This window comes from Rattus rattus, chromosome 6 (genome assembly GCF_011064425.1).
Source record: "Rattus rattus isolate New Zealand chromosome 6, Rrattus_CSIRO_v1, whole genome shotgun sequence".
Taxonomy (NCBI): Eukaryota; Metazoa; Chordata; class Mammalia; order Rodentia; family Muridae; genus Rattus; species Rattus rattus.
The window spans coordinates 55,488,635-55,616,134 of record NC_046159.1 but is presented as its reverse complement, the minus strand read 5'-3'; the positions used below and the strand labels follow the sequence as shown (position 1 = coordinate 55,616,134).

The 127,500-nt window shown below is 49.1% G+C and overlaps 1 protein-coding gene across 2 annotated transcripts; it reads right to left on the bottom strand.

The window, feature by feature from the left end:
- Positions 1–38,885: 38,885 nt before the first annotated feature.
- On the bottom strand, positions 38,886–85,473 carry Wnt7a (Wnt family member 7A). 2 transcript variants are annotated; one of them, XM_032906098.1, is made up of 4 exons: positions 85,160–85,473; positions 82,763–82,989; positions 69,223–69,494; positions 38,886–41,176 (listed from the first exon to the last, which is right to left on the bottom strand). In XM_032906098.1, the coding sequence occupies exons 1-4, from the start codon at positions 85,228–85,230 to the stop codon at positions 40,697–40,699; spliced, it is 1,050 nt and encodes a 349-aa protein (XP_032761989.1). In that variant the 5' UTR covers positions 85,231–85,473; the 3' UTR covers positions 38,886–40,696. The 2 variants fall into 2 exon arrangements, with proteins under 2 accessions (XP_032761989.1, XP_032761990.1); XM_032906099.1 differs by lacking the exon at positions 85,160–85,473 and adding an exon at positions 83,545–83,633.
- Positions 85,474–127,500: the final 42,027 nt, after the last annotated feature.

The window sequence follows — 127,500 nt, the reverse complement described above, 5'->3', positions numbered from 1 at the left end:
ACAGACTCTGGGACTGACATCCCTTTCCTGAGGCTCAGTGCTCAGGGAGCTGATGTCCCAGGTACTGAGATGAGGGCAGGAGCTGTGGATGAGGGCTGCCTTGTCTTCCCTAACTGCGTGTCCTTAAGGAAGTTGCTACATCTCTCTGAGCTATAGGTTTCTCATTTGTGAAGTGTGGGTGAGGATGTTAGCCCATCACAGAAAGGAAAATGTAGTCGCAAGGCTGAGTGTGGAGACAGGAGAACAGGTCTCAGAAGCCCCTGAGGGTGGCGGGGGATATTTATGGCTCAGGCATGGGGAAAGCAGACTGTTAGGAGAGAAGTCATCAGTGGTCTGCCTGCAATCGAATGTCACCAGCCGTGATGAGACAATCTACATGACCAAGGTGCTATGCCACCTCTACAATGGGTGAAGAGGACATTCCCTTTCTCTTTCCCTTCCATTTCTTTTCCTGTGGCACAAGGACCTGAACAGAGGCTTGTATACATGCCAGGCACAAGTTCTGCCACCAGGCTGTACCCCAGCCACTGACCTGGTGGAATCATTTCAGGTCAGTAAGCCAGAGGATGCGGTGAGTTTCGCCAGGTGCAGCAGTCACCCTGAGTGCTCAGGGCTCTGCAGAACAGCCAATGAGAGCATAGCCTGGGTCCTTCATTGCTGCTTCATCCCTAGTGTGAGGCCGAAGTGGCCACTGAGGAGGCCCGGCCAGCAAGCTTGTCACCAGGCAGACCCCCGCCACCTGCCAGTGCTGACGTATGCCAGGAGCTGAGGCCTCTGTCCACTGGGTGAACAGTGTAAAGAAAGTGAGCAGATGATTCCTGTGCCCGGAGCCATCCCCACGGTGTGCAGGGGAGGGTGACAGGTGGGGCATGTCTGAGGCTGAAAGCTGAGGTCAGCCCCAGAGAGGCCTGGTTGGCAGAATGGTTGTTGTCAACACCATTCTGAGTCTTGGTGGTTTGAGTATACGTGACATATTTCTTCTATGACCTTAAGTTTGGGTCAGAAAGGAAAGATCAGAACAAAATGGCACCAAGCAGCTTGCTAAATGTGTGCCTAGGGCCTTGACCTGAAGTGGAGTGGGGTGGCTTCTGCCTTCACACCGTCCTGGTGTCAGAACCTATGACCATCTGGCTTTCTGTTTCAATTAGCAGTAACCAGTAATAATTGGCAATAATCATGCCTCAGATAAACCTCATTGGCTATGATACTGCCACTGCACAGAGCCCCGTCTGGCTTTCTGGACAGCGAAAGAAGGACTCCACAGACAGCCAAAGACCATGAAGTCATGCAATAGAGCACCACAGCTGCAAGGCTCTTCATGGGTTCAACTTATCGGGAGCAGAGCAGGCCTAAACCATCTGACTAGTGGGTCGCTAGCCAGAGCCCCTCTGGGTTCTAATTGCTCTGAAAGGTCCATTGGGCCATCAGAGTGACTATGATAGCGGTAAAAGTACAACACCGTGTTCTCACTGTTGTCTCTGTAACAGCATGCACCGTGTAAAGTATCCTGGAAATCAACCACAGGAACCTCACCTCAGCAGTCCCAGGTGACAGACAGAATCTGTTGATTCAAGAACCTTCTGTGATTTTATAGAGCCCAGGACCATTTGATCAGGTGTGACTGAGAAGTGAATTAAAACAGCGTTTCTCTTACTCCCTCAGGACAGGAAGGTGGCATCCCTTAGGGACAGTCACCAACTCCAGCAGAACCTCAGTGGCCTCTTGTCTGGGTACCTATCCCATGGCTGTCAGTGTAAGCTTCTCTTATAATTGGGAAGGTTGAATAAACCCTCATGGCTTCAGTAGGTTATCGGGATGAAGAGCTCTGCATCTTAAAGACATCCAGGTACACCCCTCTTCTTAAGTGGTCCCCCTAGAAGAGTCAACTGTACTATCTAGGGTGGCCCTGACTGTCCAATCACCCGTGATAACCTTTGCAGCAATGCTTCTTAGCACTTTTGAGAAACGCATAGGGGGGATCCAAGTCACAGGGACTCAGAGTGGGCCGGGGCACTGCTCTGTGCCCTATGTCTCTCAGAGAGCCCAAGGACCACACTCTGAGAGACAGATCTGGGACCAGCTAGCTCCAGCCTATTTCCTTGCATGTTGGGTGTCCTTAGCCTGTTAAATGTCTGGGGGGCAGGGCTTTAATGTTGCTGTGGCTCTGACAGAATGATTTATCACCTTGTAGGTCAGGGGATGGAGATACCTGCAAACATCTACGGAATGTTACCAGTGGTGTTTTTAAGGGGGCCCCTCACTAACTATGTAGATATACACAGTAGCATTGTAGCAGCACCAAGCCAGCAAGGAGCCAGGTGTCCCATCTTGAGATTAGAGTGAGAGAGGGCATGTTGGCAGCTGGCAAGGCAAGCCTAGCTTCTCTTCTGGCATGTCTTGGCCCTTGGCTTCCATTCATTCATAGATAGTTTGTATCTTTTTCTGTCTTTTTTTTTTTAAATCATGATTCATTCTACATTCCATCCAACTTACTTTAAATTGTACAGTTCCATTTCTGTACAATTCTGCCATGGCAGAGAACATTCTCTCTGAAAGTAACCCTGCTATTAGCAGTACTCCTTGTTGCCCCTAGCAACCACTGATCTTCTTTGTGTGTTGATAAATTTGTCTGTTGCCAACATTTCATGCAAATGAAATCATACACACACACACACACACACACACACACACACACACACACACGTGGCCTTTGTGCCAGACTTTGATGTAGCTTAGTGTTCCCAAGGTTCTTTGTTTTGGCATGTGCCATACTTAATGCCTTTTCGTGCCTGTATAATATTTCATCGTGTGACCCAACCATTCATCAGTGGATGGACATTTGACTTGCTTGTACATTTTGGGTACTGAGGATAATGGTGTGCTGACCATGTATGTACAAGCCTTTGTGTAAACCAAGGTCTTCAGTTCTCTCAAGAGAACAGCAAGGAGGGGAATTTGCTAGGTCATGTGACAACTTTAACTTTTATGCTTTGAAGAACTGCATGAGCTTTCCATGTGGGTCATGTTGCTACAAGGAGTGTGTGAGGCTCTAATACCTGCATCCTTGCCAGCACATGCTACTGTCTGTCCAGGGATGACAGTCACCCTTGTGAGTGTGCTGTGCTTTGAACTAATGGTTCTCTTCTGGCTGATGTTTCGAATCTTTTGTTTATGGGGTCTTTTTTTTTTTTTTGAGAAGTCTTATTCAAACTGTTTTTACATTTTATTTTTGCTTTTGTTTGTTTGCTTTTTGTTTTGTTTTGCTGTGAGGGTTTTTGGATGCTAGCCCTCCATCAGGTAAATGCTGTGACTCAAATAGTCTTTGAGGCACACGTTTGTAATTTTGATCAAGTCTAATTCATTGGCATTTCCTTTGGGTAACCTGTGCTAAAGGAACTGTTGCCTAACCCAAGACTACAACCCTTCTCTTGAATGTTCTTAGGGTTTTTGTATAACCTGCACATTTATGGCTTTGCCCCATTCTGAGTTAGTTCCTTTTCAAATGTTATAAGAATTTGGTTCCACATCTGTCCTTTTTCAGTGTGGATAGCAGCTGTGGGTAAGCTCCTTTGTCACCAGACTATCTTGGTGTCCTTGTTAGAAGCCCATTGTGCACAACTTTCCTATTCTGCCCTGCACCACTGTGCTGGCCCATGTGCACCCATCACTGCGGATATGTCTTGAAACTTTGCAGACCAGTTCCATTTCATGATCGCACTAGGCACTCGGTCCCTTGCGTTTCCAGATACATTTTAGAACCAGCTCGTCGATTTCTGCAAAAGATGCAACTAGATATTTTTATCTGGATTGCATTGAAAGTATAGAGCAGCTGGCTTTGTTGCCATGGTGACAGCACCATTGTTGCATTATGGCCACGGGCTGTCTTTTCCTAGTCCTGTTTGACAGTGGTTTGCAGTTCCCACATGTAAGCTTCAACACCTTCTGTTCCTGGCATCCTGCATGGCTTATTCCTTTTGTGGCTTACTCTTTTTGGTTTTTATAAGTGAAATTGTCTCTAGACTTCCTGTGTTTTTGAAGGGAGGGGAAAGTTTGGGCTTGGAATCCAACTCTGGAGTGTTCTAGGAAAGTGTGGTCGGTGTCCAGTGCTGGAGCCCCAGAGCTCCTGTTGCTTGCTGCTGTGTATAAGAGCACAGCTGAGTATTATGTGCTGAGCTTTTTTTCAAAATAACTTTCCTTAATTATATTAGCTCTAATTTTCTTATTCTTAAAAAAACAAATAGAATTTAAAATTAATCCGTCAGAATCACCAGGTAAATTCGTTGGGATTTTGTTTTAAATTGTGTTTAGGATTGAACACATTCTTTTTCTACTTTAAATGTCCCTACCCATGACTATGAACTGTTTCCACACTGGGCCATTGTTAATGTTTCTGATCTGACAGTATACTTAGTTCTCTGGGGCTGACATTGTCTGTGAATTCCTAGGTAATCTGTAATTTCATATTTTCTTGGCATTATGATGGTCTTAGAAGATAATCTTTCAGGGTGGCCTTTGTTCACATACAGTGTAATGTGATTGTCTATAATCAGCATCTTGTCAGTAATTTTTCTCATTTCTTGGGTGGAGTTTAGTAATGTATCTGCAAGTCATTTATTTATTTTATTTTATTTGTATCCCCAAAGGGGATACAACCAAGGGTTAAAATTCCTCTGATTCTGTGAATTTGGAGGCAGGGAGAAGGAAGAGGGCCAAAGGAAATACCAGTTAAGTAAGATGCATGCCTGCCTGTGAGATCATCCTGCACTCTCATCTCCAGATTCTCTGCTGTGGCCTGCAACGTCCTCTTCTGTGTCTGCTGGCCCTCATCAGCAGGATTGAGTTTAGTAGCTGCCAAAGCTCGTCTTTACTGGGGCAGAGGTGGGACTGTAGCGTGCTAGGCAGCAGGTATGCTGTAAGACACTCGTTTCTCCCAGTCATGGTTGTTGGGGACAGTTACTGGTGAGCCGCTGCCATGCACTGTTGAAGGGCGCGACTTTGTGTTTTCACTTGAGGCAGACTCCATCCTGAGGATTTTGAAGCGCTTAATGCTTAGATTTCAGGGGCTGCAGATCTACAGGCCTGCTCGATGGAGTGAGGAGACATAACCTTCTAGCCTTCTAGGCAAGAAACAAAACTACCAATCAAGAGCTAGCGCCTGACAGGAGGAGGGCGGGGCTATGCCTTGCAGAACTCCTGGTCCTCTGCTCGACCCCATCATTCTTACACCACCCCAGGGCTCATTCCATTCTCCTGTGGTCTTTGCATTTTCACTGTGGTCCCATTGGGTGCTTAGGAAGGACACTGAAGCCAGGAGAGACAGATGAGCTATTCAGTCACCCAGCAGCCAGCGGCAGAACCGGGGCAGATCCCGGAACTTAAGCCCTGAGTGCCTTTGCTCCAAGCAAGACAAAGAAAGAGGGAAGGTATTCTGCTTGGGTTCCCTTAAGATGTCCAGGTCCTGGCTCCTTCTAGCTTCTTAGCACTTCTTGATTGTTTCCAATAAATCGCTTCATTACACTTGTTTGGCTCAGGCTCATATCAAGGAGCACCTAGTACCTGGACAAAGGTGTGATGTGTAGAGGCTTAAGAGAAGAGAGAGATTTCTCTCTGACCTCACAGCCCTGGCACAGGACTTAGCACATGGATGCATCTGAGGACATTTGACTAGGATTGAAGACCAGTTGACACCTGTTGCCCTGCATCAAGGAGTCCTTGTGTGTGAAATGCCACAAACATATAAACCTCACCACGATCCTCGTGCGTCTACTTCTAGGGCTCCCAACCTAGAGACAGGGACTAAGGGGTAGACAGCCTGTCTCCGTGTTTCAGGTCATGGCACAGGCAGCGGGCAGCTGAGCCAGAATTGAACTTGAGCCTATGCTCCAAAGCCAGCCTCTCAGCCTCTGTGTGTGGGCACGTGTGTATCATGCGCTTTCTTGCTTCTTCACCTCAGAATTGAGAATCTGCAGTGAGGGGTCTAGCACAGCACCACCTGCCTCGCTTCTCCCTCTGGTGTTGTCTGAGCTCACGCTCTGTTTCTGACCGCTGCTGCTTGGTCTAGAAGGATGGCTCTTCTCCATGATGCTGTCTGAGGCAGGGTCTGGCCTCTCTGAGGCCCACTGCTACAAGTTACCTTCCAAAGCAACCTTCTCTTTTGCCAAGAGAAAATGGTCCCCAGCTCTTCCTCCACCTTGCTGGTCCAGTCCCTGTGGAGGCTACGATGGTACCTGCCTCCTGATGGGGCTATGGCCTTTAGTGACTTAGAACCACCGACTATGGGTTCAGGGTGACAGTCCCCACCCATCCCTCCCTGGAGTCACCTGCCAGATAACCAGCTGTGCAGATGGGGCTCATATACACATGCCTGAGTGGAGTGGCTTGGTTCCATGGAGCTAATTCTCTTGAAAACAAGCTGACTGCTGCGGTTCAGAGCTGCTAAGAAAAATGCCTCAAGGTCAGCAATACAATGTGAGGAAGGGGGGTTGGTGTCTTTTTTTTTTTTTTTTAATGCATTTAGAATGTTGACACTAGATAGATTCTGTTTGGTCTTTCCTATTTAAAGAACTCAGACTCCTCAGTGTGACAGAGAGTGTGGTGTTTAATTCAGGAGATAGGTTCAGACTGAACTTGGCTAATTTAAGTAGCCTTACTCTCCTTGACCAGGCCTGGCCCAGGGAAGGATGTGTGACTTCATTTGGCCTAGAGGATTTAAGGGAAAGACTGCTGGGGGCTCCTGGGTGTGGTTCTCCCCAGAAAGGGATATTCGCTGAGCAAGACCTTCCCTTTCTCTTTGCTTGACTGTTACCATGACTGGGTATGGTATTGGAATGAGGACAGCTGTCTGTGACTGTGAAGAGAGAGATTACAGCATGTGAAAAGTGACATCTCTGAGCCCTTCAGCCGGCTCAAAGTATTACCTACATGACCTCCAAACTTGTTCTGTTGCTAGTTAACTTTCATTGTCAACGTGACAATAGCCTGAGTCACCTGAGAAAGGAGTCTCAATTGAGGGATTGCCTATATCAGATTGGCCTATAGACATGTCTGTGGGGAATTATCTTGATTTTTTTAATGGATGTATGACAGTACAGTCCACTGTGGGTGGCACCAATCCCTAGGCAGGTATAAGAAAGCTGGCCAAGTGTGAGCCTGAGGTAGGCCAGCAGCAACATTCCTCTATGATTTTTGTTTCAGGCTCCTGTGTGGTTTCCTGACCTGTATGTAGACTGAAATAAACCCTTTCCTCCCCAGAGCTGATGTTAATCAGGGTGTTTTATCATGGCAACAGAGGTGAAATTAGAGCAGCAACCCTAATGTTTTAGGCAAAACCCCCTATATGCCAATGAAACCCAGTTTCCAGGTCCTGAGCATTAATCCCCTCAGACAGCTAGAAGGGCCAGGTGGCTGGGCCCCTGGAGATAGCCTCTAGTTCACTCAGTACCTTCTGTCTCCCACAGGAACCCACTCTATCGTCATCTCTGTACACCAGGAAGGGGCGAGTGAAGGCCAGGGAACTCCCTCAGACCCTACAAGCCCATGTCTTTCCTGTGTACAGTCTTGAATCTTCATTGCCTTCCCTTAGTCATCAGGAACTCAATTCCCTAGACTCCTCTACCTATTTGTTCTATGATTGGCATCCTCTCTGTCCTGTCTACTAACACATTCCTCCCTGGCCAACACTTTTTCTACCACCAAACCACAGCGTGAGACCAAATGCCTGTGCAGAGAAGTTGTGCGTCTCTGGTCCTGCCCATGACTCACCCCACTGTCTGGTAGTCTGTCATGTCAGCCATCGGGTTCTTTAATCTGAGGCCTGTGTCTCATCTCTTGTTCCTAATCCAGGGACAGAGGGCTGAGAGCAAGGTTAACCTTGGTCTTGGATAGTTAAATGAGAGGGGGTGTGAACGAATAGGTGGATGAACATATGTGCTCACATACCGAACCCCGGGCAGAGGAGGCCAGAAGGCTCTCTCCATGGAGAGCATGTTCCTGGTGATGCTGGTGCAGTGGCTGCTGCAGGGACAGTGCTGACTGCAGAGCTGGGCTGTAGCTTGCTCCTGGGAGGGCAGGTGGAGGCCTGCCCACTGGCCTCCTGCCTTCTCTAATCTCCTCTCCCTGCATCTGGGCTGCTGCAGACCGGCCCGCCCTCCCCTCTCCTCTGCCAGCTGAGTTATCCCCTCTGCCATCTCCTACCCCAGATGCTTGGGGGCTGGGGCGGGACTCAGGAGGGAGACAGGTGATGGCCCCACCACTTTGGGAAATTAATTAGCTGGGTTCTTCAAATCACTTTGAAGATTTAAAAAAAGAAAAAGAAAAAGGGAGTGGTTGTGAGAAGGGAAGTAGAGAAGAAAAAATGCTTGCTTGCCCTTTCCTGGGGAGGTCAATATCCAAGCCTTCATTTCTCTCCTTTCTAGGGCACAGTCTATACCCATCCTACCTCATAGCTGGTCCCTAATAAAACCAACTTCTGGAAGCCAGGCCCTCTGTCTACTGTTCAAAAACAGGGTATTTGTGTCCTGTCTGTTGGCCTCCTGTAGAAAAGGGACTCCTCTTGTGCTGGCCTTGGGCCTCAGACCTACCTGAGGGTCTAACTAGAAACCCTTGGCTACAGCCCAGTCATGCAGCCGGTGTCTCAGCAGAATGTATGAACAGGCAAAGCTCACGCCTTTCCTTCCACCATGGACAGAGTAGACAGTCCTCACAGCTCAGGTGGAGGCAGGCCTGGAGTCTGGGTCTGGGAACTCAGCTGCCTCCCTGGGGACCACCCAATCAGGCTGCCTGCTGCTTCAGGGCAAACTCCTGCTCGGAGCCTCAGAACAGCTGAGAGCCTTGGGTGGAGTGCATGCCAACTTCCTGCACCCTAAGAAAGTCCTTGTGCTTACCACCAGGCCCCAGGGAGACCGCATGGTGGCTCAGAGGCTTCTCCTCAGATCCCCGGGCTATCCTTTGAGGTGCCCCAGAATGCCCCCTGCCCTTGCCCGAGGCAGAAACCGAAGCTGCAGAAGCTGGCTTTGGCTTGCTGAGAGCTAGCTGGGCTTTCTGCTTCAGCCCCAGCTGGGTTGGAGGAGGGTAGCTGCCTGGCACGCAGGTGAGGTTTGGCAGAGCTATGGTCTGGAAGCTTTCATAGGGCTTCAAAAGTTTGGCATAGGCACATCAGGAGGGATGATGCTTCCTTTTTGGGGACCCCACCCCCGCAGGTCTTGGCATACATGCCAGGCAACAGGTGGGGCTCAGAACCATCTTGTTTATGGCTCCAGGTGAGCACTCATGGGCCCCCCACTGAAGGGGGAGGGCGAGGGGGTTGGGCTTCTGCCAGGGTGCCCCATCTCTACTGCTCCTCAGCTGCAGCATCCAGGGAAACCAGAGCTCGTACTCTCTCTCTCTCTCTCATTCCAACTGGGCCCTACACTGTATAGTTGGATCTCTTTTGCCTAGAAAGATTGATCAGCCTTGAGTGACACTGTAGGGTCCTTTGACAGAATGGCCATGCTAGGTGTGAGCCTAGCTCAGATGGCTAGCTTGGTCTGAGCCAGGCTCTTGCCTCTGTGAAACGGAAGTAGCAGCTGCTGCCAGGGCTGCTGAGGAGGGAAAGGACAGGTAGAGGCAGCGATGGTGTAGCTCTGTCATGGGGTCGCTCATGACTCTGTGCAAGGCCTGGCATAAGGTGGTTGAGGCGTTGTGGATCTGTCCCCTATGGGGAGGCGAAATGGCTCACTGTTTACTCCTTGGGATCACAGACTGGCAGCATCTGTTCAGCAGGCAAGGTCCAAGCTGTCTATACTCCTGAGGAGGTGTGAAGTTAATCCAGGGCATTAAACGTGCTGGCAGGGGTGGAGGCAAAGCTCCCATGTGCTGTGCACTTGCTGTGTTTCAGACACTCGACAGTTAACCCAGTCGATGCTCTCAACCACCTGAGGCAATCTTTTATGACCAAGTTCAGTTTTAGGATGGGCCCGAGCATTCGTGTGTCGCTGGCATGGTTTAGAGCTGGGTCTATACCTGGACTGGTGGGCTGTCGTCCGCAGCTACTGAGCCATCCTACCTTTAAGAGAAGACTGAGGATTCCCAGGCAGCAAAGACTTGTCCTGCCATAATGTCTTCCTGTCATAAAGGAGAGTGATAGGGTACTCAATGTCATTCCCAAACCGTACCCCACTCCTCTCACCAGCAGTGTTACCCCTGTGCTGAAGCCCTGGGCTGCTGGCCTTGCCCGCTATGCAGACTGCTCTATCTTGTGGGCTTTCTCTGCCCATAAACTCAACTCCCTCCTTTGGTCACCATCCCAACTTTAGGGCAGTCTCTACTCACCAGGGACTTCTGAGGGGTGCCAGGTTTTAAAATGTGAGAGGGGAGTGTAGCTCTTTTTGACTTTTCCTTTCCAAAGCCTTATGTGTGTGGCACATCCTCGTGGGCTGGGCAACAAAAAAACATTACCACGTGGTTCCACCCCTACCCCAAGATGTAAGGCTGTTCCCAAATGGGGCTGCCTATCACGTCAATCTCCCTCCGCCTTTCCTCCTCTCTTATTCTTAATAACAGAGTATCTTCTCTCTTTTCCAGTTTCAGAGTTTATCCTTCACAAGAGATCGATGAGTTCTCCCTGATTCTAGCACAAATCCCTTTTTTGTAATGAGGTTCACGATAGGCCACGCCCTCCAAAGTGGGTAGAAGTCCTGAGCCACTGCCATCCTGAGGGTAGAAAACAGGTTCTTCCCTGGCATCCTCTCAGAAGACAGAGTTCTGGATAACCCACAAAATAAGGCCTTGGGGGATACTAAGTTTCCCCGTCACCAAATTGGAAATGGCCCCAGAGGGGAAGACAACTTCATCTACATGTTTGCTGAATGGCTGAGTGAGTACATTCAGAGGGAGAAGGAGAACTATGGATAGAGAGCAGGAGGTCTTGCACATGGTCCCATATGAGAGACGGGGCTGGTATGGGACTCAAGTGGGGGCAGAGTGCCTGGCTGAGGGCTTCCTAGTAGGGTCAGAAGGCCCCTCCCAGCAGCCCTTCTTGCATGGTCAAGGGAAGTGGAAACTGCCAAGTAAGATGCCTGAAGGCAACCTCTATGGGGCTATCCATCGCCTGCAGCTATCTGAGGAATGTGGAGAGAGAGGTCCAAGCTAGAGGGTGGTAAGGAACCACCAGTAACAGAAGGCAGCCACCCCTTCTCCACAGCAGAGAAACCAGGACTTGGCACTAGGCTGTGACAGGTGAGTCCCCTCCTTCCCTCCCCCTTCCCTTCCTTCCTTCTCTCTCCCCTCCCTCTATTACCTCTCTTCCTTCTCTGGCTGCCCTGGGACAACCCATGCAGTCCTACACTGGCCTGTCTTAGGTGCTGCCCAATTCCCACTGGTTAACTTTCATTTTAGAGGCTGACCATGTGTTCTGTGGTAGACATGACGTGGTTGTGTAAATTACTGTTGTCCTTAAAGTCACAACCCAGGTGAATAGCAAAATTAAGGCTACACACTCAAGAATACTACTACAGTCTAGAATAAAGGTCTACGCTGTGACAGTGTACACTTTCCTTAAAACCCAAGCCAGGCTGGGGCCTTGCTGCCTGTCAGCATCCTCTCAGGAAGAGCCAATGTTTCTCCAATGGCTGCAGAGCTGACTGGTCAGTGTGTCTCTGGCCTCTTCTCTTGGTCATGGTGCTTTAGCTGCTGTTCCTCTGTCTGGGAACTCTTCCCCCAGTTAGCTGGTCCATTATCTCCCTTATCTTTAGGACCCTGCTCAGAAGTCACCTACTCTGGGAGCATTTCCCTGACCCCTCTCATATTAGAAACACCCACTTCCCATTGCTCCCACTGTCCTAAGGCATCCACCAGCCACGTGTGCCTCCAGAACACCCAAGACCTACTGTAAGTGGGAAACAGCCTCAAAGGTCAGGACGCCAGCCAGAGCACACCAGCTCAGGGACAGTCTTCTCTGTAGAATGAGGTTGACACAGTGGCGTTAGAGCCGATGAGATGCCTCATGGCTGAGCTGCATCCATCTGTCCCGTTCTGCTTCCCTCTCATCGAACCATCACCTCTGTTGTACGACTTTCAGTCACTGCCACATCCAGATGTCTATCTGCTTGGTGTCTGTCTTCCCAGAGACACTGGCTCCTTGCAGTGCAGAAGACCTTTCCCAGAGGGGCTTTAAGATGGCACAGAAGTGCTACACAGTCCTCAGAAATGGTGGCAAAGAGAGTTGGCACAGGCTCAGAGGTCTCCAATGTTCTGAGAAGACACTGGCTGTAACACTGGTGCCTGGGCAGTGGTGGCAGCTGGTACAAGCCTTGCTGGGATCTGATCGTGTTGAGAAGGACTTGGTGTGCTGTGTCTGGGGTAGAAGAGTGATGCAGTCATTGCTGGAGAGCTGTTCAGAAAGGACCGACTCTAGCGGATTACGAGGCATGGAGGATACAAGCTTGCCTGCTGACAGGGTCCAGGACAGCTAGCCACAACTCATTGGGTGCTCAGTGAGTGGCTGGCCTGCTGCAGTGGACAAGAGGTTCAGTATGAGAACAGCCATCTCTCCCAGCCTTCCTTCAGGGAGCCTAGACTTGTGGGGACACTGAGGGTGGCTTCCTGTGACCTTCTGGACCCCTCAGACCTCAGTGCTGCCTTTGGAGACTCAGTAACAGAATCCCCATTATCTTGGACGAGACCCCATGAACTAAGCTGCCAGACTGCTTAGTCCCACCCTGGTCTGGTTGTGTTCTCTCTCCAACACTGCCTATCTCTGCCCTTCACATCAGGAAATGCAGAGGGGGACAAAGGCTCTCCATGAAGAACAGAGGGAGGAGTGTCCTTGGACCATCTCTGGGTGTATGACACCCTGTATTCAGCCTCAGTGTCCTGCTCCAGGAAGTGAGTTTGAGTCACTCAAGAGTTTCCCTCTACGGGCCACAAGGACTGCCCTGCAGATGATGCCCGAGTGCCCAGTTGGCCTTGGCTTGTTAAATGTGTGTTCTGTCAGGAGAGCAGTGTCTGAGTGTAGGTCAATCAGGGAGGCAGGTGGGTGGGCAGGCCTGGACCGTTATGCAGATCAGGGTGTAGCTAGACTGGAATCGCTCTCTCTCAGGATTGGGGCAGCCAGTGCGCCAGGAGCCATTAGCACCTGCATGTAATTAGTGATCACTTCCTGGGAGTTATTTTTAACTTAGTCTTTTATTGGGTTCCAAATAAATTGAGCCAGACCAGGAAGGCCTGGAAAGTGGGTAGTTTGGGCTCTGGCTCTCAATGCTACTCCATCAGGGCACCTGGTACTGGACTTTTCCCAAAAACTCACTGGGTCTCACAGCTCCACTGGAAGGTTGGGAACCCTGTCTGAGGCCAGAGCAACCTGGCTGTCCCCAGGAGGGAGGGTGAGAGAGTTGTAGAGCACCGGGCAGCCAGGTGGTCTGTGACCAGGCCATGTGACCTTGAGGGAGGGAGTTCAGCAGGGCAGAGCATGTTTTAAGTAGGTCTTGAGGAGGTTTGCTCAGCCTCTGGGCAGTGTGTTCTGGGAGGGACCGGTCTACTGGTGCAGTGTGTGAGGTACCAGATGGTGAAGTCTCCCTGCACCAGGCAAGTATTAGGGAAGGTAAAAGGGGTTGAGTAAGGGAGTGTGTGTCCCGTGTGGACTTAGGAGTGCAGTAAGGTGCTGAGTCAGCAGGGATAAAAGTGGGCAGCTGTTTGCCTGCAGGGCCATAAGGTGTGGGCTGTCCATGTATGACTGAGTGTGCGAACACGTGTATGTGCTGTGGTCTGGGAGTATGTGAGCGTGTGTAACACATAGGTGATGTATGAATGGCCTAGTGATTCTTGGGATTTTTACAAGAGACTGGGGCAGGTGGCTTAAAGAATTAAGTGCAAAGCTGGGTGCCTAACAAGGCAGGTCAGGAGCCTATAATGAGACAAAACATGCGTTCAGAACCCCTTGAGTGGAGAGGACCACACCCCCTGAGAAAGAACCTTTTTACATTCCACACATGTACCTGTTATCCCTGACTTCTGATGTCCTGACTTCAGGATAGTGTGAAAGGCACTCAAGTTCACTAGAAGCCATACTTTGATGTGACTTTGCTCTCTATGCCAATCTTGGTCACTTTCAGTATGTACTTCATGCACTGTACACGATACTCAACACCTGACAACATGCATGCTTGTGTTAGGCTTTAAACCTCAAGGCCCAGCCCTCCCAGATACTCAGTTCACCACCGCGTCCCCATCTACCAACGGTCATGCCATCTCCTGAGCAGACCCAGCAGCCTGGAGCCCATGAGGCATCTCCCATCCAAACCATATTATTCTGCCCTGATGCCATAGGCTTGTGCTCATCCTAATGCAAAACTCACTCTGTCTAACTTGAAAGGTTCCCGTAACATCATACTGTTGCAGCACTGCTGAAAACCTACGGTCACTTCTGAGTCTCAAGACACTCCAATAATCTCTTAACTGGGAGCCCGTGTAGACTTTGTTTTTAAGGTACACACTTCTGATATACAATGCACTGAGTAGACGTTTCCCATTTCAATAGGGAGGAGTAAGGGCACAAAGATCAGACCGTGGCAGCTCTGAAATCCAGCAGGGAAGATACAAAACCCTACAGTTCTATGTCCAACATCTGGTTTGCACTGCTATCATCTGTGCTCTGGTGAGTTTGGACAGCTTTCTCCTACAGCCATTTTGCCTGTGGCACACGTGACTTCTCTTTCTCAGCCAGTGTTCTGTCATATCCAATGTTCTGAGGCCTGAACTGTAGCTTAAGCCATACTTCACAACCTCACTCATAGCCCATGCTGGGACTCCATGTAGAGAGCCCAGCCCTGGTGCACATTGCCTGGCCTCAGCAGCTTTCTGAAGCCTTGGTGCCAGCCTCTATGACCCCATTAACTCTTGTGCCCTGAAAAACTAGCAGCTGGAACTGTAATCTGTCTCCCTAGGACCATGGCCACAATGCTTTTAGTATGCCATCAAGGCTGAGCCTAGGAAAATAATTCCTAGGAGGCCGTGCTTAAACAGGGTGCCCCAGAGCCTCTTCACTCTCAGGTAGCCACCTTTGTGATGAATTTGCATTGTTACAAGTCTGGAACTCTTGGTGGGTTCAGGTCTTTCCCTCAAGGTACATTTCCTGTTGTCCCAGCATCCTCTGTAATGGTGCTCATCTCTTTCAGGACTGCTTTCTGTGTTCACCCTGTGTTTCTCCGGTGTACCTCCTGGAGAAGGCTGGTCACTGGGAGCACAGCTGGCAGCCTTGACTCTGGCTCAGTCTCTGTACAAGTGCTGTTCCCCCCCCCCACCATAGGGCCAACTGTCATGCTTTCCCTACTCTGATGGGTTGTATCCCTTTAAACCATGAGCCCGTATAAAATCCTTCCTAAAGTTCCTTCTGTCAGTTACAAAGATGGTGAACAGGATCATACTGGAAGCCAGGCAAAAGGGCATTTATATTACATCTCACCAAAGCATCTACCATGTCTGAAACTTACAGAGTGAGGCTGAAGTAAAAAGTGAAGAAAATGTCAGGACACCACAGCATCAGGCTGCAGCTTGGTTAGTGCTCATCTCTTTTAGTCAGCAATACAGTGAGAAAGAGCAGCATAGGGTGGACCACAGCATTCTGAAAAAACTGTAACCCCAGCTGGAGACCCAAGCATACAGTCCTATGGGGCATTGCTTAGCCAGAGAGCATCACATGGCTGACTGCAGAGAGAGTGCAGGGTTGATGTTCATGTTTTATTCTCTCACAGGGGAATCCTTGTATGTAGACAGTTCCCAATCTAATGATGGCTCAACTTACTGTTTCCTCAACTTTACAACTGCGTAAAAGTCAGTAGACATGCCATAGAAATCATACATCTGATTCTTAAGTTTTGGTTTTCTTTCCCAGCCTGGCAACATTCAGTATGACATTCTTCCAAAACCTGGGCAGTTAAGTGATCGCGCTGGTGGACTGCTGCTACGCCATGAGGTAGGGTGGGTTGTATGCATTATATTTGCCTCCATATTATGATATTTTCAAGTTGTGGGTTCAGGAAAGGGTGTTGGCTCAATGCTCATTTTATATAGAGAAGCAGTTGTACATCAATCCATTACCCCCTTTTTGTTTCCAGCCTACTAAATGTGGCAGTAGACCTGAGAACCTGTTATTCATGTGGTAGACACTAAGGGGGTATGCAGTACAGAGAAGATGAGCTGATGTGGGCCATGTCTCATTTCCAGAAGGGGCTGTGCTTGGTGTGCCCTCAGTAGGGAGGAGAAATCATATTAGGTTGGTCACAATGCCATCTCCTGTCTATTCAGAAGTGTGGCTAGAGCAGGCAGGCAGCATGAGACTGGGCAAAGTGTGGTTGTGCCGGCTTGTTTGCTCAGCTAGGCATGGTACCAAGGCGGCAGGCAGGTTTCTTGGGACCTTCTTTGTCCTGTTGATCTGTTGGTGGGTTTCCCAGGGGCAGTGTTCATGTGAGAAAGGGCGTCAAGGTGTGTGTGAGATCTTGTGTGGCGGGGCCAGGTACAGTAGACTGAGCAGGCAGAGAGACTTCCACTGAGTTCTGCAGGATACGCTCAACTCAGGGTCTTTGTTCCTGTGCTGAATTGTCTTGGGCGTCCTGTTTTACTTTGTCAGCTGCTTCTCTACGATCATGATGGAGCATGTCCCAAGATCTGCATGGGCACTTAGAGGCACACCTTCCAATATACAGACAACTGGGCTGGTTCTGAGGCTCCCTCTTGGGAGTCACAACCTACTATCCAGAACATGACAGATCCTCAAGCTAGAGCCAGCCAAGGTGCTCAGAAGTGGCCCTTGGGCCTCTCTCTGCCTGAAGATGGCTGAGGAAGGGCGCTGATGGAGGGAGGAGCAGGTCTTATAGCTTTGCCATTAATACCTTGGAACCCAATTCATAAAAGCATCTAATTACAGGGAGCCTGCATTTCATTGTCGTGTTGGTAATGACCTGCAACTGCATACAAATTACAGGGTACTCCCCCTCAGTGGTGCTCAGATTCCTGCAATGTGGAACTTTCTGGCTAGCGTCTGAGGCTCAGGTGATGCCAGGGCAAAGCACTCTTCTCTCCAGGGCATTCATAATGAATACCATAGTGAGATAAATGCTATGAATCTGGGGGACGTGAACTTCCTACCCACTGTGAAGTACAGTGTTCTCAAGTCTCTAGGCTGGACTACATACAGCAAGAAGGATTTGACTTGGGTCTATTCTGCTGGGGTCAGGGGACTCAGAGGCAGGGGCTTGGATAATCTGCTTCTTCTGTCCCTGCAGAGGGTGTCTCTCCCTTTACCAAGCTCTCAAAGAGCATGATGGAAGCCCTAGGGGAGCCTGTATACCTTCTTAACTCTCTGCTCTCTCATCCTGTGCCACATCCTTCCGTGTCACCGTTTCACTGCCTGGTCGTGGCCTGATTCGTCAGCATGGTCTAGAGACAGTCTCTGGTCAGAGGGACAAGGGCTTTGGAGCAGGACAGCCCTATGGTTGTGTACATTCTCTCTTTGTCCTGATGTGTGCATGAGAGAAGATGCCCAGGTAGGGTACCCAGGCAAGAGGGCTGTGGCCAGCACTCAGTGGAGCTGTGGTACAGACTGCAGGTCTCCGTCCAGTGGCCTCCTGAGGCATCCTGCATTTGCATGTGCCAGGATGTCTTCTTATATAACAATGGAGGGTCCCCCTCAGAGGGCTGCGCAAGAAGCCTATAGAGGCCTGTCAAAGGAGTGCCTGCAAGCAGGGGTACTCAGTGTCAGTGATGAGCAAAGACACCACAGGTTTCAGAATGAAAGTCAGGATAAAGCTTTGGGGGCTGACTGTGACTCTTGTAGAGCCTTGCCTAGAAAGCCAGAGGCTCAGACCACATCCTTAGCACTGAACACATATGCACATCCTCTGCACTGCACACATATGCACATCCTCAGCACTGCACACATATGCACATCCTCAGCACTGCACACATATGCACATCCTCAGCACTGCACACATATGCACATCCTCAGCACTGCACACATATGCACATCCTCAGCACTGCACACATATGCACATCCTCAGCACTGCACACATATGCACATCCTCAGCACTGCACACATATGCACATCCTCAGCACTGCACACATATGCACATCCTCAGCACTGCACACATATGCACATCCTTAGCACTGCACACATATGCACATCCTCAGCACTGCACACATATGCACATCCTTAGACATATGTTCATCCTCAGCACTGCACACATATGCACATCCTCAGCACTGCACGCACATGCACATCCTTAGCACTGCACATATATGAACGCTCTAAGTGCTGGGATTTTTCGTTTGTTTGCTTGCTTGCTTACTTGATTGCTTTCTCTGAATGCATGTGACTTTACTTGTTTGTGAAGACAAAAACCCAGAGTGAACCATCACAAGCTGGGGACACACGGTGATAAGGAAGCACATAAGGCACAAAGCCTAGATTTCCTCCTGAGCCCCTTGAGTTTTCCAGAGGCAGCCACCTCAGTTCCTTGTCCTTCACCGTGGCCTCTTCCTTGGGTTCACACGCAGCACACCATTCTCTGTGAATGTCCTCGGACACGCCTATCCATGGCTATCCTGTTCATTTGCTGGTAGTCTTGGACATTCTGCCACTTCTAATGTCACACCAGGTCTTCATTTTGAGTGGCATGGGCTCTGAGGTGGGGATGATGTATTTAGTGCCCCTCCCCCTTCTGTGGAAATGTGGGATGGTTCTGAATTCTTGTATGTGAGCTGCCACGTTCCTCTGTGTGTGCATCTGTAGGGTGGCGTGTTTGGGTACTGAGCCTTCTTATGTCAGCGGACCTTCACCTGGAAACCTGGCTCTTAGCTGCCTTCAGCCTGTGGCTTCTCCCCGTGAGCCAGGAGCTCCAGATATGCCCAGATGCTGCTGACTGTCCTCCAACCTTCATGACTTAGTTCCTAAGTGACACTATAGTGAGATGTTTCCAGGTCACTGGGGCGTGTCTTTGAGGGGCATATGGCACCCAGGCCCTTCTCACTGGTTTCTTCCACTGTGAGTAGAACAGCTGTGCTTTGACACCTGTCTCCACTGTGGTCCACAGCCCAACGAGGGGCCTGAGAGCAGTGGTCACCAGTCACAGCCCCTGATCTCCTTATAAGTGGCTCCTCTCAGGTATTTGGTTATTGTGTCCGAGAGATAACAGGGGTGCCATCACGGTGGACATTCGCCCTCATCAGCCCACCACGAAGCAACAGCATTCTGTCCTGCTGTACATCACTCCTCCTATAAATGTGGCCTTTCTTCCCTTCAGAATGAAACCCGGAGCACTCATACCCCTAACCCCACACTGAGAGCTAGAGACTGAGATACAGGGAGGGGCTGTTCACCCTCACTGAGGGCTTCGGGGAACTGATGCATGGCTCAGGCCAGAGGGCAGTGGCCGACACTGGCCTTCTGGGGCCGCCCCCACCAGGGGCCTTCAGCCGTCCTTGGCCTAATCCTGTTTTCTGCCCAGCTGAGCAGTAGGAAGGCTTAGTTCTCACCCATTTTAATGCAAAGGAGTCTGCCTAGCCAGCTTGTTCTGAGCATGGTGACAGTGGCCATGAATGGGGACCCCAGTAACGGTGGCAAAAATGTGACAGGGCCCTCCATCAAGGTATTGTACGACAATTGGGACATTATAGTTGGTCCTGGAACCCTCTCAGGAAGGGGCGGGGCCTCCAGCTCATATGCTAAGCAGGGCCAAGCCCGCCTCAGCCACCTTCTTTGGCCTGGCCAGTGACCCCATTGTGTGAGGCACTTGCACAGGGTTTAACTGCCTTTCTCTTTCCCTCACCCCCTTCAACCAGTGTTTAGACGCAGCCTAGGCAAAGGTGCTGGTCCTGGTGCTCGACTGTGTGTCCTGGATGGGTGCTTCCCCCTCGGGTCCTTGACTGACAGTAAAGAGAACAAAATAGTAACTGCATGAAAGGGGCGTCCTGAGTGTTTGCCTTGAGCTGTACATACCCTACCAGCTCGTTTTACAGCCTGGGAGAAGGGAATTGCTTGCTCTAGCTCGCAAATAAAGCCACTAGCTCTGGAAGCCGAGAAGCCACATACATGGTGTAAGGATGTGCGGGTGAATGGGTGTGCATGTATCCATGCATGAAGTCAAATCTCTTGCCTCCATATCTTAGTGTGTACACAGCACAGCATGATCCTCACAGCAAGACGGTATCCACGCTCATGAGCTACAGAGGGTAGTTCAGGACAGAGGTAAAAAGCACAGGCAGGGACTGGCTGAGGTTCCTTCCTCCCTTCTATGCTGTCCTGCTCAGACCAGAACAGACTCCATTGATCAAAGCAGTCTCCTTGCCCCTAAACCATAGGCCAGCCTGCTGTGCCAGCCCCCGGCTCCTCTCCATTTGCAGCTGGGCAGCTTCCAGGGCCGGATTTGGGGAAGGCAGTAATGGACCACAGACTGATTTATGGAGTCATGGAAGCAAGGGCAGACACAGTGGAGGCTGGACCCCAGTGCCGCTGAGCTGTGGGGCACCTGTCTTCCTGCCGCGTGGACCCTCATCCACTCTCACCTTAGCTGAGCTCTTCTTTAGCCTTCTAAACTTTCCAAAGTTGGTGACTGAAACTCAAAGGACGAAGATGGTTTATCTGAGGTCACATTGATAAGTGAACTCTGCAGGGTCCGGCCGTTTTTTCCCAAGACCAGGAGATCTAGGGAGCCCTCCCAGCAGCCTGAAGATCCAGGATCAAGTCTGCCACATTAGGAGGCCAATGTGCTTATTTGCGTGGATGGCTTTGAGCCTGTGGCTTTTTAGATCGCAAGTCCCTTCTCTGCCTCTTACTGTTGGGAAAGCCTGTGAGATGTTCAGTGGACAGAACAGTAGAACCTGGATCAGCTAAGACTCAGGTCTCGCTCATTAAGGTCTGTGCCTAGAACAAGGTGGAAGGTCTATGGTTCCTACTGCCCGGATGGTTCCTTGTCCCTGGGGTTGATAGAGAGGAGCTCACCAGAGCCAGGAGTTTGCAGCCACACGTGGTAACTGGGGACCAATGTCCTTCCATCTGGAGGGCGTGGCTCATGGCAGTTTCCAAAGGCTTCCCTGAGACAGGAGGAGAAAGTGGGGCTGTGGCCCCAAAAGTAGAACTGGGACCCAGCGTACAGTGCACAGAGAGACAGGCCACAGATTGGTGAAGGGATGCTGCCTCCCAGCCGGCACCTCAGATCTGAGCAGGCTGAGTGTTGAGGCAGAACTCAGCCAGCTACAGAAGCTGGGGGAGGGACCCTAGTGAAGGAGGTGCAAAGGGCCTCAGGCTTGAGTGGGAGCTCCGTTCTGGGATCCACAGGGCCCTTCCTTCCCAGCGTGCTCTAGCAGGAGTCCCCCACCTCCCGCTGATTACAAATTGCTCTGTGATTTTCTCCCATTACCATGGTGACGGCAGGCCTAGCATCTTAAGCAGCAGTCGGATGCAGCTGGATCATTTAAGTCCGGGGCTCTGCAGGCTCCCTCTCCTCCTTTGTCTTCCCTGTCTTCTTCCCTGTCTATGCCCCACACATTCATTCCCTTCTCCATCCCTTTCAATCATTCATTTCTTCCTCACTCATCCTCACTCCCTCCCTCCCTCCTTCCCTTCTTTTTTTCCTTTCCCATTTCTCTCCCCCATCATCCCTCATTTCCCAGCTCACAGCAGCCCTCAGATTGGTAATGATGGCCAGTGACTAACCAAACATCCAGAATGTCAGAAGTGTCCCTTGGTGTGACAACCAAGCCCTCCCCCCTCAGCCACATGACCTCAGACCTCCAACTCCATCCCATCCTCTGGTAGCTCTAAGAAGCAGCTCCCCCCTGCTGTTCTATTGTGATTGTGTCCCGGCAACTTGGTCCCACAGGTACTCAGCTTCCGGGTAGCTGTGTTACACCCTGGCCTTTGATCACTATTGTCCTGACATCTCAGAAGCCACACATACCTGGGAGGGAGCAGCAAGGACACAGCGCTCTGCAGGATGGAGCTGCCCTGACCCAGGCCTGCTATGAATGGCTTTTCTGAGCTGTTTTAGTTATCCCCTGGAACAGTCCCTTCTTCACTCTCTGCTCAGGAGGCTGCCACTCAGCCACATGGGGCTTCTCCCTTGGTAGAGCAGCAGGGAAGTGAGCCCACCTCCTGCCTCCCCTCCCTCTTCTATCCACAGTCCTTGACTTTGCCCTGAGTCCCATCTCGAGGCTCCAGATCTGAGCTCAGTGACCCCCTTTCTCCTCTGTTCCTGTCGCCCATGGTACCAATGGCTGTGTGCAAGTGTCTTTCAGTCCTGAGGGCTCCCTGCTGTCACACCTCTATGTGCCTCTTGCTTCTATCTTCATTAGTTCTTCTCCTGCCCATCCAAGGCCTGAGCCTGTCAGTTTCCAGTGGTTCCCAGAAGTAGGAATTCTGGAGCTAGATGACTGGGTTATAATCCCAGCTCTAACAGATCCTGATCTGCCCTGTCAAAGCTATGTGACCTTGGGAAATTGTTTTGCCTCTCTGTGGCCCACTTGTAGTAACTACAATGCCCATCGCAGGGAGTTGCCTTGAGGACTAAGTCCCCTAGCAACTGAACACAGGAACATCGAGTATTAGTAGGTAATAAATGTCAACCAAGTACTCAGGGCTTCACGGGCATTCATCCTGATGACCTGACCAAGATCTTATGAAGCTGTGTGCTACGGGGAAAGTGATGGACAACTCTGGCATTTGATCCATGGAGACAGGCAAGCCTTTCAGCCCAGAGAACTGGTTACCAACACAAGGCTGGGGGTCCCTCGATCCTCTGCTCTCTCACAGCCTCATCCCTCCCACAACCCCCACCCTTGATTCTTCTCATTTTCCCCCTTTCTGGCAGTGAGACACAAGCAACCCTTGACAGTGTGTGACTTCATGCCCAGGACCCTGTGACTTGCCACCATCCCTGTGGCCTCACACTGCTCACCCTTCTCCTGCCTTTTGCCTGCCATGGGTATGCTGGAGGGCTGCGGCCCCCTTGCCCATCCGGACTGTAACTGGAGCTGTGGCGGTGTGGCCGAGTCCTGGTGGCCAGATCGCACAGGTATCAGTGACTGCCAGTGCCCCGTTTTCCTTCACACCGGGACACAGTTAACAATGGCTGACAGTCCTCACAAGGGCCAGGCTCCCCCAGGGAGAGGCCCTAAGCATGCTATCAGGCCTCTCGATCTCACCCCTTAAAAGGCCTACCCTCCCTGCTGACATATCGCACAAATGGGGCCTTCAGCCATTGCCAGGGACCGTCTGCTGCCCTGGGAATGTGGGCCGGAACCTGGGCCCCCTGTGCCAGCCAGTCCTGCGAGGCTTGCCTTTTCCCTTCATGTGAACCTGCCTCTCCCAGCACCTGAGCATTTTTCCTCACTCAGCCTGGATTACACCCCGTGAAAGCCCTTTGTTCCCTGGCTGCCCAACTTCTGCCAAGGAGCCATCTGCCCTTGGGTAGTTGCTCAGACCCTGGGCCACTCTCAGGAACCAGTGCTGGTCCAGGTGTTAGGTAACATAGCGGGAGGGGCGTGCCACTCTCAAGGCATGTAATCCTGAGAGTTGCCTTTTGTCTCCAAATGCTCGGCTGTCTTGTTCTAGAAGTTTCTTTGCAGCAGCTCCGAAGAGGCTTTATCAGCTTATGGCTGGAGAAGTTTCCCCTCGCTGATGCTCTTCCTCATCTGAGATAGTGGCAACACCAGGCTCCCCCACATAGTAGCCCCATGAATGCTGAGCTTGATGGTGGCAGATCTGGCAGAGCTGGATGGTGACACAGGGATGGGGTACAGATTCAAAACAGGGGGTTGAGACCATTATAGGTACGGTTAACAGAAGGGACAGATGGGAGAAACCAACAAGTCCCCATTTCAGAGGGGGATCTGGGAAGCTTGAGAGGTGATTCTGGGCTAACCATTTATCTTAGGGTTTCTATCGCTGTGATGAAACACCATGACCATAAAAGCAAGTTGGGGAGGAAAGGGATGATTTGGCTTTTGCTTCCATATTGTTGTCCATCATTGAAAGAGTCAGGACAGGAGCTCAATCAGGGAAGGAACCTGGAGACAGAGGCTGATGCAGAGGCCATGGACAGATGCTGATCACTGGCTTGCTCATGGGTTCAGAGGTTTAGTCCATTATCACTGAAGGAAGCATGGCGGCACACAGGCAGACATGATGCTGGAGAACTAGCTGAGAGTGCTACATCTGGACCAGCAGCAGGAAGAGAGAGTGACACTGGGCCTGGCTTGAGCTTCTGATACCTGAAAGCCCACCCAGTGACACTTCCTCCAACAAGGCCACACCCACTCCAGGAAGGCCATATATCCTAACTTATTGAAAGAATGTCACTCCTTACAAGCCTATGAGGGCTATTTTCATTCAAACCACCACACCACTGAGGCATTTCCCTGGAAATGGTGTTTGGATGGTTGTAAGTCGCCATACAGCTTGCTGCTTCAGTTTCTGTGAGTTCATTGATGCATCTCTGAGTTGATTCAGGGGACCTGGTTTTGATGTCTTCTGTCTCCTTTGGCTCCTCTCTTCCATGGGGTTCCCTGAACTCTGAGGGGAGGGATTTGGTGGAGACATCCCACTTAGAGTTGTGTGTCCCAATGACTCTCTCTCTGTATACTGTCTTGCTGTGGGTCTCTGCATCTGTTCTTGTCTGCTGCACGAGGAAAGCTTCTCTGATGATGACACTGACCTATAAGTATAGAAGAATATTATATATACATATACATCACACACACACACACACACACACGCACGCACGCACACACACACACACACACACACACACACACACACACACACACACGACCAGGAGTGTTTGGTTTTACCCCAAGTCCCTGGGCTATCTAATCTCTGGTTCTTGTTCATCTGGTGTCAGGTATGGGTTCCATCTCATGGAGCAGGCCTTGGTCAGATCAGGCATGGATTGGCTACTCCCATAAGCTCTGTACCACTGTTGCTCTAGCTTACCTTGCAGGGAGGACAGATTATGATTGGGTTGGTGTTTACGTTTCTCTTTTGGTAGCCTCCAGGGTATCTTCCTGACAGAAGATGCTGGAATGTAGAAGTGAAAACTCCCTGTAGACACCAGCTTGACTTTTCCGTGTTCAGTGAGTTGTGTGTGTTGTCCTCAACAGTGGGGCTCCCTTGTCAGCTTGTGGAGAGCATCCCCTCGTCTTAGCACCAGCCTGGGCTGTTGGGGGATTTCCATGGAACCCCCTTGGCCAACAACTCAATTGAATGCAACCTAGTTCTTCTACTGGAGGCCTCGTTTGGTGACAAGAGATGACCAGTTTGGGACTCTGTATTCCCCCATCATTAGGAGACCTTATTAGGATCACCTTCATATCCTGTAAGAAGTTTCCACTGCATTAGGTTTCCATATTATCCTTCAAATGCTTCCCTCCCTCAACTCCATCTCTCCTCCCCCTCCATACCTTCTCCTCCCATTCCCATAAAATCTACTCTGTTTCCCCCTCCCAAGAGATCCATGCATCCCACCTAATCCCCACCTCTACACCTAACCTCTCTGAATTTACAGATTATAATTTGGTTATCATTTATTTAATAGTTAATATTCACACCATATTTATCTTGCTGGGTCTGGATTACCTCACTCAGGATGATTTATTCCAGTTCTATCCATTTGCCTGCAAATTTCATGATGTCATATTTTTAAACAGCTGAGTAATACTCCATCATGTAAACATACCACATTTTCCTTATCTATCTTCTGTTGAGGAATACCTATGTGGTTTTTAGCTTCTGGCTATTGTGAATAGAGCAGCAAAGAACATGGCTGAACAAGTGTCCTTGTTGTAGGATGAGCATCCTTTGGGTACATGCCTAAGAGTGGAATAGCTGGATCTTGAAGTAAATCAATTCTCAGCTTTCTGAGAAACTGACATATGGATTTTCATGGTGGCTGTAAAAGTTCGCACTCCCACCAGCAGCGGAGGAGTGTTCTTCTTGTTCCACATCCTGAGTTGTCCCTTGTGATCACAGCCATTCTGACAGGTGTAAGACGTGATCTTGAAGTAGTTTTGGTTCGCATTTCTCTGGTGACTAAGGATGATGAACATTTCTTTCATTGTTTCTCAGCAATGTCGAGGTCCCTTTATTGAGAATTCTGTTTATACCTGTGTCCCATTTTAAAATTGAATTATTTGGTCTTTTTTTGTTTTTGTTTTTTGATATCTAGTTTCTTGAGTTCTTCATATATTTTGGATATTAGTCCTCTATTGGATGTGGAGTTGGTAAAAAAAAATTTCTCATTCTTTAGGCTGCCACTTTGTCCAAATGATGATGTCCTTTGTGTTACAAAGCTTTTCGGTTTTATGTGGTCCCATTTATTAATAATCAGTCTTAGTGCCTGTGCTATTTATAAATGTTCTGCTCAGGAAGCTGTCTCTCGTGCCAAGGAGTTCAAGGCTATTCTTTACTTTCTTTTCTGTCAGGTTCAGTGTATCTGGCTTTATGTTGAGTTCTTTGTTTCATTTGGAGTTGAGTTTTGTGCAGGGTGATGATCATGACTCTATTCAGATTCTCCTACATGTTGACCTCCAATCTGACCAGCACCATTTGTTGAAGATGCTGTCTTCTTTTTTCTACTGTGTATGGCTGGCTTCTCTATTAAAAGTCAGGTGTTTGTACATGTTTAGATTTATGTCTGGGTCTTCAATTCAATCCCATTGATCAACACATCTGTTTTTATGGCAATACCATACATTTTTTATTACTATAGTTTTGTAGTAAAACTAGAAATTGGGAATGGTGAGACCTCAGGCAGTTCTTTTATTGTTCAGGATTATTTTAGATATTCCGAGTTTTTTGTTTAACCATATAAACTTGAGACTTGTCCTTTCAATGTCTGTGAAGAATTGTGTTGGAATTTTGATGGGAATTGCATTGACTCTGTAGGTTGCTTTTGGTAAGATCACCATTTTTACTATGTTAAACCTACAGATCCACGAGCATGCAAGATCTTTCCATCTTCTGATAGCTTCTTTGATTTCTTTCTTCAAAGACTTGAGGCTTTTGTCATGTAAGTCTTTCCCTTGGTGAGCCACTTTCCAATTTCTCAGCAGCGTGTGCCTGCTGGTTATCACACGGGACAGCTGGGCTAGTCTGTTTTGTGCTGCTTAACAAAATATCTGAGGCTGGAAATTATAATATAGGCTTAAACCAAGTGGTGCATGTATGAATTCCAAGCACCCAGGAGGTGAAGGCGGAAAGAAGATCAGAAGTTCAGAGTTATCCTTACTAGTTTTTTTGTCAACTTGATTCGAGCTAGGGTCATCTGAAAGAAGGAACTTCAGTTAATAAAATGCCTACATAAGATCTAGTTGTAAGGCATTTTTAATTAGTGATGAATGAGAGGTCTCAGCCCATTGTGGGACTGATGGTCCTAGGTTCTGTAAGAAAACAAGTTGAACAAGCCATGGGGAGCAAGCTAGTAAGCAGCACTCTTCTATTCTGTATCAGCCCCTGACTCCATCTTCCTGCCCTGTTTGAGTTCCTGTCCCGACTTCCTTCAGTGATGAACAGTAATTTGGAGGTCTAAGCCAAATAAACCCTTTCCTTCCCAAGTTACTTGGTCATGGTGTTTCAGCACAGCAATAGCAACTCAACCTAGGAGAGAGAGAGAGAGAGAGAGAGAGAGAGAGAGAGAGAGAGAGAGAGAGAGAGAGAGGCTTATAATTGTAAAGGTTAAACAGGCAAGCCCAGGGTGCTCTGGTAGCTCAGACTCTGCTCTGGGCCCAGGTGGATGGCATCATAATGGCAGGAGGTCATGCATACTTCAACAGAGAAGGCCAAAGGGATTTGAGGTTAGGTATGCCTTTTTGTAATAACTCCCCGGGTAACTAAGTCCCAGGAAAACCACCTTAAGCCCTTCCAAAGGCAATGCTTCAGTGACCTACCTACTTCCCTCCACTGATCTCTCCCTTCCCCCAGTGGCCTAACTACATGTCTGCAAAGACCTAACTACCCCCACCCCCACAGCGCAGTGACCTACCACCTTCTCCAGTGATCTAACCACTTCAGCATCCCATCTCTCTACCCACCACAGGGAAGACCAAGAACCTTGGAGGTCTCACTCAGACCTCCCTCAACCCATGCTAGCAACTTGACTGTGAGGTGTCCCCTCAGAAAGTTCTTGAGAGCCTGGTAGGGACTAGCTGTTGGGCACCCGCAATGTGCCCTGCCTGCAGTGCTTATGGATGTGACACCCACACCCTGCTTCTGCTACTTGCTCTTTGCAAGCACCTGTATGAGACATGACTGTGGGTCAGTGCTGGAGCGAGGTGGTGCTTTCCCCTCAGCATGTGTACACAGCACAGCACACCAATTCTGGGTCTCTGAAGGAGGCCACATGCTAGAGCCTGGTGAGAACAAACTCTGATGGGGACAGCAAAGCTCTATTCACCTCACCTGGAAAGGTGCAAGGTGAGCTAAGAACAAATTCCAAGTCTTCAAGGTAGGATCTCAGAGTGATGAACCAGGGTGTTCAGTGGGTGGCCATGTGCTCACACGCTGGGTTAACAGCCCGCCTGGTATGTCCATGGGTCCTGACCACTGCTACCTGTGATTACACTGTTGTAACTGACAAACGAGTCTTTGGCTATGTGAATAGAGAACATACAACAGGGATAGTCATTAAGAAAACAACAAATGCTGGTGAAGTCATGTGCAAAAGCGAGGCCTATTCACTGCTGGTCCGAGTATGAACCAGTCCAGACATGATAGAAGTCGGTATGGTCTGTTTACCCTATGTCACAGGTGTGCCACCATGGGTATTTCCCCGAAGGACTCTGAGTCAGCACCTCAGAGACACTGCAATCATGCTCGTTGCAACCCTGGCCACAGTAGATTATGTATGCAGCCTACAGCAGAGGGACAGATAGAATAAAATGTGAGCGTGTGTATACAGTGCAGTTCCTTTACAGCCGAGAGAAGAAGAGAATTATGTCATTTGCTGGAACACGGATGCAAGTGGAGCCAGCCGCAGTGTGTGAACTCAGCCAGTCTCAGAAAAACCACATGCTTTCTCTCAATTGCAGTTCCTAGAACATACGGGCACATAAAATCATCTATGTATACACAGAAGAAAACAAGTCAGCTGTCATGGATTGGTCATGTGAACCAATTCATCATGAGGGTCCTTGCTGAGGGATCCACGAGGCCAGAGGCAGAGGCTGGAGCAATGGGCTTTGCAGCTGGAGGGGAGGAAGGACCACCAGCCAAGGGATCAGCTGGCCTGGGGAAGGCAAACAAGTCAGGAGAGGGTTTCTCTGCTCAGTGCCTCTGGAAAGAGACGCCGCCTTCACCCACACTTCGGTGTAATTTTAATGTTTTTAAAGCCTACTTTTAATGATGATTCTTAAGCACTTTAACCTCCCTTTCAGCCTATCACCCACCAAAGGTAATGGAAAAGAAAGGGTACGGGGAAGTGTTCAGAGATGGTTCTTTGGAGTAACTCTGTCTGGAAATCAGCAGTTCGGTTCACAGGTTAGCAGCCGCATCTCGATTCCCTTGCAAACACTTCACGGATACACCAGTTCAGTAGAGTCAGGATAGCAAACACAGATCAGCAGAGGTGGCACTGCCTAGCAGAGACAGCGAGGCCTCAGCACAAGTCCGCAGGAACGCCAGAGGAAGTTCTCGGCTGGCCGTACCTCTCCTAGCAAACTGAGGACGACTGGAGGCCTACACAGCTAGCTCTATAAGCCAGCCTAGCGTGGCCTTTGTCACTGTCCACTGGGCCTTTTATGCCCTCCGAACATGCATGTCTTCACGGGTCTTACCGCAGCACATGCATCTGTCTCAGCTGACATCACTCTGCCAATCAGCCGATGAGAATCCGCAGCACACCACCAGAAGTTTTTTGGTGTGTTTCTCTCTATGGAGTCTCTACAAATGGAGCTCAACTACACAATGTAAGGTGGGCCAGTACATGTGTGTTGTTAACAAAGAATCCTTCATCATGTGTCCTTACATGTGTTTGCTTTAACAAAACATCCTCTCACCTGTGTCTGCTTCAGCTAAACGTTCCTTCATGAGTCTGCCTTAGTCTTTCACCAGTGTCTGCTTGGTGAGCTTGCTTCAGGAGGAGGAGGCAACTTATACATTTGCAAAGATGCTAAAATTACTAATTTGGGCACTGGGTGGAAGCTTTTTTCTAACTGGATAACCTTGGACAAGTGGCCTCGTTTCTCTTTGCTTTCTCTACTTGTCTGAAAGTGGACAAACAGAGCTGGAGCGCAGCTTAGTAGCAGAGGCTAACATGAGCCTAACTTGGCCCTGAGTTTCCTCTCCAGCACCGAAAGAAAAGACTCAGCCTTTCAAGGTCACCAAGAGACCCAGCGGGGGACTGCTGGTCTTAGGTAGTCTGTAGGTGACATGGAGAGTAGTGCTGGGCCTCCAGGGAACACTTTGCCAACACTGGTTATGACTGACTTTCATTTCCATGGCCCTTTCTTGACACCACACACAGACAACAAGGCCTGTGGCCCAGTGCAGGGCATAGGCCATGGATGGGGTTAGGGGAGTGGTCCCGTGCAGTGCCCTGAGGAGCAGCTGGGAGGCTAGGGTACAAGATGGGGTCTCAGCAAGCACGGGCCTGGATCTGCCTCTCCCCTTTCTCCACCCAGACTCTCCAGCAAGCTGTCCAAACACAGGCCAGGCGCCCAAGGAGGTCTCCCAAGGATGGGCCCTGGGAAAGGTTGGCGACGGCAGCATGTGACAGGAGGAAGTAGTGTGTTTGCTTTCCTGCGGCCCGGGAGCTTCCTGCCCTCCGTGTGTTTGCTTTGCTTTTCTAGCTGCTGCCTACTGCGAAGGGTTGGCCACCTGGTGGCCCTGAGCCCTGGAGGCCTGGGTGGCTCTGGATCCCGACTTGAAGGAAGCGTCCAAGACAACTCAACCCCAAAATCTACCCATGAGCCACCAAAGCCACCACGTGCGGTGGCTGATTTCATGCTGGGCCCCTTCTGAGAGTCCATGCAGCACTGTTCCTTGAATCACATACCCTCAAGACCACTGTGCTAGCCCTGTGTACCACTGTGAAAATGGAGGCACAGAACGTGCTGGCCCTACTCCATTTTCCCAAGGGAACAACCTGACCTGAAAGCAGCCTAAAACCGGCAGCTTCCCTGCTGAGCATCTCAGAGCAGAGATGTGAGCACCAGCACCAGATGACTGAGTCCTACCTGGGCTATAGGGGCTGGCAACAAGCCCCGCCCCTCGTGCTCTCCTTTGCACCACAAGTCCATATCGGAAGAGACCCTTGTGTGTGCAGTGACCTCCACCTATGCTCTCTGTAGCCTCCAGCTCCAGGCTTGTCACCTCGCCTCCCCAGTGTGGCGGTGCTGCTGTGTCCTGGCTGGAACTGTCCCCTGCAGCTGGTTCCTGTTGCCCTTCATCCTTTGATCTCTCCATACTCCTCTGCCTCCCTGCTAGCTTGCACACGTTCGCGCCTCCGCCTCTGATCAGGGATGACCAACAGTGGTACTGATTCTCAAAAGTTGTGCTTCTTGTTTGCATTTTGTTGGAGTCCCTGGCAGGATGGGGCCATCATCTGCTTCCTGGTTATTTGGAGACTTCAGTTCATAGCTGTGAGAGCAGCTCAGGAACATGGAGCTGGGCTCAGCTGCTTACATCAAAACAAGATCCGTCCATGGGGACAGGCGAAAAGGTCACTCAGACAATCCAGAACTGGAAAGGGGAACCTATCTGTGGTGCCCCTGGCAGATGACAACTGCGACCTCCAGCAGAGGCAGACTCACTCTCCAAGGGCTCTGCAGGGCTCTGCAGGGCTCTGCAGGGCTCTGCCCTTGCCCTGGCTTCCCATCGGGAAGAGTTTAGTGGGGGAATTAACAAAAGGGCCTAGCATCGATTGACCCAGAAGTCTCACTTCTGAGACCTGGTCATAGCGCTGTGCTGATCTGCCTGCTTGCACAGAAAGACATTGCTTCTAGTGGTAGCTAGACAGATGACTCTCCTCAGCAGTCACAGATCCCCCAAAAACCAACAGGAGGATGAGGTGCTGTGATTTGTGTTGGCCAAAGACAGCAGAAAGCAGTCCGGGGCACATTCATGTCTTCTGTTCTATGGATAGGTTTCTGTTCTCACAGTCAAGTCTGGCAACAGTACTGTCTCCGGGTGTAAGAGTCTCTGAGGGATCGTGTGCATTTTCATGTTTTACTTTAGACACGTCTGTGCATTTTTAAAACTAGGGAGCATCTGCCATTAACAAGTGCCCTGCCCTCCCCACTTCCAGAGCATAGAGAGAGGAAGCTGTAGTAACCTGTCCTTCAGTCACTTTCTTCCCTGAGATGCTGACTTAGCATTAGTTATCTGTGCTATCCCTCCTTCCCCCTAGCTAATGAGATGGCTGTGCCCATTTTAGTTGGTCATCCCAGTTGCTTCAGTAGCTAAAACTTGACTCTTGGTGGTGCATTTCAGCGCTAGTAAGGGACAGAGTGAGGGACTCGCAGGGCTCTGCAGATCCAGGCTTCTGCCACTTGGCAGCCCTCTCCCGGGGCAGCTGTTAGATAGAGGAAGGTGCTTGCTTCCCTCATCCAGGCGTGGATATGACAGGTTTCTGTTCCTACCCAGCATTCCTTTTGGGAGATGCTCCTCCTGAACCACCTCCCAGCTGCATAGGGAACGGGTGCTAAGACCCATAAGAAATGGCTCTGAAAAAGCCCAAGCACAGTGTTCTTCCTTCCTCCGATGTACAACCTATGTCCTTTCTCCTGCTTATGAGCAGCCCATAGGGCTCTGGAAAGAAGTGAGGTGAACTCTCATAATTAACTACCTCGGAATTTCTTATAGGAAGTGTTACAAGGGCAGCATATGGTCTCTGCTCTCTCTTCTGGGATCCCATCTGGATGTTTGGCGTTGTTCAGCTTCCCCACCTCTAAAAGCTAGTCAACAAGCACATACGATCTGCCAATCGGCTTGTAAGGGCCAGGAACACAGATGGAGCTGGATAGGAATTGGGGTATCACGTGGGGGCAGGCAGTGAGCTGGCATTTCAGGTAGTGATGCCAGAGGGTGCCTGCCTGGAAGAATGGAAGGTAGGATGAGCATTGAGTCATGGAGCCAAGAAGCTCAAGTAAGCTAAGCAAGGTCCCAGAGATGCTAAGCAGGGCCATGCCCTCTGAAGGCCTCTGGCCCCTGGGCTGAAAACTGTTAAATCCCTTCATGTAAATGGAAGCCAGTGCACTGGGCAGCTTTGCTCCATCACGTATGTGCCCCACCACATGTTCCCAACATTGTTCCTACCACATGCTCCACAACATACTCCATCATGTGCTGTCGCATGTGCTTCTATCTCATCTTCCCACTGTGTGCTACACCACGTGCTCCCATCATGTGCTCCCACATGTGCTCCACCACATGTGTCATGGTTTGCATATGCTTGGCCCAGGAAGTGTAGAAGTGTGGCCTTGTTGGAGTAGGTGTGTCAGTGTGAGTGTGGGCTCTAAGACCCTCACCCTAGCTGCCTGGAAGCCAGTCTTCTGCTAGAAGCCTTCAGATGAAGATGTAGAACTCTCAGCTTCTCCTGCACCATTCCTCCTACACCATGTCTGCCTGGATACTGCCATGCTCCCACCTTGATGAGAACAGACTGAACCTCTGAAACTGTAAGCCAGCCCCAATTCAATGTTGTTTTTTATAAGACTTACCTCGGTCATGGTGTCTGTTCACAGCAGTAAAACCCTAACTAAGACAACATGCTTCACCCTGTATTCCACCACCTGCTCTTACCACATGTTCCCATGGTGATGCATTGCCTCGCCATAGGCTCAAAACAAAGAGGCCAAAACCAAGTGGCACCTTCCTCCTTTCTAGCCATGATCTTGGCTGTCCCATCACAGTAACGCAGAGTTGACTTACATGCCAACCTTTCCAGGCCAAGAAAGGGAAGACCTGTGATTGGAGCTCATGCTTGGGCTGTGAGCTGGGGCTCTGGGGAGCACAGATGCTAAGCTTCAGAAGTACTCTTGGCCCTTCAGACCGAGGTCCCTCCCTCCTGGGTTGTAGCCTCCTGAGGCAGGTAGCACCAGTGCTCTCTAACCTCACAGGAGGCTCCTCACTCATCCATGTACACATGTATGAGCACTGAGGGTCTGTGTCTAAGTAGGCACCAGAGACCACAGCAGGAGAGTGAACTCCAAGGCATGGCTCCCAAGAATGGGTTTGCAGCATTCTCCATGTCCTGTCTGTGGCCTGTGCCTGGGTGTGTGCATCTTGTACCCTTATTTATATGGCACTGCCCACTCACCTTTTAGAGAGAGGAACTCATCCTCTTCTTGCCTTGGCTTCCCAAACACTGGGATTCTGAACCTCTGCTACCTTGGCAGGCACCCAAGTATGGCTAAAATGGTCAGTGTGTGTGTGTGTGGTAGCTGCTTGTGAAGGTCTGCATGGAGCTACCCGGCTCTCGAGCGTCTGCCTGTCCTCTCCCTTGGCTGTGGGGCTCTCTGGATCTCCGGCTCAGTCAGTGTCTTTGTGGGACAGTATTGCACATGCATTGCGGAGTCTCTCTCTGCTGTTTCAGCGCTGAGCTGGGGTGGCTAGTGAGCTCTCCTGTTGTCTTCAGTTCATTCTTCTGGGCCCATGGGCGTTGCTGTGGTAACCAGTACTGTCTGTCAGTGGAGAAGCTGTGTCTGTGGTTGTATCCATCGGCACCAGCCAGCTCCAGCATGCTGCAACCCTTAAAACAAGCCATCCTCTTGTCTCCAGGTCCTCACCTCTGATGCCCTCCTAAGCCCTCCAGGTGCTTATTATCCTAATCATGTGCTGGGCACTGGGGACCCAGCATCATCCTCACAGGTCTTTGCTCCATAGCCTCCCAATTTCGGCTCTTAGTGGCCTGCACTGCATGGGTTACACTGGGTCACTATCATCATGTTGCAGCTTCTGCTTGACCAATAGAGAAAGATGGGCACAGAGCGCTTAAGGGGGCACGCAGTTTAGAACCCATGCTCTCACTTTTTATTAACTTACTTATTTTGTTTGTTTTGAGACAAGGTTGCATGCCTCTCAGGCTGGGTTTGAACTCACAGTGTAGTCAAGGGTAACCTTAAACCCCTGCTTTCCGCTCCCAAGAGCTGTGTGTGCCACCACCACTGGACTGTATGTTCCTGATGACTATTCTTTACAGCCCCTAAGATATAGGAGCTCTCATTTCAGCTCTCGGTAACTGCTATGAGGGAATAAAAAGACCGTGGATGAGAGGCATGGGGAGCCAGGGCAGATAGCGAATAGCTGGTGTTTGAATCAAGTTGGAAAGGAACAGCCCTAAGGTGGAGGAACAGCCTTGGGCAGGGTGAAGGTGATCTTACTGAAGGCAAGAAGAAGGCCAGCCATGATGGGTGGAGTCTAGTGGGCCTTGTCAATTCCATGGTAGTCACAGAACTCTTCCCATGTGCTTCTCTATGTGGCCATTCAGGGTCTCTGAAAGCTGTGGGTTCAGTGGCCTAAGACAGGAAGCAGTTAGGCTAGCCCACAGGAAGGTGAGTCAGAGTAGAAGAGAAGCCGGCCTAAACCTACTCATGGTGAGCTGACTCCAAGCATGGAAGAATTCTGTCCAGGTCAGTAATATGCCTACATGACCCCTGACTGACATGAACACATGAGGGAACCCTCCCAGCCACTCCAAGCTTCGAACTGCCTGACACACCCAGGACTCATGAGCAACTGTCTGCCATCATGGGCCGCACCATGATGTTTTGGTCAGTGTCTGGCTGTGCACCAAGGTGATTCCATAAAATTGTAATGGAACACAAAATTACTTTTGCCTAGAATTTTTACTGTGCTTTTCCTCCATTGTGTGTGTGTGTGTGTGTGTGTGTGTGTACACGCACACGTGCATGTTTTCCTTTCAGACAGGCATACACTATATAGTACAGGCTAGCCCCAAATTCACTGTGTATAGCCTAGCTTAGCCCTGGACCTCTCACTCTTCTGTTCTCAGACTCCTGAGTACGAGGATTATAGGCGCGTGCCATTACCACCACATCTAGCTTGTTAATGAACATTTTCTGATCATAGACATGAATATTTTCAACCATGTTACAGGTACCTACCACCTGTTTGTTAGTCGTAGATCCCCTGTAGTTAGCAGGCAATGACTCACTGTACAGATCTTGTAGCCTAGAATAGGTGTTGGCCCATTGAGTCCAGGCACAGTGTGCTGTACCTGCGTCTGCGCACTCTGCGATGCCCATAGGCCGATGGACTCATGGACATTGTGTCCATGGCGTGCTCTTGTTGTTGAGGGGCATGTGACTGTCCTTACTGTGTCGGGACAGCGAGCCGTAGAAATGATTTCCTGCTCAGCCATCTCTGACTAATTCACTTCTCCAAGCAAGAGGAAAACTCTGGCCCTGGAGCCCAGGAGATGGGTTCCAAGTCTGTGTCCGTCGGTGACTTGTCATGTGTTTTCTCTGCTTCTAGCTGGCTCTGGAGTCCCATCAGGGCCACGTTCTATGGCAGGGACCTGGGAAGGGGCAAGGGCCAATGCTGCTTGTGGACGGCTTCGGTCTCATTCTCCCTGAAGCATCTTGGAGAGACTCCTCTGACGAGCAGACAGGTCAAACGGAGAAAGGCAGGCATGTAGAGGGAGCAGCCATGTGTAGGGTGTGCAGGGGCATGAGAAGACACAGTGGCTGCCGTGCTGCAAATCCGTGTGGTGCTGGGGAGGCCCGCAGATTGCCAGAACTTCACCCAGCACAGAGCGCTTTGTAAATGGCTTTGCTGCACCTGCTCTGCACAAAGCCCTGTGCTGGGTGTGTGGCGAGTGAGAGGAGTTCCCATCTTTATCTACTTTGGTCAGTGGTGATCGGTGTACTGGTTTAGCTAGAGCTTGGCTGCTTAATGTGACGTGTGGAAGTAAGGAGATCTGGGTGTTGACAGTGAGGTGGTCTGATGGCTCGTATAAATGACCAACTCATACAGAATCACCTGGACGACAGGTATTTGTGCATGCATGTAGGGAGTTGTCTTGATTATGTAACTGATGTGGGAAAAGCCACCTCAAGTGTGGCAGGACCTAGGCTGTGTATGTAGAACAAGCACTGTGAGTATTGGTAAGCATGTGACCACTGCTCTCGTCTTCCCACTGAGGACCTAATGTGACCAGTTGCTTCAAGCTCCTGCTGTCTTGGGTTCCCTGCCACATGGACTATACATCGAATGTGTGCTAAAATAAATCCTTTCTCTCACAAGTTGCTTTTTCCATGGTCACCTATCCAAGTAGCAGGAAAAGAAACAAAGGCAGGCAGAGAGTCCAGTCAGAGGACCCATGTCATGCCTTGGGAGGCCGTGACAGAGTTCCTTTCCTGGGGGATGTGTTCAAATGGAGAGGAGGAGCTAGCACGAACAGCCCACGTGGGTCTCAAAAGCCTGCGTGGTTCTTTGTCTTCATCTCCCTCAAGCCTCCATTGGAGTAGCAGAGGGCTGGGGCCTGGGTGCTGATGTGAGGTCATGTAGACTGCAGCCTCTCTTCTCCCTTCCTGACGTGAGACTTCTCATCTATAAGATGCTCTCGCCTGTCAAGTGGGGCAAAGAGGCTTCCTGGGTGCTCGGGTCACAGTTCAGACCTGCTTGTAAGTGTACAGAGGAGACTCTACCTCCCCGGGGGGAAAGCTTTGCCCAGGACCCTCTTGACCTGTTGAGGGGTTCCCTACTCCTCTCTTGGCTTCAGTTTCACCCACAGTCCTATCTTGCTTCACACTGAGCATGGTGCAAGCAAGGGCACTTTGAATGGGAGGTTGTATTTAGAAACCCAGACCTGGGGGCCAGCTTTGCTTGGGGGCCAGGGCTGTGGATTTGGCCTCACAAGGCCACCTTGTCATGTGGCAGAAACGACCTGTGTGGAGCTGCTTACCTGATGCATTCCCACTGTCCTCTGCCATCTGGCTAATGTTTTGATGGAATGACTTAAGATTCCAGCCTTTTAAGCATTAGTTTTGCTGGAAAACCACTGTGGGATACAAAAGATGGGACCAGCACAGAGCCGAAAGTGTATCCTGTAAATCTGGGCTAGAAGACTCCTTTTGCCATAAAACCCTCAGTAGACATCCTGATTGTGACTGACAGTAGCATGCTCTAGACATCATGTGCTGTCTTGCCACTCTGAATGCCATGTGCCCATTCCTGAGAGGATCCTTCAGTAGTCTGAGGGGAAGGTGTGAGTTTCTGGATTTTACAGATGGAGAAACTGAGGCTCAGAGCACAGTCACACTGGGCATTCAAAGAGAGGACAGGCCCCGAGGCTGGACACCTGCAGTGCATTATGGGATCAGTCGATAGGCCAGCAGCCAAGCCCTGTGTTGTTCTGACAGGGCCAGCTGCCCTCACGCAGGTCCTCTGCTCATTTGGACGCTGAAACAGGGGTATCGTCTGAGTTGTGTTTATGTTGCTATTATTAATTAATAAGTCCCTGGTGAGACTAGTTGGAGCTCCGACTCCCACCCCATTTCCAGGTACAGGTGAGGACAGAAACAGAAGAGACTGATATCTGGAAAAGCCTATGCTCTATGGAGATTCTACAGATGTGCGGAGTGAGGATGTGACATGGGGATTTGAGAAACGCTGGAAAGTGTTCTCCTTACCAAATACATATGTATCCATTCACACATTTATCTAGGCACTCATCCTTCTTCCTTATCCTCCTACACGTCCGTGTACACATCTACTCATCCACTTGCCAAAGCTCACTTACTATCTGCCATCTGTCCGTCTGTCCATCCATCTGCCCGCCCACACCCCATCCATCTGGCATCCATGTTTCTGTTTATCCACGTATCCATTGGTCCACTCCATCTTACCAGTTCCATGCCCATACATCCACACACCTACACAAGACAAGAAGTTAAAAATACACTCAAGGGAAGGAATCAGCCATACAGTCGTGTTTATTTGTCCTGCTGTGACCCAGGTGGGAGACTGGACATGACCTAGGCACTGAGGGGCTCCCAGCATGCAGGCCACGAGGCTCAGGGCTGTGGTGTCACAGGCATCTGAGTTTCTCCAGCAGCTGTGGAGACAGAGTTCAGAAGTTGCAGTCTCTTTGCGGCTCAACGCAATCAAATTAGTTCCCTGCTGTCTACCTTGCACCCCACCCACAAATGCAGATACCTGGAAAGACCCCCCGGGACCACAAATGCTCAGGCACACAGCTCCACACGCATGATCTGATCTCCCAAGCGCAGAGAGTTACACGCAAGCACATGCACATGTGAGCACTCTTGAGGTGCCTCAAAGTGCTGGCACAGGAGTGTGTGCGTGTGCTTACATGCACACGGGTAGAAATGCATGTGGACACACATAAAAATATCCGAAGCCTCCTAAAGGGGTTTCCTGGTTGAGAGGCGCAGGTGGAGCTGGGTCTCTGCTGCAGAGGGATCATGCCCATGCTTTCACTGAGGTTGGCCAACAATCCTTGTCTTCCTCCTTCCCCCTCCTTTCTGACCCCTTCTCTTAGGACTACAGCTCACCTATAGGCAGTGCCTGGGCTGTCCTGATGGGACATTGGCATCCCCGAGCTGGCCTCTGCCTGTTCAAAACGTGCAAGACACTGACTGATCCGCCACTGTAGCTCGTCCTGAGGTCACCTCCCAAGATAACCATCCAGTGACCCCATTCCAAGACCTGAGCTCAGCAGGCTAAAGCCAGGGGAAGATTCCCTCTCATTTAACACAGACGATACCCCAGCCCAGGCATCTGGTAACTGCTGTGGCCCCCTTGGCAAATGGAACTCCAGACTCCAGCTGTGTGAGGGTCCCCGGGGGACCTGCACACACACCTGGCCTTGTCCTCCTGCCCCTGAGTGAGTACCAGTGTTAAGAGGAGGCATGGGCCATGGGGCAACACAGGAAGACTCCATATAAATAAAATATTCATAGAAAAATAGTCTCTTAGAAAGCCTCTTATCCAGTGGTTCACTTTCCGGGATGGGAATTGCTGGGAATTTGTGATTCACACCATGCCCAATGGAACTTTTCTAATGGCGAGGTTTGAACTGGAGGGCAAAAGGATAGGGGCATGTCCTGGAGAGAGACAATTCCAGATCTGGACCAGCTTAGATTCTGGATAGGTAGCAGCAAACAGCAAAAACAAAAACAAAAAAAATACAAATGTGTATGCATATATATCTATATGTGTATAAAGACCGTCTTCTCTTTGTACTTAACACCTAGCACTGCGGAAGGCAAAATCAACTAGAAGAACCATCTGCATGAAGAATAATTATGTACAGCTGTTCTCAGCTCCCAGTCCTAGCAAGTCATCCCACCAGGACCTCAAGCAGTCCACTTTGATTGCAGAAAACGGATCCCGACGAGGTGGAAGAATTCTCTTTAATTAAATAAATTAATATTATTTCTTATCAGAATAAACTGTTAAATATTGCTATGACGAGGCCCGAGGCTCCAGAGCTCCTGCCGTAGAAAACTTTGTTCCATCCATGGAGGGACTCGGGCGGTGTCTGGGGGAAGGTGGCTGAGCAGCATCTGTGTGGAGTAGAACGGGTGGGCCTCTGAGAGATGCTTCCCACAGGAGTCCGTGGGAAACCCAGAATACCCTTCCCCCTCAGCAGAAAAGACAAGGACAGTGCTTCTGTGGTTCCCTGTGGGTATCCTGGCAGTGGCCTTCAGGGAGACGGTATCCTGCCTGTGATCTGACCTGTGACCTCATTCACTTGCACGTGTACATCTCTGTGCGCTCGCTGCATGTGTTACACTTGACGTAGCAGCACCAGTGGAATTTGCAGTTGCACTGCCACACCCGGGCATACTGGTGTGTGTTGTAGCCCCGGCCGCAGCACATGAGGTCACAGCCACTAGCCTGAGGGGCTGTCTTATTGCAGGCACGGCCCTGTGTGCCCACGCTGCCTGTCACTGGGTCCTCTTCACAGTAATTGGGTGACTTCTCGATGTACACCAGATCAGTGTCCATGGGCTTACGGTAGGACAGGGGCTTCTTGATCTTCAGAAAGGTGGGCCGCTTGTTCCGACTGGCACGGACAGGTTCCACATGGACGGCCTCGTTGTATTTGTCCTTGAGCACGTAGCCTAGCTCTCGGAATTGTGGCAGTGTGGTCCAGCATGTCTTAGTGGTACAGGATCCTGACACGCCATGGCACTTACACTCCAGTTTCATGTTCTCCTCCAGGATCTGCAGGGAAGACAGGGGAAAGCATAGGAACTGTTGCTGTGGCTCATGGCCACGCAGGCCCAGCCCTATCCTCTAGGCCCCGTCAGCCAGCTACGGCTTCCATTCTCCTCTTTGGTCCAGGCAACATGGGGCTGGACTCTAGTTGCTCTGTCTCCACAGCCTCCATGCAGTGCCCTCCCTTAACTGTTTACTCTCAATTCCTTTCTGCTCTGCTCTCCAAGTTTGCTGAGACCAGCCCAGCTCAGTCCAAATGCATGCTCGTTCTATTTGGTCTGAGTGGGTCCAGGATTGGTTTTGTACCATGCTTACAACACAGGAGGGTTGAGCTTAGAAGATGGGCTTTTCAAATTCCTTGCCAAACTTGTGGCATCTGTCAACACTGGGTGAGGACCAAAGTCCCAGTTCAGCTGGGCTGGTGTAGAAGCTGGCCCAAAGTTAGCAGAGCAGTCTGCTGTAGCCATAGCAACTGTAGCTCAGACACTGACCTGTGGCAGTGGGTCCCTGAGCTGAACTAGGTTCCAAAGCTCCAGGGAACCATCATAGCCACCCTACCTCATGCAACCTGCCTCTCTCTCTAGGCCTCTCCCTCTAGGCCTCTTCTCTTCCTCTGCAGCCACTGTTGGCTTGGAGCCGTGGTGACCTTAGATGGGCCCTTCATCAGGTGACATCCAGCCTAACTCTGCTAACTCTGCACTCTGAATGAAAGTCTCAGAGATCTCACTGTATTCAGCACAGTCACAACTGCCCTGGCCAGGACCGGTCACCCATCGGGCAGCCAGCAGCCTCCCCGAGGCACCGAAAGTAGCAGAAGAAACAGATCTTTAATCCCACCTTGAGGCCAGGCCAGATCCTGGTTTCTTAGCTGTCAGGAATCCTAGCCCTCTTCCATGCTTCAGTTGAGGCTTCGAAGCCCCTGTGGTGGCCAGTCTCCAGCACCTTCTGAAGGCTACTCCTCAGCAGGTGCTCGGAACACACCCAAAGGGAGTTCACCAGAACTACTGCTATCAGATCATGCCTCTGGGACCCAGGTTAAAGGAGGGCTGGATGGGCATTTTAGGGTCTGCCACTTACAGCAACACTTCACGAGGCCTAAAGGAAACCCAGGAGGAAATGAATACACGTCTGGGTCCAGTCTCAGCGGACTGGCCCCTGGAGGATGCTGAGGAGTCACCGTCCCTGCCAGATTCCCACTGGACCCCATGGAAGGTTGTGGTTCTGCTGTCAAAGGCCCCAGCTCCTGCCGGACATCCTGTCTGGATTCCTTCGGGCCTCCAGTCCCAGGAAATGGGTCACCTTTTAGACACACTGATTTCATCCCATGGATTAAGAAACCTGTTTGAATAGCTCCGTTCTGATACAGCTCATGTGCCAGAAAAATGCTGCCTCCTCCAGGAAGCTTCCCCTGATTATCAAGGTAGGATCCTTCCACCTGTCAGTCCCCAACTTCATCTATCTCCTGGGAAGTTTTGAGCCATCCATATATTGGTGTTTTCCAGTAAGGCAGAGCTCTTTGGGACACAGAGAAGCTCTGCTCTAGTGGCCTGTCTCAGGGCACTTAGAGCCAGGGGGACTTGTGCCTGGCTACTCCAACTGAGGCAGTGACACGGGTGAGTAGCACCCACTCCAAAAAGCTCAAGGCTTAGAATCCACCTGTCTCCTACAGAGCTCAGATCTGAATCTAACTCGACCTCCTTTCCCAGAATTCCCCAACTGGGACAGTCATCGATCTGTAACAACTGGCCTAGTGTAGCAAAAGTGCTCACTTCCGTTTGCAAGGAGAATGGAGGGCTGTTCGGCCCCAGGCCCATTCTTCCATTCACTTGTTCATTTTGCAAAGAACACGTGCTCTGCACTGCTGTATTACCTGTGCTATGACCAGGGACCAGGATGGGGCGTGTCCTCCTGGAGGCCTTCTGACCGCAGACACTGATCCTGCCTGCTCTGAGATGCACCCTCTTCCGTTTCTGCATTTACGGGTCCAAACCCAAAGTAACCATGGAACTCACAGAAGCTGGTGGCACTGTGTGCTGCAGGAGTAGCAAGGGATGCTGGGAGAAGGGTTGGGGTGGGTGGACTCCAGGAAGGCAGGAGTCAGGGAATAAGGAGGACTGACTAGAGCAGCTTGCCTGTGCCTGTGTGGGTGGAATGCAGCCCCTGGGAGAAGCAGGAAGGAAGCCCTGTGGATGGAGGGCAGAGTTTTGGGTGACAGAGCTGAGGAGCCAGCAGGGTTGACTCTGGGTACATCGCAGGCAGCCGGAGTTCATTCTGGATGAAGTAGAGATTAGGCTGCAGGTGGACTGGCAGGAGAGGAGCCTAGAGGAATACTGTCCTTGGTGACCAGAGCAGAGATGATGTAGCTCTAACACAGGCAGCAGCCATGGGAGGAAGGAAGTGGCAACATTCATAGTGATCACAAGTGACCCCAGCCGGTGGGTGGGGAATCTGTGCCCTGAGGCAGGAGGTTGGAAGTTGGGCTTGAGGAAGAGTATGTGTGCAAATCATAGGGAACACTTCCAGACTGAGCCAATGGCCAGACTCAGGGCCTCTGCGGAGTAAGGGGGTCTTGTGGTGCAACTGGACCCTGACTCCCATCACCTGGCATGCCTAATGGGGGTCATGTGGAGCCCCAGGAAGAATGCTGTTCCTTCCGCAGACTAGCACAGTAGTAAGTACAGCCAGAAGAGAGGCAAACACTCAAGAATTTTTGTATTAAAATCGGTCATGGGCTGGGGAGATGGCTCAGCGGTTAAGAGCATTGACTGTTCTTCCAGAGGTCCTGAGTTCAAATCCCAGCAACCACACGGTGGCTCACAACCATCTGTAATGAGATCTGATGGCCTCTTCTGGTGTGTCTGCAGACAGCTACAGTGTACTTACATATAATAAATAAAATAAATCCTTTTTTAAAAAAAAATTGGTCGCACAACCACAGAAAGGGAGACTGAGAAAGACTGAGTGCTTTGATGGCCACAAACCCAGGATTTGCTAAGAAATTGCTAAAAAGCCAATGGTCTGAGGTCACGATGAAAGACGCCTAATGCACACACAGAGAGAATAGCCATCCTTTGTGATTTCTAGAGCGGAAGAAGAGCAGCCAAGCCTCATAGCACTCACCTGTAACACCAGCGGTTGGGAAGCTGGGTTAGAGGAATTGCTACATAGCAAGGTCCTATCTGTTCCAAAGAAATGAGACTTGGGCTTAACACAACTAGAAGAGGGGGCCTGCACAGCCCAGCATGGAGAAAGCAATGTGTAAGGCCCTTGAGCACTGCTCCCACGGGCTCTGTATTCTTGTCTGGGACAGGGTAAACAGGAAGGACCATGTGGCTAAAGGACAGAACTTGGACCCTAGTAGGAGAAGTCTTCATGAGCAGCAGAATACTGCCCCTTGAGAGGCTCGCCTTCTCTACAAGCTCGCTCCTGCTGGGAGGAGGCTCTTGAGAAAGACTGAGCTCCCTGTCTCGGAGTGTGTACAACTAGCAACTAGCTCTTTGGAGGGGCTTCCTGCACCCAGTGGGTGGGGCTGCAGCTGAGATCCTTCTGTGTCTCCCAGCAGTGCCCCAAATCTGTCTAAAGCAGCAGCAAGGATTTTCCGCACCGCCGGAGGGAGAGAGATCAATCTCTTTCTGACAAGTCCTCCAGGAAGTGCAGACAATGTACCAGGTGCTGCCCAGAGCCCAGAACTCCTCAGGGTGGGGTGCTCAGGTCTAGGAAGGTCTGGGGAGAAATTTGGTTCCAGAAAATTCTTTGACTCATACATAATGCCAAGTAGATACCATCAGAGTCTGACTGCTGGGCCTGCCCCCAAACCCTCACAGTGGCAGTGACACAGAGGATCTGGAAGACAGAAGTGGTTCAGAGAGGAGAGAGTTTGGACATGACCTCTGACTCCCACTCCCACAGGGCACCCGTCACTAAAGTGTGGGTCACACTCTGCAGCATCCAGAGGGCTATCTCAGTCTATGTTTTTCCCTATGCTGAACACCACTGTCCCTGTCCATGACCCCCAGGCTGGAGCCACACTGAAGCTATCTGAGCTTCTCAATGTGATCGGGACTTCCTGATTCCTGGGATGGATCACCTCTGCTGAGCCCTCCTCAGGAATGTGCCTCAGTCTAGGAATGTACCCCCCTCCAGCATCCTGGGTCTATTCATCTCCTGCACAGGTCTGGCTCACCCTGTCAGGACACTTTTGTTCGTTTCTAGCAAGGCTGATATGGTTGACACCGGCTCCTCAGTGCGGCTTCACGCAGTCACCAAAATGGAAGTCACCCCACTGGCTACTGATTCCAGATGCCAACAGTCATTTCTTCAGTCCCCACCAGTCACCTTGCCACTTCCCAGCAGTTATTCTCCCCGTTCCCACTCCAGGTCATCCTTCCTAGTTCCCAAAGTCACCCTCACCCTAGTTCACACCTGTCGGCCGCTCCCAGTTCATACCCGTCACTGGTAAGGAGCACCTGGTGACTTGAGCCCATCACAGCCAACCAGAGCAAGTCTTGGGACTTAGGTGTGAACTGAAGATATATTGGTCATTTCTCACCAGAGGGGAACAAAAGGAAAAGTGAAGCCCACAGCTGTGGACAGAGAACTTGTCGGCTTGGAAAACTGAGTCCGACCCTGGCTGAGAAAGTGAGATCAGAAGTGGGGATGTGTGTTCCTGGATCCTGGGAATAGTGTTTGTGCCCAGGATCAGCCTGTGCTGGGATTCATTGCCATAGAACCCTTCCGTGCCAAGAACCAGTGAGTTCTCTGTCCTTGAGCCAGTCTGAGTTGTGTTAATACACTGTGAAGTAGCCTGACTGCTACAAAAATCCTTCCGTCTGTGCCAGAGGGGTGTGTGTGTGTGTGTGTGTGTGTGTGTGTGTGTGTGTGTGTGTGCGTGTGTGTGTGTGTGTGTGTGTGTGTAAAACAGTCTCTGTTTGATAGGTCTGAGAGCACAAGCAACATGATCTGGGTTGCAGAGAACTGGTTTGCATATTAAACAGGACTTGGGGCAGGTGAGATGCCAGTAGGTAAAGCCCATGCTGTAGGAGGCGAGGACAAGTTTGGAGCCCCAGAACCCACTGGGCAAAATCACATGTGCGTCTGAGTGTGTATGTGCCTTTGGCAAGGTAGGAAGTGAAGCAGGAGACTCCCCAGAAGCTAGCAGGCCACTAGCCTGGTGTATGTCACCATGAAGAGCAAAGAGACCCTGTCTCAAAGACAGTGGAAGACCTTTTGACCTTCACACAAGAGCTCCATGGCACATGTGCACCTGTACACACACTTGTATACATCAATCATACATATATACAACACCACACACACACACAGACACACACAGACACACAGACACACAGACACACACACACACACACACACACACACACACACCAACACAACGGCCACCACCACCATCCTAAACTATAAGTTCAAAGGGCATGAGGAGGTCAGGACCCTGGGGGCTGAAGGCTGAGAATCCAAGTAAGCTGACATTGCTGTTTCCTTCCCTGGTCCCCTCAGGCATCAGTCCTGGGCCATTTGTACCTCGGGTGGTGGGTGGGGATCCAGGTGATTAGATTCTTTATGATAGCATGCTGTAACAAAACATCCTGAGGCAGGGAACACTTGCTGTTCTCCATCACTCCTCCTGCTGCTGCTGCTCCTCCCCCTCTTCTCCTCCCCCCTGCTGCTCCTCCCCCTGCTGCTCTTCCCTCCTGCTGCTCCTCCCCTCTTCTCCCCCCCCTGCTGCTCCTCCCCCTGCTGCTCTTCCTCCTGCTGCTCCTCCCCCTCTTCTCCTCCCCCTGCTGCTCCTCCCCCTCTGCTCCTCCCCCCTGATGCTCCTCCCCCTGCTGCTCCTCCCCCTCTCCTCCCCCTGCTGCTCCTCCCCTGCTGCTCTTCCTCCTGCTGCTCCTCCCCTCTTCTCCTCCCCCTGCTGCTCCTCCCCCTCTGCTCCTCCCCCTGATGCTCCTCCCCCCCTGCTGCTCCTCCCCCTGCTGCTCCTCCCCTGCTCTGCTCCTCCCCCCTCTGCTCCTCCCCTGCTGCTCCTCCCCCTGCTGCTCCTCCCCTGCTGCTCCTCCCCCTGCTGCTCCTCCCCTGCTGCTCCTCCCCCTGCTGCTCCTCCCCTGCTGCTCCTCCCCTGCTGCTCCTCCCCTCTGCTCCTCCCCTCTGCCCTCCCCCCCTGCTGCTCCTCCCCCTGCTGCTCCTCCCCTGCTGCTCCTCCCCTGCTGCTCCTCCCCTCCCCCCCCTGCTGCTCCTCCCCCCTGCTCCCCCCCTCCCCTGCTGCTCCCCTCCTGCTGCCCCCCTCTGCTCCTCCCCTTGCTGCTGCTCTTCCTCCTGCTGCTGCCCTCCCCCTGCTGCTCCTCCCCTGCTGCTTCCCCCTGCCCTCCTCCTCCCCTGCTGCTCCTCCCCCCTGCTGCTCCCTCCCCCTGCTGCTCCTCCCCCTGCTGCTCCCCCCCCTGCTCTTCCCCCTGCTGCCTCCCCCTGCTGCTCCTCCCCCTGCTGCTCCTCCCCCTGCTGCTCTTCCTCATGATCCCCATCCTTCACAGCTCCTCTCCATCTCACTCCTCCCCTTCTGCTCCCCTCCCCTTGTCCTTGGGCCCATCCATCATGAGCCAAAAGCTGCCTTGCACTTAACTGCAGCTGTATTCCTCTGGGCAACTCAGATGAAGGAGGGAAGCAGCTTTTTCTGTAAATAGTTGGGGTATTTTCTCTTTGGTCGAATTCTTTAAACCACACTGAGTGCACTCACTTCAAGCCAGTGTCCCTGCCTGGCTCAGGTGGGTGCAGGCACCGCTGCATTCCACAGACTGGGGCCACTGCAGCACAAGGGCTACAGACCTGAGCACAGAAGACAAGACCAGAAAGGGGTCTGGGGCCCAGCCAGAGGGGCTTTCCAGTGAAAAGGTCTCTAGAGGCCTCTAGAAATCATTGTCTATCGGGTCACAGAGGCTTGGGCACAGTGACTCCCTGCTGTCCTTGAGTTATGGACTTGTCTAGAACCTGTCCTCTAACTCTGAGGTCTTAGAGGAATTTACACTTCATAGATGTCCCCAGTCTTGTCTCCTCTTGGGTTCACACTCCTCTGATATACCTGCATGCCCGGCACAGGTCTGCTGTGGTTAAAGAGCGAGAAGCAACGAATGCTATTTTACACTCATATAATTACACACACACACACGTACACACACACACATACACACATACACACACACACACGCATGCATGCACACACACATACACACATACACACACACACATGTTCATCTTCCCCTACATACATGCACATGTGCACACCCTTGGAACATGGTGTGAGCCCAGGTGACAGCAGATCGGCTCCTGCCTGGCAGTGGTCCTTGGCCAGGTCTCAGGTTCTCTCAGTGAAATCTCTTCTTAGGGTTTTCATGGACACTTGGAGCCATTTCCAAAGGGAAGTGGCTAAGCCCTGGGGACAGTAGCTGCTCATGGTACAGACTTCCGCCTGCCATCTCTTCTGAGATGATAAACAGACCGGGGTGGCTTCAGGCCTGTCCCATGGTCCAAGCTGAGTGGAGACTATGGAATGTGGCTTTTAGTGGGACAGTTGGGTGGTCCTGCCCATAATAGAAGGATGTGAAGTCAACAAACATGTGCTTCCAGCCATCTCTGAGGCACCCGTGAGTGGACTCTTGCCTCATCTCCTCTTTCATTCACTCTCCTTCATCTTTGCACTACATGATGAGCTATTTCTTCGGCCAGGATTGGAGGTGTGTGGCCAGATGTGCAGTGAGAAGTTTACACTGTGGACTGGGAAGTAGTCGCAGATCAGCTGCCACACTGGTGATAGGCAGAGGCCAGCTTCTAGCAGCAGACTCCCATCTTCTAGTTATAACCAATCTGGAGGGTATTTGTAAGAGTGGAATAATCCACTTCTGGGGCTGTCTCTCAGTGGCAGAGCACTTGACCAGCATGCATGAATGCATGAAGTTCTAGGTTCAATCTCTAGTAGTAAATCACACTTGTTCTCTCATCACCTCTCTCTCTCTCTCTCTCTCTCTCTCTCTCTCTCTCTCTCTCTCTCTCACACACACACACACACACACACACACACACATACATATGCCACGCACACATGCACACACGCACACGCCCACACACATGCATACATGCACACACACCAACCTAGAAGAATGAGGTGGTAACAGGATTAGGTCATGGCTCACCTCACTCCGGCTGTTAATAGTGCTGGGGCTGAGCTCTCAGAAGTCCTTACTATCACAAAGGGATTGTGGGTAGAACAATGGATTTCTCCTCAACCCTTCAATTAGGGGGTGGAGACCATGGCAAAAAAGTAAGATAGTTAGCGTTGCCAGCACCCACCAACCTGATGCTCTGACAACCCGTAAAGATCTAGGATATGGCTGGCCTATGCAGCCTTCTCTGGGGCCTGAGGTCTGTCAGTTCCTCTTCTTTTGGCCCTAGACTTACACACTTTTGGAAGCAGCTCTAAGGTGGCAGTGCCTAGGCACACTGACAGCAATGAGGTAAGACCAAGAAGCCCAAGTCTACACATGCCCTTTGCAGCAACAGCTATGGTAGTTCAAATGGAACAACTCCCAGGGCTCTCACTGGGCAAATAGGTTTTGGTAAGTTCTTGCAAATGAAAGCATCTAAGATTGCCATATTCCACTAACACACGGTCAAGGGGCCATGAAAACGGGGGATACTCCACCAGCGCTCATCTGTCCTGGGCTATCTTCACGAAGCAGCCAACCACAGAATAACCAGTGACCTAAAGACTAGCTTTGCGTAGGCAATGCTACCACATGACAGCCAGCGCTCCCGCAGGCACCCAGTGTCCTCAAAACAAGCCATGTAGACTTCTCTCTCCTAAAGTTCCCAATTTCCCTTTGTTTTTTCTAACATCAGAGGCCTCGAAGGCATGTGCCTATGCACTCCAGATCCCACTCCTAACCTTAGCTTATTTACCCTAATGAGATCTGAACTGGAGATTTATCTCTGCATTTTGTTTGGCCTTGACACTACCAACTCTCCATATAATGGGATAGTCTTCTCCTGTGAAAGGGAAGAGGTGTTGCTACTCAGACTTCTGTCACCATGACAGAATTCCTAAGGTCATTGATGCTTACTTTGATCCATGGCTTCCTACTCTTTCCATGTTGTTTGACCCACTGCTTTACTGCTTTGGGGTTATGATGTCACAGCACATCATAGTAGAAGTGCTCCGTGAAAAGCTGCTCCCTGGCAACCAGACTGGATAGGTAGAGGCCCCACTCTCTCCTTCAAAGACATGTTCCCAGACACCTAATGTCCCCTCGATAAGCCGGCAACTAAGCCTTTAGCAGATGGGCTTTGGGGGATGCTCCAGGTCTAAGCAGCATGCTACAACATGGATGTGCCCTACACACATGCTAGAAATGAACTAAGCCTGTCACAGAACCACACACAGTATGATCCCATTTACATGAAACGTCGAGAAAGACAAAGCCACAGAAGCAGAAGATATAGCCATAGTTATAAGAAAACCGGAGGGAATAGGGATTGTTGAACAGGACAATGGTTGCCTTTTGATTTTCTGAGACAGGGTCTCATGTAGCCCAGGCTAGCCTTGAACCCCTGATGCCCCTGCTTACGCCTCCTCTCTACTAGGATACCAGCTAGCTTGCTTGCCCTTTGATCCACAATTATCAATGGTTACCAGAAAGTTTCTTTTGGGTGTTGAAGATTTTAACTTTGTTTTGGTGGTGGGTGTGTATCTCTATGAACCTGTTAGGAACCACTGACATTGGGTGATTGTGTGACACATGGATGGCTCAGTAAAACTGCTGCAGAAACCCTGTGGGGCCTGCAGCTCTGAGCATAGCTGCTGAAGCAATGGGTGCTGGCCTGGTGTATGGCTGGCACCTGCTTCTCCTTCCAGGTTGGGTTTTCCAGCCCTGCAGAGTCAATGGGGGCTGGATTTCCAGAAGTCTGACCCAGGTTCTCAGAAGTTCTGACTTGGTCTCAGCTCTGGAAAGGTGTGGGAGAGCATTCAAAGTTCTTCAGGTGCTTTTAATACATGTGCAGAGGAGAGAGCCCTAGTCTGCCCTTCCATCGCCATTTGAGAGCCTCTCTCTGCTAAGTCCTATGTCAGGTGCTGGTGACATGAGGCTGGTAAAGAAAGGTCTCTCTTCTCAGGAGACTCTGTATAGTGAGGGAGACAAGCAAGCCAGTGAATCTTTCTTCCTTAGACCTGGCCCGCACAAAAGCCTTTGCATTCTGTATGCACCAAGCAAATGACACGCCTGTGAGGCTTCCTGGAAGAAGGGATTTCTGAGTTTTAAATCTTGCAAAGAAGCAAGGCCAAGGCATCACTAGTAGCAGAAGTAACTGGGCAGGAGCCCAGAGGTTGCAAAGACCAAAGGATCAGGGAGATAGAGGAGAGAAGTTGGGTGTGCTTTAGCAATGGCCAGGATAGGAAAGAAAGAATGTGGAGACCTCATAGTACTTTGGATGGTCTTGCTAGGAGGTTGTGTACTGGGCCAAACCCCCTCCTAGAAGCCAATACACATCTGGGCATAGCTGGGCTTCCCTGCGGAAGGGATGTGGGACCGTCATAAGAGGCAGAGTGGCCACCTCTTAAGAAAACATCCTCATCCTACTCTCTGGTGTCCAGGACGCCTGCTTCCTCTCAGCTCTGCCAGACACCCTCGGTAAACAGTTTGGTACCAGGCATTCTTGGGAAGCCTTGTTTATTCCCACCAAAGACCCCCACATCTGCCACTGACTTGCTGAGGCAGCTTTCCCCCAGGTCCTCTGCTTTTAGCACTGTCCTCTGTCAGGGTCTCTCACACCATGCTAGCCTGCATGCCCCTGCCATAGGTTGTTTTTAGAGCACTTGCTAGTTTGCCTGTGCAGAGTCTTCAGTTGTCCATGAGACATCTTCTCCTGGGAGATGAATTAGGAATGGCTACCCTCCAGTAGCTGGGACATACAGGCTGGGCTTCTCTTCTGGATACCCCTTACTAGCTGGGGATTATATTAGATTTCTGTTGGATGGAACTCAGGCTCTTCTGATTGAGTGCCTGGTCTTGATCCCGTGGAAGTTTCTAGTTGAATACAATGAGCTTCCCCCAACTCAGACACAGATGGTGGGCATGGCTGAGGGGACTGGACTCTTGGTGCTGCTCTAAGCTTTAGGATCTGCTTCAGGAGCCAGGGGCCAGGGCTCCCAAGGACTTGGGCTGTCCTAGCCCTGCCAGCCAAAGCTACTGCACCTTCTCTGCCACTCCAGAGGCTCCCTGGCTTCAGGGTCCAGGCCACCCCCACAGATCTACAGAAGTGAATGGGCCTGCAAGTTCCCTTGAAACGGTGTCATGCTAAAAGTCTTAGAGTCTCTTATTACAGAGGAGAAACAGCTTTCAATAATTTTGATTTAAGTCCCAGGTCTGTCCCCTCCTGACAGGGTCACTCTGAGGAAGCTTAGCCTCTCTGAACCTGGCTGCTTCTTTAACCACAAAATCAGAAACTGCTAAGAGAAGCCGTCTCTGGGTTATGTGAGCTAAATGAGGTGGTGAACAGACCTGCTGGCCTGTCAGGGCCGGGGAAGAGGATGTAGGGACCTAGTATGGCCTCCTTGCTTCTCCAGGATTGTCCTCAGCAGAATTTTACAGCTGCATTGGGGACCCAGAGAGTGAAGCTGCATCTTCCTCATCAGTCCTAAGTCAGATTCGGAGTTTATAGGAGTAGAGTGGGCATCCTGGAAGCAATATGATGTTCTGAACTGAAATATGCTATGAATATAAACACTACATTATGGAAAACCAGCACATAAGACCTCGATGTTGAATGGTGATAATATATTAGATTAAATAAAATACATTATTCCATTTAGGAGAATCTTTTTTTTTTTCCTTCAGTGCCAGGACTTTACGCATGCTAGACAAATGTTCTCTATTCTTGACCTATATCTGCAGGCCTTTTGATGTGGTCACTAGAACATGTTGGCCATGTGGCTTATAATAGATTTCTATTGGATGGCAGAGGTCAAGATCCTTGCTACACAGGTGTAGTCCCAAAGCCATTGTTCCAGCCTGTGTTCCTTGGCTATAACAAAATATCAGAAAGTAGGAAGCTTCTAAAGAATACAGAATTTTCCAGCTTAGCTCTGAAGGCTGAAATCCTAGATGCATGGCACTCAGATCTAGAAGGACCTTTTGCCTTGTCACAACATGGCAGAGGATGTATGGGGAGCTCAGGTGTCTCCTCTTCTTATAAAGCCACTGTTGTCACCCTGAGGGCTGTCCTCAAGACTTTATCTATCCCTAATCACCTTCCAAAGGCCGTACCTCCAGATCTCCATTTGGTTTGGGGATTAAGTTTCCAGCACCTGAGCTTTTGGGACACATATTCCAGCCATAGCACTCAACTGCAGGAAGGAGACCTGGGGAGGCTGCTGGAGATATAGAGCCTGAGGCCCTGCCCAGACCTGTCATGGAGTCAGAGGCGTTTCCACCCCCCAGGTGGTTTATGGGCAAGTGATATCTGAGAGGCCCTGCAGGGTCCTAGGCTTTGGGTTGATGAGGCTGGGGTGTTACAACCTCAGACAGATACACTTGGTCTGTGGTCGCCTCCAGGGCCACCATTTGGCAGAAAGCATGCATAGTCTCAGAGAGAAGAGAATCAAGGCACTGGACAGTTGCGCCCCATGTCACTGGATACCAGTAACTTCGGGTAGGCGGGGGAATCTTATCCTGGAGGACAACTGAAAAATGGATCGATGCACTTAAAACCCCAGACTTAACCCCCACCCCCAGTTCCACTTTTTCTGGTTCTCTGAAAACTTGGCCAACAGCACCCAGGGCCACTAAATATAGACATGGTGAGGGAATAAATCACCAGAGTGCCACATGTTGCCCAGGGCCTGTTTCACGGTTGGGCTGCAAACCATTGAGAACTGGGAGCTGTAATTAAAATGCTGCTGGCCTCCCAACTGGGAACCTTTCCAGGGGAGCAGCGAGGGGGGCCTCTCTAGGCAAAGCAGCCCAGATTCAGTGGTCTTTGCTGGCTTCCAGGACTGCCAGACACAACTACCCCTGAAAGCCTTCAGGCCTAAGAGGCACTACTCATCCCCCAGGTGTGCCTATGAGAGGCAGAGCCCTCACACTCGTCCCCCAGTGCACCCCTGCTCCCAACACTCCTACCGGGACCTTGTCACCTCTTTCCTCACTGTTCCCTTGGTGGGGCCATACTTGCCTCTGGGCTGTTGAATGGTCTGACTCACCTGCTCACACCTCACCCTCTCAGAAAGGTCTCTTCCATCTACCCCCAATGGCAGCATCTGTAACCTACCTCTCTCTCTCTCTCTCTCTCTCTCTCTCTCTCTCTCTCTCTCTCTCTCTCTCCCTCGCTCTCTGCTTTTTCTGTCCTAGCATTCATTACTCTCTGACAATGGGTCTCTCTCCATCTGACTATTTGTTGTCTGACTTCCCCCTGGAATGCCAGCTCTATAAAGGCAAGTGCCACACCTAATCCCAGAGCCTAACACAGTACCGGACACACAAATAGGTACTTACTGGTATTTGTTGCGTGAATGAATGTGTGGATTTGCAACCCTTTCTTTCAGCTGGTCGGGTGATCTCACTGGGAAAGTGTCCAACTTCCTAGCAATGAGCTCAGCTTTTTACTCATTCATTCAGTCAACTAACCATCCTTCCAAACGACTCTCCATCCATCCACCCATCCATGCATCCAGCCATCCTTTCAAATCTTATTTGTCCATGTTTTATTATTTATATATACATGCTACATGCCTACACATCTGTTCATTCATCCTCATACTTATTCATCCATCCACCAACTTTCCCACCCATTCATTCACATTTTTATCCATCCATCTATCCATCCATCCATCCATCCATCCATCCATCCATCCATCCACATATCCATCCATCCTTCCAAATTCTTTTCTATCGAATAGTAAAATACCCCTATATCTCTGCCTTCACCTACCTTTCTATCCACACCCTCATTATCTATCCAACCATTCTTCTACCCACCCATCCCCACCACCCACATACCTATCTCTCCATCCTTCCCGTCACCTGCACAACCATCTACCTACACCCCTAGGCAGCTACACTACCACTCAGCCATCTTCAGTTGATGTCAACCAATCTCCGAGCAGAGGCCTCCTCTTCTGGGTTCCCACAATGCCCCAGGTTCCTGTGTCAGATTTAGTGTCTGCTGTCAGTTGCTCTCTATGCAATAACTCACCTCCCCCCTATATTGTCACAGTGAGCAGCCCTCAAAACCGGCAGCCATGCTTCATCTCTGGAGTCCAGAGCTGACACAGTTCAGGTGTCAGCACATGTTTACTGAACGGGAACATTCTCCTGTCTCTATCTTGACTCGTTCAGTATTTCTTACTGGTCTGTGAACTCCTTGATGAAGAGCATCATTTAGTCATCTATTTTTTATGTTCACCTCCAAAATTTATATTTAACATAAGTAGACACATATTTAGTAAATGGAGTGGGCAGGTCCAGCAAGAAGTGGGTATAGTGGACATAGGCTCTGGCTGTGTGATTCCTGGCCTGTGCTCTTGATTTCTTGGCCGTGGGATCTTGAGCAAGTCACTAAACCTGCGCCTCACTTTCTGTGTTTATAAAAGAAGACGGTGAGAGTGGTCACCTCCTGGGTTCTTATGAGCACTGTGTGAGACAACATGGACAGAGAATGTGGGATAATGCCTGCCCTGTGAGGAGTGCTGTGCTGTAACAAACCCTTCTCACTGGCACACTAGGACAAGGTATGGAGAGCACAGACTCTTGAGTGTGTTGGGAAGGAAGCTTTGCGCTCGAGCTCTCCCGCAAAAGGCCTTCCACAGCAAGTGTTCTGACTTTTCCCCGTCATGTTGGGATCTCTGGCAAATTCCCAATATTATGTCAGGTGGTCAAAGCGCTATGTGGGAAAACAAAACATGGGCGGGAGCAGGAAGTAGGGAGGCAGATGGGAGCAGCTTCCAGCAGGGAGCTCAGGAAAACCCTCCTTAGGTGATATCTGAGTGCAGACTTGAGGAGGTGTGTGGGGTGAGTTTGGGGGGTGCAGCAGGCTCTCCCTGATGCAGCAGAGAAACTGGCAAGTTCAAAGGGCCTGAGGTGGAGAAATACCCAATACCCAGCATGTTTGAGAGCAGAGAGGAGAGCAGCAGAGGAGGGAGGGAATTGGCAGAGGGGGAGTGGGAGGTGGGTAGGAACCGAGGAGGACCGAGATCATGGCAAGTCTTGATGGCTATTTTGAAGGTTTCACCATCTACACTACGATGGAAGGGAACCAGTGTGAAGTTGTAGACACAGGAGGGAGGATACAAGTCACATTTGGAAAGAGTACAGCCTCAAGCCGGGGACTGCCATACTGCAGCCAGGAAAAAATGGGAATGAGCTGGTACACCAGGCAAGTGCAGATTCTGCTTGCAGAACATCTGAACTCAGGATTTGGCCAGGTGAATCCTGGGTAGCTGTAGTAGGCAGTAGATGAAGTCCCTGCTGTGGGCATGAAAGGAAGTGTATAGCCAGAGGCAAGGCCAAGGCTCTGTCCCAGGGTAGCATGGATGCATCCTAAAGATGATGCAGGGAGATGAAGCGAGAGGGCATGTTCAGTCAGCCTGTAGCCAGGAGGAAGGCAGAGGCTGGATGCAGCAGGCAGGGTCCTAGACAGAAGGTCTGGGTGTAGACGGGGCTTTGTGGGCAAGTTTGCAGGTCCTGGAACATAGGATGTATGTGAACAGGGGTATCAGGAGAGGACAAGGGCGGGGCTCTCTACTGAGATACTGCTCTGAGATGACTGACTGACCTAGAGACCCATCCAGGAAATCCACAGTGTCATCTGCTAGCTTGGATGTTCAGAAGTTACAAATCTCAAGGGCTTTCAAAGAAAGAGGATCTCAGAACTAGCAAGACCCTTAGGAGCAGAACATAGAGTCTAGTCTAGTAGTGCATGAGGCCTGTGATCCCACACTTGGAGATGGAGGCTGCTGGATCTGAGTTCCACGTCAGCCAGGGCCACAGAGTAAGACCCTGATTCATCTTCACCCCCACCTAAACAGCTCAGAGAGCCAGATATTACACAGTGGAAAACTGGCCATCCAGGACTTTGCAGGCATCGAGCTTGCACTGTGGGTCTAAGAAGTCTATTATTGGTGCCTTCGCCCCTGGAGGTGTGTGGGGGGAGGACATGAGCCTCAGAGATAGGCTGTACGTCAAGATCATACAGCAAACAAGCAGCATTATCAAGGCTGGGAGGAAGCTCTTCCCACACCCAGGCTATTTTCTACCACCAGCTCAGAACAAAGGCCCAACTGGAATTCTTGAGAATTAGAGCAGGGTGTGGCCAGCAACCCCACCTGCCCAGAGAAGAACAGCTCCCTGCAGTGCCACAACCCTCTGGTGGGCACAGAGGCCCCACCAGAGCCTCAGTGGCCGCGCCCGCTTACAACAGGGGCCCAGTGACACTGTTCACCCACATGGAGCTGCAAAGCTAGGCCAGGAAATGGTGTTGTAAACAGTGAAGGAAGGTCTTGCAGGAATAAGGTGTGTGCAACTTGTTAGTCATTGCGACTGCAACATACCAACCCTACCTAAACACCATACACAGTTGAGGGCTGAAAAACAGGTATATGGGAGATGGACAGAAAGTGGCCGCCAAAGTAGGTGGCCGGGCTACCTCAAGCTTGCTACTCAGTCATTCAATACTTCAGCTTCCTCCTGTGGCAGGATAACAATAGGCCCTCTCTTGTGATGAGAGAGTAGCTGTGAGGTACATGTGGATTGGGACAAGCACACATGTGGTATTTCCAGTCTTGAGAGAGACATATGGTACCATGCAGTGAGCAGCTGAGGTTGGCATTGTTCAGTTAATGCCCAGGCCACACTGCCCTGGAAGCTCTAGTAGCAGGAGTAGCCCACCCCCCTGGGGGGACCTGCTATGCTCCTCCATCTGCTGCCTGGATCTCCCCTACAGCCATGAAGTAGGCAGGTGACATATCATCCCATGGGAAGCAGGTGAAGCCTTCCCTCAGCATGGCAGACACTCCCTGAGCTATCTCTCTTGGTTCAGGTGACACTCCCTGAGCTATCTCTCTTGGTTCAGGTGAAGCCTTCCCTCAGCATGGCAGACACTCCCTGAGCTATCTCTCTTGGTTCAGGTGAAGCCTTCCCTCAGCATGGCAGACACTCCCTGAGCTATCTCTCTTGGTTCAGGTGAAGCCTTCCCTCAGCATGGCAGACACTCCCTGAGCTATCTCTCTTGGTTCAGGTGAGCCTCCCTCAGCTAGGCAGAAAGTCCTCTTCAGTGATATTATGACACTGTAAAGGACATAAGTGTCCAGGATCAGGAGAGGTGGCAGCTGGGCTCCTAGCAGCCTGTTCTACATACTGCCCCCCACCCCACCCTCGACCATGCTATGCCTCTTAGCTCTCTCAAATCCTCTTCTGCTGAATGGTCCCCTTTTCTTATTTGATAAAACCCTGAGTTCGAGTCCCCCTCCTGAGGACAAAGAAGGCGATTGTGTACCCAATGAGCACATTTTGACTTGGTCTCACTGTGGCATAATTGAGCCTCACCATGCTGCCCCTCCCCTCCCCTGGTTACTTTCCAGTAAGCTCCTGCCAGGACTAGCCACATGGGGGATTCTTTCTGGTGGAAATCACATGGCTGGTCCTGGAGGCCAGGAAGGTGGCCTGCTACCAAGGCCTTCCCAAGTTTCTCTAATAATGATAAGTCCTGAATGCCCCATGGCCACCAGCTGTCTAGGTGACCTCCTGTACCAGAGAAGTCATATGCTAACCATGAGCCACATGGCAGCCACCACACACTGGAAACCTGGGCCAAAGAACTGAATTTTCATCATACTTAATTGCAGTCTGCTCAAACCGTCACACGTGACTTACAAAGACTATTTAACCGTCTGACTGTAAACACTTTCAGTCCATTTGATCATTTTGCTAGTGTCACTCTATGAGACGAGCCCCCAGGTTGATGGATGGAAAGAGACGGCGCGGAGAATAGAAGTGAGAGCCTTAAGGGTACCCTGGCCAAAAGCAGCAAGACCAGGTCCAGATGAGTGCACTGCAGCGCACACTGTGGACAGGAACGAGACCGGCACTCCCAGCCCTGCAGCCCACGCTAGCCCTGCATTGTGCCACCCCACGGCATCAAGAGTATGCCAGGCAGGGCTCTGGCAGAGGCTAAGTTGAAACTCATGCTTGCCTAGGAGAAGAAGGACACTGCAGGTGAGGGTTCATGGCTCCCAGCCTACCCTCTGTCCAGCACAAGCCCTGAGCCGTGAAGCAACAGAACACTGCTTCAAGGGACAATGCATCCTAAAACAATTATTTCCTCTGCCCCCCAAGTGTCCTCTTTTAGGCAGCAGACCACGTCCAGGGCCCCATGAACAGAGCAAGACAGGACACAGCACCTGAATGACCCTCAATCTCCAGGTGATTAGAGAGTGGGGTCTTGGGGGCTGAGGATCAAAAGGCTTCTAAGACACTTCAGAACTTTTGGATAATATTGTGGAATCACTCATGGTGTGACAGGATTGAGCGAGGACAGCCCCAGACACTGATGAGTCTGGGTCCGGCTTGAGTTCTGCGAGCTGTGCAGTCTTGGGCTATATTACCCCTCTTCACCTCCATTTTCCCATGCGTAAAGTGGGTAAGGCAGACCTGTGACAAGGCAGAAGGCTAGCAGTTGTGGGGATTAAACCAGGATTGTACTTTTGGAGCCATATTAAGCTTGCCTGTGTCCCCCAACAGAGAACCTTGTATCCACCTGTTTCAACTCCACTGACCATGACCTTGTGACTTCACTTAAGTGAACCTGAGAGCCTGAGAGACAGCAACAGTTCACTAAAGCCAACTTCTTCCTGGATGAGTGGCCCAAGTTCCTTCCAGGTCATGGTGTCCAGCCATTCTCTGGGCTAAGCCTGGGCTATCATGTCTGCATGGGATTAAGTGGAGGTGGTCTTGGCAGCCCAGAGCAATGTGACGGCTGGGGACCCACAGGCACTGCCAGTCTCTCCAGGAAGAGCTGCCCTGTCCTGTCACTGCTTACCACTCCTTTCTTATCTTATCCGTCTTTCCCTGGATGCTGGTCATGGTTATCACCATGGCATCAGAGACAGGAGCCAGCTGGGCAGAGCCCCAGCTATGTCATTGGATAAAGGGGAAAAACACTACCATGAGCGCCCTCCACCCTGACCATGGGCAGTCCCCTGCTGACCTGTCCTCAGCTCGCTCAGTATCAGCAGCCTCGTTCTCTTTCTAGACTCTCATCTTCATCACGATCCCAGCCTCCCAGTCTCTCACACAGCTTGCTCTACTACAGACCAGACGGGGTCTAAGCTGGGCCTGGGGGCCAATCCTGCCCTGCTTCTCCACCCATGGGCCCTCAGAAGAAGAGTCTCTAAAACCAGAATAGGCCTAGTTCCTTCTCCTGGCCCAACCCAGAGGCTGCACTCCTTGTCTGGGCACGAGGGCTGGGCAGAGGAGCCAGACTGAGCCACCATGAGGACCAGTTTGAAATAGGGATGATGGCATACAAGTCACATCTACAGCATGAGAATCCATAAGACATGAGCCAGTTCAAAACAGACATGGAAGGAAAGCACTTAAATCTAGCCTATGTGAAGTACTCAGAATGGTCAAGCTGTGGAAGTAGAGAAGAAAATTATGTCATTGGGCTGTGATAGGAAGTGGCTTGTAGCTTCAGTGGGGTGACTGAAGGCTTTGGTTGGGATGTTAGAGCTGAGGCGGAGGCTTCCAAGTTGCTGACATTAGGGAATTTGATGGAGGTTCTACCATAGATGTGGGAGAGGCTCCGGTACAGGTGTGGGGATGGAGGCTCTGGCACAGGTGTGGGGATGGAGGCTCTGGCACAGGTGTGGGGATGGAGTCTCTGGCACAGGTGTGGGGATAGAGGCCCTAGTACAGGTGTGGGAGTGGGGGCTCTAGCACAGGTGTGGGGGTGGAGGCCCTGATACAGGTGTAGGGTGGAGGCTCTAGCACAGGTGTGGGGATGAGGCTCTGGTACAGGTGTGGGGTGGAGGCTCTGGTACAGGTGTGGGTGAAGGCTCTATCACAGGTGTGGGGATGAGGCTCTGGTACAGGTGTGGGGTGGAGGCTCTAGCACAGGTGTGGGGATGAGGCTCTGGTACAGGTGTGGGAATGTAGGCTCTGGTACAGGTGTGGGTGAAGGCTCTAGCACAGGTGTGGGGGTGGAGGCCCTGGTACAGGTGTAGGGTGGAGGCTCTAGCACAGGTGTGGGGATGAGGCTCTGGTACAGGTGTGGGAATGTAGGCTCTGGTACAGGTGTGGGTGAAGACTCTAGCACAGGTGTGGGGATGAGGCTCTGGTACAGGTGTGGGTGAAGGCTCTATCACAGGTGTGGGGGGTGGAGGCCCCTCTGTAGGCACAGGTGTGGGGATGAGGCTCTGGGCCAGGTGTGGGATGTAGGCTCTGGTACAGATGTGGGTGAAGGCTCTAGCACAGGTGTGGGGATGAGGCTCTGGTACAAGTGTGGGTGAAGGCTCTGGTTCAGGTGTGGGTGAAGGCTCTAGCACAGGTGTGGGGATGAGGCTCTGGTACAGGTGTGGGGTGGAGTGTCTAGCACAGGTGTGGGAGTGTCTCGTGCACAGGTGTGATGTGTAGGGCCTCTGGACAAGTGTGATGGAGCCTGTGCACAGATGTGATTTTTCACAGCATTAATGGACCTATAGCTGCTTAATCACAGACATAAGCTTGATTGAGGTGGAAGCCTTAGATGAGTTGTTTTAAAATAGATTAAAACTTATTAATTGTAAAAAACAACAACTTGTAGGCTTGAAACAACCTTTTTAGTTATAAAACATACCATGGGCTTAAAGGTTTAATTCTTTTTTCGAGTCAGGGCTTTGCTGCATACATCAGGGTGGCCTCAAACTCAATACTCTCCCTGCCTCAGCTCTCAGAGACCTGGCTTACAGGCATGTGACGCCACACCAGGAACTTAAATGCAAAGCTTTTAGAAAGAAAGCACCCAGGGACACAGGGTAGCAAAGGGTTCTCAGCACTCTCTCCCACAAGTTCAAGGCCAGCTGAGCTACAGTGAGACCACAGCAGCAGCAACCACAGGACCACCTTTGTTCTGTGAAGCCCTGGTGAGGACAAAAGACAAAATGTAGGCTGGAGAAAGCTCCGAAACCCATACACCTGGCAAAAGCACCTGAATAGACAAATAAAAAAAAGTACAAACCCAACAGCAAAGAAAAAAAAGTAACCAGTTTAAAAGGAGAGCCAGAGGGTGGACAGACATGGCACTCTACCCACCAGGGCACACAGAGACACACAAGGAGAGAGGCGCACCTTATCAGCCTCTAGAGATGTGGTTAGAACCCCGTGAGATAGGGCACACTCTCATCACAACGGCAGAAATAAGAACCTGTGTTATCAGCGGACGTGGATGGAGAAGCCGGTCACTCAGATTGCTTATGGGGATGGAAGAGGGTGACACCAGTGCTGTAGTTCAACCTGGGATGTCTACAGAAGGCTCATGTAGTAAAGGGCTTGTTCCCAAGAGAGTGGAATCTTGAGGGGCTGAGGCTGTAGGGGGATTTCAAGTCACCGAAGGTGCCATCAAAGAGGAAAGCGTGGCATGCTCACCCCGTCCCTGTCTGTCACCGTCCAGACACGAAGTGTGCAGCTTTGCCCCATCACCCTGTAGTAATGAGATGCTACAGAACCAAAGCCGCAGGACCAGCCCGGCTGTGGGCTAGACCCTCAAAACCGTTAGCCAAAGCAGCCTTTGGAGCCCAGTGGTCTCAGCGGTTGCCACGTAGTGATGCGAGGCTGACTTCGCCTCCATGGGATGCCTCAGGCCTTTATCATAAAGCTATCCCTCGTCAGCAGTGTGCTGGCACTCCTGGCATTTAGCATGGAGAACTAGACATTTCCATCTATAGAAAACTCTATACACACACATTCATGGCAGCTTTATTTACGATGGCCCAAGCCTGCCAACAACCCGGCTGTCCTTCAGCAGGGGGACAGCTAAACCCAATATGCGGCCTCTGAGCTGTGGACTGTCGTGTGGCTGCTGAGAGGAAAGAGCTGTTGTCGCACACGGCAACCTGAATGAGTCTAGGAGATTACATAGAGCAAGAAGGGGTTCTATTGGCTGCACACTCCGCCACTCGCTTTATGCAACCTTCTAACAGGACACCGTTATAAACAGGGAGTGGATTAGTGGTGTGTGGTGACTGGAAGCCCCGAGGAAGGGAGGGTGTCATGAGGTCCTCATGTTCTGTATCTCTGTAGTATCCAGGCCAGTGTCCTGGGGTGACAGCGTCCCACAGTTCTACAGGCTGTCACTCTGAGGGAGCTGGACTACAGGTCCCCAGAGCCTGTGTTCTTTCAACTGCATGTGAGTCCACAGTTAGCACAGCGTAAGCTCGATTCAGAATGCACGAAACGGTTAAATTTGAATTTGACAGAAACAAAGATGTTTAAGTGGGTGTCCCATAAAACATTTGGGACACCCATAAATAAAATTGATTTCCTACTTATCCCGAAGCCAAATTCAACTGAGAATCTCAAATTACATCTGGCGTCCTACTCCCAAGACACTTCCAGGAAAGCTTAGACACTTGCCATTCACTTACGCTCTTTACAAATCTTCCTTGAACCCTACTGTGTGCCAGGCACCATTCTAGGCATAGGGGATTTAGCTCTCCAGACCCTCGTGGTGGGAGCTAAAAGACAATAAAGACTCAAAGGGCTGTGCAAGGGGAGTAAGTTCAAAGGGTGGGAAAATAAGAGCAGCACGGTAAACCGAGGTTAGGTGGACACTGGGGAGAGAGGTCTTCCTGAGCAAAGGCTAAACTCCACCCTAATGGACAGCGTGTGCAAATCCCCCCACCCTGTTGTCCGAGGAGTTCAGGACTGTGGCTAGTGAGGGGATGCTGGGGAAGGAAGCAAGGTCTCTGGGAGGTTTGTGTCTTCTCCTGCCCAGTATGTCAGACCTGGAAAAGCTTCTGAAATGCAAATCCCTCCTGGTCCCTTGAGCCCAGGATGCAAGCTTTTCCTTCACTTTGAAGGGGAGACCCCTCATCCACCTTAAATGTGGGGCAGGACTTGCAAGCACAGTAGCCTGAAGACTGCTGTCTGGCTTCCGGGAAGGTGGGGCCTGGCCTCTTGGGGGCCCTTGACATGCCACGCTGTCCACTCTCTAGTCAAGCATGTAAGTGGCTTGAGCAGCCACTAAGTGGAGCAAGTCTTATCTGGGCCTTGCCCTCACTGCCTGGGGCTGGGTCCCTGCTGTCCCCCATACGCTGGCTGCCCTGCCACTATGCCCAGAATAGAAAGCCAGCCCCCAGGAGCACCCAGACCAGACAGGGCAGGGCAGGAAGGGACAAGACCAACACCCCTTGTGAGCAAGAGGTGACTCCATGCTCAGGTGGAATTCCATCTCCCTTAGCTCACCTCCCTGAAGCTAGTCACATTCCAGCAGGGCTAGCCTGTCCCAGTGGGGGGCCCTGTCCTCAGGCTGCCTGTCCGGTCTGCTCTCACTCCTCTCTGTAGACAGGGCCTGCTGACAGCACACCCTTCCCTAGGACCCTCCAGAGTACCCAGCACACTTCACCCTGCAGGTACAGCAAGGCCTCCACAGCCAGTGGAAAGGTACAGAGTTGTCCTGGGGACTGGGGAATACTGTCACCAAGCCAAGAGATAGCAGAACCCACCTTCACATGAGGACCAGGGAATGTTTCCTGTGCAGTCCAGTGGGGTCCCAGGTTGTCCCTGTTCTGGACACCTCCCTGCCAGTCCCTCCTCTCCCCCCAGAACCCTCCTGCCCTCTGTTTTACCCCTCCTTCCGTGCAGTCCCCAGAGGCCTAGTGTCCTTAGCAGTTCCTGCTGTTGGCTCCCTCTGTGGTTCCTGGTCCACCTGGCCAAGGTACCAGAACCCTATCCATCACCACCTCATACATCCAGGAGCAAGCTGCTGTGCTCTCCTCTGCTTAACCCAGTGAGGGGCACACCCCCAAACTTAACCCAAAGGCTGATTATCAGACTTCCCACACTCCTGGCTGTCAGCATCTGCCACCTCTAAGACCCACTCCACTCTGTGCCAGGGAGGGAGAGGGACCCACCCAAAGCTCACCCCATTAAGCTACTTCTGGCCACTCCTGGCACATAAGGCCTGTATTTGACTCCCGCTTCCTCAGCAACCTCACTGCCTGTTACCATCCTCAGAGCAGGGAGCCCCTGCTGCTCTTTAAGGATTTAACTAACCCCTCCCCCTCTTTTCAATGCTTGGTGTTGAGTGCAGGGTGTTCTGAATGTTGATGTTACACCACTGCGTCCCAGGCCTGCTTATGCCGACTGCCTTCTTCCTGGGGTGCTTCTGCTTATCCATAAAGGCCTGGCTAAAGATCCCGTTCTTCTTTCTGCCATCTCTTGTAGGAAACTACACTGCTTCTGTGTCGAAGCCACTCTTCTCCTACAATGTCAAAAGTCTGGGCCTCATACTAACTTGAGTACCTCGAGGACACAGGCCGTGGAGTAGTGAGTTCTCTACCTGCCACCTAAGGGACAGAGAAGAGATCGTTCGAAGACACAGAGGCTACTGTGAGGATTTTAGGACCGTGCTCCAGATGTCTCTTTCCCTCCAGTGTCCCGTGACTCGAACAACCAACCAGAACGAGTGAGCTCAGTATTCGACCAACCTGAGTGGACTGGCTGGTGACATCAGTCTAGAAATAATGTGCCCCCCTCCCCAGAAAGCAACAGGAGAGACGTCAGTTGCCAGTCATCTTCCCCAGAGGCATCTACAGTCTCTTGCCTGCCTTTTTGTGACTACCCCAACCATGGTAGATGCTGAAGCACATTGGCCGCCATGCCCTGGCCACCATAGCTTGGTTCTGGAGTCTGCTGATGGCAGAAGCATCACATTGGTCCTTTCCCTTTGTAGGGTACACAGGGTACAGGGTACAGGGTACCCCTGTAGCTATGGCTCCTTAGAGGCCTGTAGAAGGCAGATGTGGCCTTTCTCTCACACTGACTGCTCACAAGCCCCAGAGCCTATGGTCGGGTTGAGTCTTATCTCTGTGAAGCAGTGAGTAATCAACAGGACCAGGTTCCTTCCCAAGCCTCACTACCCATCTCTGCCCAACTGCTATAGGCCTTTCCCCACCACCCACGCAGAGTCCAGCGCAGCCTGGTGTGTCCTGAGAAGGGTTTGCTTTATAATTAGTAGCATTTCCTGGGATCCAGACCTAGGACAGGGTTCCCACTAACCCACACTCATGATAGTAAATGGTCTCTGAAGGAACTGCACCCAGGGTCCTGTGGTGATTTGAAGGAGAGTTGCCCTCACAGGCTCACATATTTGAATGCTTAGTCATCAGGAAGTAGCACTATTTGAAAGGATTAGAAGGATTAGGAGGTGTGGCCTTGTTGGAGTCATTGGGGGTGGGCTTTGAGGTTTCAAAAGCCCATGCCAGGCTCAGTTTCTCTCTCTCTCTCTCTCTCTCTCTCTCTCTCTCTCTCTCTCTCTCTCTCTCTCTCTCTCCCCCGCCCCCCAACTACAGATCATAGTGTAGCTCTCAGCTAGTGCTCCAGCATCATCAGGATAATGAACTACACCTCTGAAAATGTAATCCAGCCTCAATTAAATACTTTCTTTCATAAGAATTGCCTTGGTTGTGGTGTCTCTTCATAGCAATAGAACAGTGACTAAGACAGGTCCTCACCAGCAAGTGTGGAAAATCTCCCCTTCTGTGTTCCCCACCTCAAGCAGACCCAGCCTGTACTCCATCCATACCCAATGTCTGCCTGGACCTTGCTGTCTCCACAGTCCATTTCTGTGACCTCTACTCCTCTCTGTTCCAGAGCCAAAGAATCCACCTAGCTGTCATAGGCCCTGGTCGATGTTCTATGTGCAACATGCCATCTCTAGGGTCTGGGGTGCAGCTGTAATGGGCACCCCAGGCTATCCTGAGTGAGAAATTCATAGAACACAGCTGCATCCCAGAAGAGATGAGGAAGGAACAAGAAAGAAGTTTCTCTGAGCAAGGATATCATGCCTGAGACTTGGACACAGAGAAGCCACTTCAAGACATCCTGTCAATTTGGGGATCCTCCAGGAACCCACAGACCAACTAGAATACACTATGTAGTCTATGTGTATAGACTGTGTATACACAGGCATAGATCTCACCCTTCTGGGCCTTCACCTCTTTCCTCTTCTCAGCCAAACTCAGCTATCTTTGGGCCTACCTCTTCCAAGAAGCTCACTGAGGATTTCCTGTGACCATGCAGTGCCCACAGTCCCACAATAGCATGACTGAGCAGCAGCCACAGCCTTGTGCCTAGAACCAACTGTGCAGTTTATGAAGCTCTCTTACCAGAGCTGCTAGCCAGCGTCACTTTGATCCATGAGCTAGCCTCACACTCTACCTCACTATAGGCTGAGCAGGAAATCTGTGGTAAGGAAACTGGAGATGAAGGAGGGAAGTTGCTACCTTGTGCCAGCCTCCAAAGAATGAGACCTTCGGAGATGGGGTAGCACTTGTGACCACCGATGTCTCCTGGGACAGTGAAAAAGAGGGAACAGCTGAGATGCCTGAGGGGTGACCCATCTGGACAGGTGGTCTCTGAGGCCACCCAATTTACCTGGATATCGCTCTGGGACAGACAAGGTCTCTTTTACTCACCAAGGCTTCTCAGAGGCCTATGATGGGGGAGGAACACTAGAAAGGGGTAGTCCCTCTCACCCTTCTGGATACAAACCTGTCTATGCTCTCATAGTATGTAAGCCCCGCAGCCATACTTCTAAATGGCTTCCTCTGGGTGCTACACATGTCTGCAACATGGACTCACGCCTACCCTGGCTGAGCACTGAGGATGGTGGGTCAGGTCCTAGGTGGGCAGCCTTCCCTTCTCACCTCAGCCCTAAGAGTACAGGAATGAATGACAGAGCCAGGTTGAGCTCAGATGACCATGCCACCCTCTCAGTCACTGCAACCATGTACACATCTGTGCAGAGAATATGAACGCTGTGCCCAGACACTGGCCCCAGTGATAAGGGATCTTTAACATATGACTTCCTGCCTGTGCCTCAGTTTCCTCACCTATAAAGGAGAGTTCAAGTGACACCAACTCATGGGAATTCTATGAGCTGAAACACCCAGGCCAGAAGATGTGTAGCCCAGTGTGACCTGCTCCTCCGGAACAAGACACCATCACTGTCACTAAGCCAAACAGCAGACTCCCGCATCTGAGCCCTTTTGGGAACTGTCTTTGTTCTTTGCTTCTCCAATTTTAAGAGTATTTCTAAAGAGGAAGCGATGGTAGAAAACCAGAGACTTATACCCAAGGTCTGGATGCCCTGATCCCTGATCCCCACTTCACTGTACCCTGTGAATTCCCTATCCACACTCACTGATACTTCATAGAGCAGAGCAAAACTCCCTCCACTTTTAATGCTTCATAAGCCTTCTGGGATCTGGCCCAGCCCTAGGCCTCAACCAGGGGCACTGCCCACTCAGGTGACATTGGCCTAGGTGTCTCTCCATGAGGTCAGGCTGCTCATGTGTGGATACATCTGGAATGGGGTTCCCAGCACTGCATTGGTCCCTTCGTGCATTTCGACAGTCATGGTGGTCTTACGTTTGGCCCAACCTGCTCCCCTCTGTCCCCATGTCGTGGCTCCTTGGTTTTATTTTCTGGACCTTCAGTCCTGTAAGCTTCTCCTCATGGAATGGGCCACCCAGATCCCTTCTCTGCCCAGCCAGGCTGTTGGAAACAGGAGAAAGCCTGCCCTACTCTTCTAAGACCGACATAGATCTTGATTGAGAAGACAGGAAACAGGTAGCCGCTTTGGAGTACCTATTTTGATTTTGTGACTATTTAGTATTTAGTCCATAAGCTTCATATTGTACACCCCTGGCACCAGGGTGGAGCAGAAGGAAACTAAGTGCAGAGCTGGGCTTTCCCAGACCCCACCCCTGTCACCAAGGACCTCACTGCAGTGTCCTCCCTGCAGCCTACCTTCCGGCCTGCCTCGTTATTGTGTAAGTTCATGAGGGTCCGGGCATTCTGCTTGATCTCTCGGGCATCCACGAAGACCTTGGCGAAGCCGATGCCGTAGCGGATGTCGGCAGAGCAGCCACCCCACTTCCAGCCCTCGTCCCGGTGGTACTGGCCTTGCTTCTCCTTGTCGCAGCCACAGTCGCTCAGGTTGCCTTGGGTGCAGGCAGCGGTGATGGCATGGGCCACACCCGCAGCAATAATTGCATAGGTGAAGGCAGCCTCCCGACTCCCTGGGGGCAGAAGAATGGAGAGAGCTTTGTAAGAGCTGATCTGGGAGACCCTCCGGTAGGGGCAGCTAGGGAGAAGGTGAAAAGCTGAGAACAGGGCCGTGGCTTTCCAAAACTCAAGCAGAAGTATGACACTGACTGTGCAGAGAGCTCCCTAGGGTGGTGACAATGCCTGGACCCCAATCAAGTACACACTCACTCTCCTGCAATCCGGAACCCTCGGGAAAGCTGGACTTGGGGGTGAGGAGCTTCTATCCCATTTCCACCCATTGCCTCTCCCAGCAAGCTTGACAGGATCATGTCACTTGTATGTGTTCAGATCACAGAAAAACAACATTTAAGGAACACTTGTGGAGTGCTCAGGCTGAAGGCGGAAGCTGGGACCGTTGATCCCTGCCTCTGTGACTAGACCGGTGACCACCCCTGCCCTGTGCCTCAGTCCCCTCAGCTGCGGCAGTGATGAGTAGCATTAAGAGTTTGTCTTCAAAGCTCTAGCCAGTGCTCAGCAAGTGGCATTTTCCACTGTGAGGGGTACAGGGGTCTGAGTATCAGGATGTAGTCAATAAAAATGCTGAGTGGGTACACGTATCATGTTGCTACTCTCTGGGCCTCAGTCTCCCCTCTGCCAACTAGGTCCAAGAGACACGCGTGCGCTGTAGGGTGAAGGAGAGCACAGCTTGCCCATGGCGATCCCTGAATGAGTACTGGGCTCTTACAGCCTGGGGCGCTGAGGAAGAAGCTGGAGCTGGAGCAGGTGCACAGGTAGGGGAGCACGCCTCAGCAGGATGTGTTCTGGGAGCTGGGGCAGAGTCGGCAAGGGGCTGCTGGAGAAACTGAGGAAGCGGTGACAAACTTGCAAGTAACCTAGACCTTGGCCTCCACCTGGGGCTCCCTCCAACCTGCTTCACCCACCACCCGTCCTGCCCCCAACCATTGCTGCTCTGGTGCCCTCTTGGCTGGACAGAGCCAGTATTGCTCTGCCTTTGGAGAAGCCCACCCACGGCCTTCCTATCAAGACAGGCTTATGTCTGGTTTCATTTCTGCCACTTACTGACTACTGTGGGATAGTCTCTGTTCTCCAAGACCCTGGTCTTTCCATCTGTGAGCCTGGGATGTCAGTGCCTACCCAAGAGGGAACGTGACTCCCATAAGAATGCTTAGCCCAGGGTTGGGGATTTAGCTCAGTGGTAGAGCGCTTACCTAGGAAGCGCAAGGCTCTGGGTTCGGTCCCCAGCTCCGAGAAAAAAAAAAAAAGAATGCTTAGCCCAGAGCCTAGCTTAACAACTAGGGTCGTCAGAGTGGAGCCCCTGCCCTTCTTCAAAACTGCAGCTCAACTCTGTGGCTTGCAGAAGACTTAAAGTACCTGCTGAGTTCCCCACGACCATAGAGAGGCAAAGAGAAAGCCCCCCAACCTGGGTACCAGCTCACTCCAGAACACCAAACACACAAGAAACAAAACTCTAGGAAAGGCACTGGCATCAATGTCAAACCCTCACGGGTTTTGGAGAAAGGGGTGATCAGAAGTGACTGTTCCATTGTTTTCCAGCTGTGTGACCCCAGGTGAGGCAGCTGTGTCTCTGTGTCAAACTCTTCCACTACTAAAGGGGTTATAACAACACCTGCTTTCCAATGAGGCCGTGAGGAAGAGAAAATAGTTACCCATGTTAAAGCAGGAGAAAGCATGCCAGACAGCCATTACAGCATTTAAGGGGAGAGCATTAGCTGGTCCTCACAGAACTGAAGGGGAAGGGCGGCTCTTCATTCTCTTGCCTACATTTGATGAAGCCAGTAGAGGTCTGGCTCATTCAGGGCACCCAGAGGAGAGCTTCACACCTGCCCCTGGCTACCTCCTATGAATAAAAGCTGTTCTGGGATTAAATCACTTCAGAACGGGGATGTCATTGCTGCCAGACCCCAGCAGGTGGAAGGAGCTGTGTTCCCTTAAGCAGACCAATATGCAAACTGAGAGGAGACCAGGAGCCCCAGGCCCTCAGTCTCCCTGTGAGCCCTGTGCTTCCTGTGGTAACTGTGTGACTGCCTGCCACCCAGCATGTGAGCATCTCTATTTCTCTGGGGTCTCCTGAGCCAGAGTGATGTAGGTGGTAAGTGGTAGTCAGTTGTTGCTGGTGATTCCCTGAGGTGAGGGAACAGTAGCCATGCTTCTAGCTAAAGGTGTACATGACCATCATGGAGTCTGGTCCTGGCCATGCGTGGTGTCTACCTCCCTGACAAGTGGACACTTAGCACTCCTGCTCTGAGAAGCAAGGAGGGACAGCTACCCTTGCTTAGCACAGATGCTCGCAGCACAGGTGCTGTGTACCCATGCTCAGCCCTCCTGAGCTGCTGTTGACAGAATGACAGATCCAAGGGTTCCTTCAAACCTGCCAGAGGCTGTGTGACCTCAAGAAAGTCACTTAGCCTTGCTGCGCCTTCCTCAGTCTTTCTCTGTAAATACCTCTAACCCAAGCAGGGGGTGAGAAGTAGGCATCATCTAGCTCATAGCACACATCTCCATAAAGGGCCAAGAGTAACACCAGATTCGTAACTGGTGCAATCACAGGCTGTTAGGAAGGTGCCGAGAATCCCCTCTCCCACTCCCACCTTAGGTTTCCCATTGCCTTTCTCACTCCATCTGTCTCAGGTCACTCATCCCCACTGTCCCTAGAGAATATAACGTCCTTCAGTGTAGCACTCTGTCATAAATGTCTGCCTGGGGAAGAAGGAATGGAGATCGGCTACAACAGGAGCAGCAGCCTCTGGGTGTACAGGATACTGCTCACTCACAGCTCGTGCAAGAACAGCCCCTCGGCTGGAGAGGTGGCTAAGGAGTTAAGAGTGCTTGTTGCTCTTGCAGAGGACCGAGGTTCAGTTCCCAGCACTCATGACCACATGCAACTCTAGTTCCAGGGGATCCGATGACTTTCCACAGGCATCAAGCATGCACATGCTACACACACACACACACACACACACACACACACACACACACACACACACACACATATGCAGGTAAAACATTGAATTAGTGACAGCACCCCACTTTACAGATGAAAAGACTGAGGATCGTGAATGTCTGACCAGGCAGGGGTTGAGGCTATGGTGAGCAGGCTATGTGCCTCTTATCCTATCCTGTCTACCACAACCAGGGAGCCAGCACAGTCACCCCTGGGCTCTGCTGACTCGGAGGGACAAAGGCAGACAAGGAGGAACATTTGTTGTGCACCTACTAGGTGCCAGGCTCACACCTGGGTCTCTGCGCTATATTTTGCAACAGCCTCCAATGTGAGACAATACCCACATTTACTGGTAATGAAGGTCTCCTACCTAGATAGACTAGAGCTAGAGCTGGGAAGCAAAGCCTTTGTTGGACAGCATTGTCCCTTAGCCTTGCCTTGCCACCTGCCTTGCCACTGGGTGTGAAAGTCATAGTTAGAGAGGAAGGCATCAGCTCTTCCCAGAATGCATCATCTCTGCCAAGATATGATATCCAGTTATCAGTTAATTCTTGTCAATAAGGGCAGACCCTGGCACCCTGGGAAGGAATAGGGTAATGGCAGAACCAGCAGGGAAGGGTCCTAGATCCCCAAGTCCCATTATTAAGAAGTCACCCAGCACTCTGAGACTACCTTCCTTGGATTAGGGGTGGAGAAGTGAGGCTCACAGAAAGGTGCTGATGTCACAGCACAGGTATAGTCAGAGGCAAATCGAGAGGTCATGGGGTGTCCCTATTTATGACCTGAGCTATTCCCAAATCCTGATGGTCCACATTCTTCCCAGCACAGCCTGGAGAATCCCTCACTGGGACACTTACTGAGTGTATCTCATTTTGCTCACAAAACATCTGCAAAGAATTTCTGAGAGGTTCCTTCAGATCCTGCAACAATGGTGGACAGGGCCTGAGGGCCCCTCATTCACCCGGAGAGGGCCGAGTCTTCAGAAATGGGCTGCTGGCGAGCCTGAGTCTGAACACCTTGCCGACCGAGAGTAACAAACCGAGGCAACCGACCTCTGAGAGGCAGACTGGCCTTTGTCACCCCTTCACAAAAGGCAGATCATGAGGCCCAGACACAAGCCCTGACAGCCGGGCTCCAGGGTACGACCCACTCTCCTGTAGCTCACAGCTCTTATTCCAGCCCACCAATTCACAGCCCACCTCTCCAGCAGATCGTCCACACATTTGGTGAGTGAATGCCGGCTCCACTGAAGCTGGCCCCTACAGTGCTGAGAGCTAGCTCCTACGGTGCTCAGAGCTAGCCCTATGGTGCTCAGAGCTAGCCCCTTTGGTGCTCAGAGCTAGCCCCTACGGTGCTAAGGAGTCTGTCCTGAAGTACCAGGGGCAGAAGAAAGGTCTCCATCCAAATCTTGACTTCTGTCACCTCAGCCAAGCATGACGTGCCCATGCCCCTGCCCTCAGTGAACATTTCCTGAGCACCTACTGTGTGCTAGGCACTGTGCTGCAGGCTGGATGGACTAAGATGTGGGATTCAGGTGTGGTTCTGCTTTTGCATGGAGACAGAAAGCAGATTACATCGCTCTGTTAGCTGAGGACTCCAAGGAAACAAACCCCTCATTGATGGGAACTGGGGGTGTCAGAGTTTGAAGGTTCTGTGAGAAGAGGAGTTTCCTGGACAGGGGCACCCAGACCATGCCCCTGACTGGTATGGGCCAGGTAAGCCAGAGATGACAAGAAGGGAGACTAAGTAGATAACACAGGGAATCCTGCTGAGTATCAGGATACTGTCTTGGGCAGAGCCGCCTTCTATCCATGGAGTCAAAGAGGGTGATTCCCAGAGCCACAGACAGAAGGAAGGCCTGTCTGAGGTCACCCGTGACTCCAGAGACCAGACTAGAACCAACCTCCCAGGCCTCTAGTGAGGAATCCCCTCCCTCTCCTCCACCTTACCTGCAAATCTTACTGGCCACATATCAGGGATTTCTACACAGAAACCTGGGGAACCAACCCCAAGTGTCTTCAGCTCAGTCTGGGTGACAGGGCACTTGCCGACCACTCCCAGTACTCCTCACTTAGCTGGGTGACTCTGAGCCTGCACTCGGAGTCCCTGAACCTCAACATTCCCATCCGCAAACTTAGAACCCAGGGGACCACTGCCAGGCTGCCCTGAAGACCAGTCTCCTGAGGGAGGAGAACATCAGCAAGGGGATGGGGGCAGGGGTAAGTGTTCGTGCTGAGGTGCTGAGGTGAAGTCAGAGCCTGGTTAACGCCCTCTCTGTTCGGCTCCATAGCAGTCCCATGGGGACAGAGGAAATGAACCCTGTCCACACTGGCCCCAAAGATTCCATCCTCCGCCCTTTGCGATTGCTGCCCGTGGTTTGCACCGGAATATTATCTGGGTGTATTTACGGTATCTCACTGGAAACCACAGAGTGCACTGTAGATTTTTTTTCTCTTCTGCTATTTAAAGCCATTGGGTCAGAGAATGAGCGGTCTAGAGTGACACCAGCAGAAATGTTCAGAGATTGGGAAAACAGACAGATGGAAAAAGGTTGCTCTCGCCAGACTGGTGCGGTAGCTGTTCGCAGCCCAGTGTTCTGCCACACGGTAGTTAGGAGAGCCTCTGTGCGTAGCCAAGAGATTTTAGGGTTAGGAATCATGCGGGGGCAGGGGCAGCCAGGTGAAGAGACAGGAGACAGAAATGGGGAAAGGATGTACCATTCACCCCACTCTAACCTGCTGTTCCAATCCCCAATCCAGGGAAAGAGACTTTATCTGTGGGTTCCTCTTCCTACAGAGTCGGGCCACAGCACTGCTAACTGTCCCCCAGTGGGCACCATCCATTCATGATTACTCTTCCCTACGTTTAAAAATATTCTTTCTGCCACTCTATGAGGCACCATAAATGTATCCAGGTTGTTTCAAAGTAGGACCCAGAGTCTGGGTAACCCGGGGTCACAGCCTGGCTCTGCTTTCCAGCATTGCAAGGCCCTGGAAAGTTACCTTTTCACTCTGTACTAGGAATTATGAACGGTCTTTCTAAAAAGGTTGTTAGGAGCCTGACACACAGCTGGCAGGAATCAGTAAATGCCTCAAAGCAGAGGCATTGTTGGTTAGCCTGGTATCTACCATGACGTGGCTGTAATGTCCCTACTCCTGTTGTACTCTCCTCCATTTGTGGTCAGCACTTTATCCATCTGCATTTTCTACTGACAAGTTTTCTTTCTCTCCCCATGAGGTTGTGGGAACCTAGATTATTGACCTATGAAATCTCCAGGTTGAATGAATGACTGTGTGAAAGTAATTGCGTGAATGTACATGTGTGAGTGTTTGTGTGTGTGTGTGTGTGTGTATGTGTGTGAGTATGCAAGTGTGAGTGTGCAAGTGTGAATGTGCGAGTATGTGTGTGTGTGAGAGAGAGAGAGGGAGTGTGTGTGTGTGTGTGTGAGAGAGAGAGAGAGAGAGAGAGGGAGGTGTGTGTGTGTGTGTGTGTGTGCGTGTGTGTGTGTGTGTGTGTACTGTCTACCATAGGGAAGCTGGAAAGACCATATAACAAAAAGCTCATCTCAAAGAATAGTGTCAGGAGAGCGAAAATCCAGGATGAACTGAGGCTTGCAAAAAAAAAAAAAATGCAAACGAGACAAAAAGCCCTTTGTTGGCTGTGTTCTAAGCGAGAATGGGGAAAGAAAAGGGCTTTTGCTTGGGCAAGATGGCGCATTGTTAAGAAAGGCAGAGAGAAAGTGGAGCTGGCCGCCCCTCGCTCTATCTCCCTCCCTGGAAAGGACTTCCCATCCATCCTGCCAAATGGCCAAACACTGCTCCACTTTCAGAGGCTGTGGGTAAAAGACAGAGCATTTTGGGGACCTGTAGGGGTTCTCAGGCAAGGGATGTGGACCCAGATTGTCCCCTCCAGTAAAGGCGTGCAAGGTTCAACACATCAGAGTTTCCCAAGCACTAGACAGAGGTGGGTAAACCTGAGGCTGAATCCTGGGTCATGTGTGCCCATCCCTGGAAAAATTCTGCAGGAGAGTACCAAATCGGAGGCGGTGAGCATTTGGAAAGGAATGTAGCCAGCCCTGAGCACATGATGGGAAGCCACCATTCTCTGTTGATAACACTGTGTGTGCAAAGAATGTGATTACCACCCAACATCCTGATCGAATCTCTTGGACAGCTCCCTGTCAGAGCAAAACCTTTCCACAGGGAGGCTGGGAATGACAGAGCATACCTGTAACCGTGGCCTTGGGAGGGGGCAGAGGTCTAACACCAGCCTCAGCTACATAGGGTGTTTGAAGCCAGCCTGGGCTGAACGAGACCATGTCTCAAAAACAAAACAAAACAAAACAAAGAATCGCCTGGGATTCCTTGTTCTCCCTTTCTTTCTGGAGCCTCCTTGCCATTCCTGTCCATCACGCTCGCATCCTGCTGGCCCATCGTCTGTAGAATCCAGGATCCTGTATGAGTCACAATACCACGGTTCAGCCATCCCTGCCACCTCCTTCCATTCTGTCCTGTAAGACCAGCCCCTACTTCAGATGGCCACTCAGACAGCTCTGTGTTACAGTCTGTGTGGACCATGTACTTCAACCCCAGCTTTATCTGTCCCACCATTAGATGGTGAGAGAGCAGGGTCAGAGCCTGTGGCTGACTAGTGTGTCGCTCACCAGCTTTTATTACACAGAGATTCTATCTGTGGGACAAGTGAATGAGTGTCCGGTGTGCAAAAAAGGTACGAGGGGATCTTAGCCCATAAGCATTTAACAGCCCGGGATTAACCAAACACTGCTCAGAAGCAGTAAAATGTCCTGGACTTAGGCTTTGGGTCTGAGCTCTTCATTCTGTCCCTTGCATTCCTGGATGTATGTCAGACATGTCTGTGAGTTTTTATTCCCCTTGTGTGAGACGTCTGGCATCTGAGTTTCCTGGGTGCCTTCCAGGAATTGCTGAAGAATGCTGACTGAAAAGGACCTCATTAGCCCCCATCCACATCAAATGCTAGGAAGGCTCCTGTTCTGGACCCATAGAAAAGATGTTGGACCTGAGAGACAGTTGGCCCCAAATCACAGTCTGAGTTCAGTTGCCTGTGAGGGTATCTAAGAGTAGCCATTCCCAGGATGTGGGTCTCTGCAGCACTATACCTTGGAACAGCTGGGGCCTCTACGTGGAGGCTGCTCAAGTTGTTTCTAGTGCTTTTAGTATACTGGTGGACACACTGGCCCTCTGAGAGCAAAGAGTGTTACATGCTGAGATCCCCCAATCACCAACCATGAGACCAAACCCCTTCCACATGGACTGAAGATCCAACTAGAGTTGGGTATCAGAAAAATGATGTCCAGGCAGTGACTACGAAGATGGTTTGAACCAGGAGGTGATGAGAAGTGGGCTGATTTGGAGACACGATTTGAAGTCAGTGTAAAGAATTCAGGTCGGTATAGCCTTGCCCATCACCCGAGCATCCTGCTGGCCCATCCTCTCTAGAATACAGGATCCTATATGAGTCACAATACCAACAGTCTCTGCCACTCAAAAAACAGAGCCTGAGGCATGAGTCCCCAATTCCTGAACCGTGTCCCTATCAGATTGGCACACAGGGGGAAAGGAGATCCTCCCAGATCCAACTCACCAGGTGCCAGGGTTTTACATCCTGTATGATGTGGTGCTTCTGCCACCTGGCATTGTGGACCATGTCAGATGGCCATGGTGAGAGGGGACGGGTCGCATGCCCTCTCAAAGTTGTGGGTGGGGCAGAATGGAAGCCTGGATATGTGGATCCAATTCTACAGCACATCTAGCTGCCCTGCACAGCTCAGCACCAAAACCTCTTAAAACACACTTGAGACTGAAGGCCTCAAGTCTGACTCACGCACACAGACAAATCCCTCCAGCGATGGGAAACTCACTACCAGGTCTCAGCCCTGCCACAAAGCAGCCACAGGATGCAGCTGATTCTTGCCTCATTATTACTCTGGAAGGACGGGGCATGAGCAAGGGCTGTCTCCATTCCAAGCCGTATTTGAGCCTCAGTGAAGAAGAGCAGAGAGTGAAGCTCCCCACTGGGTACTGCTAAGGCAAGCCCTGGATCCCTGTACCGTGCTGTCAGTACAACCATGTCATCCTACCCCATGGGGAAACCTGCAAGCGAATGGGGAAATGGGCAAAGGCACGAAGAGGCAGCTCATGGGTAAGTAAATACAACCCTCTCCCTTCAGTGGGAAATATAAACCACAGAGGCAGGTGTCAGGGAGCTCCATGTGGGGCACCCATCATCCTGGCAGGAATGTGGAGGTCTGAGAAGTCTTGTTGGGGAGGTTGTGCGTGGCACTGTGGAATGCCAGAGGAATCTGCCACAGTCATCATTAACTACAACTGAAATGAACGAACTTTGTGGGGCGGTGCACATGCTACGATGAGTAAAATACACGCCACAAGGGACACAGAAACCCCCCACCCTCTCACTCATGGGAGGGACAGGTCCCATGATGAAGGACCATCACTCATCCATTGGATTTGAGGAACGGACAAGACAAGGGGCTGCAGATGTAGTTCAGCGGCAGAGCACATCCTTAGCTTGGTTAAGGCTGTGACCCCAGTCACAGCCAGTCTCTTCCCTTGCTCTTAGACCCAGACCACTCTTCCTACCTTGGGTGTCCCACCTCTGGGCCCCTTCCAGCCCTCCAGCACCTGTATCACGTCACAGGCTTGCTGCTACAGGCTCAGTCATGCCCCCATAACTCACACTGAAGCTCTGACCCCTAGCTCTCCAGAATGTGGCTGCAATTGGAGAGGTCTTTAAAGAGGTGGTTAGGTTAAAATGAGGTCAATTGTGGGCCAGATCCCATGAGACTGGTAACTTTTTAAAAGAACCACGAGAGTTTACATTAGGGAAAGGAACGACCAGGTGAGGACATATCAACAAAACAGCCTTACTGTGGGTGAGAAGAGTGCTTTCCTAGCAAGTTCAAGGTCCTGGATTGGCTCTCAGGCACCAGGGGAGGAAACCCTGGGAGGGAAAGCCTTATGTAAGTCCAAGAGAGAGGCCTCAGGAGAAAGCAACCCAGCCAGGCCTTGACCTTGAACCCCAGCTTCTGATAGGAATGATGTTAGCTGTTTAAGCCCCAGATTTGGCATTTTGCTTCTTATCTATGAGAGATGGATAGAGTAGAGGTCTCACGCTGGACAGCAAAGCGCCTTACCCTTGGGTTGGGCATGACTAGAAGTCTAGCCTCATTCAACTGTATAGTCAGAGGAAGTATTGGGGCTTTCACAGTGTGGCTGAACATAGCCCAAGGCTCTTTCCTGAGGTCTTAAACTCGTTGTGGTCCTGAGAATAAAATGGCCACCTGTCTGTCCCCTTCGTGTCATTAGAAAACAACACAACCTCTGGTCCAGCTGTTCTGAAGCCAGCATCATTCCTAGTTTTCCAGTTCCTTAGGCGTTTCAACAGTCCCCTTTTCACCTGGGTGTATTGGACTTAGTTTCAATTTCTACTTCCAATAGGCCTTGTCTGGACATGCTCACAGCCTTCTCAGATCTTTATATGAAAACCAGACACCCAGAAGGGAAGGCAGAGCCAGGAAGCTCAGGCAGAACAGAGAATCACAGTTGGGATGGGCGTGAGCAGGTGGGAGAAGGAGAGTCTTCAGACCTCAGTACAGGGAAGTAGAAGCTTACCTTACCTCACAGTCTACGTGCAAATTCCTAGCCTCCTGAGCTGCTCCTGACATGACTGCTCGCCATGCAAAACTTCCTTTCACAGCTTCACTTGCAGCTAGGTGAAGCCATGTGACTAAGTTCTAGCCAGTGGGATCTATGAAGATACAGAGGGTGGGGCTTCTGAGAAGTCCCTACAAAGGCAACATGTGTGCCCTATGCTTTAGAGTGCCAGCGGGAGGGGCTCCATATGTTGGAGACTTCACCCCTGATCTTCACCCCTATGAGACAGCTCTAGTCAGCCGAGGTAATCAGCTGGTAGGGGAGAGGGGACTTGGTTGAGGAACCCAAAAATTCTCAACCTGAGAGATAACAGGATACCTGTTACTATAAGAGAAAGGTTTGACTCATATGAAGTCAATGGTGGGTGAATAAGCATTGAATAGTGACAATGATTAAGGCTCAGCCCACACTTTGGTGGTTGTGGCTATGGTCAGGTCAGAATCCTCCGACAAACCCCAAGTCCTAGAAATTCAAGCTCCTTAGTCTGGGCTACCTTATTCTTCCTGCTCTAGCTCCTACTTCCTCCCAGGCTATCCCAACATTGCTATGTCATATGTTTCCTCGTAGTTAGCTTTACCTGTCCCAACAGGCACGCCTCTAACCCAGTTCTTTATTGCTTCCCAGAATACTGGTGGCGTTCCTTAGACTGTGTTGAGGCTAATCCCACAGTATGTAGCCAGGTATGTGGGGGTGCTATGATCTAGGGGTACCTCCATCCTGGTCCCCTCTGCCACAGCCCAGTGGGCATCATCACAGTGTGGCCATGGTCATTCTAGAACAGCAAGCTGTAAGAGATGAACTCTGTCCTGGGAGACCCTGTCACTCACTTTGACCATGTCCCTTCTGAGCCTCAGTTTACTGATCTGTAGCAAGTTTACTCATTATGCCCCAGCAAGGCCATTAGGTTTAAGACAATGTCAGAGAACCATCCTGGGTGTTTGAAGAGGGATAGGATATTTGAGAAGGACAAAGCTGAAAATGGACAAGCAAAAGGCTCGGGAGGCTGGGATTTCAGAGGCCTCAACTGCAATCTTGGTGTTGACACCTTCCTGTTACCAAGCTAAGTTGGTCTACTTTCTCTCTCTCTCAAGCAAAAAAAAAAAAAACCAAAACCCTAAATCAAACAAACAAACAAAAACTGATTCTGATGTTGAGGGGAAGGAGAGGAGAGGGGAGAAGGAACTTCATGTAGATCTAGAGACTGAGTTCTAGGAAAGGGGCTCTGCAGGAGGGGACCTGTCTGTTCCTGTCATGTTGACCACAGGTCCCAGTTCTGTAGTCAGTATAGTCTGGTGACCAAAGTAGGGAGACCTGTGGCAAGACTGCCTGGAGGCAGGGAAGGATGCAGTCACTGTGAGCTGGCTGGATCCCCTGCACCTGGAGTAGGAAGATAGTGGGAGATGTTGGCTGATGCAGGGCTGAAGGAGCAGATGGGGAGGAAAGCTCAAGAGACTTGAGTGCACACGGTGTGGTACCCATCTCCAGAGAAGCACTGAGGCCCTTGAGAGAAGCCAGTAAAAGAGGACGGGGCTGGAAGTTCATGAAGCAGGTGGGCAATGGTTTCCCACTGGCTGGAAGGAGTGACCCTTTAACCAGTCTTTCCTAGAGTAACCCTGTGGTCTGATTTCTACTTAAAAATTGTTCATGCCTGCTGGGAGCAATGGGAAGGTGGGCTAGCCTGGGAGCCCAGATGACAGCAAGGAGGCTGGGGAAGCCACTGGAATGTGGAGGATGCTGGACTGGACTGGTGATTTGGGGCATCCCACTGCAGTACTAGTGCTAGGGCTGAGGAGAACATTCAAGGGGGCCTTTGTAGCCGAGCTGTGTGGATAAGTCCGCCCCCAGAGGGACCTGTATTGTCCTGTGCCTCCGGGAAGGTCACAGTGCAGAAGTGAGTCTGTTGACATCTTGGCCCCCCAAGTCTTACACCTACAAGTAAGATGTCTCCACATTTTTTCCTACAGTCCAGGATCTCCTGAAGATCAGTGATATTCTCTACACTCATTCCACAACAAACATCATGATCGTCTTACAAGTTGAATGCATGTGTATACGTGCTCAGGCATACGCACACGCCATCTCTCGCCCCCAAGCACTGCTATAGGAATCAGGTGGATTGTGTCACAGGACTATGAATGCTGGGCCACAGTAGGGAATGGTGGGGACTGTGGCAGAGAATAGGTCAATCATACCCTACCCTCGGGGGGCTATATTCTTAGCTCTAAACATCACAGTGATGCCCTACACACATTAAGTAACCAATAGATCTACCCATTTCCCGAAAATGGCTGCAACTCCATTCTGTGCGTAAAACGCCCCACATTTAAACTCAGGCCTCCTTTGAAAAATGTTATATCCACCAGGGAGCCTTTAGGCCATTGGTTGGTGCTCAGAGCTTTGCCTGTAACCAACAAAGTGGCATGGCTTCCAGCTGCAATCCCTGGATGTCAGTGGGAGACCTTAATCCGAGCCGAACGTGCACAAGATACAATCAGCATGGGTACTGGAGCTAGTGCAAGTGACAGGATCACAGAGGGCTCCCAAGGGTACTGCTGACTCGTCACAGCTCAGAAGACCCTGCGCAGGGTGTCTGATGATCACATACCCACTTTGAGCTCCTTCCCGAAGACAGTGCGCTCTCCCAGCGCTGAACAGTTCCATCGGCCATTGCGGAACTGAAACTGACACTCGTCCAGGCCCATTTGGGAGCCTTCTCCTATGACGATGATGGCGTCCGGCCGACTCTGGCAGATTGCCCGCTGTCTGGGAGCCAGGCCTGGGATCTTGTTACAGATGATGCTCGCACCCAGAGCCACAACCGAAGAGAAGTCACTGGAGGGGACAAAGAAACAGGGGGTGAGACCTGAAGGAAGGCTCTGGCTGGCAAGTGCTGGCTGGGGTGGGGGTGATGTCCTCTCAGCTACTAGAGAGGACCTCCCACAGAGCCACAGCCAGGAAGAAGTCTAAGGTAGAGAAGGGCAGGAATTTGGCTACAAGTCTTCTAAACACCTAGCTGATGACCAGGAAATGCCTGTCCCTGCAGAGAGCCATGACACCATGGGTCCTGAATTTCAGAGAAGCAATTTTCTAGTGCCCAATGGGGCAGACCCCTTTTCCATCAAAGCCTGCCTTCACTTTCTAATCAGGAGCCAGTTCACACCCCCTCTATGTATCTTGGAGCCTCTACTGCTTAAACAAGAGCTTCTGAGAGGCAGTCTGCACCTCGGGAGGGTCGATAGGAAGCACATATTGAGGTGCCATTTTTATTGCTTTTGGAACTAACGGTCCCCAGGGTTAGTGCTGGAGCCATCTGAACAGCACAGGTAAACTTAGAGTACCACAAATATGTCACACAGAGTAGGTGACACAGAAGCCAGTCGTACTTACCAGACTGAGAAACTTCAAGGGACTTGGGGACCTTAACCCTGGGACCCAGCAGAGCAGTTCAAAGTCACTGCAACTCTTATAACTGGCACCTCCCTCCAACAGCCCTGGAGAGAAGGCCACGCCCCCTGACCTCCGCCTCCTCTCCTAGGGTAGCTGGGCCCCTAGTGAGCCAATGAAGTGTCCGGTCAGGAGAGACCAGGGAGGTTTATTCTCTGCCGTTTCCCCCCTTCTCCAGTCCTCAGTGTCTCCGCCCCTCGTTTCTAACTAAAAATAAGATAATACCTAACGCGGCTAGAGCCAATGGGCCCGACCTCGCTTCCTGGATGCTGGATGAGTGGATAAGGGCAAGGCGGTAGTGAGCGGGCCAAGATGAAGATTAAAGCAAGTGAGGGGAAAAAAAAGAAAAGAAAAACCATCCAGACGCGGGCGAATCAATAACACTTAAAACACGCCCGCAGGCAGGCAGCGTGCGAGCCCAGAAGCCGCCTCTCGATCCGCGGTTGGGCTGGAGGCCGCCTAGTCCACTCAGAGCACACTTCGTTTTGAAATCCCGTTCCAGAGAGGTGGGGTTGGGGAAGTGGGAAGCCTGAGGGTGGCGGCGGAGAAACACAAAGGGTCTGCCACACACGCCCCCTGACTTCGGGTCCAGTCGTCTCCAAAGCAGCAACAGGAGGCTCACAGGTACTGGGGGTGTGTAGAGAGGCAGGTGTGAAGCCTACCAAGGTGGCCCTTTGGCGCTGAGACCTCTGCCCATAATAAGCCCCCCGCATCCCCCGAACCACCGTGCTGCACACAAGTCACTTCCGAAGTACAAAGAGAGAGACCGTGCAACACAGCGCAAGCAGCGTCTGGAGCCACCTGCTTCCACTTTCCAGTAAGAGTGTCTCCTGCCCCACCTCCTGACACGCCTGGGTTCTTTGGCTCCCACCCCAGCGACCCCAGGGTCGGGCTGGCTTGCTTTCCTTGGGTGGCGACTAGAGAGCATCTTTCCCTGGTGTCTCCGACCACCCATTAACTATCTCTGGTCTTACTATTTGGTTCTGATTGTTAAAGGTGCTGTCCTCCCAGCTTGGGAAAGGGGGTCTGAGGATCGCTGGAAATGAGGCGGTGCCAGGGCTCTGAGAGGTGGTTTATGCTTTTGCCAGAGAACATCCCCACTCCTGGACCCCAGTTTGCTACCTGGGGAGCCCTGTCTGCAAAAGGGCTGCGCCCACACCATCGCGTGTAGAATTCCTGCTGGGAATTGAGCTCTCTCGGGGTGGCTGTGGTCCTGCAGGACCTACTGTGCTTGTGGCTTGCGGGCAGGGACGGGAGTCGGGTAAGGGCGGTCCCTGGGGATCCTATGGAGCAGCTATTCTCCTCCAGAATCCCCAAGCTATCTGGTTCTGGAGGTATCCCTGACTCTGAGATCCTTGGGATAGCCGATCCCCTGCCTGAGTCTGTGGAACTATGTGCGCCCCTGGGTTGTCTCCTCACAGGGAGCCTTTGTGCCCTCAGGGCTCTGAACCGCCTACTTACTGCCTCTCCTGAGCTAAGTTAGGCAGTGCGCCTCCCTCCCCGGCCCAGCCAACTTTGCCTCTCCCGCACGCGCGGAAAGAACGCGCGCGGCGCTTACCCGATCCGGAGATAGACTATGCCCAGGCTGAGAAAGAGGTGGCCCAGGCAGCGCCGCGCTTTCCGGGTCATAGTCCCCGCTGGTGGCGGGTGCCGCGGGCCGGGCTGTGCTGATCCCGCCAGCCGGGCCCGGCGGGGCAATCCACATAGCCTGCGCAGGGGGCGCGGGCCGAGGCTCCCTGGACGGTCCGTCAGTGCGTCGGTCCGCGCTGGGCACTGGAGACTGTCCTAGAGCGCGGGAGCCGCGGAGCCGGAGGAAGGGGAAACGAGCGCGCAACGCGGGGCGACGCTGCGCGCCAGCGATCGCGGCAAGTGTTTGAGGCGCGGGGACTGCGGGGCGCTGCTGCCTCCCGCCCCCGCCCCTCCCTCTCCGCCCTTCCCCCGCCCGCCTCCCGGAGCGCCCGCCCCGCGCCCAAGCGCCCGCGGGTCGAGGATGTCTGCCCCGAGCGCGCTCTCGCGGCGCTCCTCCGAGCTCGCGGCGGTGGGAGGCGGGGGCGTGGAGCGAAGTTGGGGGTGGGAGGGCGGTGGAATCCTGCCTGCCTAGCATCCTTCGCTAACTCGCAGGTTGAGACCAGCAGGTGCCCAAGGGCCATCCTCCGTGTGTAGAGGATATAGGCTCATTCCATAACCCTCGCGCCTTGTGAGAGCTCTGTCACACGGCCAGAAATAGGGAACTAGGGTAGCGACTCCTGCAGAACTACTACCCCACACATTCTCTCTTCATCCTCGTCTGTGCGAGGGGGCTGACTGCGCGGAGGGCGAGACGTGACAGGATCCTCCAGAATCTCGCTACGGGTGGAGACTTGGAATTGAACTGAAGCTCAATGACCAGTAACAGAGCCTGAGAGCGCGAGCAGGTGAAAACTCAGTGCGCTCTTACAGCGACACCTGCTGGGTGCAGCAGGTGGTGCATTCTGGCCTTCTATCTTTCTGATCAGAGTCACTGACCCCAAGTTTCAGTTGGAGAAACTGAGGATCATGGAGGTAAAGTCAAACTCTGATGATTAGCCAGACTGGAACAAGGTATCCACAACTCTAATGAATCCTACTCTTCTCTCCACTCCAGGCCTGCTTAGCCTTCCAGACGCAGTTATTCATGCACACATTTCATGTACATTCATGTACAGCCTTCTTCCATGGAAGCTGCTGTTCATGCATGAATCCTCGGGCTACCGGTGGCAGCCATGCTGACAACAGTGGATTCAAGGAACACGGGAAACCTTGGTCTGAGAACAGTGAGAGATAGACCTTAGTAAGCACGTGTACAGCTTCAGATGGCACAGGCTAATGAGAAGGTCACAAGATGGGGTGAAGGGAGAGAGGGTCCTGCGTGCTGGAATGTTCATTTTAGCACTGAGGAGGTGGCTGGGCTGTCCCCCGCCAGTCACAGGATTTGGGCACCCATTATGGTAGAAGCTAGGAGGTGGGTGAAGGAGGAGCTAGGATGAAGAGAAAGAAAGCCAATGTTGTGGAGGGAAGAGATGGGCACTGTAGTCCAAGGAGAGTTTAGAGTCCAGTGGAGACACCAGAGAATGAAGCGGGTGACTCATTTGTGTGTGTATATCACAAAGTACTTTCTGGATGTTCCGTGGAGACATTGATGGGGACTGGGAAGGGAACTGGACCCAGAAGAGCTAGTCTAGTGGTGGACTAGAGAGAGTCCAACATGGGTTCAGGGAACTTTTATTGCTGTTTTGGCATGGAACTGGCTGAAGTGGAGAATAGCTTTGACCTTCTTGTCCTCCTGCTTCCACCTCAGGAGTGCTGGGATTACAGACTGCACTCCCACCCTAGTTTATGGGATGTCAGGGATTAAACCTAGTTCTTTTCTAAGACTAAACCAGTACTTTCCCAACTAAGCTCTATTGCCCCCAGCGGGGAAGGGGCACTTTCAGAACATGACCACTCCATGCAAGGAGTTCTCTGTGTCCTCCTGGCTTGCCTCTGGGCAGGCCTGTGATGGCTTTCTCTTATATTTTTGGTTGTGAGCCTAGCCTTTAACGGCTGAGCCATCTCTCCAGCCCACTGTGATGGCTTTCTCAATGACAGAGAAAAGGTACTGGTGCCGGTGATGGTAAACGGATACATACAGGAGCCCTGCCCCACGCTAATAACTGTTGTGCTTCGAGGAAGCCAGGAACATGTAGAGCCAGTGCAGCCCACAGTCCTAATTGGGTCCTTGACTGGTGCCATCCATCCTGATTGCTACACAGCTCATTGAAGGCCCTCCAGATGCCACCAGCTATCCACTCAGTCTCCTTGGCTTCTTTGTCTGGTTGAGCCATTGTGGACAGTGACCCATGTGTCCCTCTGTGTGCCCTCTCCATCCCATAGCAATGCTTTTGTACTCCTCCTCTGCCTAGTCATCTTCAGACAAAGCATCACCTGATCTCCTCCAAAACATCTCTCTGGTGTGTCACTTCCAATATGCACCATTGTTATCTTAGAGCAGAGAGTCATTCCTGTCACAGATGTTGGGGCACTCATGACCTGGAAGTCCTGTGGCAGCTGTCCTGGCAAATGCTGAAGGTACCTACTGGGAAGGGGGAGGAGGAAGAATTGATTGGAGAACATACTGAGACAGAAGAGTGGGTGGAAAGAACCCAGTCTCTGCCCTTCTCCAGCAAGGAGTCTGAGGATGGCAAAATGGTCAAGCCCAGAGGCAGCACTGCCCTGTGCCTGCACTGCCCCCAGAGCTGCACCGTGTTACCTGTGAAATCCCTGTTCTCATTATCACATCCCTGTGTATATGAGGAATGTGATCATGGAGGATTAAATATCCCCATATCCTCACAGCCTGTAGTATATGATAGAGTTGAGATTTGAACTTGAAGCACTGGCTCTAGCCAGAGCTCCTACACTACCCCTTTATTTGTGTGTGTGTGTGTGTGTGTGTGTGTGTGTGTGTATGTGTGTGTGCGTGCACATGTGCACATGTGCTTAAAGGCAGGATCTCATACAGTCTAAGATGGCCTGATCTCACTGTGTAGCCAAAGACGACTTGAACTGATTCTCCTGCTTCTAGGACTAGGAAAACTCTTACACTTCCTTTGTGGCATTAACTTACAGAAGAAGAAAGACCAAGGCCACCACAATAGAAGAGATTGTGTTGGGAACTAAGATGGCTGTGTTAGCTTTTGGGTACCATGACAAAATATCTCAGATAAAAGGTTTAGCTTAGTTTCCAATGTCTCATCCCACGGTCATTTGCTTTTGCTACCTTTGGACCTGTAGTAGCTGTGTACATCACTTAGCATAAGGGATGCTGGAATTGTGGCAGCTATCACTTAGCATAGGGGATGCTGGAATTATGGCAGCTATCACTTAGCATAGGGGATGCTGGAATTATGGCAGCTATCACTTAGCATAGGGGATGCTGGAATTGTGGCAGCTATCACTTAGCATAGGGGATGCTGGAATTGTGGCAGCTATCACTTAGCATAGGGGATGCTGGAATTGTGGCAGCTATCACTTAGCATAGGGGATGCTGGAATTATGGCAGCTGGGAGGCAGAGATGCAGAGAGGCAGGAAGAGACTGAAGGTCCTTCGATAGCTTAGTTTCCTTCCGTTGGATACCATCTCTTGAAGGATCTACCACTGCCTTCCAGCACCTGGGAGGCAGAGGAAGGTGATCTCCATGAGTTCCAGGTCAGCCTGATCTACATAATGAAACCTTGTCTCAATAAAACCAACAAACAGAAACGTTTCTACAACCCCTCAATGGTGTCACAGGCATCAGTCCATGGGTATATTTCAGGATCCCAACTGTGGCATAGTATCTGAGTTATCAAGAGCAACTGAGGTCTCAGTGGCAGGAGTGGGCGATAAATCAAGTCAAATATGAGTAAGACACCTCAGTACCTAAGATCAATGGGAAACAAGTTGCCCAGAGTCTTAACAGCTTAGCCTGATTGACAAACACTGGGGAAGGAAGCCATTAAAGGTGGAACTCTCCCCTCCCCTTCTTCTCTCCATCTTTCTTTCTCCCCAGTCCTCATGTGATGGATGTAGTGTGTGTGTGTGTGTGTGTGTGTGTGTGTGTGTGTGTGTGTGTGTCTGTGTGTGTGTCTGTGTGTGTGTGTCTGTGTGTCTGTGTCTGTGTCTGTGTGTGTGTTGTATTAGATGCACATTGAACATGGGCTGTGATTTACTCAAAAGTGTACCCCATCCTTCCTCTTTGTATAACTGGAATGCATTTAGCTCTCTTTCCACCTGGTAAAATTGAAACTCACCCACCCTCCAAGGCCCGCCTACATCCCCACTCACATGAAAAGCTTACCTTGACCCCCCCTGGCTTCTACACATGGTTCTTGGTTTCTTCTTCATCCCTTTGTCAAATATCCATCAAGGATTAAAATATTCCAGGCTCTATGACAGAGATATAGAGAGACAGATGTTCTCTGCAGATCTTTGAATGAGTCAGACACATATCCCTACATAGGGCCAGGTCTGTATTTGAAGATAGTGTATTTTATGGTAATTCTTCCTTGGGCTTCCACTGCCCCTGGGTTGGTCTTGGCAGAGCCCTTCTTATCCTGAAGGATATCCAGGCCCACACCAGAGGCCTCTCATTAGAGTCTAATCTCCTTATTATAAAGGTCCCTGTGCTCTGCTACACAACTGCACAGGGCTGCATCAAACCAAAACCATGGCTTGCTGAAGAGATCACACATTTTGGGGTGAGCTCTGCCACTTATTAAATTCATGGTCCAAGACAGTTCTTCATTTGATTGTTTGTTGAGCATGCTCTGCAGCTAGTAGCTTCCAGGTCATTTGCTGACTAGAGAGGGTTGAGAGTTCTGAAGAAGAAACTTTATTTAAAGCATCCCAAAATCTTTTGAGCCCCAGATCAACTAACTGGCACTGGCTGCAGAAGTTCTTTGTTGTTGTTGTTGTTGTTGTTGTTGTTGTTGTTGTTGTTGTTGTTAATTCCTGCTAGCCCAGGGCCTCTCTTCCCATTTGCAACCCCTACTTGCATCTTTGAAAGCTGTCTCCTGTGGGTGTTTTGTTCTTCAGACAAACCAAGCATACCTGGGCAGGTGCACACTCTGTGCTTTGTCGCCACCTGCTGGAGGAGGAAGAAATGACCAGCCCGGTTCCAGAACCGCAGTAACAGTTGCTAAGAGGCGCTGGCACACACAGGTGAACACACTAATACACACTCATGCACACACAACCCCTCCCCCACAAAACACGCACGCATGCGCACACAGAAAAGAAGAGACATAAAAAAAATCATAGGCTGCAGAAACGCTTTTCATTAATGAAGTAACAAGCTGCTGGGGTCCTGTGCTAGGCAGATAGATAGATAGATAAAGAGTTAATGAAGTATGCTGATGCCCGGAGGGAAAGCACAGCTGGCCCCAAAGACCCCAGCCAGGACACTTCTTCCCATCACAGTGGCTGTTATGCTGCACTAACTTGGCCCGCATGCCGGCCTGTTGCTCTGACCTGACACAAGCATCCACTGAAGAAATGGATGTGACACCCAGGTGATACTCTCAAGAGCCTGGGCACCCAGCCCACGGAGAGTGACAGTTAGAAAGAAAAAGAAGTCCGAAGTGGCAAGAGTTACCCTGAGCTCTACTGTGAGAGGCTGAGGGATTCCTCCTGCAGGGGATACCCAAGGGTTCTGAGCAGGACGGTGGCAGTGTCCTATTTGGGACTGTATAGGTGAGGTGATTCTCTGCGTCCCACCGAATTGTGACAGCCCCACTGCATATCTGTTGGGAGGGCCCCAGGCCTCTCTCATAAAAGCTTTGGGCCTCCCGCCTTGTAGCTCTTGCCTGCATGTCCTGTCTTCCAGGGTGGGAGCAGGTGGGACAGGACAATGAGGCCTGAAGATCCCATTCTCATAGCTCGGGAGCAGCAGAAACCTAGAGCCCGATGACAGTCAGCTGCCAGTCACTGTGACAAATCGCCCTGCCCAGCCTCTAGCTTGAAGGAAGAAGGCTTTGTTTTGTGTCAGAGGTTTCGGTCCATGGTTGCTCAGCCCTGTTGCTTAGCAACTCATCATAGCAGGAAGCTGTCGGGGAAAGACATACTCCCCTCATGACATCCAGGAAGCAAGAATGAGACATGAAGGAGCTGAGGTTCTTTTCTCTTCTTCAAGGCCTTGCCCCAGTGCCTTATCTTTCCACTGGGCCTTACCTCTGGAGATCCAGTTACCTTCCAGTAGTATCTCAAGCCGGGGACTAAGCCTTTACATGGACCTTCGGGGACAGCTAAAATCCAAACTAGGATCCTCTATGTGGTAAAGAGAAGAAAGGGCACCCACTTCCATCCAGTGCTGTCAGGGGAGAGCAACCTGCTGCAGTCCATGGTTAACTTCTTGCACAGGGGACAGAAGTGACTTGTGCATAGTTTCTCCTCATACAGGTGACATCAGAAGATGAAGGAGAGCAGGCCCTCTGTCCCTTGCTGGTCCTTATCTCTTGAACTCAGAAACAAGGCCTGGAACGCTGAGGCAGAGTCTGGCTCTCCCCCGCAGTTTTGGAAAATAAATGCTCAAATCCCCAGAAGTGAGGCTTTGAAACGTTCTTGCTTTCAGATGGACACAAACCCAGCACCGCCTCCAAGTGCTTCCGTGGTCGAGTCTGTCTTTGTGCCATTGTGAGCTAAGCCCACTTTATAGTCTGCGGTTCTTGGGAAGAAAGCAGATTGGAAGTTTCACGCCGTCACCCATGCTGTGAAGCAGTCAGGTAAGTGGAGAAGGCTAGGAGCGCTGATTCCCATCAGCACATGGGGCTGCACAGAACCCGAGTGGGCCAGCGCTGTTGGCATCAACCACTTTGAAGCTGGGTTTTGTAGCATTGATCACACCTCCTGCTGCTGACCCCAGAGCAGCACAAGAGACCATAATGGCTATTTTCAGTTGTCAACTCGGTTGCATCTGGAATTAACGAAAATGCAAACACTGGGCCCTCCTGTGAGGGGTTTTTCTTCTTCATTTGATTATTTAGAATGGGAAGGCCCACCCTGAATATGGGTGGCACCTCCTGGTGGTAGATCAAATAAAGGACAACTTTGGGGTTAGCCTTCTTCCCCTGATCTTGTGAGTTTTCTGAGTGAAATTATGAAATGGAAACAGGAAGATTCTGGCCCACGATGACCTAGTGAGCAGCATCGCAATCCACACTGATCATGTTGAGGCTGGTTTTTTCCAGGGGAGGAAAATCTTTCAGTTTGGTTTTGTTTCTTTCTTAGTGAAAAGACACTGAGCGCTGGTGTCCGTTTCTTCTCCTGACCCCTGTCTTGGCTGCTCTGGCCTCCTCAGAAGGCTCACATGCAGAATCTCTCCTCGAGGTGCCAGTGCTGTCCCTAGATCCAGCAAACGCTGCTCAGCATCCCCAAGCCGCTCTGATTTGCCAGGGGCAACAGGACATGGAGCAGGCTTTGTGCTTCCCATCTACGAGGCAGAGTTGTGCAACCAAGAGAGATCCAAGCAAAGAGCTCAGGCAGGGAAAGGTCAAGGTCAGGCTGGCGACAGTGCCATCAAATAAACCAGGACCAGGATCCTCGTCCACGGGAAGCATGACAGAGCTGGGCATCGCCACAGTCCAGCAGCAGTATGTCGGGACACGGAAGAGGCATGGAGGGACTGGATCTCCAAATCCTCCCGAACACAGAGAAAGTGATAAGATTCATCAGAACATGGGACTCAAGAAGAAAGAGCTGGCTTAGTGTTCGTCATCTGAAATCTGTGGCAGGCACATGGTTGGGTAACAAACCCTGTGTAAAGTTAGTAACTGTTCAGTCACTCACATTTATTTACCTTGGATTGGGTTTGAGAGAGAAGAAGTTCCACACATTTAAAACCAACACTCACCGTGACCTTTGGATGCTTTTTGTCCCTTCCTCCCTCCCACCTGTCTTTCCTACCTCTACCCTTCCTCCTACCCTCCCTGTCCTCTGATTCTTCTCACCCTCCTTTCCTTCCATATTTAGTGACTATAAAGACATCTAGAATGATGTTACCCAATTCAGATTTGCGGTGTGGGGCATTAGGTTTTGCAATGGTTTCCCGTCCCTCCTCGGTTTTGCAGTATATCTTGAATTCTTTTTTCTCAGGCTATTGTTTTTACTTTTTCATCTTATTAGTCTTCCCATATTTTATTGTCTTTTTAAGAACTTGTTTTGATCGCATTCACTACCTCTCCAACTCCTCTTAGATCCAGCCCCACCCCCAACTCCACACCCAACTTCGTGCCATTTTCTTTTGTTCTTAAGCCCATCAAGTACAATGTGTGACGTCCAAACACTCTTGGATGGATGGCCTCTTACCAGAGCATGGTCAACCTACCAGGGGCCACACCCTTGAAGAACACTGACTCTTCCTCTCCCAGCAGCTACCAGTAGCCAATGTCTCCTTCCCTGACCATGCTGGGAGTTTGTGTGGCCTGAGCCTTGCACAGGCCTTGCGCATGTTTTTACCTTGGCTGTGGGTTCATATATGTAACTGCCCAGCTGTGCCCAGAAAGCCTGTACTCATCTGCTGCCTCTGGCGCTTACAATCTTTCTGCACCCTCTTCCATAAGGACCCCTAGACTCTAGCAGGAAGGGCTGTGATACAGATGTCCCACTTAAGAGTGAGCATTCACCAGTCATTTCTGAAAGGATGATGTCATAGGGTCACTGTCACCTGTGGAGTATCAATGTGTTATTTATGATTTCTCTGCTTATTTAAGTACTCAAAGCCATAAACTTTCTTTTTCAGAGACATTGTTACTGTACTTCAAAAGTTCTGGTAAGGAAAAGTGTCCTCAGTTTCACTTGATTCTAGAAACTTTAGAATTACTCCGTGGTGTCTTTCATGGTCCAGTCTTCACTCAGGGTATATTGTTCAGCCTTCAAGTACTTAAGTAATTTCTCTTGCTAGAGATTCCTATGATCTACAGTGATCTGTGATCTATTATCTATGATCTATCATCATTTTAATTTGGATGGCCTGTCTAAATATGAGAGGGTGTTGGAATCTCTCACTGCTGTTACAGTAGGATCTAGATGCCTTTAATGTTCGTTAGTGTTCATTTTATGAAATCGGGAGCCCTAACGTTCATTGCATGTATGTTTATGACTTGCTATATCCTCCTGATGACTTAGTCGCCATGTCACTATGCAATGGCCTTCTTTATCTCTTCTAATTATGAAGTCCATTTTATCAGATTCCAGAATAATGACACCCGAAGTGGAAACTTTAAGGGTTCTTTGGAAAGTCGGTTGGATGGTGTTTTGCTGGGGCAAACACTGTGAAGGAACATTTCGTTAAAGCGGACATGGGTGTGAAAGGCTAAGGCAGACTCATGAAGGAGCGCTCAGCTGAAGCAGACACACCGAAGAGAGAATGTTCTGCTAAAGGAAGCATGTGAAAGGACACATGACAAAGGCTTCTTTGCTAATGACACACATGTATTGGTCTGCCCTACACTGTGTAGTTGAGGTGCATTTGTCAGGACATCACAGAGAGAAATGCACCAAAAACCTTCTAGTGGTGTGGTATAGATCACTGTCACTTCCACAGACCCCGGCTGATTGGATGCATGTGTTGAGACAAGTGGACATGTGATGTTCGGAGGGTATAAATAGGACTCCACAGAGTGACGAAGACAGAGCTTGACTTGTGGGTACAGTTAGCTGTGCAATGCTCGTGGGTCTCAAGTCTTCACTGATTTTCACTTCTCTGAGAGAGGCATGGCTGAGAACTTCTCCTGGCGTTCCTGTTGGTTCCTCCTGCTGACTCCAAGCAGAGGCTGAGGCCTGGCTTTCTCTGCTAGGCCGTGTCACCACTGTTGCTAACCCAACTCTACCAAACTAAACTGCTGTTATATCTGTGAAATGTTTGCAAGTGGATTGAGCTGCCACTGATAACCTGTGAACTGAACTGCTGATTTTCAGACAACACAGATGGGAGTTTCTCCAAAGAACCATTCTAAACAGGTCCACTTCCCCAGTGTCCTTTCTTTTTCTCTACCTCTGGTGGGTGGTGAGATACAAAGAAGGTTAAAGCATTTAAGAACCATCATTAAAATTAGTATTTGAAATAAATTAAAGCTACAGACACCGGCTTGTTCTCCTCTTCTGGTTTTGATAGCTTGACTTCTATCGTTCAACCCCTGGTCCCTGGATGTCTCTTCCAATCAGGATTTACTAGTATGTGTGTGTGTGTGTGTGTGTGTGTGTGTGTGTGTGTGTGTGTGTGTGTACAAAAGCCTGTGTGGGCATGTATGTGGAAGCTAGAGGACAGCCCTAGGTGTCACCCTCAGGAACTCTGTTCACTTCCTTTGAGTCATGGTCTCTCATTGACCTGGATTCACCAATTAGTCTAGATTCTCCAGACAGCCAACTCTAGGATGGGTGGACACATTGTTTCATTGATTGAGTTCTGCAGAGTCTTAGCCTGTAGTCCAGGCTATCCTGAACTCACTATGTAGCCAACCCTGGTCTTGAACTTGGAGTCCATTCTCCTGTCTCAGTTTCTTAATTGCGAAGACCATCATACCCTGCAAGCTCTGGGACTTCTCTGAGGTCATCTTGCAGGCAGTACAATCTGGTCTTGGTATTTAGGGATTGAGATCTGGATATTACTAGCGACTGTTTCTCTAGTGTATCTCAACAAATAGACCAGGATAATTTTATAGGCATATTGCCCACACCCAGTTCTGACGTGCTGCAGGATGTTTGATCACACTGTGAACCCTGAGATTGTGTTATTTACTAGAAACCCCGTTTTTAGTTGTGGTGTGACTCAGCCCTAGCACACACCTTTAAACCTTTAATTCATGATTTTTTTCCACTTGAATATTGCAAGCAGGGTTAAATAAAGCCAACCATAGGTCAAGAGGCATAGCAAGCAACCAGTTGACAAGAACTGAACATAGGATCATTAAGGAAAAAGGAAATATAGAGAGTAAGAGAGAGTCAGGAGAATGGATGGAGAAGAACAGGAAGTAGAAGCATGGGACATTCAGTTTGGAAGAGAGAGAGGGATTTGTTCTGGGTCGAACTGAGAGGAAGGTCAGCTGGGTGTTTTCTCTGCCTCAGTTTTCACCCTAGCATCTGATCCCAAGTCTTCATTGGTAAAATTGTACAATTGATGTTTTGTTAAATGACACTAATGAATGCAATCTAAATAGTTTCCCTATTTATCCATCTATATCTTTATTAAGCCAAGCTGAATTCATATTTATATCTTGGATAATAGCGCAGTACAATGGGATTTTAAACTTTTTTTCCCACTCTCCAGCAAGTTCTCATGTTCTTGCCACCCACAACCTATTATTCAACCACAGGGGCAACCTGAGGACATTAACTCCTACCTGTGTAAGAAACTCATTTACTATTGAACATCCATGTTGGTATGGAGTCTCACAGCTTATATAAACTATAAATTTATAATTTTCAGGAAAATGTAATATCAAAGTTTTTATTTTCATTTCTTTTATTGAAGATTAAAATCTTGAGAATCACCCTTTGTCACACAAAATTATATGTGTTTTTAAAAACATATAGTCCTGTTTCCATATCCCTACCAAATATAGAACATCCCATCACCTTGAGATTTCCTGACTGCACCTCCTTTGATCAACCCACCCATCCCTGTCAACCCTCCCGTCGTTCACTGTCTACTCTACAATGCTCCTCATAAAGACTGTTCTGTGACTGAAACAATCAACCCACAGCCTGTGCAGTTCGTCTCCTCTCACTGACTGTGTGGAGATACATTTTGTTTTGCAGGTATTCAATGTCAACTCCCTCTGCCTGTGTGTTCCTGTGCTGGAGTGCCGCCATTCCCCACACTTGACAGTGACTGTGAAGAAAGCTGCCGGCTGCACGTGCAGCAGGTGGCGTGTGGAGGAACATGTTCTCGGCGAGTTTGGGTGCAACCTAGACCATCTGTGTATTTATTTGTTTAGCCAGACAAGTCACTCTAGACTATTAGTTCTAATAATAATTAATTTGCTACCCAGCTATACTGGCCCTAGCCTGTCATCTTAGCACTTAGAGGTAGAGACAGGAAGATCCAGAGTTCAAGGCCTATGCCCACTGGGACTAACTAAGCAAGCCAGCAGCAAGATCTTGCTGCTGAGAGTGCAGTTTGCATGTAGCTTCACGCCGTCCTTCGACTTTGGCCTTATTGTTTTCACAAAAAGCCACCACTGACTAAAGATTCTGTGTTTTTTTAAGAGTTTATAAATGCTGAGGTTAACCCTTTGTGATATGAAATGCTATAGACAAATATACAGTTATGGACCCATCTCCCTGTCAAATACACAACAGTCCTTCACCTTGAAAGCCCCCGGATGCAGTCTTACTTCATCCACACACACCCCTTCCATCAGCCATCAACACCCAATGTCTTTGTTGCCTGCCAATATTCCTTTTAAGTACTGTTCTAGGAAATGAACAAGTAAACACTGCCTTTGTGGAGTCCTTTCACTTACTAGGCTGCATTTACAGTTCCTGCGTGATGATTTACCACTAGCCTCTTCCCTCTTGCTGCCCAGGAATTCATTATGTGGAAGTTCGTCTGTCCATCCATCCCTTGGTTGGGGGTGCCATCGCTCTTCACGCTTTATGGTGACCATGAAGAATGCTGCTGGAAACACTGGCCTGAAGGACTGTGTGGATGCATGTTTTCACGTGGCTTATGTGGAACCAGGCATGTGATTGCTGGTTCATATGGTATGTGCGTGATGGAGGAGGATCTACCACAGTTTTCTCAAAGGCGTCTGGGTTTGTCCTTCCCTCTGAGGGTCAGGGACTCATGCTGATCTGATGGTAGACAAGTATCTCCTTGGGGCTCTAACGTTATGCACCTCATCCAGCTAAATCTTACTTGCTGCTTGGATATCTTATTTTTGAAGGGCCTGTCCATGTCTCCTCTTTTGAGACATGGTAGTGAATGCTGGAATAGATTGGATTATGGATTGCATTGTGTAGCCAAAGCTGGCCTTGAATTTGTGGCCCTTGGGCTTCAACCTGCTAAATGCTAGAACAATAGACATGAACACCCAGGTCTCACTCTCTACTTGAATTTTCCACATGTATCAGCTATATCATTTCCTTCATTTCCTCCCATATTCCTGGCCTTTTAATAGTTGCAAATATCCTTTTATGTCAACTGGCTATTTAAAACTTCATTTTGTTAACATTTGGCTCAAAATGTAGAAAGTCTACATAACTTAATATTTTTTCCAAATTCTCTACCTCCACCACCCAGTTTTTATTTTATTTTTATTTGTTTGTTTCTAGACAAGGTCTCACCATATAGCTCTGGCTGTCCTGGAACTCACTTTATAGACTAGGCTGGTCTTGAACTCACAGAGATCCACCTGCCTCTGCCTCTCAAGTGTTGGGATTAAAGATATGCACCACTATACCCACCTCATCATCCGGTTTGAAAGTTATTTCTTTTAAAAAATCCTAAAATCAAAATTATGAAAGTGAAGAGTGTGGCTGTCACAAGGTCACTAGGTCATTAGGTTAGAGAGATTAAGTGACCTTTAGTCATTTTACCCTTTAAGGGTACTGTGTCACCATACCCTTGAGTTGCTCTTCTGACACATAATTGAGTTGAGTGACACATAATTCTATCACATGCATAAGATATACCTGTGGTGGCCCTGGATATTTTATTTGGTTTTGTAATTAAACACACATGACGAATGTGTCCCTTCCATTACATTGACTGCTGCCACAGGCAGGTGACTTTCATGTCTAATTTATACTGAATTCCAGAGTTTAACTTCATGAGAAATGCTTGGTCCAGAAAGTCAGAGCCCTGGAGCTAAGAGGAGACTGAGAGCTTTTGAAAATTAAGTTTTGTTGCCTTTGAGGCTGGTTATCAAATAGCCCAGGCTGGCCTACCTTCCCTGTAGCCAAGGCTGACAGGCCTGAAGATCACTGAAAGGCTGAGCACAGGCAGTGGTGGCACCTGTGTCTCTAGGGAGAACATCTCTGCTTGCTCTGAGAAGCCAAGACTAAGACTGATAGAAAAAGACTAAGACTAGTGTTATTGGTAATGCTCATCGTTCGAGAAAAGCCTGCTATGTCTTAAAACTTGAAAAAGTATGTTTCAACACTTCAAGTCTTTTTCACATTTTAAATTATTTATTTTAATAATTTTATTCATTTTTATTTTGTACGCATGAATGTACAACTGGTGCCTGTAGAGACCAGAAACTGTCAGTTTCCCTTGAATTGGAGTTACAGACAGCTGTGAGCCTTTGTGTGGGTGCTGGGTCTCAATGTTGGGTCCTCTGCAAGGGCAGCCAGTTCTCTGCACCCTAAGCCATCTCTCCAGCCCCCTTTCTACTGTATTTCAGGGAGAATATTCATCAGGTTGCAGTAACCGAGCACATTTTTTACTATGGGGAAGCAAACATGGACAAGCATTTCCCGCCTTAAGCTGCTTGGGGTCATTTACATTTTTGCCACCGTCTGCACCACTTCATCTTCCTGCCCAACATCCGGCCTCCCCCACCCCACCCCCAGCACACCGCCATGGCCTTCCAGACTGAGCTGAGCACTGCAGTCTGTTTTGGTTCTTCCCATTCGAGTCTCTAAGCTCTTCGTCCTCTGAGTCATCCGCACAGACCCCATTCTGTATGACCCTCATGTCAGCACGGCAGCTTCATGCTCATCCTGAGGTACCATGTGCAGAATCCCCTTCTGTCTGTTTTAAAGCTGAATGACAGTGTGGTGTGGTGGGGGGAGGTGGGCCTGCACTTTGTTTATCCATCCTTAGGACTGCTTTATCCATAGATTCGATTTTTGTTTGTCTCTCTGTGTTTTCTGGTTGTACGGTGATTATAATAATAATAATAAGTGTTTACACACCAAGTTTGGCATAACAGAGATACCTGAAGAATTGAATGATTGAAGCCTATCACAAGCTGTCATATTTGTAAGTAAAATGAACAATACAGACGGTGAGACGGACTTTCCATGTCTTCTTTGAAGACACACGAGAAAATATAAAACACTTATGCATCTGGCATGTGGCTTTCTGTTTATGTCTGCCACACAATAAATAGCTTAACACCAACAAAAGAATAGCTCAGGTCTTTTTTCCATTTAAACTGAAACCTATATGAGCTACTCCAATATGCGCCAGCTCACATGAAGGGAACTTATCCAACTTATCCATCATATGCTTACTCCCCTACATGGATTCCAAAATGTTATTTTTTTTCAGTACTGGGGACCAAAAAATGACATTGGTGGCATATCCATCGATGTTCAGCAAAGCATACGGTCACCACTTGGTTTCCTTACGTAGGAGATGGCGAGGTCCAAGGTGTATCTCATCACAAAGACGCTCATGAGGCACAGAATGTCCTCGTGGCTCTTTGTTCTGCAGATGGTGTGAGGGAAAGGCTGGTGCTGTGGAGAAACTGGGACTGCTCCCTATGTCTGCCTAGAATCAGTGTAGAGTCTGCTGTACTTATTCATCGTATATGAGAACAGTGGCTGAGGAGAAAAAAACAGAATCTCACTCATCACTCCTTGACAACACTGCTCCCCTCACCTTATTCCAATGAAGACCTCAGCTTCACCTCACACCCCACACATCATCCTCTTGCTCTCACTCATCCTGAGCTGAGCCATGGCTGGATCCTGTGTCCCAAGGTGCCTGCATCAGTGTGAGAGCTCCTTCAGCATTAAATACTGCACACATTATAGATTATGTCTTTTCTTTTTTAGCATGTCGGGTTTCCCTGGAGCAGAACAGCATCTTGCTTGGTTTTCATCCAGAACATCTTGATTTCCAGGAACATTACAGAGTTTTACTATTTTGGGTGATTTTGAATGAGGAAGACTGTGTTAAAGGAACCAGCCCTTCCCATTGAAAGAGGTCCCATGGATTAGGTATGCACTTTTTCTATTTGGGGCTATCTTTATTTAGTGTAAAACCAAATTTCTTAATATATGTATATAGCAAATGTTGGGGGTTGTGACTATGAATCCAGACATTTCTCTTTCCACCCACAAGCTGCTGTTATCTCCAGTGATGCCTCCTGAGAGGCCCGGCTTTGCTGCTACACAGCTGTGACCTCCCTCCCAGTGCATTCACTGCGTCAGTAACAAGAGGAATGAGTCTGTTCCTGTCTGTCTCTTCACAAAGGTTCAGAGATGAGGTTTGGGGGAGAAACCTGAAAATCAATTAAAGACAGCAAGACATGGTGGGGTCTGTTGTCCAAAAATTTCCTCAAACAAAATGAGATTGAGGGTTTTTTGTTTTTGTTTTTTTGTATTGTTTTGTTTTGTTTTGTTTTTTCCATTGAAAAACATTACACACAGTACATGGGAGAACACAGAGAAAGACCAAACAGGCAACAAGTTCTTCCCAGGACATCCGGTTTCTGGTCTTTAGTGAGTCAGGGAAGGGAACCTGCCACAGTTTACTGTGACTGAGTCATTAGGATCCTAACAACCTCACCATCATGGCTGCTCCGTGACAGTTCCTACCAGGCTAGCAGAGCCTTGGGGACTGACTCCACCAGTTTGTGATTTCTGACATTGAATTGGGAAGAATAGTGACCACGACCAAACTCTAGAGGGCAGTGTGCAGTCCCGTGAGGTCGCCCTCTGCAGCAGCCTCCATTCCTCACAGAGATTTTAAAAGTCAAACAGAAGACCTTACATCAAAACAGTTCTCCTGCATGTACTGACGTGATAGATACCCAACCGAGGATGTTTAATTAAAGTGAGATCTCCAGGCCTTTCAATTCTCTAGTGATTTGTCTTAGGAGTAAGTACATCAGTAAAATGTACGTGCTTTGACAGATTATCCAGATAGTCATTGTGAGTTTAGTCCACAGTAATAAATGTGAATTCTAAGTTAATTTTGAAAGTGTTTAAAGAAATGATATCTTAAGAAGAAAATACGTTTGTTGCCCGTGAAGAACACAGTCCCCTGCGCTGAGGGGCTGTCAGAGTTCAGCATCTCCTCTGCGGATGCTGAAAATCCCCCTGCAGTTCCCGAGCTCCTCCTCCTTCAGCCCGCGGACCCGACCACCTTCTGACTCTGCACTTCTGATTCTGCAGGGCACTTACCCAGATGAACATGGCAGGGGAGGACTCTGCGTCTGAGGAGATTCTGCACAGGTTTGGGGAAGGGAGTCTTTAAATGCATCCCTGTGTCTATCAAAGGTGACATGTTCCCACTGGGGAGACCTGGCATCCCAGAGGAGCATCTTCCCCACCTTTGACCTACTCCTTGTGCCCTGGAGAACAGCTATCTGGGGAGAGCTGAGCGTAAACTTTATCTGCCACACCTGTAGGCCTCGTTATGTAAACAACCTGACTTTGCTCGTTTTGAGCCGCAGATGTAGTCAATCCCAATCCATTTCATACTTTTTGATGTGTCTGCTCCGGGGTGAGAGATTCCTGAGCCCCTGGTGACTTCTATGGCTCTGAGGTTCTTTCCCTACAGTGTTACCAGGCGTGTGGAGCCCCTGGTTTCTATGTAGTGTTGGTTCTCTGTGCCCCAATTTTCATACTCTCAGCTTTAGAATGTGAGCTGGGAATGATGTCCACAAGTAAATTTAACTGGAAAGGAAAATGAAGAAGCAGAGAAAGAGGCAGAACTTGGGGCTGGTGGTGATGCAGTCACAGGCAGGTGAAAGCGGCTGAGGCCAAGGCCAAGCCCAGGCTGGACCCCAGTCTCAGAGGACCCTGAGTGACCAGCCTTGTCCTCACTGCAACAGAGAGTCACACTCCTGAGGTGACAGAAACTCCCTGCAAGTGCTCTCCAGTGTTTCATGTCATTATATGGAGTTGTACAAAGCATTAGGAATCTGGTGAGAAAACAGCCCAGTGGCCTCGTCAAGGGGGCAACACCTGCAATCCTGGCACTTGAAAGGTAGAGACAGGAGCATATGTGTTCAAGATTGAGAGGCCAAACATACTTCCTCTTGGAATCGGCTTCCGTCTGAAGAGGAAAAAGAGCAAGCTTGAGAACTTGACCTGCAGCTAAACCCACATACCAGGAAGGACCCCACGGCTTATCCCTGGCCAGAGTTACTCCATAGCTGCTTCTTAGCAACAGTTAACCAGAGATTGGGCCGATTGTTTCAGATGGACTTTCAGGCTGTGACTGTTCACGGTCTTGCTCCAGAGCACCCACCTGTCGGCTTATTATAGACATTCAGTTAGATGCTTGCCAGGCTGCATACTCCCCCCCATTACTTATTTCCATCTCCTATAAACCTTTGTCCTGGTGAGAGTACTTGTCCTTTGTGGTCTTTGGGGTTCACAAACACTTCCCGGCACAACAAGACTGCACAGAAATAAACAGTCATTTGGTGGACTCATGAATAAACAGTTCAGGGATTAAAAAATACTTTAAAACAACCATTGCCAGTGTTAGAAATTCATACAGACATAAAGATGAAAAGGTTAGTAGCTTTGGAGAGAACTGGAAACCTAGAATGAACTCAGGAGAAATAGAGGAATGGTAAACTGTAGATTTCCAACTTCAAATTCTAGTGAGAACTAGAGACTGTGACAGAGCTACAGTGACCTTCAAAGCAAGTTGACAGACATCAACCACCATGCATAGTTTACTTCATCCCAGACCCAGTACTCCTCTGCCTTCCGCCCATGTCTAGCATGGCATGAGCCATTGATCACCTGTTTATAGGCAGGTACAGTGTCCCCTCCCCGACAGCCCCCGAAAGGCACTGGGAACAGTATGGCAGAGATGGGGCTGCAGTTTTAGAAAGCCAAGAATGTTCCTTTGGAGAAACCAGTGAGGTCTGAACACACACCCTGGTTCTACTATAGATGTGTGTGTGACTTTAGAAAAAAAAATGAGACACCTTGCTGAGCCTTGGTTTCATGATTTTAAATAAAAAGGAACTGAAACTGCGGTTTAGTTGTGATGATTAAATAACACAGTCCCAGCGATGTCCGGATCCTCCTTCCACTGAGTGAAATCTGATGTCCAAAGCGGGTCTCAGATGAACAATAACAATGCCCACCCAAAGTCCCCCACAAAGGAAAGGGAAACAAGAAACAAAAGAGCAAAACCAGAAAGTCTGCAGGAGGGTTCAGCAAGCCCAAGGACCCAGGTCGTATCCCTGGAATCCATGTAAAGGTGGAAGGAGAGAACTAAGTCCTCAGTGTTGTCCTCTGACATCTATGTGCATGTCTTGGTATGTGCACTCTGTGACAAACCTTTAGGGAGCTGTAACACATAGGGAGCCCACAACAGACCAAAGTACAAATATCATCAAAGTCCAACTTGGTGAACCAATAGGTTTTATTAGAGTCACAGGAATATGGGTGAGGGGTTACTTGGAGGAGCAGAAATTATTCAAAGACAGTGTATCACCAAAACCCCGCAGCATGGGTGATGGCTCTCAAAAGCTGAGAACCTGGAGCACACTGCGCAGCCTGCAGGCAGCTGAACACGTCGGAGAGCAGCCTTTCCAGGTGACTGAGTCTGAACCTCTTCCAGGCAGCTCAGCTTGTCTCTGTCTTTTTTGCAGTTTAAGGCATCTGAAAGTGACTCTCAGCAGTCTTAACCGTCTACTCTTGGGGAGGGAGGGGTTTAGTTAATCTCGTTAGCTTCAGGGACTTCCTAAAGCTATTTTAAGTTGTTTTCTTTCTGTCCTAAGGGCCTTCCCTGTAGGACAGAATGTTTTAAATCTCCCAGGAAACTGCTACACAACTCCTTCCACAAACCATATAAATAATTGTCCTGGCTAGTTTTATGTCAGCTTGATACAAGATAGAGCCATCTAAAAAGCAGACAATCTCAATTGAAAAAAAATCCCTCCATAACCTCCACGTGTAGGGCATTTTCTTAATTAGTGATTGATAGGGGAGGGCCCAGCCTATGTTGAGTAGTGCCATCCCTGGGCTGGTGGTCCTGGGTTCTATAAGAAAACAGGCTGAGAAAAGCCATGGAAGCAGCACCCCTCCATGGCTTCTACATCAGCTCCTGCCTCCAGGATCCTACCCTGTTTAGGTTCCTGTCCTGAGTGCCTTCAGTGGTGAACAGTGATGTTGTGGAAGTGTAAACCAAATAAATCCTTTCCTCCCAAAGTTTATTTGCTCAATAGTACAATAGTGGCCCTAACTAAGACAATAACAACCTTCCCCTCCTCCTCCTCCTCCCCCCTCCCCTCCTCCTCCTCCTCCTCCCCCTCCTCCCCCTCCTCCTCCTCCTCCTCCTGCCTCCCCTCCTCCTCCTCCTCCCCCTCCTCCCCTGACTCCTCCTCCTCTCCTGACTCCTCCTCCTCCTCTTTTCTCCTTTTCTTCCTTCTCCTCCCCTGCCTCCCCTTCCTCTTCTTCCTTCTCCTCTTACTCCTACTCTACTTCTATCATTGTTTTTTAAAAAAGACAACAGCAATAACAAAAACAAACAAAAACAAAAAGCCAACAACTAAAAATCACAACTTGCAAAATATTGAGGCTGGGAAAACTGAGCGCCCTCATGTGGAAGAAAAAAAAACAGATCTCTCTCTCTCTCTCTCTCTCTCTCTCTCTCTCTCACACACACACACACACACACACACACACACACACACACACACACACACACACCCTGTGCAAAAATCAAACCCAAATGAGCCAAAAACTTTACTGTAGCAGCTGAAACCTTGGACCTGATAGAGAAAAGCCCTGGGGAAACCTTTTAAGCACAAACATGGACTTCCTGAATTGATATTGAATCTCTCAAGAAATAATGGGGAAAACTGATACAGGAGTACATGTTAAATTGAAAATATTCTGTACAGCAGAAAAAAAACCCACCAAAGAACAATGAGGAGATGTCTTTCAGAATAAGAGAAAACCTGCCAACTATTCATCAAGGGTTACCCAGAGAGGGGAGGGGAAGTGGCGACACTATTTCTGTCCTGGTGTCCTCTTCCTTCTTTCCTGGAGAGAGAGAACACAGTAACAACTATAGTGATGGTGAGTGGGTGTCTGGTTATGTCAATATAAGGCCTGTGAAGAGGAAATGTAGAATGGGATTCTGCTGCGCTCTGGCTTTGACTGTGAGTGTGTCCATCTTATGTTGCACTAACAAAATGCCTGGGGCTGGTACTCTATAAACAGAAAATTTATTTCGCTCACACTCTGAAGCTCCAAGAGCATGGTGGTGGCTTCAGTTTGACTTTGGCGATGCCCACTTGGATGTGTCTCATCATAAAGAATGACATTATGGGAGTACATGTGAGTATGAGAGATGGCAGGGGAGCCAAAGTGGTTCAGGGCCAAACGTGTTCTTTTACATCAGCCCATCATGTAAGAGCTACATTCCTTCCAAGAATGGTGGCCCTCTTACCCTAGTCCTTATATAAGTTGCCACCTCATGAAGTGCCCACCACCTCTTAATACCACCATACGCAGGACAAAGCTTCTAGCCCATGGACTTAGGGATCACACTCAAAATACCACAAAGCATGGTGGAGCACATGTGAGCTAGCTCTCTTCATGATTTACTCAGGTATCTTTCCTTCCTATCTTGTAGCAGTGAGTTTTGGCTACAATGCCTGGTGGGTCCCATGCTTCCAGCCACCTACTCAGGAACCCTTTGGATTCTCAAATGGAAAACACACAAACACACACACACACACACACACACACACACACACACACACACACACACCGGTTAAAATTAAATTCCTTGGCTACCTCAAAGGTTGGGCACTCCTAAACCTTCTCCTGCTACCCCTGGCCTAATCTGGGAAGTGGTCGGTGGCCACCCACTCAAATTCTCACATGGCTGGTTGGCTTTCTCTCCTACAGCTCCTGCATCCCATCCTTCTTTCTTGAGTCATCGATTCTCCTCTCTCCCTCTTTTTGTCCTAGCCCTCACAACTCTACGGATCCCACCCTGTGCTCAGCCATTGGCATCTTTATTAATCTATCAAAAAACAATTGGGGACAAGGACCTTCAGCGTTTGGACATGCAGATTCCTGAGTGAATCAAAGCATTAGAACCAATCTCCAACATTTTCTCATCTCTTACTTATACCAGGGATTAGACTCAGGGCCTTGAGCATGCTAAAACTCATGTGGATTATTGCACCCCTGGGGAATAGAAGTGTTCATGCTCTTTGCCTATTAATGAGGAATAGTTTCAACACACTATTTATTTGGCGGTACCTTCTATCTCTGATTGTGTGGACTTGGAAGTCACGCAAGGTCAGAACATGGAGGATAGTCAGACGAGGGAGTTCCTTGCAATTACTGACACAGCCTAAAGCCCAGTAGAAGACTGCTGACTAGGGCCTTTCTGGGCTTCCTAGAGGACAGACAAAATCTGTGAGGCTCATGCTAGTGACAGATACAGAAGCCAGGAACTCACTATGTTCAGAAGCAATCAGACAGGGTAAAGTTCAGCAGTCTTAAGCAGCTGGCATTTCAGTTAGAACCTTTTGTCAAAGACAAAAAGCAGCAGTTTATGTCAGTCCCCCTGCAAAGCCACTGCCTGTGGAAATTCATAGGGTTCCAGCTTCTTCCAGGGCATCCAGCAATGCTATGTGTCACTGTGATCATACATGTTCAGCATTTCCCATGGGCCATGGGCCTTCTACTAACTTCTTTGGCTAGGGGTGTGTTCAGATTTTTCATCTGCCATTTCTCTTGTTTTCTTTTTGTTGAGTGGCAAGGGTTCTTTCTATTTTGGATACAAACACGTTGTTTGCAAATAGTTTCTTCCTGTCTGCTATGAGCCATAGTATCATTCACGGATTTTTAATTTTTTTTAAAATCCATGAATGGATTTTATTTTATAAGTGTGAGTACACTATTACTGTCTTCAGACACACCAGAAGAGAGTATCAGAACCCATTACAGATGGTTGTGAGCCACCATGTGGTTGCTGGAATTGAACTCAGGACCTCCAGAACAGCAGTCAGTGCTCTTAACCGCTGAGCCATCTCTCTAGTCCAGATTTTTTAATCTTAATGCAGTGAAGTGTAGGGTTTTTTTTTTCTTGAGAGATTGTAGTTTTGTGGTTGGACATACAGCTCCCCTTGAGAAGCCAAGGCCATGGAGATTTTCCCTCATGCCATCAATTCGGAAATCCTGTAGTTTTTGACATTCAGGCCTGCAAATGTTGAAAGTTATAATTAACTTTTGTGAAAGTTTGCAGGTCAGCGCATCTACATTCATCTTCTCAGTTAAGAATGTTGACTCTTCCATCTCTGAAAGCTGAAAAACTCCTTTCTCCTTTACTTGTCTCTGTCCTTTAGCAAGACCAGCCATGATGGGGTATGAGTCACTTTCTGGGCTCTCTGTTCTGTCCCACTGGCTTGTTCTCTTTCCAAAAAACACATGGTGTCAGTGCTTACTGTGGACTACAGTGAGGCTGGAGCCCCGATGACTCAGCCTGGACCCCTTCCCTACACTCAGCCTGACTTCAGGGGTTCTTTTGCATTTTCTGAGTGAACTTTGGAATGATGGAGTCTGAGAAGTGATGTCAAAGGAACTTGAACGTCTTTCCATCTCTTCCCATTAGCATGTTGCCTATGTAGTCTGATGCTGTGCACATGTTTCTCAGTGCAGTTTCTAAGTGTGTCTTTGTGCTGATAAAGATGTTTTTCAGTTTGCATCTCTAATTCCAGTGTTCTGCTGAAGTATAGACAAGCAGCTGGCTTTTCTCTGTCAGCCTCGATGCAATAGCCCTGTTTCAGTTGGCTGTAAATGGGAGGTTTATTAATCATCTGGAGTTCTCTTTATGAAAAGTTACTTGCACGTGGGCAGTTTTATCTTTTCCTTTTCTACCAACATTCCCTTCATTTCGTTTTAGTGTTTCTCCTAATTATGTTATTAGAGAACCAATGAGATGGCCCGTAGGTAAAGCCTGACAACCTCTGTTTGAGCCCAAGAAAGAGTAGAAGGAAAGATCTGATTCTTACAACTTGTCCTCTGATTTCCATGTTTGTGTTGTGGCATGTGTTTAGAAAAAAATAATGAGATCCTTCCTATCTCCATCTGCACGCAGAGCTAAAGCTGTCCCACAGCTCTCCATACCCAAACCCCTCCAAAGAGAGCTGGTCTCCCAGGAGTGCTCTCACTCCAAAGATCGCAGGCTCACAGGCCCACAGGAAGACAAGCTCCAGTCAGAGACAGCAAGACCAAGTAACACCAGAAATAACCAGATGGCGGGAGGCAATCACAAGAACCTAAGCAACAGAAATAAGTGATTTTAAATCCAAATCTTGCTTTTCCAGTGTGTTGGGGTATACAGGATTTGATGTGGTGGGAGAACTGGGTTCTGATGATGCCAAGTAGCCTTGGTTTCTGTTGCTTAGGTTCTTGTGATTGCCTCATAATAGTCAAAACACCAAATGCACAAAATAAAGAAAGAATATTAAAAGCATTAAGGGAAAAAGGTCAAGTAGTATATAAAGGCAGATCTATCAGAATTACACCAGACTTCTCAACAGAGACTGTGAAAGCTAGAAGACATCGCACAGACACTAAGAGCACATAAATGCCAGCCCAGGCTACTATATCCAGCAAAACTCTCAATTAACAGTTGAAAAAACCAAAATATTACATGACAAAACCAAATTGACACAATATCTTTCCACAAATCCAGCCCTACAAAGAATAATAGGTGGAAAACTCCAACATAAGGAGGGAAACTACACCCTTAAAAAAAAGCATGAAAGTAATCTGCTTCAACAAACCCAGAAGAAGAGAGCCACACAAACATTATTCCACCTCTAACAACAAAAATAACAGGAAACAACAATCACTATTCCTTAAAATCTCTTAACATCAATGGACTCAATTCCCCAATAAAAAGACATAGACTAACAGTTTGGATACATAAACAGGACCCAGCATTTTGCTGCATACAGGAAATGCACCTCAGTGACAAAGTCAGACACTCCCTCAGAGTAAAAGGCTGGAAAAAATTTTTTCCAAGCAAATGGTCCCAAGAATCAAGCTGAAGTAGCCATTCTAATATCGAACAAAATCGACTTTCAAACAAAAGTTATCAAAAGAGATAAGAAAGGACACTTCATACCATCAAAGGAAAAGTCCACCAAGATGAACTCTCAATTCTGAACATCTATGCTCCAGCTGCAAGGGTACCCACATTCATAAAAGAAACTTTACTAAATCTCAAAGCATCCATTGCACTACACACAATAATAGTGGGACAGTTCAACACCCCACTCTCTTCAATGGACAGATCGTGGAAACAGAAACTAAACAGAGACATATTGAAACTAACAGAAGTTATGAACCGGGTTGGGGATTTAGCTCAGTGGTAGAGCGCTTGCCTAGGAAGCGCAAGGCCATGGGTTCGGTCCCCAGCTCCGAAAAAAAAAAAAGAACCAAAAAAAAAAAGTTATGAACCAAATGGATTTAACAGATATCTATAGAACATGTCATCCTAAAACAAAAGAATATACCTTCTTCTCAGCACCTCATGGTACCTTCTCCAAAACTGACCATATAATCAGTCACAAAACAGGCCTCAACAGATACAAGAAAATTTAAATAATCCCATGCATCTTATCAGATCACCATGGACTAAGGCTGGTCTTCAATAACAACAAAAACGATAAAAAGCCCACATACATATGGAAGTTGAACAATGCTCTACTCAACGATAACTTCATCAAGGAAGAATCAAGGAAAGAAATTAAAGACTTTTTAGAATTTAATGAAAATGAAGGCACAACATACCAAAACTTATGGGATGCAATGAAAGCAGTGTTAAGAGGAAAACTCATAGCTCTGAGTGCCTGCAAAAAGAAACTGGAGAGAGCATATACTAACAGCTTGACAGCACACCTGAAAGCTCTAGAACTAATAAGACAAATACACCCAAGAGGAGTAGACAGCAGGAAACAATCAAACTCAGAGCTGAAATCAACCAAGTAGAAACAAAAAGAACTATACAAAGAATTAACAAAACCAGGAGCTGTTTCTCTGAGAATATCAACAAGATAGATAAACCCTTAAGCCAGACTAATCAGAGGGCACAGAGACGGTATCCGAATTAACAAAATTGGAAACAAAAAGGGAGACATAACAACAGAATCTGAAGAAATTCAAAAAATTATTAGATCCTACTACAAAAGCCTATACACAACAAAACTGGAAATCTGGAGGAAATAAACAATTTTCTAGACAGATATAAGGTACCAAAGTTAAATCAGGATAAACTACCTAAACAGTCTCATAACTCCCAAAGAAATAGAAGCAGTCATTAAAAGTCTCCCAACCAAAAAATCCCAGGACCAGATGGATTTAATGCAGAATTCGATCAGAATTTCATAGAAGACCTAATACCAACACTCTCCAAACTATTCCACAAAGTAGAAACAGAAGAACACTACCCAATGCGCTCTCTCAAGCCACAATTACTCTTATACCTAAACACATAAAGACCCTACGAAGAAAGAGAACTTCAGACCAAATTCCCTTATGAATATTGATGCAAAAAATACTCAATAAAATTCTCACAAACCGAATCCAAGAACACATCAAAATAATCATTCACCATGATTAAGTAGGCTTCATCCCAGGGACGCAGGGATGGTTCAATATATGGAAGTCCATCAACATAATTCACTATATAAACAAACTCAAAGGAAAAAAACCACATGATTATCTCATTACATGCTGAGAAAGAATTTAACAAAATTCAATACCCCTTTATGATAAAAGCCTTGGATAGATCAGGAATCCAAGGCCCATATCTAAACATAGTAAAAGCAATATACAGCAAACCAGTAGCCAACATCAAACTAAATGTAGAGAAACTTGAAGCAATCCCACTAAAATCAGGGATGAGACAAGGCTGCCCACTCTCTCCCTACTTATTCAATATAGGATTCAAAGTCCTAGCTAAAGCAATCATACAACAAAAGGAGGTCAAAGCTGTACAAATTGGAAAGGAAGAAGTCAAAATATCACTATTTGCAGATGTTATAATAGTATACTTAAGTGACCCCAAAAGTTTCACCAGAGAACTCCTAAACCTGACAAACAACTTCAGCAAAGTGGCTGGATATAAAATTAACTCCTCTACTCAAAGGATAAACAGGCTGAGGAAGAAATTAGGGAAATGACACCCTTCACAATAGTCACAAATAATATAAATTAACTTGGTGTGACTCTAACCAAGCAAGTGAAAGATCTGTATGATAAGAACTTCAAGTCTCTGAAGAAAGAAATTGAAGATCTCAGAAGATGGAAAGACCTCCCATGCTCATGGATTGGCAGGATTAATATTGTAAAAATGGCCATTTGCCGAAAACAGTCTACAGAGTCAATGCAATCCCCATCAAAATTCCAACTCAATTCTTCAAAGAATTAGAAAGAGCAATTTACAAATTCATTTGGAATAACAAAAAACCCATGATAGCAAAAACTGTTCTCAACACTAAAAGAACTACTGGGGGAATCACCATCCCTGACCTCAAGCTGTATTACAGAACAATCATGATAAAAAACTGCACGGTATTGGAACAGAATTGAAGACTCAGAAATGAACCCACACACCTCTGGTCACTGGATCTTTGACAAAGGAGCTAAAACCATGCAGTGGAAAAAAAGACAGCATTTTCAACAAATCGTGCTGATTCAACTGGCAATCAGCATGTAGAAGAATGCAAGTCGATCCATTTTTATCTCCTTGTACAAAGCTCAAGTCCAAGTGCATCAAAGACCTCCACGTAAAACCAGATACACTGAAACTAATAGAAGAGAAAGTGTCAAAGAGCCTCAAACACATAAGCACAAGGGAAATCTTCCTGAACAGAACACCAATGGCTTATGCTCTAAGATCAACAATTGACAAGTAGGACCTCATAAATTTGCAAAGCTTCTATAAGGCAAAGCACACTGTCAATAGGACAAAATGGCAACCAACAGATTGGGAAAAGACCTTTACCAATCCTACATTCGATAGAGGGCTAATATCTAATATATACAAAGAACTCAAGTAGTTAGACTCCAGAGAACCAAATAACCCTATTTTTAAAATGGGGTACAGAGCTAAACAAAGAATTCTCAACTGAGGAATATCGAATAGCTGAAAAGCACCTAAAGAAATGTTCAATATCTGTACTGATTGGTTTCAACTTGAACCAAGCTGAAGTTACCACAGAGGAAGGAGCCTCAGTTAAGGAAATGCCTCCACAAGACCCAGCTGTAAGGCATTTTTGCAACTAGTGACCAAGGGGGGAGGACCCAGTTCATTGTGGGTGGTGCTGTCCCTGGGCTGGTAGTCTTGGTTCTATAAGAGAGCAAGCTGAGCAAGCTAGTAAGTAACACCCCTTCATGGCCTCTGCATCAGCTCCTGCTTCCTGACCTGCTTGAGTTCCAGTTCTGAATTCCTTTGGTGATGAAGAGCAACGTGGAAGTAAGCTGAATAAATCCTTCCCTCCCCAACTTGCTTCTTGGTCATGATGTTTGTGCAGGAATAGAAACCCTGACTAAGACAAATTGGTACCAGGAGTGGGGTATTCCTGTGACAACTTGACCTTGTTTGGGGGAGGACTGTGGAAGAACTTTGGAACTTTGGGCTAGAAGAGCCATTGGGTGTTGAGAGTTCTGTGGATCTGTAGGAGCTTGGAAGATAATGTGCAAAACAGTGTAGAAGATGGAGGCCTGGTTTGTGAAATTTCAGAGGGAAGATTAAAGACTCTTATCAGGGCCATTGCTGTTTTGATTGTGAAGATTCTGTGGTTTTGGTTAGCTGGGGCTAAAGAATCAACTTTGATTAAAAAGATACCAGAGGGCTGGAGAGATGGCTCAGCAGTTAAGAGCACCCGACTGCTCTTCCAGAGGTCCTGAGTTCAATTCCCAGCAACCACATGGTGGCTCACAACCATCTGTAAAGAGATCCGATGCCCTCTTCTGGTGTATCTGAAGACAGCTACAGTGTACTTATATATAATAAATGAATAAATCTTTAAAAAAAAAAAAAGATACCAGAAGTGCTAAAGTAAAACATTTGCATTACTGGGACAACTGATGCTGGTCAGCTGGAGCTAAGAAATTAGCAGTGATTAAGAAGAGACCAGGATCATTAAGGTGAAATCTTCTAGGAAGTGTTTTCTGAGAATGCAAAGAGGCTGTGTTCCAGAGATTATAACTCGTGCTGTGGCCAGACTTAGTAATGTGTAAGAGTCAACCCAGGTGGTACTGATTTTGAAGGCATGAAGGAGTCATGAAGAGCAGCTGAGGCTGGGTACTGTGAGGGGCCATGGAAGGCCATTGGTGAAGGTGCAGCCTCAGTTGCAATTGATGTCCCAGGATTGAAGTGGTCATGCAAAGGAGTTGAGGCTTTGCACCATGAAGAGAGCCTATAGAGGCCATTGGTGAAGCCTAACTGCAGCGGAAAACAGCATTTTGGAGATGCCAGTACCATGAGATGACCACCAAGAGCAGCAGCAGCAGCAGTGGAGCACAGGCAGCTGGAGCCTAGAAGACAAGGTGTGTGCTACAAAGGGCAGAGCTGGAGAGGTGACCCAAGCCCTCGGAGGAGCCTAGAAGATCGTGGGTAGATCCCAGACATTGGACAGTTAAGAGTTTGATTTCACTTTTGATTATGACTGTGCCCTGATATTTTTCCCTCTTGAAGTAAGAAAGTATTTTAGTGAAGTTCATAGTTAAAGAGAATTTGAATTTTAAGAAGACTTTGTATTTTTAAAGATACTGGATATTTTAATGGGATTGAACTTTTAATATGTAAGGATTCTAGGATTCTTAAAGTTATTTAGATCTTGGGGATGAATATGAAAGTAAGGGAATATTAGAAAGCAAACAGCGAAATAGTAGAAAGAAACAGGAAAATCATTTAAAAACTGGAAACAATATCATAGAGGAAAAATGAGAATCAGTTCTATTTTCTTAAAAGGACAACAGGTCAAAATGTTGCAAGAGGGATTGGATTACCACTGTTGATAACATGACTTTCTAGGAATATGGAAAGAGGCACAGAGATTCTAAGACGGCTAATCATGTGCCAGCACTGGCTGGCCCTTACAGTATTTTGTATGTAAACAATAAAAATATGTGTATTCCTTCAAAAATAGCATTTGTTTCCATTTATTTTCTGGTTTGTATAGACTAGGACATTTCTTTAAAGCACTGAGTACACAAACTCTAACATTTAAACTGGGGGAAAAGTGCTTTCCTTTAGAAAGTTTTGGGAGAAAATTGTCTTAACGGTTTACTTCTATATTGTTGTGTTTGCTACGTAATGATTAGATGGAAAATGCAAATAAATGTTTAATTAGTACCCATTAAAATAGTCATTAATCAAGTACTATCAGAGGATTCTGTTGGGCAATGTGGAACATAAGAATTATATATAATTTTTGTTACTGACACCAGATCTTTCTTCTTTCCAGGGTATACACCCAGTGTCACAAATCTACACATGGACCTTGTTTTTGCTGCACACCATATAGTTGGTGACTTGGTTCCATTTCTTCCTCCCTGCTTCCCTCTTTGTCCCTCTTATTTCAGGAATAGAATCCAGGGCCTCACTATGCACTAAACAAACACCCCACCACTGAACTCCATGCCCAGCCCCAAATTTATTTTGACTTCTTTTAAGCTTACATTTAGATCTAACTTGCAGCTTGGAAGCTGCACCATTCACAACTTGGAAATCATGGGAAGCACAACCAATAACACCTATAAACAAATCTGCATGTGAGAATGGATTAAGGTGTAAGGGGGGAATCCTGTCATGCATAGGGAGAAGGACCTTTGAGCCTACTGCCAACTCACAGGAGGTACCAGAAGTCTCACCAAACAGGAGAGGCATTACTCACTGTAAAACATTTCAGTTGACTTAAACTAGGGATCAGTCTTAGAGAATGGATGTGGAGGATAGGATACTAGGATCAGATTGAAAGAATGATTGGGTGTGTGCCACGGGGAGTTAGGGTCTGTGTGTTTGTGCTGTTTCTCCATTCATCAAATGATTGACACCCACACTGAGTCTATGACTAGACAAGTGCTGCACAGGAGTTTCTATTCCTTCAGAGGTGGCACAGTCCTGAGCAAGCTATGAAAGGAGACAGATTAAACCTCTAGGTGAGGTTTTCAGGAGAGGCTCCTAGCCCTAGCAGCTGCGCTTCATCCCTCCATGTACTCCCCTTCCCAGATGATGGTTTCTGTGTAGTCCAATGAGAAAACTGTCTTCTTGGATACTTTTTAAAACATTTTTGAGATCTATATTATTAGTCCATTTGTGTCACGAGAAATACTCATTTCAACTGTTTGGTTTTAATAAGATGACTTTCCTTAACTGGCAAGAGCGATACTCATCTTTATTACTGATTTGAAATAGTACATGTTCATATATATATATATATATATATATATATATATATAGTCATGGAAGTTATGTTTTAATTTCACATCAATTAAATACATTGCTTTTTACATATACACACATACAATAGGGCAGTTGTTGATATATCTTAAATACCTTGAAGAATTTTTAAAAATATTAAATGCTAGAGAAGAAAGTGGAGTTCATGCTGAATACCTGCTCCCTCGGCGGACACTCGATCACAAAGCCCATGTTCCTTCAGGAAAAAATCTTATCCAGTTTGCTATCAAAATAACAAATGAATGAGATTAGCTCTTAAACATACTAAAAAATGTATCATAGATGTAAAACCAACTATTTTACAGTTTTCGAGTTCACACTCATCTGGTTCCACATACTCTGGTTCCAGGAGTTGGTACTATGTGGTCTACTCATTGCCCCTGCAATATCTGAGAGAGAATACTGAGGGCTGGAGGACATTACCCGCTGGGCGTCATCAGGGCACGAGTTTGAACCTTGTTAACTGAACATCACACGGTAAATGGCTAAAATATACAGACGCTCAAAAAATGAATAACTAGAAGTCAAGTGATGAGCCACGGATATGAGAATACAGTTCTCAAGAGATAATGTTCATACAGCCAGCTTCACCCAGATATGAAACTCCAGCAGAAGCACAGTACCTTCCTGCCAGGCTGGGGTGTGCGCAGTGAAGGCTACAGGCCTGACTGGGCGGAGACTCTACTGCTGTAGCGGCGACGGCGCAATAACATAGCGTCATCAGAAAGCGCTGGCCAGTGGCGTCATCAATTTGCGTCCCTCCCTTGCCGTGGTCCCTGAGGGCTGTCTTCCGACCCTTCCTTCTTCCGTGCTCACTACTCCCGCGGTTCTTCACACTGGGATGACTTCTGCCTGAGATCTGGAGAGGGAAAACGACCTAATAAGTGAATATGTGTGAAAATAACTTCCAAAGAACTTACATTATGGTAACTGTCAAAGGGAAAGCGTGCATGCATATTTCTGCCACGGCAGAAACAGTCCTCATAGGCCTCAGAAATAGGCTCTTCCTCGCCCCGGGTTCATCTTCCTCCTGGTGCAGGAGGCTTGGCTCCAGGTGTTCTTCCGTTTCCTTATCAGCAGCACGTGATGAATCCTATATACGCTGCCAGGTCTAGTGCTTGCTGCTTGTTACAAATCCCAAGGCTATCCTCAGACCCATCATCTCTTCCGTTTTCTCACAGTGCGCAGCCACAACCGCCCCCTGCAGCAGCTGTTTCTCCTGTCACACACATAGGCTCCCTGTCTTGCATGGGAGCGAGCAGACCCAGGGGACACCAGACCAACTTGACAATCTACACCTCTCTACTCTGTCTTTGGTATCCCATGAAGTGTGCTATGTCTCCTCTACCCTGTGATCCTGTGCCTCTCAGGAAGCAGCTGAAAGGGTCAGGAAGGTCCCGGAATATAAAGCTACTGTTTGCGTGATGCTTGTCTACACTCATACCTGAAGAATGATGTGACATCTAGTCTGTCCCACGTTGGTCAACTTCCAGGCATCACATGTGTCCTGAGTCTCAGAGGCCTGATGGGCTCCAGCTACCTCTAAAGTTCCTGGCATAGAGATGTGCTCATGACTGCTGAGCAAAGAGAACTCACAGTCTGTCAGATTTGGGAGCCCTGTCTCCACTGCTTGACCCCCGCATTACAGAGGTGGCATCCGCATACCTCACTGCCTCTGGATGCACATTCGCAATCCCTCTTCCCAAAGTCCCCACAATCACGCCTGGACTCATGCTTGAGGTTTCTGTCCAAGGGCTCCAGCTCCCTTATGGCTGGGCCCGTGATGAAGCAGGAAATCGTGGTGGCAGGTACAGTGAGCAGAGTGCCTCATCCTCAGGTGGCCAGAAAGCAAAGAGAAGGTAGGGGCCAGGGTTAAATCATACCCATACAAGTCACACCCTATTAACCTACTTTAGCAAGTAGACCTACTTTTAATAGTCCTGCCACTTGACAATAAGCATTTGAAATATCACCCTAAACAGTTGTATATAGCCTGTAACTCAGGGCCCACAGGTAGGCATCCCAGGAGCTATAAGTATAATCCAACACATCTGTACATACTGTCAATCACAATGTCAAAATGTGAATTGACACCCCTGAAAAATATACATGTTATACCAGACACAGTCAGGTGTGTGTGTGTGTGTGTGTGTGTGTGTGTGTGTGTGTGTGTGTGTGTGTGTGTGTTTCTAAATTTCCTGGGCATCTCTCAGTCCTTACAGCCTGTGGGCAGTGATGCAGACCATCTGGAGGCCCTGAGAGCTCTCACAAGTTCTCATTGTAGAATTGGCTAGAGTGAGATACTGTCTCAGAAAAGCAAACAAACAAAACCCCTCAAAAGCTAATGATGCAGCCCAGTGGTAGAGCTTTGCCTCCCATAGGCCAGGCCCTGGAGTCAAATCCCCAGTCACACATACCACCCCACTTCACCCACAACACAAGTACAGGCAAGTGTTGAGTGTAAACGTTACAGAGACTCTTAGGGGGAGTCTCTACATTTCCGATGTGCCTCAGTTTCTATGCTCAGCCTGGGTGGGATCCCCTCCACTCTGCTGAGGGGATGTGTGTCCACAAGTTCATTTGGTTTGTATTCATATATTCATTCCCTGCTCAGCACCAGGCCCTGGAAAGTAAAACATGGATCCTGTAGATTCAGCTCATCAGAGATCACCACCTTCATGAAGCCATTCTCAGCCCCACTCCATTCCCCCAGTCCCTCCCAGCCTCACCTGGCACTGTTGTAACAGCCATGACCTCCACACCTTGGGTGGGAAGACATTGGGCAAGGGCTGAAAGAGGCTCAGAAAATGTGACAGTAGGAAGATTGAAAAAAGGAATGCCATTCAGAGCCGGTCACCTGAGTGTTGTCACTAAACTCAGATATTTCCCAACCACCACCCTCTCTCTAAATCCTGCATTCCTCCAGACTGTTCCCAGGAGCCTGCGAGCAGATGGCTGAGGCCATGCTTGATTTTTATTCCAACTTCACTTTTCCAGAACCTTAGTAGATGTTCTGGAACTGCTGGTGTGACAATAGTATCAAGGTCGGGAATCTACCTGTGACCCTGAGCAATGACGAGTACAGGATGGGAAGAGAGGACACCTCTCAGGTCTAGATGAAGCAGGCTGTGAGATTTAAAGACATAGGTGGAGCCAGAGTGCCTGAGAAGGCTCAGGCAGGAGCTAGAGGAGGCCCAGAGACCCCACATCAGGATGAGTCCATCTGTCTATTCCTCCTGCTGTCATGTGTTCCCGCTCTACCCCCAGAGCAGATTCCCAGGCATAGCTGGGCCCTCTACCAGGAACACTCTCTGCACTCTCTGGCCACACCCCAAAGCCCTCCACCAGACCATGCTTGTTCAGGGTCTTCACTCTGTTCCTGCTTGTCCAAAACCAGTGTCCCACCTCAAACAGTCAGCTCTACTACATCAACTGACCAGTGTCCTCAGAGCAGCCTGTCCACATGGAGGTGCCCTGGATTTTGGGTGTAGCTTCAGGAGCTAGGTCTAAGATCTCAGCAAGGCCTTGGAAAAGCTTCCCATAAATTGATCTGGCTGAAATCCCCTCACAGCCAGGCTAATCTAAAACAGCCATCAGAAGTGGGGCATCAGCTTCAAACACCAGTCTCTTGGTCACTGTGAGATGCTGCAGCTGTTGGTTCTAGCCATTGAGCTGGGTTGATGGAAGGATCCAAATGGAGCAAAAACAGTGACACTGGAGGCTAGATTATCAGAGGGCAGCATTGGTACTCCAGTGTCCAGATGAGTCTTTCCCAAGCTGTGTGCTACACTGGTTCCCAGGACTCAGGCACATGCATTCTACTTTGAGGACAGGATGGCAGTTGGCTGCCCTACAGAGGAATCCTACAGGTCTGCTGCTGGTGGCTTACAATCCTCATTCTCGTGAATTCAACCTTGACAAAAGCAGACTAGCCTGAGCTGTAGTTATCTGGATGTGACTGTATGCTTAGATTTTTTTCAAAACCTATTTTATTTAGGGTTCTTAAATGCTTCAATCTCTCTTCTAAGTTGTTCCTTGGGGAGATCCCACTCTTTATTGTCAGCAGTACAGTTCAATAGCAAACACCAAACATGATTCAGTAGCAGCAGCATGATCCAGCAGAAACAGCAAGGCTCCGCCAAATCAGCATGAGTCAGCCAGAATTAGCTCTAATTCCACAAGAAGTTCTTTGGTGCATTTCTCTCTACAAAGCAAAGACTAGTGAAGACCAGTTATGAGGACCAGTCAAGAAGCAAAGCACTGCACGATGCAGCACTGCAAGAGCAGTTTGTGGGGTTCTATTTGCATTCTTTCTAAAGATCACCAGCTCTCTTGTGTCTGTTTTCAACAAAACATCACGTGCTCTCTCAAAAGACAGCTTCTACAAAAGCATCACATGACACAACTAACTTGTAAAGAAACCAGAAATTTCCACTTCAAGTGATAGACATTGTTTACTGAAGACCACCCACCCTAAGTCCAGAAACTTGAATGAAAGGATAGACAAGCAGGTGGGGGCAGGGAAAGGCAGTCTGACCTTCCCCCAGGAGGACCCAACCTTCTCATCCCCAAGAAGCTCAACTTCCCACACTGAGTGCTGAGAAAGGCTGGGGTCAGGACATATTTCCGCATGACTTACTGAGACTTATCTGTGCAGGCCTGCCTCAGTGACCTCAGGGTTGTGCACATGGACACACAGCAGTCTGCACTCTCAGCCTGGCTCACTGCTGCGTGGTCTCAGTTGTTGCCAGGCCGAACTCACCCTACAGTTCATCATCCTTGAAGCTAGAGGGCTGCCCCCTCACCACTTAAAAGCAGAGAAACATGAGAGAGCATCCCTTAGTGGCTTTGAGACCCAGAGAACTTATTCCTCACGGTGTGATAGCTGCCCAACTGATTCCTTGGGTCTGGACCTTTCACTCCTTTACCACCATTTCCTGCCCCCTCCAACTCCTGCCCCAACACCTAAACATTACCCTTTGCTGTCCACATGTGCTCCAAGTTCTACATGAGTCAGTCCTGAAGACTTGTCCTCTTGAGATGACAGACACATAAAGTCACACACCCCGTGCATGTGCACAGTATCTGATGTCAGTTAAAAAGCACAGAATAACAGTGCATATGAGGCCAATGCACAAATATATCACTGCCTCACCTCCTGGCTTTGGGTATCTTGCCACTCTCTGGAACCGCTTCAATGCTAGAGACCTGACTTTTCCTCTGGACAGACACACAGCAGCACAGTTTTGCTGCACAGTTCATCACCATCCTCACCCTCTTCCAGCCTGGGCAGTGTCTGTGAGTCCAGGCAATCATCAGACTCTTGGGCTGGTCACTGGACAAGATCACTGGTTCTGGTGATAGATCCCCATAGCATGAGCTGTTGTCTGTTGTACAAGCACGCTTGGTGGCCAGAGCCTGAAGATCCTCCCTGGGAAGTGAGTTGTTTTCTGGTTGTGTATCCTGAGAGCCCACATGGCTGTCAGTCTCAGCTTCACAGCTATCCTTGGAGAGAGTGCAGAGGGTCGCCTCATCACCATGACGGCAGGCTGCCCTGACATAAGAGATGGTCCTCTTCAGTAGGGAGCACTGGGGAGCAGAAGACATGGTGGCCCTCCCGCTTGTCCTTAACTGTTTATCATCAAGAAGAGGAGGATATTCATGGGGGAAGGCATGAAGGGCGGGCTCACTGTCTCTCCTGTTCAGGAGGGAGAGGGAAGGTGGAAAGATCTGCAGCGGTCGTACAAGGTGTAACGCCTGGCTGCACATCTTCACTTGGCTCTCTTGGCTATTCTCTCAGGGGCTCTTGTTTTGTAATATCAAATATGTAGCCATTGAAGGTTTGTGCTTTTAAAGATTCCAGGACCTTATATGGGCCATACCCTAAATCAACTATGATGATCATGATGTGGGGTTTGGGAGACTGGGGAATGCCTCCAAGGAAAAACTCAAGGGATGGCTCCTCACTTTGCAAGAGCCATGAGCAGTGCATGATGCAGTCTCCATTGGCCCTTTTGCTGGGGTCCAGGGTGAATAACTGGCTGATTATGTTTAGCAGAGATAAGATGGGCTGCAGCATTTCCCACACAGGATCTTCTACTTTATACCAAGATTGGTATGTGCTTGAAAAGGGAAGCAGCCCATGGTCACAAAGTAGAGGACCACTCCCAGGCTCCTCATGGCAGCTGCAGGCCCATCATAGTCTTTTTCCTGCAGAAGCTCTGGGAGGCTGCAAAGAAAGAGTGCGGCTTCTTCCCAGGGCTCACCTGGATGCCAAACCCAAAGTCACTGAGTTTGATGTTGCCTTCACCAAACGCCAGTATATCTTCTGGCCTTGGGACTCTGCACCATATCTTTTGAATGACTTTAATGAATAGCACTCCCAATCTGCTGGAAAAGTCGGAGGGCTTCCTCCTCCTAAAAATGGTCATCCTCCTGGATCCTGTCCCACAGCCCTCCCCTAATCATATGCTCCATTACAAGGTAGGTCTTAACAGTAATGTTGATTATCTGATAAAATTGGATAATATTGGGATGGTTGACAGATTTCATGATGTTAATTTCTGACATGAAAATGAAGGAGTTCCTTGGCAGGACTTTCAAGGCCACCTGGGTCTCAGGCAGGAGGTGGCAGGTGAGCTCCATTTTGCCAAAGCTGCCTTGGTAAATGGCATTCAAGATCGCGTAACTATTTCTGAGAAGTGCCTCTTTAGGAGCCATGACCTTGAGGTTCAACCCCAACACTATCACAGCAATTAACAGTGCTGTTAAAAATTAAAGTAATTGAAATCAGTTCTCAGAAAGAACTGTGGCCCCAACTGCCACATCAGGAAGGCATGGTGGGCAGCACTGCCCAGCTTGCTGTACCTACTGTGTGCCTGGCAAACAAGTTACCCTAAGAAGAACACATCCCAAAGAGACACCTTGATGATGCTCCTCAAGGCCACAGAAACCAAAGCAAACCATGCACCAAAGCAATAGAGTGAAAGAGAGAAAATCGGAAAGAAAGAGCAGAGCAGGAGTGAATGACACAGGACAGAAAGGAAGTGGAAGGTTGGTGAGGTGGAGAGGCAACTGAGAGCAGAGCTGAAAGCCTGACCCCGGCTCACAGAGAATGTGAGTAAAATGAGAGACTAGAGAGGCTTCAGAATCATACTCAGTGCTGCTGACACCCAGAGCCTATGTGGGACTATTCTGAAAACCTACATTCCAGTGAACCGGAAAGTCTGGAAGAAAAGACTAAGGTTCTAGGCACACTTGGTCCACCAACATCAAACCAAGAGAAAACACCATATCATGTACAAGCAACAAGATCAATAGTGATTAAATAATTTCTCAGTAAAGGAAACCTCAGGTCCAGATGGATTCACTGAGGAATCTGAAGACTTTTACAGAAGGGCCACACCAACACCCAACTCTTCCCTAGAGCAGAAATGGAAAGAGCTTAACCCACACAGCCAGGATGACCTGACATCAAAGCTGGATAGACACAAAGGGGAAATTATAAGCCAATTTCCAGGACAATGTAAATGTGAAAATCCCTTATAAAAATACTTAATACATCAAATTCAATAACACATTAAGTAGGCCATACTGTATGACCAAGATGAGTTCACCAACTAATCCAAGAATAAGGATGTTGCAACACACATGAATTGATGAGAGAGAGAGAGAGAGAGAGAGAGGAGAGAGAGAGAGAGGGAGAGAGACAGAGACAGAGACAGAGACAGAGACAGAGGCAAAGACAGAGATGGGAAAGAGGGAAGCAATAGAATCAGGACAAGAATAACACTTAGCCATAAAGAACAACTGTCATTTTCAGGAAAGTGGGTGGAACTAGAGATCATGTATTATGTAAAAACCTACACAGGGCTGGCCAGGTGGCTCAGACAGTAAAGATGTCACCAAGCCTGACAACCTGAGTTCTATCCCAGAAACCCACAGTGAAAGGAGAGAACTGACTTTCAAAAGTTGTCCTCCTGCCTCCACATATGCACTGCAGTATATGCACAAACAGATACCAAAATAAACAAATGTAAAAAAAAATTAACAAAACATTTACCTATCTTCTACTGAGCCCTAAACCCCTAAACCCAAACCAATAAGCCAGGATACAAACTCACTAGGTCAAAACCCAACAGAGCATCAGTGTCAAATTCGACAAATCTCCAATTTCCAAGTCTACAACCTTCTAACTAACAACTTTCTGAACTGTAAAACCCAGCCACAACCCATGTTTCTTATGAACAGGGACCCTGCATTGCTCACAATGGCTCCAGGTAATGTCAGAGCAAGAAACAGACCAATTCCAGTCAGGCAAACCCACAGCAGGTTTCGCACTTTCCTGGTGCTTAAGGTAGAGGCTGTGGCTGCTTGAGGTGGCCAGTTGTACTATGTTTCACACCCTACCCCAGTGACCCACTTCTCTAAGCTAGACTCTCCAGGGTTCTGTAATGTCCCCAAGCACCACCTGCTGGAGATCAACTGTTCAAACACAGGAAGACTGTAGAGACATTTCAAATCTAACCCATCACAGAGATGATCCTGCTTAACTGTGTCTGCCAGAATGCTACCCCTCCAGGGAGGAGGGTTAAGTCTGATGCATGAAGAGAGTGGGAGGTGAGAAAAATCCACAAGCATTTGCAGGGGGAAGGGGAGGGGCAAGGATTGCACTCACTGCTGGGTTGGAACATAGTAACCAATTAACCAATCTGTTAGGAAATTAAGACCTTTTTATAGCAGATTTAAAATGCATTAATTTCTCATCTAGTCAAACCAAATGGTGTGAAGAAAAGTCTGGCATGGCTGCTGTTATTTTGTGTCTTTCCTTTCCTTTGAGTGGCCTACTGACCTATATAGATAAGCACATTTATTTTTTCAAGGAAAGTTGAAAGAAGAAAGTTAAGTTGTTACCTTGAACTTGCAGCTATTTTAGGTTGATATTTTTATTATTATTTTATAGCAAAGTTACTATATACTATATATTATGTGCCATTTATAACATATATAATTTATAATAACATAGTATATATCATTAATATATACTATATTAGCATATGTAATATAGTATATAGTATATATTAATATATTATGGTATGTTGGAATTATATAATATCTTATAAAATAATATTCATACATTGTATTACAATTAATATATTATGTATAATATAATAAATAATTTAGTTAGTGTGTGTGTGTGTGTGTGTGTGTGTGTGTGTGTGTGTGTGTGTACACATACACACCATGTCTCAGGTGTAGAGATAAGAATTGGTTCTCTCCACCCACCATGAGTTTCTGGTGCAAGTAAGTGGTTTTATATGATGAGCTCTGTTGCTGGCCACTCGTTTGCGTTTGTTGTGGGAGCAGAGCCTTTGGGACTGTCTCCAGTGTACTCTTTCTTGGCTAACTTGACTGGACATGAACTCAACTAAGATCCTTGCCTCTGAGACAGTCTCTGAGGGTATTTCCTGAAATGATTGAGTGGGGTTGACCCACCCCCAAAGTGTGTGGCACCTTCAAGTGGTGGCCCAGATACAAGGAGTTCTAAAAGAAAGCTATTGCTCCTTTGCCTGCCCTTTGCCACCCTCTTCTATGGTCTTCCAGCATGGACTCACCCTCAGTGGCTCTCTAGGATTCCTTCGGGCCTTCAATATCAGACTAGGACTACTCAGAAACCAAACTTTGGGGACTGAGCAGGTAACAAATCCCCAAGCTCTCCAGCGTGTGGGCAGCCATTGAAGGGGTACCCATCAGTTTTTGTGTAAGGCATTCTAACATATATCCTTTGCAATTTATAACCATTCTACATGCTGTTTCTGTAGAGAATCCCAAGTAACACTTCCCAGGCAAGGCTGTACCCTGGAGCAGGTGCAGGTGAAGTATGCACACTTCAGCCCAGGCATGAATTCAGCTATGAATCACACTAGGATGAGAGTCAAGATTGCCCTCAGCTCACAGAGCCAGAGGAGGAAGGAGAGGGAAAGAGATGGTTTGGATGTCAAAACCCAAAGAGCTCCCACAGGAGCTTACCTTCATTTCCAACTGATTAGGGTAAAGGAAGGAAGAAAGGAAGGAAGGAAGGAAGGAAGGAAGGAAGGAAGGAAGGAAGGAAGGAATAGGTTTCATGGTGAAACCAGGGCTTGTTATAGAAGAGGGAAATTGGAGCTCTTAAGAGATTAGAGAGAGAGGACTTATCTCCTAGCTGGATACGCTACCAGAGTAGGACTCATGAAGTTCAGGTCCTCTGTGTTGGGGGCAGAGAAGTTTTATGAAGACTGAGCTTTATGAAGACAAGGTAAGCAGTCCTTCATATCTCCTGCTTCACAAAAACATCTGGGCCAGAAGACTGAGGACGGATGCTCCTACAATGAAGAAAACTTGGGGGAAGAGTCCAGGTAGTCAGCTTCTTTGTTATCCCTATGGTTTTGGAAGCTGATTGATCTGCATTTCCTGAATATGCAGGTAATATTTATTCCATCTCAAGTCTCTGGTGAGGTTGATGACTAGATGGTTATAGTCTCATATTAAGCTAAAGTTATTTAGGATTTAAGAAAGTGTTCTTGGTCTAAGAAGATGTTTTTAGGATGGTAATGCAAGTTAGGATTAAAAAATTGATACAGAAAAGATAGATAATTCTTTCTCCAAATTGCCAAATACAAATGGACTGGACATTGTAAGTGTAACTCTTACATGATAATTTTCATAATTGTTTTATAATAGCTTTTATTGGATATAGTTTATTATTGTAAGAAAAGATTATTTTATTGGACCAAAAGGGGGAGATGTTGGGGTTAGTCTTGTGAGCTCTGTATTCAGATGCTGAGTTCTGTGCCCCAAGATCGGGTTGCAGTCTGGACATGGGCATTGTATTGACCAATGGGCTGTAAAGAATGTTCCCCAATAATCTCTGATTTGTTAATAAAAGGCTGGACCCTATGACTGGGAAGAGAGGATAGGAAGGAGGAACTTAGGATTGAATGAGGGGTGGCAGGAG

Coding starts and splice junctions, on each gene's coding strand:
- Wnt7a (XM_032906098.1), bottom strand. CDS start 85,230: ATGACCCGGAAAGCGCGGCGCTGCCTGGGCCACCTCTTTCTCAGCCTG. Junction 82,990..85,159: donor ATAGTCTATCTCCGGATCGG/GTAAGCGCCGCG, acceptor TGTCCCCTCCAG/TGACTTCTCTTCGGTTGTGG. Junction 69,495..82,762: donor CGGGAAGGAGCTCAAAGTGG/GTATGTGATCAT, acceptor TTCTGCCCCCAG/GGAGTCGGGAGGCTGCCTTC.